The 144,179-nt window shown below is 43.7% G+C and overlaps 3 protein-coding genes across 8 annotated transcripts; 2 read left to right on the forward strand and 1 right to left on the reverse strand.

The window, feature by feature from the left end:
• The first annotated feature begins 217 nt into the window (after positions 1-217).
• LOC129858518 (synaptopodin) lies at positions 218-36,068 on the forward strand. 6 transcript variants are annotated; one of them, XM_055927822.1, is made up of 5 exons: positions 218-519; positions 1,043-1,637; positions 1,896-2,246; positions 21,425-23,727; positions 30,952-36,068. In XM_055927822.1, the coding sequence occupies exons 3-5, from the start codon at positions 2,042-2,044 to the stop codon at positions 31,894-31,896; spliced, it is 3,453 nt and encodes a 1,150-aa protein (XP_055783797.1). In that variant the 5' UTR covers positions 218-519; positions 1,043-1,637; positions 1,896-2,041; the 3' UTR covers positions 31,897-36,068. The 6 variants fall into 6 exon arrangements, with proteins under 6 accessions (XP_055783797.1, XP_055783794.1, XP_055783792.1 ...); XM_055927819.1 differs by having other exon boundaries at positions 910-2,246; XM_055927817.1 differs by having other exon boundaries at positions 1,043-2,246.
• A 2,842-nt stretch (positions 36,069-38,910) lies between these two features.
• Positions 38,911-96,619, forward strand: LOC129858519 (tetraspanin-17-like). Its single transcript, XM_055927824.1, has 8 exons — positions 38,911-39,484; positions 59,466-59,516; positions 64,345-64,491; positions 69,471-69,641; positions 72,932-73,057; positions 73,177-73,224; positions 85,599-85,715; positions 91,700-96,619. The coding sequence occupies exons 1-8, from the start codon at positions 39,386-39,388 to the stop codon at positions 91,763-91,765; spliced, it is 825 nt and encodes a 274-aa protein (XP_055783799.1). The 5' UTR covers positions 38,911-39,385; the 3' UTR covers positions 91,766-96,619.
• A 36,724-nt stretch (positions 96,620-133,343) lies between these two features.
• LOC129856740 (melanin-concentrating hormone receptor 2-like) lies at positions 133,344-142,174 on the reverse strand. The gene is made up of 2 exons (XM_055924465.1): positions 141,724-142,174; positions 133,344-134,081 (listed from the first exon to the last, which is right to left on the reverse strand). The coding sequence occupies exons 1-2, from the start codon at positions 142,134-142,136 to the stop codon at positions 133,436-133,438; spliced, it is 1,059 nt and encodes a 352-aa protein (XP_055780440.1). The 5' UTR covers positions 142,137-142,174; the 3' UTR covers positions 133,344-133,435.
• Positions 142,175-144,179: the final 2,005 nt, after the last annotated feature.

Here is a 144,179-nt window from a genome sequence, read left to right on the forward strand (position 1 = left end):
GTGATCAGTGGCATACCGCAGTTTCTCGAGCCCCCCGCGCCCCCCGCGCCCCCCGAGCCCCCCGAGCCCCCCGCGCCCCCTGAGCCCCCCGAGCCCCCCGAGCCCCCCGCGCAAGGTTCGAGCAAGGTTCCCTCCTAACTTCCTGCATTTCTACACATCAGTGAGTCAGAGAGGGTAGAAAATGAATTCAGTTTACAGATGAATACTGATCTTCTTCTTCTTCTCCTGTCTTTCAGGTGGTAGTGTTCCAGACCTGGACACTGCACGGGGCTCGGAGACAGAACCAGCGGAGATCGGGCCTATCATGACAAACAACAACTTTACTCTACCCAGAATCCCACAGCACCATGTTCTACCATACACTCCTTCAATAGGGAGAGACAGAACACCCAGGCTAACAGCTGAAATATCACCCAGACTGGATAAACAACCTATTTCCCTTAACATAGACATTATCTCCCCCCTGAAACAACCTACATAAACCAACTGAACTCTGCTGCCTGAGCCTCAGCTCTAATGGTAATGTATGGATATAATCGTAATGTATGGATATAATGGTAATGTGTAGATATAATGGTAATGTATGGATATAATGGTAATGTGTAGATATAATGGTAATGTATGGATATAATGGTAATATGTTGATATAATGGTAATATGTAGATATAATGGTAATATGTAGATATAATGGTAATATGTAGATATAATGGTAATATGTTGATATAATGGTAATATGTTGATATAATGGTAATGTGTAGATATAATGGTAATGTATGGATATAATGGTAATATGTAGATATAATGGTAATATGTAGATATAATGGTAATGTATGGATATAATGGTAATGTGTGTATATTAAGAGAACATACTGTAAATCTCTGCATCTAATCCAAACCAACATCCAACAGGACTAAAATGTGACTCCCTGCTCGACTCCTGAGTGATTAAAAGTCCAACTCTTTGGAAGATATCAATTCTTCTGTTTATAGAAGGTTTTCTGGGCTTAGTGAATATACTTTAATGTATGTGACTCTCACACAGGAAGCCATCTGGATGAGATATCGATTCTAAATATACAGTTGAAATATCGGCCAGCGGAGCTTGGCGAATCCTGACTGCTCTTCGCAGAGACCTTTCTAGAGTGAAATGCTGTTTCTCACTTTGTCCGAACGAAACAGCAGGAAGCTCTGAAACCTGTCCACCTCCTGTCACCCCCTTCTCGGCGTTGTTGAGTAACGGTCTTCCAAGATAAAGAGCTGCTCGCTTTCTCAACAAGAAAAATAATCTGTCTAGTAGAGATTGCAATGCAGTCAACAGGCATGTTTTGGTGGCTGGACTAAGAAAGAAAAACAAAAGAAAGATTGAAAGAAAAAAGGGGGAGGAAGAGACGAGAAGCGTCTGGGTTTTTGGAGAAAAGAGAAATATTTAAGAGGGAGGGAAGACAGACAACAAACAGAAATAGAAAAGTTTGATGTTTTATCAGTCTTTCTTCTTCAGCTGGAGATTTGCAGTAGAGCACATCGTTATTGTGAAAAGCGTCTTGGCTGCGGTTCATGGGAACTGATCCAGCGTGCTCTGTGTCTGTGGAACTCCCAGCATGCTCTAGTCTCCCGGGAGGTCCCTGATAATGTTTCTGGTAAGTCCTGAGTAATACTGTGTAGTAACAGTGTGTCAGAACCAGAGGCACACTTCTCCCGTCCGTCAGCCTCCCTCCCTGCTAGCTACAAGACTAAAGGACTAAAGGAAACATTAAGGAGGATTACTGCAGGAAGAGAAATGTCCAGCGGCAGGAGAAGCAACATGGAAAGCTAAGATTCTCCTTATCCCCAATGGTGATTCTCTTTTTTCTCTCCAAACGCTCCCCAAAAACGGTGATCCTCAAACTGACATACAGACCAAGCCAGGCAGGGCTGCAGACAATCTGGGTAGAAGAAGAGACAGAAACTGTGGAGTAAACCAGAGGAGAAGCAGAGGAGCTCCAGAACTCCCCAGCGGAGCAGCAAAGCTCCCCCAGATCGAGGCACCGTCCTGGGGGTAGAGATGGAGACGGAGAGGGGTCATATGTCTGTGAGGAGGGGGGTAAGCTGGAGCCCAGGTGGGGGGAGGAAGCCCCTTCAGGGAGGGAAGGTCAGGGATGTGGACACCGGCAACAGAGAGAGCAATGTATCACGGGAGAGGCGGGACTACAGAGGGAACAAAGGACAGGTGACATCGACCTCCACCAATCAGCTGGCTCGGAAAACCAGTAAGTTGGATGTTTATTCTGTTTACATGGCTTTTGGTTTCTAGTTAGTCTGTAGTTAGTCTGTAGTTAGTCTGTAGTTAGTCTGTAGTTAGTCTGTAGTTAGTCTGTAGTTAGTCTGTAGTTAGTATGTAGTTAGTCTGTAGTTAGTCTGTAGTTAGTCTGTAGTTAGTCTGTAGTTAGTTTCTAGTTAGTCTGTATTTAGTTTCTCGTTAGTCTGTAGTTAGTCTGGCTTCTTTTTGGATTTCAGGAGCGAACGTGGAACATAATGGAACTACAGCGATGTGAATCTGAGATTCAGTAGTTGAAATCAATGACAAAACCGTCCGTTTCAACAAACTGTTTTGAATTTGATGACAAAGACATATACAGAGGTAGAGGTATATACAGAGGTATATATAGAGGTAGAGGTATATATAGAGGTAGAGGTATATACAGAGGTAGAGGTATATATAGAGGTAGAGGTATATACAGAGGTAGAGGTATATACAGAGGTATATATAGAGGTAGAGGCATATACAGGGGTAGAGGTATATACAGAGGTATTTACAGAGGTAGAGGTATATATAGAGGTAGAGGTATATACAGAGGTATATACAGAGGTAGAGGTATATACAGAGGTAGAGGTATATACAGAGGTAGAGGTATATACAGAGGTAGAGGTATATACAGAGGTAGAGGTATATACAGAGGTAGAGGTATATACAGAGGTAGAGGTATATACAGAGGTATATACAGAGGTAGAGGTATATATAGAGGTAGAGGTATATACAGAGGTATATACAGAGGTAGAGGTATATACAGAGGTAGAGGTATATACAGAGGTAGAGGTATATATAGAGGTAGAGGTATATACAGAGGTATATACAGAGGTAGAGGTATATACAGAGGTAGAGGTATATACAGAGGTAGAGGTATATACAGAGGTATATACAGAGGTAGAGGTATATATAGAGGTAGAGGTATATACAGAGGTATATACAGAGGTAGAGGTATATACAGGGGTAGAGGTATATACAGAGGTAGAGGTATATACAGAGGTAGAGGTATATACAGAGGTAGAGGTATATACAGAGGTAGAGGTATATACAGAGGTAGAGGTATATATAGAGGTAGAGGTATATACAGAGGTAGAGGTATATATAGAGGTAGAGGTATATATAGAGGTAGAGGTATATACAGAGGTAGAGGTATATACAGAGGTAGAGGTATATATAGAGGTAGAGGTATATACAGAGGTAGAGGTATATACAGAGGTAGAGGTATATACAGAGGTAGAGGTATATATAGAGGTAGAGGTATATATAGAGGTAGAGGTATATATAGAGGTAGAGGTATATACAGAGGTAGAGGCATATACAGAGGTATATATAGAGGTAGAGGCATATACAGAGGTAGAGGCATATACAGAGGTATATATAGAGGTAGAGGTATATACAGAGGTAGAGGTATATATAGAGGTAGAGGTATATATAGAGGTAGAGGCATATACAGAGGTATATACAGAGGTAGAGGCATATACAGAGGTAGAGGTATATACAGAGGTATATACAGAGGTAGAGGCATATACAGAGGTAGAGGCATATACAGAGGTAGAGGCATATACAGAGGTAGAGGTATATACAGAGGTAGAGGTATATACAGAGGCATATACAGAGGTAGAGGCATATACAGAGGTAGAGGTATATACAGGGGTATATACAGAGGTAGAGGTATATACAGAGGTAGAGGCATATACAGAGGTATATATAGAGGTAGAGGTATATACAGAGGTATATATAGAGGTAGAGGTATATACAGAGGTAGAGGTATATACAGAGGTATATATAGAGGTAGAGGTATATACAGAGGTAGAGGCATATACAGAGGTATATATAGAGGTAGAGGTATATACAGAGGTAGAGGCATATACAGAGGTAGAGGTATATACAGAGGTATATACAGAGGTAGAGGTATATACAGAGGTAGAGGCATATACAGAGGTAGAAGCATATACAGAGGTAGAGGTATATACAGAGGTAGAGGCATATACAGAGGCATATACAGAGGTAGAGGCATATACAGAGGTATATATAGAGGTAGAGGCATATACAGAGGTAGAGGTATATACAGAGGTAGAGGTATATACAGAGGTAGAGGTATATACATAGGTATATATAGAGGTAGAGGTATATATAGAGGTAGAGGTATATACAGAGGTATATATAGAGGTAGAGGCATATACAGAGGTAGAGGTATATACAGAGGTAGAGGTATATACAGAGGTAGAGGTATATACAGAGGTATATATAGAGGTAGAGGTATATATAGAGGTAGAGGTATATACAGAGGTAGAGGTATATACAGAAGTAGAGGTATATACAGAGGTAGAGGCATATACAGAGGTAGAGGCATATACAGAGGTAGAAGCATATACAGAGGTAGAGGTATATACAGAGGTAGGGGCATATACAGAGGCATATACAGAGGTAGAGGCATATACAGAGGTAGAGGTATATACAGAGGTAGAGGTATATACAGAGGTAGAGGCATATACAGAGGTAGAGGCATATACAGAGGTATATATAGAGGTAGAGGTATATACAGAGGTAGAGGTATATACAGAGGTATATATAGAGGTAGAGGTATATATAGAGGTAGAGGTATATACAGAGGTAGAGGTATATACAGAGGTAGAGGTATATACAGAGGTAGAGGTATATACAGAGGCATATACAGAGGTAGAGGCATATACAGAGGTAGAGGCATATACAGAGGTAGAGGCATATACAGAGGTAGAGGTATATACAGAGGTAGAGGTATATACAGAGGTAGAGGTATATACAGAGGTAGAGGTATATACAGAGGTAGAGGTATATACAGAGGTAGAGGCATATACAGAGGTAGAGGTATATACAGAGGTAGAGGCATATACAGAGGTAGAGGTATATACAGAGGTAGAGGTAAATACAGAGGTAGAGGCATATACAGAGGTAGAGGTAGATACAGAGGTAGAGGCATATACAGAGGTAGAGGTATATACAGAGGTAGAGGCATATACAGAGGTAGAGGTATATACAGGGGTATATATAGAGGTAGAGGCATATACAGAGGTAGAGGTATATACAGAGGTAGAGGTATATACAGAGGTAGAGGTATATACAGAGGTATATACAGAGGTAGAGGTATATACAGAGGTAGAGGTATATACAGAGGTATATACAGAGGTAGAGGTATATACAGAGGTAGAGGTATATACAGAGGTAGAGGTACATACAGAGGTAGAGGTATATACAGAGGTAGAGGTATATACAGAGGTAGAGGTATATACAGAGGTAGAGGTATATACAGAGGTATATACAGAGGTAGAGGTATATATAGAGGTAGAGGTATATACAGAGGTATATACAGAGGTAGAGGTATATACAGAGGTAGAGGTATATATAGAGGTAGAGGTATATACAGAGGTATATACAGAGGTAGAGGTATATATAGAGGTAGAGGTATATACAGAGGTATATACAGAGGTAGAGGTATATACAGAGGTAGAGGTATATACAGAGGTAGAGGTATATACAGAGGTATATACAGAGGTAGAGGTATATATAGAGGTAGAGGTATATACAGAGGTATATACAGAGGTAGAGGTATATACAGGGGTAGAGGTATATACAGAGGTAGAGGTATATACAGAGGTAGAGGTATATACAGAGGTAGAGGTATATACAGAGGTAGAGGTATATACAGAGGTAGAGGTATATATAGAGGTAGAGGTATATACAGAGGTAGAGGTATATATAGAGGTAGAGGTATATATAGAGGTAGAGGTATATACAGAGGTAGAGGTATATACAGAGGTAGAGGTATATACAGAGGTAGAGGTATATACAGAGGTAGAGGTATATATAGAGGTAGAGGTATATACAGAGGTAGAGGTATATACAGAGGTAGAGGTATATACAGAGGTAGAGGTATATACAGACGTAGAGGTATATACAGAGGTAGAGGTATATATAGAGGTAGAGGTATATACAGAGGTAGAGGCATATACAGAGGTATATATAGAGGTAGAGGCATATACAGAGGTAGAGGCATATACAGAGGTATATATAGAGGTAGAGGTATATACAGAGGTAGAGGTATATATAGAGGTAGAGGTATATATAGAGGTAGAGGCATATACAGAGGTATATACAGAGGTAGAGGCATATACAGAGGTAGAGGTATATACAGAGGTATATACAGAGGTAGAGGCATATACAGAGGTAGAGGCATATACAGAGGTAGAGGTATATACAGGGGTATATACAGAGGTAGAGGTATATACAGAGGTAGAGGCATATACAGAGGTATATATAGAGGTAGAGGTATATACAGAGGTATATATAGAGGTAGAGGTATATACAGAGGTAGAGGTATATACAGAGGTATATATAGAGGTAGAGGTATATACAGAGGTAGAGGCATATACAGAGGTATATATAGAGGTAGAGGTATATACAGAGGTAGAGGCATATACAGAGGTAGAGGTATATACAGAGGTATATACAGAGGTAGAGGTATATACAGAGGTAGAGGCATATACAGAGGTAGAGGTATATACAGAGGTAGAGGTATATACAGAGGCATATACAGGGGTAGAGGCATATACAGAGGTAGAGGTATATACAGAGGTATATATAGAGGTAGAGGCATATACAGAGGTAGAGGTATATATAGAGGTAGAGGTATATACAGAGGTAGAGGTATATACAGAGGTATATATAGAGGTAGAGGTATATATAGAGGTAGAGGTATATACAGAGGTATATATAGAGGTAGAGGCATATACAGAGGTAGAGGTATATACAGAGGTAGAGGTATATACAGAGGTAGAGGTATATACAGAGGTATATATAGAGGTAGAGGTATATATAGAGGTAGAGGTATATACAGAGGTAGAGGCATATACAGAGGTAGAGGTATATACAGAGGTAGAGGTATATACAGAGGTATATATAGAGGTAGAGGTATATATAGAGGTAGAGGTATATACAGAGGTATATATAGAGGTAGAGGCATATACAGAGGTAGAGGTATATACAGAGGTAGAGGTATATACAGAGGTAGAGGTGTATACAGAGGTAGAGGCATATACAGAGGCATATACAGAGGTAGAGGCATATACAGAGGTAGAGGTATATACAGAGGTAGAGGTATATACAGAGGTAGAGGCATATACAGAGGTAGAGGCATATACAGAGGTATATATAGAGGTAGAGGTATATACAGAGGTAGAGGTATATACAGAGGTATATATAGAGGTAGAGGTATATATAGAGGTAGAGGTATATACAGAGGTAGAGGTATATACAGAGGTAGAGGTATATACAGAGGTAGAGGTATATACAGAGGCATATACAGAGGTAGAGGCATATACAGAGGTAGAGGCATATACAGAGGTAGAGGCATATACAGAGGTAGAGGTATATACAGAGGTAGAGGTATATACAGAGGTAGAGGTATATACAGAGGTAGAGGTATATACAGAGGTAGAGGTATATACAGAGGTAGAGGTATATACAGAGGTAGAGGCATATACAGAGGTAGAGGTATATACAGAGGTAGAGGCATATACAGAGGTAGAGGTATATACAGAGGTAGAGGTAAATACAGAGGTAGAGGCATATACAGAGGTAGAGGTATATACAGAGGTAGAGGCATATACAGAGGTAGAGGTATATACAGAGGTAGAGGCATATACAGAGGTAGAGGTATATACAGAGTTAGAGGCATATACAGAGGTAGAGGTATATACAGAGGTATATACAGAGGTAGAGGTATATACAGAGGTAGAGGTATATACAGAGGTAGAGGCATATACAGAGGTAGAGGTATATACAGAGGTATATACAGAGGTAGAGGTATATACAGAGGTAGAGGTATATACAGAGGTAGAGGTATATACAGAGGTATATATAGAGGTAGAGGTATATACAGAGGTAGAGGTATATACAGAGGTATATATAGAGGTAGAGGCATATACAGAGGTAGAGGTATATACAGAGGTAGAGGTATATACAGAGGCATATACAGAGGTATATATAGAGGTAGAGGCATATACAGAGGTAGAGGTATATACAGAGGTAGAGGTATATACAGAGGTAGAGGTATATACAGAGGTAGAGGTATATACAGAGGTATATATAGAGGTAGAGGCATATACAGAGGTAGAGGTATATACAGAGGTATATATAGAGGTAGAGGCATATACAGAGGTAGAGGCATATACAGAGGTATATACAGAGGTAGAGGCATATACAGAGGTAGAGGCATATACAGAGGTATATATAGAGGTAGAGGCATATACAGAGGTATATATAGAGGTAGAGGCATATACAGAGGTAGAGGCATATACAGAGGTATATACAGAGGTAGAGGCATATACAGAGGTAGAGGCATATACAGAGGTATATATAGAGGTAGAGTCATATACAGAGGTAGAGGCATATACAGAGGTAGAGGTATATACAGAGGTAGAGGTATATACAGAGGTATATATAGAGGTAGAGGCATATACAGAGGTAGAGGTATATACAGAGGTATATATAGAGGTAGAGGCATATACAGAGGTAGAGGCATATACAGAGGTAGAGGTATATACAGAGGTAGAGGTATATACAGAGGTATATACAGAGGTAGAGGCATATACAGAGGTAGAGGCATATACAGAGGTAGAGGTATATACAGAGGTAGAGGTATATACAGAGGTAGAGGTATATACAGAGGCATATACAGAGGTAGAGGCATATACAGAGGTAGAGGCATATACAGAGGTAGAGTCATATACAGAGGTAGAGGTATATACAGAGGTAGAGGTATATACAGAGGTAGAGGTATATACAGAGGTATATACAGAGGTAGAGGTATATACAGAGGTAGAGGTATATACAGAGGTAGAGGTATATATAGAGGTAGAGGTATATACAGAGGTAGAGGTATATACAGAGGTAGAGGCATATACAGAGGTAGAGGTATATACAGAGGCATATACAGAGGTAGAGGCATATACAGAGGTAGAGGCATATACAGAGGTAGAGGTATATACAGAGGTATATATAGAGGTAGAGGTATATATAGAGGTAGAGGTATATACAGAGGTAGAGGTATATACAGAGGTATATACAGAGGTAGAGGCATATACAGAGGTAGAGGCATATACAGAGGTAGAGGTATATACAGAGGTAGAGGCATATACAGAGGTAGAGGTATATACAGAGGTAGAGGTATATACAGAGGCATATACAGAGGTAGAGGTATATACAGAGGTAGAGGCATATACAGAGGTAGAGGTATATACAGAGGTATATATAGAGGTAGAGGTATATACAGAGGTAGAGGCATATACAGAGGTATATACAGAGGTAGAGGCATATACAGAGGTAGAGGCATATACAGAGGTAGAGGTAAATACAGAGGCAGAGGCATATACAGAGGTATATACAGAGGTAGAGGTATATACAGAGGTAGAGGCATATACAGAGGTAGAGGTATATACAGAGGTAGAGGTATATACAGAGGTAGAGGTATATACAGAGGTAGAGGCATATACAGAGGTAGAGGTATATACAGAGGTAGAGGTATATACAGAGGTGGAGGTATATACAGAGGTGGAGGTATATACAGAGGTAGAGGCATATACAGAGGTAGAGGTATATACAGAGGTAGAGGTATATACAGAGGTGGAGGTATATACAGAGGTATGGGTTGGCAGGTAGCCTAGTGGTTTTAGCGTTGGTCTAGTAACCGAAAGGTTGCAAGATCGAATCCCCGATCTGACAATGTAAAAATCTGTCTTTCTGCTCCTGAACAAGGCAGTTAACCCGCTGTTCCCTGGTAGGCCGTCATTGTAAATAAGAATTTGTTCTTAACTGACTTGCCGAGTTAAATAAAGGTTGTATTGAAAAATATATACAAAAGTTTGGCGTCACTTAGAAATTTCCTTGTTTTTGAAAGAAAAACACATTTTTTTATCTATTAAAATAACATCAAATTGATCATAAATACAGTGTAGACATTGTTAATGTTGTAAATTACTATTGTAGCTGGAAACGGCAGATTTTTTATGGAATATCTACATAGGCGTACAGAGGTCCATTACCAGCAACAACCACTCATGTGTTCCAATGGCACGTTGTGTTAGCTAATCCAAGTTGATCATTTTAAAAGGCTAATTGATCATTAGAAAACCCTTTTGCAATTATTTTAGCACAGCTGAAAATTGTTTTTCTGATTAAAGAAGCAATAAAACTGGCCTTCTTTAGACTAATTGAGTATCTGGAGCATCAGCATTTGTGGGTTCGGTTACAGGCTCAAAATGGACAGCAACAAACGCTTTCTTCTGAAACTCATCAGTCTATTCTTGTTCTGAGAAATGAAGGCTATTCCATGCTAGAAATTGCTGAGAAACTGAAGATCTCGTACAATGCTGTGTACTACTCCCTTCACAGAACAGCACAAACTGGCTCTAACCAGAATAGAAAGAGGGGTGGGAGGCCCCGGTGCACAACTGAGCAAGAGGACAAGTACATTAGAGTGTCTAGTTTGAGAAACAGACACCTCACAAGTTCTCAACTGGCAGCTTCATTAAATAGTACCCGCAAAACACCAGTCTCAACGTCAACAGTGAAGAGGCGACTCCGGGATACTGGCTTTCTAGTCTGAGTTGCAGAGACAGTAAACTAAGAGACAGTAAACTAATCACTCAGCTGATCACTCCTGGGTTAGAGACAGTAAACTAATCACAGCTGATCACTCCTGGGTCAGAGACAGTAAACTAATCACTTAGCTGATCACTCCTAGTGTAACGGTCCTGACCTGTTTTATGTTGTTTTTGTATGTGTTTAGGTCAGGGCATGTGTTTTGGGTGGGCAGTCTATGTTATCTGTTTCTATGTTGGTTTTGGTTGCCTGGTATGGCTCTTAATTAGAGGCAGGTGTTTTGCGTTCTCCTCTAATTAAGAGTCATATTTAGGTAGGGTGTTCTCACTGTTTGTTTGTGGGGTGATTGTCTCCTGTGTCTGTGTCGATGTTACACCATAAGGGATTGTTTCGGTTTGTTCGTGCGTTTATGTAGTCTGTTCCTGTGTCAGCGTGCTTCGTGTATTTGTAAGTTCGTTTGTTTCAGGTCTGTCTACATCGTTTTGTTATTTTGTTAGTTATGTCAAGTATAGTTCGTTTTCGTCTTTGTCTGTTTGTTTATTTAATAAATTCATCATGTATTCACAACCCGCTGCGCCTTGGCTCGATCACTACTCCACCTCTTCTTATGAAGAGAGAGAGGAACGCCGTTACACCTAGGTTAGAGACAGTAAACTAATCACACAGCTGATCACTCCTGGGTCAGAGACAGTGAACTAATCACTCAGCTGATCACTCCTGGGTCAGAGACAGTAAACTAATCACTCAGCTGATCACTCCTGGGTCAGAGACAGTGAACTAATCACTCAGCTGATCACTCCTGGGTCAGAGACAGTAAACTAATCACTCAGCTGATCACTCCTGGGTCAGAGACAGTAAACTAATCACTCAGCTGATCACTCCTGGGTCAGAGACAGTAAACTAATCACTCAGCTGATCACTCCTGGGTCAGAGACAGTAAACTAATCACTCAGCTGATCACTCCTGGGTCAGAGACAGTAAACTCCACGTTACATCAGAGATGATAGATGGATAAACGCTCGATGAAACATCTGTTTCGACCACCGTAAAAATAGCAGACTGGGTTACCCTGACGCACGCACGCACGCACGCACGCACGCACGCACGCACGCACGCACGCACACACACACACATACACACAGAGAGAGAAAGGCAGTCCTGAACCCCAACCTAAAGGGCCAATCTCAGAACGGCTCTATACCCAGGACGGGTCCAGAACATAATGGACTGTGTTGAGGCATAGAACGGCTCTATACCCAGGACGGGTCCAGGCCATAATGGACTGTGTTGAGGCATAGAACGGCTCTATACCCAGGACGGGTTCAGAACATAATGGACTGTGTTGAGACATAGAACGGCTCTCTACCCAGGACGGGTCCAGAACATAATGGACTGTGTTGAGACATAGAACGGCTCTCTACCCAGGACGGGTCCAGAACATAATGGACTGTGTTGAGACATAGAACGGCTCTATACCCAGGACGGGTCCAGGCCATAATGGACTGTGTTGAGACATAGAACGGCTCTCTACCCAGGACGGGTCCAGAACATAATGGACTGTGTTGAGGCATAGAAAGGCTCTCTACCAACGACGGGTCCAGAACATAATGGACTGTGTTGAGGCATAGAATGGCTCTCTACCAACGACGGGTCCAGAACATAATGGACTGTGTTGAGACATAGAACGGCTCTATTATTATTGTGAATCAAATACCTCCATTTCCTTCATAAGAACAGTAGTTGTTTATGCTCATGGTCTGAGTTTTGCGTTTAGTTCAACATTGATAAATAACCTCTGGCTTTGGCAATGTAAACATATGTTTCCCAATTCCAAGGAAGCCCTTTTGAATTGAGAGAGTGAAAGACTCAGGTCAGACCAGAGTGAGAGTAAAGTTACGACAGTGTGGGGGGGGGGGGCCTCATTGCCAAGGGCCAAGTTGTGTCTCTGCTGGAGGAAAGCAAAGGAAGTTCATGTCCCTCCCCGCAGGTTGAAGCCCAGAGAGAAGGACTCTGGAGTTCACAGAGGGCAGACAGAGAGGGACCACCTGGAGAGGACAGACAGAGAGGGAACGCTTGGAGAGGCCAGACAGAGAGGGAATGCCTGGAGAGGGCTGACAGAGAGATGCCGCCTGGAGAGGGCAGTCAGAGAGGGAACGCCTGGAGAGGGCTGACAGAGAGGGAACGCCTGGAGAGTGCTGACAGACAGACAGGGAGGCAGACAGGGAGGTAGGCAGGAAGAGGTCTGAGTCACCTAGCCCTGACGAGAGCGAGAGCGAGAACGAGAGAGAGAGAGAGAGAGAGTAGGCATGTGGACAGGAAGGCACTCCCCTCTCTCTCTCCCTTCCTCCCTCCACACATAGAGAAAAGAAGGTCAGGTGCCTAACCTAACTTTCTTAAAGGGCCTAGATGATCTCCCTATGGTCTAACCCACCAGCTGTACAAATGGTCTTTACCCTCTGGTACCTGGTCTAACTCAACATGGTCTCTACCTTCCTCTGATACCTGGTCTAACTCAACATGGTCTCTACCTTCCTCTGATACCTGGTCTAACTCAACATGGTCTCTACCTTCCTCTGATACCTGGTCTAACTCAACATGGTCTCTACCTTCCTCTGATACCTGGTCTAACTCAACATGGTCTCTACCTTCCTCTGATACCTGGTCTAACTCAACATGGTCTCTACCTTCCTCTGATACCTGGTCTAACTCAACATGGTCTCTACCTTCCTCTGATACCTGGTCAAACTCAACATGGTCTCTACCTTCCTCTGATACCTGGTCTAACTCAACATGGTCTCTACCTTCCTCTGATACCTGGTCTAACTCAACATGGTCTCTACCTTCCTCTGATACCTGGTCTAACTCAACATGGTCTCTACCTTCCTCTGATACCTGGTCTAACTCAACATGGTCTCTACCTTCCTCTGATACCTGGTCTAACTCAACATGGTCTCTACCTTCCTCTGATACCTGGTCTAACTCAACATGGTCTCTACCTTCCTCTGATACCTGGTCTAACTCAACATGGTCTCTACCTTCCTCTGATACCTGGTCTAACTCAACATGGTCTCTACCTTCCTCTGATACCTGGTCTAACTCAACATGGTCTCTACCTTCCTCTGATACCTGGTCAAACTCAACATGGTCTCTACCTTCCTCTGATACCTGGTCTAACTCAACATGGTCTCTACCTTCCTCTGATACCTGGTCTAACTCAACATGGTCTCTACCTTCCTCTGATACCTGGTCTAACTCAACATGGTCTCTACCTTCCTCTGATACCTGGTCTAACTCAACATGGTCTCTACCTTCCTCTGATACCTGGTCTAACTCAACATGGTCTCTACCTTCCTCTGATACCTGGTCAAACTCAACATGGTCTCTACCTTCCTCTGATACCTGGTCTAACTCAACATGGTCTCTACCTTCCTCTGATACCTGGTCTAACTCAACATGGTCTCTACCTTCCTCTGATACCTGGTCTAACTCAAAGACAAACAGCTGAGACTGATCTAGTGTCAGACTCTACATATCCAGTTCTCTGCTGCCAATGACTGGAACGAACTACAAAAATCTCTGAAACTGGAAACACTTATCTCCCTCACTAGCTTTAAGCACCAGCTGTCAGAGCAGCTCACAGATTACTGCACCTGTACATAGCCCATCTATAATTTAGCCCAAACAACTACCTCTTTCCCTACTGTATTTATTTATTTATTTTGCTCCTTTGCACCCCATTATTTATATTTCTACTTTGCACATTCTTCCCCTGCAAATCTACCATTCCAGTGTTTTACTTGCTATATTGTATTTACTTCGCCACCATGGCCTTTTTTTGCCTTTACCTCCCTTATCTCACCTCATTTGCTCACATTGTATATAGATTTATTTTTCTACTGTGTTATTGACTGTATGTTTGTTTTACTCCATGTGTAACTCTGTGTTGTTGTATGTGTCGAACTGCTTTGCTTTATCTTGGCCAGGTCGCAATTGTAAATTAGAACTTGTTCTCAACTTTCCTACCTGGTTAAATAAAGGTGAAATACAAAAATAAAAAATACAATTTCAGAAGACGTTACAGGATGAGAGTTGTTGGCAGCGAATTAACTTTTTTAAATGATCATGTTTCCATGGTTAATTAATGATTTTGAGAGCAATTTTTTTGTAGCATGTAACATTATTATGATATATTTTTAATACATTTTACCTTTATTTAACTAGGTAAGTAAGTTAAGAACAAATTCTTATTTACAATGACGGCCGGGGAACAGTGGGTTAACTGCCTTGTTCAGGGGCAGAATGACAGATGTTTATCTTGTCAGCTCAGGGATTCGATTCTGCAACCTTTCGGTTACTGGTTCAACGCTTTAACCACTAGGCTACCTGCCGCCCCAGCTACGCACATTGGATACGTTTTCATATTTGAAAGCAAGGTTAAAGTTTGGCAGATTGTATCATCCCCCATATGATGTCTACACCTCACTAGTGATCAAGGGGCTTTATGTGTTTATCTTTCTGGTTTCACTCGTATTCTGAGTGTCATATGTATTCAATCTGAAATACAGGCTAGTTTTGGAAATGTAAAATCTTCTACTCATCTCTATGATGGCACTATCCAACCTCTGGAACTACACAAACTCACCACTCTACTCTGTCTGCGCCACAGTCAATGTGAAGTCAGTCAGTTTGTGTGTGTGTGTGTGTGTGTGTGTGTGTGTGTGTGTGTGTGTGTGTGTGTGTGTGTGTGTGTGTGCGCTGGACTGGATGGAGGCGAGTTGAGCCTGTGCTGTACGCGCTGTAGGGACCAGCAGCTTTTGCAACGAAAACGAAATCCGATCCTCTGTCGAGTAGAGCAGCAGAAGGGGGTGTGGGGGAAGCAGATACAGTTAAATTGGAAAAGCTTGTGGAACGGTAACTAAAGAGCGGAGGTCTCGGACTTTTAAAAAGGTAAGGAAAGACTAAAAGGAAAAAGGGAGTGGTAAAGTTACTTTGTAACTTCCTCATAGAGCAGAAAACTATCAGTAAATGTATTTCCAACCTAAACTCTGAAGTTTTCCTTTGGTTTTGAAAGCTAGAGAAAAGTTGAAGCGTTTTGTAACTTAGAATGTGCATTTGCTTTATTTATCCAGGTATGTGCGGTGAAATAACGTTTATGGGTGTTTTATGGACTTCCCATATTGTAACTTTTTCTCCAGTAAATGGGCATCGATTCATACTTGATGAATGTTCCACCATGTGATGCGGTAATTTAATGTAGTGGAAAATTGAATCCTCGCTATTTCGTGGCCATATGACATCTGTGATTTCTGTCCGAAGTGTAATCTATAATATAATGATGATGGATTAGAACGTGGCAGAAACGGTTAGAAAAACGGTTGTCTGTCATCATAGTTCAGCTTTGCACTCGTCACTTTTGGGCATTTTTATTTAACCTTTTTTTAACTAGGCAAGTCAGTTAAGAACAAATTCATATTTACAATGACGGCCTAGGAAAGTGGGTTTACTGCCTTGTTCAGGAGCAGAACGACAGATTTTCACCTTGTCAGCTCGGGGATTCGATCTTGCAACTTTTCGGTTACTGGTCCAACGCTCTAACCACTAGGATACCTACCGCCCCGTTTGAGTTTAACAGATTAACCAAATAACGGTCATTAAATTCCCAAATCCAGACCATTTATTAAATTGTAATGCGCACATATAACTCAGTGTGTCCTACCATTGCACAAGGCAAACGTCAGGAGATGATCTATTTTGGTCGTCAATATTTCATTATCATATCAGAATGCTCGTGATTGGTGGTTTGTGTGTTTGCGCAACTATGCGTCACCTGATAGGTGTTGTACATTCCAAATGGCACCCTATTCGCTACACAGTCCCCTCTCTCTCTCTCCCTCACACCCCCCTCTATCACTCTAACTCTCCTTCCCCCTCTCTCTAACTCTCTCTGACCCCCCCCCCCCCCCCCCCCCACACCAATTCAATTTCAATTTAAGGGGTTTATTGGCATGGTAAACATATTCACATTGCCAAAACAAGTGAATTATGTAATAAACAAAAAGTGCTCTCCCTTTGTGGGTTAAGTTAATTAAGGTCTAGATCCAGCCTGTAAAATCTAAAACACAGATGCTGATTATTCCTGGTCTGGTCGGCTGGCTGTAAACTGTAGTTGGAAGGATCATCGGGACATCTAATGAAAGACCCACTCAGAGCCAGGAAGATCTGCCTTTAATATGAACACACTGGGAAAGCTAAGTGTGTCCCAAATGGTGCCCTATTTCCTATATAGTGCACTACTTTTCCACAGGGTTCTGGTCAAAAGTAGTGGACTACAGGTAGGGGGATAGGGTGCCATGCGTGGAATGCGGCCCCCTCAAGTCAGAGTTTGGAGCCAGCTGGTTGGCTGCTTTAGTCGTTGTTGTGATTGGCTAGGACACCGTGGTTCCCATCAGTCGATGTACAGTAGCTGTCTGGATGGTCGTGATGTGGAGAGAGGATGAACGTTTGCCTGTCTGGATGGTCATGGTGTGGAGAGAGGTTGAACGTTTGCTGCGGTGCCAGCAGTGTCAGGGGTGTTGTTTTAATAGTGATTCACAGTCGGCGATGGTGATGGCGGAGTTGGATCTGTATTCCAGTGAATCACAGTCAGAAGCACAGTTCGAGATCTTCACCTAATTAAACCAGGATCTCAAGAATAGAAAACAGAATAGGCATGGTATGTGTATGTATAACCCCGGAAGATACGTGATTACAATAGTCAGTGAGGGATTGTTTGTGATTGGCTGTCGTAGCGATTGATCAGAATAACACACACACAATATACATTCCCTCACATTCCAGTCAGTGAATGCATGAAACGCCTCAAGGAGGGATATTTTAGAGCAGTATTCAAGCCTCAAGTGCAAAGGCATTTCCAACTTTCCTCCAGGATACTGGTGATGGAGAGGTACGTAGACCTGTGGCTGAAATGGAGAGGTACATAGAGCTATGGATGAAATGGTTTATGATTAATAAAGAGTTGATCTACAGCCTTGAAGACATTATAAAGTCATGCCTGAGACTCAGAGACTGACTGAGGCAGTGATTTAGTCCCAAATAGAACCCTATTCCCTATCCTATTCCTTATCACAGTGCCCCATAGGGCTCTGGTGAAAGTAGTGCGCTATGTAGGGAATAGGGTGCCATAGGGCTCTGGTGAAAGTAGTGCGCTATGTAGGGAATAGGGTGCCATTTGGGAACGCTGACAGGGAATGTTCTGGGCTGCTGAGGAATGCTTGGTGAGGGACCAGATGGTAGAGAGGAAATACTTTCTCCTGCTCTGAACGGAGCTCTTTAACTCGGACAATGAACCAAGCCTCCATTTTCAACAGAAACACTGTTTTTTAATTTATTTATTTTTAAATCATATTCTCTAAATAATGAGCCACAGTGCCAAGTCGTCATAGTCAACATATTATATTACTGAAAAATAGTTGATTTGTCTGAAATGCCTTCCTCATTGCTAAACCTGAACCTTAAATGTCCCATACAGCCATTTTTATCTGAGTAAAACATTAAGTACCTTTAATGTGTTTGTTTTCAAAAGAATTGGCAAAAAGGAACAAAAATAGCTTCTTAGCAAAGAGCAATTTTGCGAGGAGTGGTCTGAGAGGGTAGGGTAAAACTTAAAACTAGCTTTTATTGGCAGAGAGGTTTGAAACGCTTTCTTATTGGTCTATAAACTCATTTACAGCATGGTGATGTCACCATGGAAAGCCCAAAGCTTCATTCCATCAAAACAGGGTGAAATTTCAGGCAGTTTTACACTGAAAGGGCATTATCATAATTTTCACAATTTCACAGTATTATTCCAACCTCATAGTGTGGAAATATATATATAATATATATAAATAAAGAAATATTTATATAAAACACAGGAAAATCACGTTTTTGACTGCACTGGGAGTGTAGCCCTTTCCTGAAACCAAATGACCTAGTGTCCTTATGGGTGGAATGTTAATTTATTTTTAACTCAGAAAATCCAGCGTTTTGTGTCAAACAGTTTTGTTATATTTCAGTCTTCTGTGATGTATATAAAGTGTAATATTGGGATGCAAACTCAAAATGTAATACATTTCATTTCTATATCTGACATGGTACAGGTGTCTTCTTTTCTTAAGCCCATAACCACGTGTGTGAGGTGTACACTTTTGTTTCAAAGTAGATTTGTTTAAGACTACCCAGAAACACTCTGTGTGACCCTGATTTAGCCCACTGCAGTAAAAGGTTCAACCTAAGACCTGTAGTATTTGTTCAACTTTTGTCGAGCAGGATGTTCTCTTTTGTGAAAGTGTTTGTTTGAACATTTTCTCTAACTGTCCACAGTCTAGTCTGAGCTACGTCTTACCAGTGGCAGTCTGAACAGTGAAACACCAAACCAGTCTGTGAACTAACTAGATAACTAACTAACCAACTAGATAACCAGCTAACTAACTAGATATCCAACTAACTAGGTAACCAACTAACTAGATAACCAACCAACCAACTAACTAGCTAAGTAGCTAAACAGCTAACTAGCTTTCTATCTAACTAACTAACTAGATAACTAACTAACCAACTAGATAACCAGCTAACTAACTAGATAGCCAACTAACTAGGTAACCAACTAACTAGATAACCAACCAACCAACCAACTAACTAACTAAGTAGCTAACCAGCTAACTAGCTTTCTATCTATCTATCTATCTATCTAACTAACTAACTAACTCCCTCCCACCACATTTGGTTGGAGGGATTACACAGTACAGTACCAGGTAATGATAACCATATGTAGCCGAAACAATTATGTGGCTTTTTAAATAGTACAGCTACACGGCCCTCAGAATGTTTTCAAACCCCTTGACTTTTCCCACATGTTGTTGTGTTAAAGTCTGAATTTAAAATGAATTAAATTGAGATTTTGTGTCACTGGCCTACACACAATACCCCATCATGTCAAAGTGGAATTATGTTTTTTGTAATTTCTACAAATGATTAAAAAATGAAAAGTTGAAATTTCTGGAGTCAATTAGTATTCAACCCTAAATAAGTTCAGGAGTAAAAATGTGCTTAACAAGTCACATAATAAGCTGCATGGACTCTGTGTGCAATAATAGTGATTCACATGATTTTTGAATGACTACCTCATCTCTGTACCCCACACATACAATGATCTGTTAAGGCCCTCAGTCGAGCAGTGAATTTCAAACACAGATTCAACCAGAAAAACCATGGACATTTTATAGTGCCTCACAAAGAAACTCACCTATTGGTAGATTTAAAAAAAATAGATAAAAAAAAGCTTTACAAATATCTCTTTGAGCATGGTGAAGTGCATGGTGGCTGCATCGTGTTATGGGTATGCTTGTCATTGGCAAGGAATAGGGAGTTTATTTTAGGATAAAAAACATAATAGAGCTAAGCAGCTGCAAAATCTTAGAGACTTTCCAACAGACACTGGGAGACAAATTCACCTTTCAGCAGGACATTAACCTTAAACACAAGGCCAAATATACACTGGAGTTGCTTATCAAGATGACATTGAATGTCCCTGAGTGGCCTAGTTACTGTTTTGACTTAAATCAGCTTGAAAATCTATGGCACGACTTGAAAATAACTGTCTAGCAATGATCAATAACCAACTTGACAGAGATTGAAGAATTTAGAAAATAATCATGTTCAAATATTGTACAATCCAGGTTGTGCAAAACTCTTAGAGACTTACAATGGTATATTCTAACATGCAATGACTCAGCAGTGTTAATACTTATGTAAATTAGATATTTTTTATATTTCATTTTCAGTAAATTTGAAAAAGACTCTAAAAAATCTTTTCACTTTGTCATTATGGGGTTTTATGTGTAGATAGGTGAGGGAGATTTTTTAAAAATCCATTATGAATTCAGGCTGTAACACAACTAAATGTGGAATAAGTGAATTTATGTCACTGACCTTGTCCTCGTTGGTTCACGTCAGTTTGAACATTTACAAGCTTATTGTTGAGGGAACGCTTTCAACGGAGGTGTTCAAATGTTTTTTTTTTTTTTTCTGTAAAATATGGTAGCTAACTAACACAAGTCCTCAGTCTGTTCTGGGGTTATGAGTTCAATGAATTTGTCCAAGCTTTTGCTGTCATCAAATAACAATCTTTATCTCTCTCTCCTCTCTCTCTTCCTGCATCCCTCTCTCCCCCTCTTCTCTCTCTTCCTGCATCCCTCTCCCCCTCTTCTCTCTCATCCTGCATCCATCTCTCCCCTTCTCCATCACTCCTCTATCCTTCTCTCTCATCCTGCATCCATCTCTCCCCTTCTCCATCACTCCTCTATCCTTCTCTCTCTTCCTGCATCCCTCTCCCCCTCTTCTCTCTCTTCCTGCATCCCTCTCTCCCCTCCTCCATCACTCCTCTATCCTTCTCTCTCTCTTCCTGCATCCCTCTCTCCCCCTCCGCTCTCTTACTTTCCCTTCCTCTATCTCCCACCCTCCGCCCAGACCTGACACGTAGTGCCAGCCTATCAGAGAAGGAGTTGAAGGAGGCGAGGGTGAGGTCACAGATCATCGCTGCCCAGCTGACCGTCCCGTCTGGCTGCTCCAACTCCCGCGGAGTCCAGCTCTTCAACCGCCGCCAGCAGAGGGTCAACGCCTTCACGCTAGAGAGCTGCGGGGAAAGAACGAGGGAAGAGGAGCGAGAGGCGAGAGACGGAGATACCAGGAACAACAACCTGACATGGGAAGGAGAGAGAGGGGGACCTAGTGAGGGGAAAGAGAAAGACATACAACTGAACTGGAAGAACAGCGCTGGAACAAAACAACCACTCTGGTCGCCACCCTCTGGAAGTGAGGTCACCGGAAGTGACATCATGAAGGACCCAGGTGACGAGCACATCTACGAGGAAGTGGAAACTGTGACACAGGAGAGACACTTCCAGCCGGTGAACGAGAGACAAGGGGAGGAGGAAGAGAGGAGTGGAGAGAGAGAAAGAGAGGAGATATACGAGGATATTGAGGGTGAAGTGAAGGATGAGATTATACCAGTAAATGACAACAACACCTGTCCAGTCAGAGAGGAAGTGGGGATGAATAGGGGGTCATACACATTCCCCACAGCTCCCTCTGAGACCCGTAATGGCTTCCACAGCACCCAGGGCTCTGCTGGAGAGATCCAAAATGGAGGCCGAGTTTCTATGTCCCTGTCCAGACAGGCCCCCACCATCGTCAACCGGACAGCCAGACCCTTCTTCTCTCCACCTACCATACAGCCCAAGTCCCCAGAGGCAAGGAGTCCCGTCATGGATAACAACATACCTCCAGCCCCCTCCTATCCTACCCCAACTCTTCCCCCAGCTTCCTCAGACTCCACTCACCCTCTCCCACCTTTCACTGCCACTCGCCCCGTAGCCTTCTCCCCTCCTCCCCCTCCTCCCTCATACCCCATGCCTCCTCTCCCAGCCTTCCCCATCCATCCTCCTCCTCCCTCCCAGTCTCTCTCCAGTCCTTCCCCTATGTCTACTGTCATGTTCCCTAGGTCTACACCCGTCCCCCAGTACAACCCTCCTTCTACAGCTGCTTCTGTTCCCCAGTATCTACCCCCCAACCCTCCTGTCACCCACAACATCCCTCCTCCAAGTTCCCCTAGACCCAACACCTTTGTCCCCTTCACCCCTCAGCCTATTGGTCAACAGAACCAGCAGCAGCTAATCAAAACGGGCATCCTGGAGGAAGGGGCGGCGGCCATCAGACGATCGTCGACGGCCAGGAAGTCCATGTTCACCTTTAAGGAGAAGCCTGTCATGGCACCCAACCCTGAACTCCTCTCTCTGGTCCAGGGGAACGATGACAGGAAGAAGCACGGCCTCCGCTCCGTTCCCGACCCAGCCCCAGAGGAGGAGCTGCTGGCTCTGGGGGCCGAGGCCTCTAACTTCCTAGCCAGGGAGGAGGTGAAGGCGGAGGCTGCCAAAGTGCCGGAGTGGTCCTCCTGTCTCAAGAGCTCCAGGACCAGGGAACCCAGGGGGCAGCACCAGCCAGAGCAGACCCTGACCAACGCATCAGGGAAGGGGGCCGAGCTGTTCGCTAAGCGCCAGTCCAGGATGGAGAAGTACGTAGTGGAGAACCAGAATATCTCCGGTGGTGGAGGTGGTCAGATGAGGTCGCCGTCTCCCACCGCGTCTCTGCCGCCATCTTGGATCTATCCATCTAATATGCCTGGCCGGGTCAAAGCTATCGCTAACAACACTGACCTCAGCGCCAGGCTGACCCGGACCCTCCAGACCCCTCAGCCCGCGAACAGGAGGCCCAGCCAGCAGGCTCCAACTCCGGCCCCGGTCCCCGAGGAACCACCCCTGGAGAACGGCTGCACCAAGATAGAGATGGACCTCTCCAGGCACAAGCCCTACCAGCTCAACTCCTCCCTGTTCATCTTCAACCCAGTCCAGGACTCTACCAGCACCCTGCTGAGTGCTCTGCCCCGAGGGGCCCCTCCACCACCCAAACCCCTGGTCTCATCTGAGGCCTACTCCAGGCAGGCCTCCCTGCCCTCCTCCAACCCTCCATCTCACAATTACAACAGCCTGCCCCGCTTCAGACCTACCCTGTCCCCCTCACTTCAGCCCCCATCAGGAGGAATTGGAGGTGGGGATTACTATCCTTCACAACACGGGGGGACTCCACAGCTGAGGGACCCCAGGATCACCTCTCCTGTCTCTGCCTTCTCTCCGGAGAGAGTGGCCTCTCCTCGGTCGAGCGTCCAGGCACCCAGACCCACCTTCTCTACCAAGAGGGCAGGGATCGAACCCCAGGTGTGGAGGCCTTCTTTCTTCTTCTACTGATAGATCTACTCTGTTTCTACTCTGCTTCTACTCTGAACTGTGTTAACACAACCAAAGTACAACAGATAGACAGAAAGAGCCTTATTTTACTCTATTGCACACGACAGATACAACAGATACACACAGTCGATTTATTGGATACCTAGATACTACATGGTTAGACGTCACTGTTGATGTTACTTTACAGTACAAAGCTCAACATATATTATTTGTCTACACCTAAAGCCACACATTTTGTTGGAGCTCCTTGTGGAATCTTGATTTCATGGTTTTGCTGCTTCATTAGTGGTTAAAGAAAACAAGTTTGCTATGCAACTGACAAACACGCTATAGAGCCAGAGATCAAATCCCAGAAAAAGGAACATTATTTAATGTCAGTTAACAGGGGAATATTTGCCAAATAGTACAATATATAAAAACCACTGACTGTACTTCTGTCAGCTCCTAAAGAACTTTGGGGCGAGAAATCGGGTTCACACTTTTTCCAGTGTTTTTCCTCTTCAAGTCTCCAGAAAGACTTGATACAAAGAGAAAGAGAAAGGAAGAGAGCTGGAGAGAGAGAGAGAAGAGAGAGGAAGAGAATAGCAGAGAGAGAAGAGAGAGGGAATAGCAGAGACCAACAAAGAAAACAAGATACACAAAGCCCTTTAACAGATGCTCTGGCGTCTATTTTATGATCTATGATTTGTAATTTAATACGAGCTTACAGACATGAAAGTATCAGGCTGGGAACTCCCTTTAATGTCTCTGTTTCTAATATAGACTGACTGATGTTTGAAATGGCACCCTATTCCCTGTATAGTACACTACTTTTGACCAGGGCCCATAGGGCGCAGGTCAAAAGTAGTGCACTGCATAGGAAATAGGGTGCCATTTGGGATGTTGCTTTGACTTCTGATTCTCAGTTTCTCTGCCCTTAGACGAGAACTACCAAATTATATACTACTATTAACGTCCTGTGAGCCCTGGCTCTGAGGCCATTGATGTCAGTCATTTACACACTGCACTGCTGCATGCCATTAGACGTAATGTATCTTAAAAATGTTTCTTACGACTTGACTGAGCAATAATTTCAGGTGAAGTGTTTATACATAGAACAACATAGAATGAAAATATAACTCCTGAGTGTTTTGAGATTTACGATGTTGATTACTAAACCAAAAATAGGGGAGCCTCAAAACATACAAGTGTTTGGAGCTAGTGGACAATAATAATAATTATAGCTTCCTCGTTTCTCTTATCTCTGATGCACTCATTTCTGATTCATAGAACAACAATATAGAATAGAACTATGTTTTCAGATGTATAATGTTGATCACTAAACCAGCTAGCTGACAACAAGGACTTTGGTTTTTCTCTTTCTCTATTCTTTTATGCGCTGATTTCTGTTTTTCCAATTCTGTATCTAGAAACTTCTCTTTTTCTGTTGAACTGTTTCTTCTTCTCTCCTGATTAAACCTTTATCCTTTCTGTTTTCCTGGAACCTTCTTTCTTTTGTTTGTCTTTTTACCTAACCGGTCTTCTGTTTCTTCTATCCTGAGGTTTTCCACTCATCTACCTTTACAGTACCCATAATCATAACCAGAATCATTTTCTATTGACATAGTTTACTGAAGCATATAGTACATTGACCTAAATGTATATCTCTGCAGGAAAACATTTGAAAGCAGTCAATAGACACGACACAAATGCATATTCCTAAAGGCTACCACCCAGTTTAAAACTCAGAGCCGGCAGAGGACACACCAGATAAATACATCAAAGAAAAACCAACAGACTTTTTTTTAAAGAAGTAACCGTTTTAAAAGATTCTCTCTGAAGGTAACGGAAACACCCTGTACAATATGAGTGATCACACTGCATTCCACAACCTGTTTCTTTGTGAAGGAAGGGTCTTAGCTTTCTAAAAGCCCCCCAAGGGCGTAAAAGCATTCAGACAAATAGTATGACCCATGGCCCCTACCTTCAAAAGAATGGTATGACCCATTGCCCCTACCTTCAAAAGAATGGTATGACCCATTGGCCTTTCTTGTCCAGTATGAAAACACTCCAGGCTCAAGGTACAGGTTACCCTTAGGGCCTAAGTAGGTGCAGACTTGTCACATGCTTCGTAGACAACAGATGCAGACTAACAGTGACATGCGTACTGACGGGTCCTTCCCAACAATGCAGAGTTAAATATAAGATTAAATAAAAATAACATGGCTATGTACAGGAAGTAGAAAATAACATGGCTATATACAGGAAGTAGAAAATAACATGACTATATACAGGAAGTAGAAAATAACATGGCTATATTGTCACGATCGTCTTTACGTGAATGAGTGGACCAAGGCGCAGCGTGAGAGAAATACATCTTCCTTTTTATTTGACGAAGACGTAACACGAAACGAAACACTCTTACAAAGCTATAAGCTAAAATGCACACACAAGCTACTAACGTTCAACATAGACAATTACCCACAAAAGCCTACTGCCTATGGCTGCCTTAAATATGGCTCCCAATCAGAGAAAATGAATGACAGCTGTCTCTGATTGAGAACCATTCAGACAACCATAGACATACCTAGACACCTACACTCAACACAAACCCATACACTCTACCAAAACCCCCTATACCATACAACCACCCCAGACGAGACAACTATACACAAACATCCCCCCTGTCACACCCTGACCTAACCAAAATATTACAGAAAACAAAGATAACTAAGGCCAGGGCGTGACATATATACAGGAAGTAGAAAATAACATGGCTATATACAGGAAGTAGAAAATAACATGGCTATATACAGGAAGTAGAAAACAACATGGCTATATACAGGAAGTAGAAAACAACATGGCTATATACAGGAAGTAGAAAATAACATGGCTATATACAGGAAGGAGAAAACAACATGACTATATATACAGGAAGTAGAAAATAACATGGCTATATACAGGAAGTAGAAAATAACATGGCTATATACAGGAAGTAGAAAACAACATGGCTATATACAGGAAGTAGAAAACAACATGGCTATATACAGGAAGTAGAAAATAACATGGCTATATACAGGAAGGAGAAAACAACATGACTATATATACAGGATGTAGAAAATAACATGGCTATATACAGGAAGGAGAAAACAACATGACTATATATACAGGAAGGAGAAAACAACATGGCTATATACAGGAAGGAGAAAACAACATGGCTATATACAGGAAGGAGAAAACAACATGGCTATATACAGGAAGGAGAAAACAATATGGCTATATACAGGAAGGCGAAAACAACATGACTATATATACAGGAAGTAGAAAATAACATGGCTATATACAGGAAGTAGAAAATAACATGGCTATATACAGGAAGTAGAAAATAACATGGCTCTATACAGGAAGTAGAAATAACATGGCTATATACAGGTAGTAGAAAATAACATGGCTATATACAGGAAGTAGAAAATAACATGGCTATATACAGGGAGTAGAAAATAACATGGCTATATACAGGAAGTAGAAAATAACATGGCTATATACAGGAAGTAGAAAATAACATGGCTATATACAGGGAGTACCAGTACCGAGAAATGTGCAGGGGTACGAGGTAATTGAGGTAGCTATGTACTGTATATATGAGTAAGGGTAAAGTGACTAGCAACAGCGTGTGTGGTGAGTGTGAAAGTGTGTGTGTGTGTGTGGCGTCAGTACGCATGTGTGTGCATGTTATGTGAGTGTGGGCGCATGTGGTTTGTGTGTGTGTGTGTGTTGTGGTGTGTGTGTGTGTGTGTGTGTGTGTTGGGGTTGTCGGTGTAAGTATGTGTGAGTCTGTGGGTAGAGTCCAGTGTGTGTGTGCATAGAGTCAGTGCAAGAGAGTTGGTGCAAATGGGTCAATGCAGGTAGTCTGGGACGGATAGCCATTTGATTAACAATTCAGCAGTCTTGTTAAGCCGTCTTATGGCTTGGGGGTAGAAGCTGTTCAGGGTCCTGTTGGTTCCAGACTTGGTGCATTGGTACCGCTTGCCGTGCAGTAGCAGGGAGAACAGTGTATGGCTTGGGTGGCTGGAGTCTTTCACAGTTTTTTGGACCTTCCTCTGACACCGCCTGGTATAGAGGTCCTGGATGGCAGGGAGCTCAGCCCCAGTGATGTACTGGGCCGTACGCGCTACCCTCTGTTGTGCCTTGCGGTCGCATGCCAAGCAGTTGCCATACCAAGCAGTTGCCATACCAAGCGGTGATGCAGCCAGTCAAGATGTTCTCGATGGTGCAGCTGTAGATTTTTTGGAGGATCTGAGGGCCCATGCCAAATCTTTTCAGACTCCTGAAGGGGAAGAGGCGTTATCGTGCCCTCTTCACAACTGTGTTGGTGTGTTTGGATGTTGATATATCCTTAGTGATGTGGACACAGAGGAACTTGAAGCTCTTCGACCCGCTCCACTGCAGTCACGTGGATGTGAATTCGGGGCGACGCTCGCCCCCCTTATTACTGTAGTCCACAATCAGCTCTTTTGTCTTAAAAATCTTGAGGGAGAGGTTGTTGTCCTGCCACCACACTGCCAGGTCTCTGACCTCCTCCCTATAGGCTGTCTTATTATCATTTACCACCATTGTGCAATTTTCCCTCTAAGAAAAATACATGTTCTAGTTTACCCCATTAGTTAACACAATCAATGTTTTCCTCTACTGGGCGAAATGCCAATATTAGCCACTTTCAATGCAACATACTGAAACAAAATGAACTATGCAAGACTTTTAGTATGTAAGTGTTACGGCTATCGTCATATTCTTCCTCCTCCTCGGACGAGGAGAGGCGAGACGGATCGGACCAATACGCAGAGTGGATATTGTTCACAATGATTTATTAAAACGAAACTGAATACTGAATTACAAAATAAATAAACGAAGTGCATATACCGATACAGTACCGTGTGGTGCAACAAACACAGACACGGAAACAAACACCCACAAAACACACGTGAAACCCAGGCTGCCTAAGTATGATTCTCAATCAGGGACAACGATTGACAGCTGTCTCTGATTGAGAATCATACCCGGCCGAACACAAACATCCCAACATAGAAAATCAAACATAGACAAACCCACCCAACTCACGCCCTGACCAACTAAATAAATACAAGAAAAAGGAAAACAGGTCAGGAACGTGACAGTAAGAGATTTTTTTTGTTGCACTGCAGTAGGATTATATTGCATTGACAGGGATGACTCAGCCCGTACTCTACAGACCTGTGCGGCATAACCAATCAGAGCTGCAGTATCCCTATATGCAAATCGACCATTGACATATATAGATCTGTGCCATTCCTTAGAACTGGACTGTGTTTACAGCATGAGCGATTGTGAGTAGATGCATTTTGTTGTGAGTAGATGCACTCATCAAAGTAAGAGCTGTATGTAGCCACATGTGAACATTTTGTTCAGATCCTTTGCTACTTAGTGAGTTATTAGCACAGTTATAAATCATTTGTAGTCAGCAGTGGGGGAGTGGTTGCTTCCTACAAGAGCACAAAACGTCTACATTTCTAGCCATCTTTGAAAAGAAAGTCAGGTAAGGAGCATTTCCTCTGTCTTAATTGGGCAGTGTTGTATTTTGAGACAGAATAAGCTAAGTAGCCATTAGGCAGAGGGTAGCATCATTTGTCTGATTCTCTGTAATAATGGTATGGGAATAATAATGAACTTTATTTTGTAAAATGGTTTCTTGCATCAAACTACAACATTTTCAGTCACATCCTTGTCTGAAGGACAAGTGGATAAACAGGTTCATTTTAAGCCCTGCACATTTTTTCAAAAACTCAACAACAACAAAAAAAACACTGAATGTAGGCTTACATTGAACACCACACGATGGCTGTTAATGCAGGCTGAATGATAGAACAGCATGTTAAAATATGTTAAATGTTAAAATATTATGGGATGCATTTTCTCCATTGTTTTTGATGGTAGGCCACTCTGGTAGGCCCTACATTATGACCAAATAGCCACAGTAGCCTACTTGACCACTGTTATAACTGTAACTTAAAGTGGGTAAAACCTCAGTGTTTACAATAAAAGTACGCCAGAAGCTGCACAGACTTTTCATAAAGTTGAAGTTTGCTCTCAGCAGACCTGAAATTTGCTCAGTGCCGAAACAAATGTTCAGGGAACGTTGCCGTCGTGTCGTCAGCAAACTTAATGATGATGTTTGGAGTCATGCACAGTCGTTGGTGAACAGAGAGTACAGGAGGGGACAAAGCACGCACCCCTGAGGGACCCCCGTGTTGAGGATCAGCGTGGCAGATGTGTTGTTGCCTACCCTCACCACTTGGAACGGCCCGTCAGGAAGTCCAGGATCCAGTTGCAGAGGGAGATGTTCAGTCCCTGGGACCTTAGCTTAGTGATGAGCTTCGAGGGTACTATGGTGCTGAATGCTGAGCTGTAGTCAATGAATAGCATTCTCACGTAGGTGTTCCTTCTGTCCAAGTGGGAAAGGGCAGTGTGGAGTGCAATAGAGATTGCGTCATCTGTGGATCTGTTGGGGCGGTATGCAAATTAGAGTGGGTCCAGGGTGTCTGGGATGGTGGTGTTGATGTAAGCCATGACCAGCCTTTCAAAGTATTTCATGGCTACAGATGTGAGTGCTATGGGGCAATAGTCATTTAGACAGGTTAACTTGGCTTTCTTGGGCACAGGGACTATGGTGGTCTGCTTGAAACATTTAGGTATTACCGACTCTGTCAGGGAGAAGTTGAAAATGTCAGTGAAGTCACTTGCCAGCTGGTCAGCGCATGCTCGGAGTACACGTCGTGGTAATCCGTCTGGCCCTGCGGCTTTGTGAATGTTGACTTATTTAAAGCTCTTTCTCACATCGCCTACGGAGAGCGTGATCACACAGTCATCCGTAACAGCTGGTGCTCTCATAGATGTTTCAGTGTTGCTTGCCTCGAAGTGAGCATAGAAGGCCTTTAGCTTATTTTACATTCATGTCTCGCTACCCTAGTTTAGCATTATCATGGTGTCTTACATTCATGTCTCGCTACCCTAGTTTAGCATTATCATGGTGTCTTACATTCATGTCTCTCTAACCTAGTTTAACATGATCACGGTGTCTCACATTCATGTCTCTTTAACCTAGTTTAACATGATCATGGTGTCTCACATTCACATGTACAGAGATTTATACTCTTTATACTCTTTACTCTCTCTCCACAGACGAGGAAGGAGTCGCCTCCAACCCCGACCCACACCACCCCCACTCCCACCAGGACACCCCAGTTCACCCGTCGGTTCAGCAGCCCAGAGGGACCACACACTCCCAGCGGGGTCCGGTCCCCTACCCCCCAGACCACCATCACCTTCTCCTCCACTTCCAGGCCCCCCCACCAGGGCACCTCCACACCCACCTCCCCTGTCTCCCCACCCTGGGAGACGAGGTGCCAGTCCCCCGCGATGGTCACCAAACCCTTCTCCATAGCCTCTTTATCCAGGCCTAAACCATCCACCACCACCTCACCTATATCGCCTGTATCTCCCTGGGGGTCCCGCTGTCAATCCCCTAACATCAACCAGACAACCAAGCCTTTCTCCACCACCATCTCCAACTCTTCCTCTTCCAGACCCTCTCACCAAGGCACCATGACCTCTCCTATCTCCCCGTCACCCCTGTCCCCTCCCTGGGGTTCCAGATGCCAGTCTCCCATTGTCAGCCCAAGCCCCAACAACTCCAAGGCAAACCATCGCCTGTTAGCCAAGAACATCATCAACGCGGCCAAACGTAAAAACAGCCCGTCCCCAGGTGCTCTGAGCGGCCACAGTCTCCCAATCTCCCCACAAGGTGGCATCACTACCCACCAGCACCACCAGGGCTATGACCAGCAGCACCACAGCAGCTCCAAACCCCCCTTCAGCCCCTACCAGTCCAGGGCCATGGGGTGCCAGTCCCCCCACTTCGCCAGCCCACCTCCCACCCCTACAGGGGTGATCCGGTCCCCAGTAAGGCTCTACAACACCAGATCCCTCACTGACTCGGATGCTTCGGTGGAATCGGAGGACTCTGGGCTGAGGTCTCCAGGACTGCAGCGTACCCACAACACCAGTCCCCGAGGCTGGGGCGGCAGCCTGAGGGTGAAGAGGGGCAGTTTTGGCACTGACCTGTAGGGGGAGCTGGGGAGAGAGGGTCAGGAGAAAGGACCATTGAGCTTGCGAAATAAGAGAAAGAAAGAAAACCAGGACATTGATAAAAGGGACTGGTGGGTTTTGGACAATTCTTAATTTCATTGACCTATAGGAGCATCTAGATGGAGGGCCAGCTCAGCGCTAGCCTCACAGGGGAGATATGGTAAGGAGTTTGAAAGGAACTGACCTTGTGTGTTTGTTGCTTTGGAATAAGGGACAATAATGTTGACCACACAGTAAATAATCTGATGCCCTTACAACGCAGCTGGGACATAGAAGCATCCTGTCTGGTGATTCTAAAGTCCACTAAAACCCACTGATTTGTCTGGCTGGCTATAGAAGAGTCCAGGACCATCAAGCTCAGAGCTAGCTCAACAGTGGGATTACCGAGAGGAGATTGAAGGGACAATTCACTGTTGCCTCTTCCTCTCATTCTTACATTTTATAAAACACGTTATACATTTATTGCACAAAAAAAAAGAAGAAGGAAATTGAAGGGATTCTAAAATCCAAAGCGACTTGTCTACAACTTTTGATATGGACCTTGTAATTGAAAAACAAAATGTGTTGTTTTAATCAGGCATTGCTGAAATGTAAAACTAGCTTACTTGCATTTGACTTTGACAAGAGTTCCTTGAATAATCAAATTATTACAGTAGCTTACTTATGTTTACGCTTAAAAAATAAATAAAAGGTTTATTCTAATTTATACCAAAAAAAAAGAAGGTATACAGACTAGAAGAAAAATACCAAAGACAATATCTGGAATGATGCAATGTTTTCAAAACAGTGTTACACTTTTCCTCCCCCACATAAGACATTGATAATGTAGTGGCGTAGATATGCCCTTTGCAGTTATTTTGTATATATACATATATATGTGTTTTAATGTTGCTGGGTATACATTGGAGTAGACAGGAATGCAGTTAAACCATAGGTTGACATGGTGTTTTGCAGGTCTGACACAGGTCAAACTGGGGAGAGAGAGAGAGAGTGACTGGATTTTAAATGGCACCCTATTCTCTACAGTGCACTACTTTACACCCGAGCCTTATGGGCCCCGGTCAAACGTAGTGCGCTAAATAGGGAACAGGGTGCCATTTGGAAACGTCATTTAGGACGCTGACAGAGTATCGATGCGTCAGTTTTTAGTTCTGTAGTAATGGTGGTGGCTACAGGGAGGCAGGTATAGGAGTTTTGTAATATAATCTTATAGCTTACTGGAATATGCTTTCATCAAACAAATCCCTTTGAAAGTTGCCGTGATAGTTATTAGATTAGGAAAACAAAAAAAAACGGACTATTACTCTTCAACTCTGAATGAGTACGTAGAGATAGAATGGGTACAGTCAGAGCCATGTATTTACATTTGACATGTTATAAATACGGCTCTGGTTACAATGTAGTTTCTCTACCATTCCATAACCTTACTATGCAAAGAATCAAGGAACATTGGTGTTATTGTGGTGTTGATACCGTCACAAATGGCCCAAAATGTACACTACAGTACAGTATATCCTTTTTTAATGAACAGGGGGGCTTCTTTACCTATCGCAGTGCAATAATGCATCTATCCCCTCTATGTACTGGTTATACAGCTACTGTATGTTGTTTTATGTACTGCTTTGTTTCAAATGAATGTACAGATTGTCAGGTAGAGAGGTAGAAGAGAGACAGAGACAGACAAAAGGAGGGTTGACCTTTATGGAGAAAGTTTATGTCAAGTTTTATATGTTAACCAATGGGACACAATGTTACCGTTTCTAATACTGATATGTCTACTGTCCGGGCACAAACAACCAACTAACAATGGCTGGGGACATCAAATAGAGCATGTAGAAAATACTACATTCTGAGAGATATATAGGAAACGAAAGGGGGGATTGTTGTCACTAATGTTGTAGAGACAAACATTTGTGTGTACCACGACGATGACGATCAAGGTAGCCAATAGGAAAGATGAATAAAAGAGTCATTCCATTGGTTGAGAGTAGGCTGCAGTCAGACGTTAGGTTGGGATCGAGGTTGGGGTCGAGGTTGGCGTCGAGGTTGGGGTCGGGGTTGGGGTCGAGGTTGGCGTCGAGGTTGGGGTCGAGGTTGTGATCCAGGTTGGGGTCGAGGTTGGGGTCGAGGTTGGGGTCGAGGTTGGCGTCGAGGTTGGGGTCCAGGTTGGGGTCCAGGTTGGGGTCGAGGTTGGGGTCGAGGTTGGGTTCGAGGTTGGGGTCGAGGTTGGCGTCGAGGTTGGCGTCGAGGTTGGGGTCGAGGTTGGGGTCGAGGTTGGCGTCGAGGTTGGGGTCGAGGTTGTGATCCAGGTTGGGGTCGAGGTTGGGGTCAAGGTTGGGGTCGAGGTTGGCGTCGAGGTTGGGGGTCCAGGTTGGGGTCCAGGTTGGGGTCCAGGTTGGGGTCGAGGTTGGGGTCGAGGTTGGGGTCGAGATTGGGTTCGAGGTTGGGGTCGAGGTTGGGGTCGAGGTTGGCGTCGAGGTTGGCGTCGAGGTTGGGATCGGGGTTGGCGTCGAGGTTGGGATCGAGGTTGGGGTCGAGGTTGGGGTCGAGGTTGGCGTCGAGGTTGGGGTCGAGGTTGGGATCGAGGTTGGGGTCGAGGTTGGCGTCGAGGTTGGGGTCGAGGTTGGCGTCGAGGTTGGGGTCGAGGTTGGGGTCGAGGTTGGGGTCGAGGTTGGCGTCGAGGTTGGGATCAAGGTTGGCGTCGAGGTTGGGATCAAGGTTGGGATCGGACGATAGGAGTAGGTTTTTGTTAAATGACCAAACTCTTGCTGAAGCAAGGCCCTGTATTCCACATACACTAGTCTAAATGCACATTTCAGTTTGCTTTACTTTTTTGTATTTGATCAAGTTTCACTTGATTTTGCACTTCTTTGTTTCATTCCATTATTGCTATTGGCACACAGTATCGGACTAACCTTGATTGGCTGAAACAGGTGTCATTCACACAGAAAACACACACTTTCTCCATAATCTGCATAGTAACAGTTAGAGACCGCCGCCACACTGAACACACTATAATAGGCTTAAAAACAATGATCAGTTAATGTAACTGTTGTATTTCAAGGCCGGGGGGGTCACCAAGGCCACCGACATCATTCCACATCCCCCCCCCCCCCGCCCCCCGTAGAGAATCACAAACAGAACGAGACCACATGAAATACAGGAGTGGTTCTATTCTTGTCCCCTAAACACATAGGACTCTGTGACCGCTACATCAGCAAATTACTGACTAGTCACATGTGGGCTGTATTCATTAGACACGAAAACAGAAGAAAAAAGGGACTGAAACAAGAAGAGACTACCTGAGCTTGTCCAATAAGGGTATGTTTTCCTTTGCATAGCATTTTGCTACAGTGTACCCTAATGAATGCAACCCTGACAAATCTCTGACTGACCGGGACAGCTGGTGTTATGGTGACTTGGCACCTTGGGTGGGCAGGAATAACCTTCTCACTGTCACGGCTGCATCTTAAACGGCATCCTATGTAAACACATTGAGCTGGTTGGTTTTTCCCCTTGTCTCACGACGAGTGTTGTTTATCAGAACATTCACAACAAGAAAAGGTGAAATGCGGAAACTTCCATATGCTACCGAACGGTAGAAATCATCGGTATATCAACAACACACTATAGGGATAGGGTGGTATTTCAGATGTTGCCAATGTAGGGATCAGTCTCGAGTAACCCCCCCCCCCTTTCCTCTGTGAGTCCAACCTGCCCATCAACACAGGATGGCTAAGTCCCAATCCCAAGTGTTGATTGTAATTAGTTCTTCGTGTATTTTAACAATACATTGGGGCGGCAGGTAGCCTAGTGGTTAGAGCGTTGGACTAGTAACTCAAAAGGTTGATAGATCGAATCCCCGAGCTGACAAGGTGAACATTGGTTGTTCTGCCCCCTGAACAAGGCAGTTAACCCACTGTTCATTGGCCGTCATTGTAAACAAGAATTTGTTTTTAACTGACTTGGTTAAATTAAAAAACAAGAGGGGGGGGGATTTCTTGAGTTTGAAAAAAAGGAAAAGTTTTATTGATAATATGACTAACAACAACATGTGTGGATCAACAATATGTCTCATGTACCCCTCCTTAATTCTGGGTTATTTAAATAACTGAACACAAAACAAAATAAAAGTGATGACACTAATTATATCAATGTTGTGTATGTGGTCTCTTTCCATGTAAGGTCCCAATACACTTCAGTTCCATTACAATGGTAAGAAGGGCCTATGTACTGTAAATGTTGTAGAGGCTAATCTGGGATAGTACAACAGAAAGAAGACTATGTGTACATTTTGTACAGGCTAATCATAGGATACCTAAATTCACGGTGTTTTGTCATCATACATTATGCTACTCATGTTGCCCTGGTTCTTCTCCACGCTCATAGTCTTTTACAGTATATGACAGGGGGAAAGGACTATGACGACATACTAACTCAGAATCATTTAATGCAGCACACCAGCAGCCACCAAGAGAAAATCAAATACAGATAGCAGCCACCAAGAGAAAATCAAATACAGATAGCAGCTAACAAGCAAACACAAGTCTGTCAGGCAGACCTCTGGGCTTTCTGAGCCCCTTCAGCCATCTCACTGGTGTCTGTAAGAGATACTCTGTCTGCATCTGAAATGGCACTCTCTATTCCCTAAATAGGGCACTAATTTTTGACCAAGACCCATAGGTATCTGGTCAAAAGTAGTGCACTATATAGGGAACATGAGAACCAACTATATTGATTCTAGAGTTAAACATCCTCTAGCTTCATTCACATGTATATATTTTGATAATTAATGTTGTCCTGAGAACATAAACAGACAGTGGGTACACATCATCTTGGGGATACTGACCGATTGAAATCTATTTGATATAAGATACTGAAGTAGCCTACATATTGTGGCAGCCAATCGCATGTAAAATGAAGGAGGAGATTTATTGGTGATTTACGGCCATGCATAGACTGCCACCTGTAGGAACTGAAGAGGGAAGTTTTAACGACCGTCTCTCCACCTGTAGTAATCTAACATACCACCAGGTGGCAGTACAACACAGGTCAGATATGAACGGGTCTTTTTCTCTCCGTTAAAGCGCCTTTTTATTGCAGAAAAAACAGTATACTTACAAGAAGTATACAAACAGACAATGATAAAATAAGCTAGAAAGGGACTACAACAAATTACAGATTATACAAAGACCTTAGAGGATGCAGACATATTGATTGTTTTAACAGCTTTCTTATTAGAAGAATGTTGAATATTCTTAATGTACTGCTCGGATTCCTTCTAGAAAACACGGAAGAGTGTTTTTTTATTAGTGAATTTACCTTTATGAATATGACATTTTGCCATTAAAGCACAATTAGATTTATGAGGTAAAATTGTTTTTCTTTATCCTTATTATGATTAAGGAAACCGAGCAGCACATTCTCCCATAAAATAAAGAATATTAACAATTATAAAACTATGAAAATTTTTCCATAATTTCTTTACATGTAGACAATGTCATAATAAATGCAAATCTGTTTCTGGATGCTCAACATAAAAAGTACAGTTAATGTCAATGTCTTTTTGAGTTTCTTCAGGTAATGATTCGCAGGGTCATACTTATGGATCATTCTGAAAGAGACCTCTTTGACCTTGTTAACAAGCAGGTATTTGTGGTAATAACCAGACTTTTCCCCCAACATATATTATTGACAAATATATTCCAGTAATTTGTGACATAAGGAATGGATACAATGTCCCTTTGAAATAAAGCACGTATAGGTCTGTTGTTCTGAGGGAAACACATTGTTCCTATTGGAGAGTCACCTGGATTAAGCGAGGGTAGGTCAAGAGGTGAGGTCTGGTTCCACCTCTAAACAACATGAGACTTCCAGATGGAATAGCATCAAAGACTATGGACAACTCTCTATGTGTAACAGGGATATTGTAACGAGATAAAAAATCCTCATCGTTGAGTAACAATCCTTCTGCGTTAAAAAGTTGACTCACCATCAGGATATGATAATTTAACCAGTTCTTTAAAAAATAAAGACTTGTTTCTATACAAAATATCGTTATTGTTCCAAATGAAATACCTATGCGGGAAAAGATTATGTTTATATATTAACGACCACGCTAAGAATACTTGTCTATGAAAAGCAGATCATTTGCTTTAGTAGATAAGGACAGGTCAGGAATCACGGATATAGCCTGGCTGACACAACACACGTAACTCACAGCACAGGCAGAGCGGTGACACAATGGTCTGGAAAGGAGGCCGTTCGTTAAAGCAATATTCGCTCAGAAATTGAGGAACGGTGTTTGATTGGTTCTCTCCATTTTTTTCTCTCCCCCTCATTGGTTAAGACTTGGTGTTGTTTTGGATTTGAAAATCCAACCATTGTAATGGAACGGTGAGGCGCTCGCTCGGTGGCTGTGTGTGACTGTGCGTGTGGGTGTTTGACCTGTGTGTGACTGTGGGTGTGGGTGTTTGACCTGTGTGTGACTGTGGGTGTTTGACTGAGAAAAGACACAGAGAGCCAACCAGTAAAATCACAGGCCCCTTCATTATGGATGCATTGTGCTGACAGCGTCAAAGGGCCATACCAGACTTAAGCCAGGAGGACTTTGTGAGTTAGGTGTTAGCCAGACCATCACTGATACATCTACAGCACATTGATACAGCACAGCACAATCTATCCCCTAAATTTAATGTTGTCAATTGTTGTCTTATTGCTGTATTGCTTAATTTGATCCATGTTAGTTTTAGTTTAGTCGTTGTACAAGGTTTGCATGTCACAAAAAAAGTCACACTTTAAACTGTCAAATAACAAATGCAAGAATTTTCGTTCCCTCTTACCTGGTAAGTATTTATTTATGTTATTCAAATACCTAAATAGTTTTCACAGAGTATATTCATCCCTCACCGTGGTTCTGTTTGGTCTGTGCACTGCGGCAGGAAGAAGCACACCGGCCGTGTTGTTAGCAAAGAGTTCCAGTAGAGGTCGCTCTTGAGAAAGACATCTCCCATTCATTTATCACGATGGCTTTCCTCAGCTCAGTGCAAATGACAGCGGGGTTTGTTGTTAACAAGAAAGGTGGAATGGAAAAACAGTCAAACGCTATGAACGGGAGACATCGAGAACGTATCAACAAGACAACCTTTAATTGGATTTATCTTTCAACTATCTGATTAGTTAGGGGGAGTATACATTGAACCGCAGATGACTGTATATTATTTGTACACATCCAAAGTGTTTCTGGATCTGTTGTTAGCCAGGAAGCTAACATTATAGCTAGATGGCGATGTGTTTGTGATTTGGCTGGCTGGCTGATTGTTTCAAGTTGTTTTATGGAGTTAGGTAGCCTGTGTGCTACAGAAATAGTAGCTGGTTTGTCACTACCGTGATTGTAGGTTAGCAAACAAGCTAACTAACCAGTGGCGCTACATTGTTACTGTAGCTAGCTAGCCTCGACGTTTACAGGATGAATAACGTTAGCAGTCGAAAACACCAGCTTTTTAAAGGAGTCGAAGTGAGCTGCTGTGTCAAATACTTCTTGTTTGGATTTAACATCATATTCTGGGTAAGTAACTTACATTTGTATCTCACACCTGCATGCATTTATTCTAAACATGAGTTTTTCTAGTGCTGCCCGAAAGAGAAGGTCAACTTTAACTTAGCTAAGTAGTTCAAGTTATTACTCCAGCGCCGTTCCTCCAAACTACGTTCAGATATTATTTAATGAACAATCCTAAAATACTGTACAGTAAGTTAGTTCCTGACGTATGCATCCCAACATTGAGTGATTTGAAACTGTCAATATTTCCATTTCCTCTGTAGCTTTATAAAACAGTTGTTTGATTATCCATCGCCCATCTGCTTTTTATTTGACTCAATTGTGCAATATTTGTGTGTGTGTGTGGAGTCTTGTGTGGTTCCCAACAGCCCTAATGTGTTCATGTGGGACAACAGAATGCCAACAACAGTAGGTAATACATTATTCTGTGGGTGAGTGGGCTCCCCATATTATTGATGAAGGTTTGGAGCGTGTGGGTTGTTATATATATATGTGTGTAGCTAACTGTCCCTGACCTATCCTTGACTGTTAACCTCCATATAATAGCTACTCTCACTCTGAGCTAACCTACTCTGCCCATACACACCTCTTATAGCATGGCTTAGAGTGAACTAGTGTACAGTACATGGTAGCCACTGAGTCAGTGCAGCAACACTGTCATTATCACACACAAGGAGCTGATAGGCTACTAGTTAGGGACAGGGTTAATGTATGTTGCAGACCTAAGTAGTAATTATAAAACCTGTTTGGATCCAGAATGCTGATTGGTTGATTTAAAAAAAAAAAAAAAAACTTAATTTAACTAGGCAAGTCAGTTAAGAACAAATTCTTATTTTCATTGACGGCCTAGCAACAGTGGCCTTGTTCAGCGGCAGAACGACAGATTTTTACCTTGTCAGCTCTGGGATTCGATCTTGCAACCTTCAGGTTACTAGTCCAACACTCTAACCACTAGGCCACCTGGTGCCCCTACACTTTCTGGGTAATACCTGTTCCATTAGATTTAACAATGTCCCACATCCCAGCCAGTCAATTTATATACTTCATCTCAGCTTGCTACTAGACTTGCATTCTATTTGCCACATTTGGAGGTTGTTGCCGTTTTCCACAGTGTAAATATGAGTGTGAAGACGCAGACAGCTTCTCTGATTTAAGGAAAAAACATTTATCAGGATCATTACAATGGATATGTCCAGAGAAATGGCAATAGAAACACAAAGGTAATGAAACGAAAGTGCACATCGTTTGTTGTCCTTTCGGCTGCTTGGTGTGATTGTGTGTTAGCTTTAGTTAGCTAGCTAGCGAATGAGAAGTAGCTAGCTTGCATAGCTTGATACCAAGGATTTGTTTAGCATAGCAATCATTGCAAATAGAATGGATAGAAGGAACGACCTGCCCATTTTGCTAGTAACTTCAGAATCTTATAACTAACGACTGGCTTTTTCCACAGACTATTTTGTATGATGGATGGATGAAATAAAACAGATTTACTTAATGTTTTTAATAGAACATGTCATTGATCTTTTTTTTAACATGTTGGCAACTGTTTTATAAAAGCAATAAAGCCCTCGATCTCAGGAATGATTGAGAAAAACACCTTCCCTAAGAGCTGTTTCCTCTCCTTGGGATCGCCCCCGGACATTAGAACAGCCCTTAGTCTGGAGTTTTTCACATAATAATTCCCAGGATATCAAGCCTTATTGCTTAAGTAGCCTTGTCTGAGCCACAATGGCCCATATGTCAGGAGCCTACCTCCTGTACAGGACGCTAGTCTATTGTATGTAGTGCTAGTTTGCAATCTTACAATCACAGACACCCTAAACTGAGTTTATCCAATGGCCTAAACCGTAGGGTTACACTGCTGTGCTGGACAGGCTAACACATTCCCACACCCTTCCCCTGTCTGTCTGATAAGTGCAACTGTTAAAACAACAGTCCCCTTCCCCTCCATTCTTTACTCCTCTCCTCCCTCTCTGTGTCACCTCCTTCCAGCCTGCCCTCTCCTCAATACCAGCCTGCCCTCTCCTCAATACCAGCCAGCTCTCTCCTCAATACCAGCCTGCCCTCCTCAATACCAGCCTGCCCTCCTCAATACCAGCCTGCCCTCTCCTCAATACCAGCCAGCCTTCCTCAATACCAGCCTGCCCTCCTCAATACCAGCCTGCCCTCTCCTCAATACCAGCCAGCTCTCTCCTCAATACCAGCCAGCTCTCTCCTCAATACCAGCCTGCCCTCCTCAATACCAGCCTGCCCTCCTCAATACCAGCCTGCCCTCTCCTCAATACCAGCCTGCCCTCCTCAATACCAGCCTGCCCTCCTCAATACCAGCCTGCCCTCTCCTCAATACCAGCCAGCTCTCTCCTCAATACCAGCCAGCTCTCTCCTCAATACCAGCCAGCTCTCTCCTCAATACCAGCCAGCCCTCCTCAATACCAGCCAGCCCTGCTCAATACCAGCCAGCCCTCCTCAATACCAGCCAGCCCTCCTCAATACCAGCCAGCCCTCCTCAATACCAGCCAGCCCTCCTCAATACCAGCCAGCCCTCCTCAATACCAGCCAGCCCTCCTCAATACCAGCCAGCCCTCCTCAATACCAGCCAGCCCTCCTCAATACCAGCCAGCCCTCTCCTCAATACCAGCCAGCCCTCTCCTCAATACCAGCCAGCCCTCTCCTCAATACCAGCCAGCCCTCTCCTCAATACCAGCCAGCCCTCTCCTCAATACCAGCCAGCCCTCTCCTCAATACCAGCCAGCCCTCTCCTCAATACCAGCCAACCCTCTCCTCAATACCAGCCAGCCCTCCTCAATACCAGCCAGCCCTCTCCTCAATACCAGCCAGCCCTCTCCTCAATACCAGCCAGCCCTCTCCTCAATACCAGCCAACCCTCTCCTCAATACCAGCCAACCCTCTCCTCAATACCAGCCAACCCTCTCCTCAATACCAGCCAACCCTCTCCTCAATACCAGCCAACCCTCTCCTCAATACCAGCCAACCCTCTCCTCAATACCAGCCAACCCTCTCCTCAATACCAGCCAACCCTCTCCTCAATACCAGCCAACCCTCTCCTCAATACCAGCCAACCCTCTCCTCAATACCAGCCAACCCTCTCCTCAATACCAGCCAACCCTCTCCTCAATACCAGCCAACCCTCTCCTCAATACCAGCCAACCCTCTCCTCAATACCAGCCAACCCCCTCCTCAATACCAGCCAACCCTCTCCTCAATACCAGCCAACCCTCTCCTCAATACCAGCCAACCCTCTCCTCAATACCAGCCAACCCTCTCCTCAATACCAGCCAACCCTCTCCTCAATACCAGCCAACCCTCTCCTCAATACCAGCCAACCCTCTCCTCAATACCAGCCAACCCTCTCCTCAATACCAGCCAACCCTCTCCTCAATACCAGCCAACCCTCTCCTCAATACCAGCCAACCCTCTCCTCAATACCAGCCAACCCTCTCCTCAATACCAGCCAGCCCTCCTCAATACCAGCCAGCCCTCCTCAATACCAGCCAGCCCTCCTCAATACCAGCCAGCCCTCCTCAATACCAGCCAGCCCTCCTCAATACCAGCCAGCCCTCCTCAATACCAGCCAGCCCTCCTCAATACCAGCCAGCCCTCCTCAATACCAGCCAGCCCTCCTCAATACCAGCCAGCCCTCCTCAATACCAGCCAGCCCTCCTCAATACCAGCCAGCCCTCCTCAATACCAGCCAGCCCTCCTCAATACCAGCCAGCCCTCCTCAATACCAGCCAGCCCTCCTCAATACCAGCCAGCCCTCCTCAATACCAGCCAGCCCTCCTCAATACCAGCCAGCCCTCCTCAATACCAGCCAGCCCTCCTCAATACCAGCCAGCCCTCCTCAATACCAGCCAGCCCTCTCCTCAATACCAGCCAGCCCTCTCCTCAATAATACCAGCCAGCCCTCTCCTCAATACCATCCAGCCCTCCTCAATACCAGCCAGCCCTCTTCTCAATAATACCAGCCAGCTCTCTCCTCAATACCAGCCAGCCCTCTTCAATACCAGCCAGCCCTCTTCAATACCAGCCAGCCCTCCTCAATACCAGCCAGCCCTCCTCAATACCAGCCAACCCTCTCCTCAATACCAGCCAGCCCTCTTCAATACCAGCCAGCCCTCTTCAATACCAGCCAGCCCTCTTCAATACCAGCCAGCCCTCCTCAATACCAGCCAACCCTCTCCTCAATACCAGCCAGCCCTCTTCAATACCAGCCAGCCCTCTTCAATACCAGCCAGCCCTCTTCAATACCAGCCAGCCCTCTTCAATACCAGCCAGCCCTCTCCTCAATACCAGCCAACCCTCTCCTCAATACCAGCCAGCTCTCTCCTCAATACCAGCCAGCTCTCTCCTCAATACCAGCCAGCTCTCTCCTCAATACCAGCCAGCTCTCTCCTCAATACCAGCCAGCTCTCTCCTCAATACCAGCCAGCTCTCTCCTCAATACCAGCCAGCTCTCTCCTCAATACCAGCCAGCTCTCTCCTCAATACCAGCCAGCTCTCTCCTCAATACCAGCCAGCTCTCTCCTCAATACCAGCCAGCCCTCTCCTCAATACCAGCCAGCCCTCTCCTCAATACCAGCCAGCCCTCTCCTCAATAATACCAGCCAACCCTCTCCAATACCAGCCAACCCTCTCCTCAATACCAGCCAGCCCTCTCCTCTATACCAGCCAGCTCTCTCCTCAATACCAGCCAGCTCTCTCCTCAATACCAGCCAACCCTCTCCTCAATACCAGCCAGCTCTCTCCTTACAGCTCTCTCCTCACAGCTTTCTCCTCAATACCAGCCAGCCCTCTCCTCAATACCAGCCAGCTCTCTCCTCAATACCAGCCAGCTCTCTCCTCAATACCAGCCAGCTCTCTCCTCAATACCAGCCAGCTCTCTCCTCAATACCAGCCAGCCCTCTCCTCAATACCAGCCAGCCCTCTCCTCAATACCAGCCAGCCCTCTCCTCAATACCAGCCAGCCCTCCTCAATACCAGCCAGCCCTCCTCAATACCAGCCTGCCCTCTCCTCAATACCAGCCAGCTCTCTCCTCAATACCAGCCAGCCCTACTCAATACCAGCCAGCCCTCCTCAATACCAGCCAGCTCTCTCCTCAATACCAGCCAACCCTCTCCTCAATACCAGCCAACCCTCTCCTCAATACCAGCCATCTCTCTCCTCACAGCTCTCTCCTCACAGCTTTTTCCTCAATACCAGCCAGCCCTCTCCTCAATACCAGCCAGCTCTCTCCTCAATACCAGCCAGCTCTCTCCTCAATACCAGCCAGCTCTCTCCTCAATACCAGCCAGCTCTCTCCTCAATACCAGCCAGCTCTCTCCTCAATACCAGCCAGCCCTCTCCTCAATACCAGCCAGCCCTCTCCTCAATACCAGCCAGCCCTCCTCAATACCAGCCAGCCCTCCTCAATACCAGCCAGCCCTCCTCAATACCAGCCTGCCCTCTCCTCAATACCAGCCTGCCCTCTCCTCAATACCAGCCAGCTCTCTCCTCAATACCAGCCAGCCCTACTCAATACCAGCCAGCCCTCCTCAATACCAGCCAGCTCTCTCCTCAATACCAGCCAACCCTCTCCTCAATACCAGCCAACCCTCTCCTCAATACCAGCCATCTCTCTCCTCACAGCTCTCTCCTCACAGCTTTCTCCTCAATACCAGCCAGCCCTCCTCAATACCAGCCAGCCCTCCTCAATACCAGCCAGCTCTCTCCTCAATACCAGCTAACCCTCTCCTCAATACCAGCCAGCCCTCCTCAATACCAGCCAACCCTCTCCTCAATACCAGCCAACCCTCTCCTCAATACCAGCCAACCCTCTCCTCAATACCAGCCAACCCTCTCCTCAATACCAGCCAGCTCTCTCCTCAATACCAGCCAGCTCTCTCGTCAATACCAGCCAGCTCTCTCGTCAATACCAGCCAGCTCTCTCGTCAATACCAGCCAGCTCTCTCCTCAATACCAGCCTACCCTCTCCTCAATACCAGCCTACCCTCTCCTCAATACCAGCCTACCCTCTCCTCAATACCAGCCAACCCTCTCCTCAATACCAGCCAACCCTCTCCTCAATACCAGCCAACCCTCTCCTCAATACCAGCCAACCCTCTCCTCAATACCAGCCAACCCTCTCCTCAATACCAGCCAGCTCTCTCCTCAATACCAGCCAGCTCTCTCCTCAATACCAGCCAGCTCTCTCCTCAATACCAGCCAGCTCTCTCCTCAATACCAGCCAGCTCTCTCCTCAATACCAGCCAGCTCTCTCCTCAATACCAGCCAGCTCTCTCCTCAATACCAGCCAGCTCTCTCCTCAATACCAGCCAGCTCTCTCCTCACAGCTCTCTCCTCAATACCAGGCTGCCCTCTCCTCAATACCAGCCAGCTCTCTTTCATTTTATGAAATGGATCACATCTTTTAAGAAGAAAAAAAACAATAGCTTTTGGCCCTTGAGGAAAATACATTGTGGTCATCCTCACAATTGAATGCAGTGCTCCATGAAAGCAACTACCTTCTCTTGGGCTAAATCTGTGTTCACTAAACTGTGTGTGTGTGTGTGGTTTATTCCCTTCACAAAAAAGGTCTTGATTAGTTGTTAGACCATTCCTGGGGGAACAAGCAAACTATTAGGTTACAGCTGTTCTAGTGGTTGCAGTGTTAGGGTGTTGACGATATTGAAAACCCTTAGAGACCATAACACCAGCCTCCACTGGCCCCCACCCTCTTTTCAATGCCTTCTACCCTATTGTACTGAGCAGAGGCATTGTGTGTCGGGGTTGTTTCACGCTCATGAACGTACACACACACACACACAGACACAGACACACACACAGACACACAGACAGACAGACACACACACACAGACACACAGAGTAAGAAGAACAAAGGATGGAGGGTGTTGATGTGTTTTTCCCTGAGACGCTGTGTCCCACGACTCCTACCACGGTTCTTCATCCAGATACGATCCACATGCACTCCTCCTCTTCCTCCTTACCATAACCCTGCATCTTTATACCTCATTTCCCTCAGCTTATTTCAATTCTACAGCACACTCTGCTCATTAGAATCAATAATTGATATAAAAATCAACTGTTGAGATGTTAAACTGACACATTTCAGTTCTTACAATGCTGCCCCCACAGCTACTCGCCCAAGCCTTCCCCATTTCTCCTTCTCCCAAATCCAGTCAGCTGATGTTCTGAAAGAGCTGCAAAATCTGGACCCCTACAAATCAGCCGGGCTAGATAATCTGGACCCTTTCTTTCTAAAACTATCTGCTGAAATTGTTGCCACCCCTATTACCAGCCTTTTCAACCTCTCTTTCGTGTCGTCTGAGATTCCCAAAGATTGGAAAGCAGCTGCGGTCATCCCCCTCTTCAAAGGGGGGGACACTCTTGACCCTAACTGCTACAGACCTATATCTATCCTAACCTGCCTTTCTAAGGTCTTCGAAAGCCAAGTCAACAAACAGATTACCATCCATTTCGAATCCCACCGTACCTTTTCCGCTATGCAATCTGGTTTCAGAGCTGGTCATGGGTACACCTCAGCCACGCTCAAGGTCCTAAACGATATCTTAACTGCCATCGATAAGAAACAATACTGTGCAGCCGTATTCATTGACCTGGCCAAGGCTTTCGACTCTGTCAATCACCACATCCTCATCGGCAGACTCGACAGCCTTGGTTTCTCAAATGATTGCCTCGCCTGGTTCACCAACTACTTACATTTACATTACATTTAAGTCATTTAGCAGACGCTCTTATCCAGAGCGACTTACAAATTGGTGCTTCTCCGACAGAGTTCAGTGTGTCAAATTGGAGGGTCTGTTGTCCGGGCCTCTGGCAGTCTCTATGTGGGTGCCACAGGGTTCAATTCTTGGACCGACTCTCTTCCCTGTATACATCAATGATGTCGCTCTTGCTGCTGGTGAGTCTCTGATCCACCTCTACGCAGACGACACCATTCTGTATACTTCTGGCCCTTCTTTGGACACTGTGTTAACTACCCTCCAGGCGAGCTTCAATGCCATACAACTCTCCTTCCGTGGCCTCCATTTGCTCTTAAATACAAGTAAAACTAAATGCATGCTCTTCAACCGATCGCTGCCTGTACCTGCCCGCCTGTCCAACATCACTACTCTGGACGCTTCTGACTTAGAATATGTGGACAACTACAAATACCTAGGTGTTTGGTTAGACTAAACTCTCCTTCCAGACTCACATCAAACATCTCCAATCCAAAGTTAAATCTAGAATTGGCTTCCTATTCCGCAACAAAGCATCCTTCCCTCATGCTGCCAAACATACCCTTGTAAAACTGACCATCCTACCAATCCTCGACTTCGGTGATGTCATTTACAAAATAGCCTCCAAAACCCTACTCAATAAATTGGATGCAGTCTATCACAGTGCCATCCGTTTTGTCACCAAAGCCCCATATACTACCCACCACTGTGACCTGTACGCTCTCGTTGGTTGGCCCTCGCTTCATACTCGTCGCCAAACACACTGGCTCCAGGTCATCTACAAGACCCTGCTAGGTAAAGTCCCCCCTTATCTCAGCTCGCTGGTCACCATAGCAGCACCCACCTGTAGCACGCGCTCCAGCAGGTATATCTCTCTGGTCACCCCCAAAACCAATTCTTCCTTTGGCCGCCTCTCCTTCCAGTTCTCTGCTGCCAATGACTGGAACGAACTACAAACATCTCTGAAACTGGAAACACTTATCTCCCTCACTAGCTTTAAGCACCAGCTGTCAGAGCAGCTCACAGATTACTGCACCTGTACATAGCCCATCTATAATTTAGCCCAAACAACCTCTCCCCCTACTGTATTTATTTATTTATTTTGCTCCTTTGCACCCCATTATTTCTATTTCTACTTTGCACATTCTTCCCCTGCAAATCTACCATTCCAGTGTTTTACTTGCTATATTGTATTTACTTCGCCACCATGGCCTTTTTTTGCCTTTACCTCCCTTATCTCACCTCATTTGCTCACATTGTATATAGATTTATTTTTCTACTGTATTATTGACTGTATGTTTGTTTTACTCCATGTGTAACTCTGTGTTGTTGTATGTGTCGAACTGCTTTGCTTTATCTTGGCCAGGTCGCAATTGTAAATGAGAACGTGTTCTCAACTTGCCTACCTGGTTAAATAAAGGGAAAAAAAATAAAAAATAAAATAAATTGTTCTAAACGGTCAGAAAAATATGCATGCAGCTCCTCACCTTATTTAAAAAAATAAATGTTTTATTTATCTCCAGTATTTTCCACATTTTATTCCACGGACTTCCCCTTTAACTCCTGTACAACTTAAATATATAATTTAGATTTTTGGCAACTTGAAAAGCCGACTCTTCCTCTGTTTACACTACCCCTCGCTACCTCATAGATTGGAACTCCTCTGGAGGGATCACATCTGTTAATATCAGGTCTCCACTATAACATTAGACAACTCTGTTAATATCAGGTCTCCACTATAACATACAACTCTGGTAATATCAGGTCTCCACTATGACATACAACTCTGTTAATATCAGGTCTCCACTATAACATTATACACCTCTGTTAATATCAGGTCTCCACTGTAACATTATACAACTCTGTTAATATCAGGTCTCCACTGTAACATTATACAACTCTGTTAATATCAGGTCTCCACTATAACATTATACAACTGTTAATATCAGGTCTCCACTATAACATTATACAACTCTGTTAATATCAGGTCTCCACTATAACATTATACAACTGTTAATATCAGGTCTCCACTGTAACATTAACCAACTCTGTTAATATCAGGTCTCTACTATAACATACAACTCTGTTAATATCAGGTCTCCACTATAACATTATACAACTCTGTTAATATCAGGTCTCTACTATAACATACAACTCTGTTAATATCAGGTCTCCACTATAACATTAACCAACTCTGTTAATATCAGGTCTCCACTATAACATTATACAACTCTGTTAATATCAGGTCTCCACTGTAACATACAACTCTGTTAATATCAGGTCTCCACTATAACATTATACAACTGTTAATATCAGGTCTCCACTGTAACATTAACCAACTCTGTTAATATCAGGTCTCCACTATAACATTATACAACTCTGTTAATATCAGGTCTCCACTGTAACATACAACTCTGTTAATATCAGGTCTCCACTATAACATTATACAACTCTGTTAATATCAGGTCTCCACTGTAACATTAACCAACTCTGTTATTATCAGGTCTCCACTATAACATTATACAACTCTGTTAATATCAGGTCTCCACTATAACATTATACAACTCTGTTAATATCAGGTCTCCACTGTAACATGATACAACTCTGTTAATATCAGGTCTCCACTATAACATTAACCAACTCTGTTAATATCAGGTCTCCACTATAACATTATACAACTCTGTTAATATCAGGTCTCCACTGTAACATGATACAACTCTGTTAATATCAGGTCTCCACTATAACATTAACCAACTCTGTTAATATCAGGTCTCCACTATAACATTATACAACTGTTAATATCAGGTCTCCACTGTAACATTAACCAACTCTGTTAATATCAGGTCTCTACTATAACATACAACTCTGTTAATATCAGGTCTCCACTATAACATTAACCAACTCTGTTATTATCAGGTCTCCACTATAACATTATACAACTCTGTTAATATCAGGTCTCCACTATAACATTATACAACTCTGTTAATATCAGGTCTCCACTATAACATTAACCAACTCTGTTAATATCAGGTCTCCACTGTAACATGATACAACTCTGTTAATATCAGGTCTCCACTGTAACATTATACAACTCTGTTAATATCAGGTCTCCACTGTAACATTATACAACTCTGTTAATATCAGGTCTCCACTATAACATGATACAACTCTGTTAATATCAGGTCTCCACTGTAACATTATACAACTCTGTTAATATCAGGTCTCCACTATAACATGATACAACTCTGTTAATATCAGGTCTCCACTATAACATTATACAACTCTGTTAATATCAGGTCTCCACTATAACATGATACAACTCTGTTAATATCAGGTCTCCACTATAACATTATACAACTCTGTTAATATCAGGTCTCCACTATAACATTATACAACTCTGTTAATATCAGGTCTCCACTATAACATTATACAACTCTGTTAATATCAGGTCTCCACTATAACATTATACAACTCTGTTAATATCAGGTCTCCACTATAACATTATACAACTGTTAATATCAGGTCTCCACTATAACATTATACAACTCTGTTAATATCAGGTCTCCACTATAACATTATACAACTGTTAATATCAGGTCTCCACTGTAACATTAACCAACTCTGTTAATATCAGGTCTCTACTATAACATACAACTCTGTTAATATCAGGTCTCCACTATAACATTAACCAACTCTGTTATTATCAGGTCTCCACTATAACATTATACAACTCTGTTAATATCAGGTCTCCACTATAACATTATACAACTCTGTTAATATCAGGTCTCCACTATAACATTATACAACTCTGTTAATTTCAGGTCTCCACTATAACATTATACAACTGTTAATATCAGGTCTCCACTGTAACATACAACTCTGTTAATATCAGGTCTCCACTGTAACATTATACAACTCTGTTAATATCAGGTCTCCACTATAACATTATACAACTGTTAATATCAGGTCTCCACTGTAACATTATACAACTCTGTTAATATCAGGTCTCCACTGTAACATTATACAACTCTGTTAATATCAGGTCTCCACTGTAACATTATACAACTCTGTTAATATCAGGTCTCCACTGTAACATTATACAACTCTGTTAATATCAGGTCTCCACTGTAACATTATACAACTCTGTTAATATCAGGTCTCCACTGTAACATTATACAACTGTTAATATCAGGTCTCCACTATAACATTATACAACTGTTAATATCAGGTCTCCACTATAACATTATACAACTGTTAATATCAGGTCTCCACTATAACATTATACAACTGTTAATATCAGGTCTCCACTGTAACATTATACAACTGTTAATATCAGGTCTCCACTATAACATTATACAACTGTTAATATCAGGTCTCCACTGTAACATACAACTCTGTTAATATCAGGTCTCCACTGTAACATTATACAACTCTGTTAATATCAGGTCTCCACTATAACATTATACAACTGTTAATATCAGGTCTCCACTGTAACATTATACAACTCTGTTAATATCAGGTCTCCACTGTAACATTATACAACTCTGTTAATATCAGGTCTCCACTGTAACATTATACAACTCTGTTAATATCAGGTCTCCACTGTAAAATTATACAACTCTGTTAATATCAGGTCTCCACTGTAACATTATACAACTCTGTTAATATCAGGTCTCCACTGTAACATTATACAACTGTTAATATCAGGTCTCCACTATAACATTATACAACTCTGTTAATATCTTAATATAGGCTAGTCCCTGGGAAAGGTAGTTGTGTGGTTTTGTTGCACCGCAGATAACACATCATTTGATCGGCCCTACATTGATTAGACCGTATCAGATGTGATGAAATTAATTGGGAATGTGTGAATCTTTTTTTTACCACAGCCAAGCGATCAGTGTCATATTATCAGCAGAGTATTTCGCCAATGAATGAGAGGTCCATCATTTCATCCGTTGATGAAAGTGTGTAGTATAGACCATCGCCTAGCTTTATCTAAAGCGCTGAGCTGTGTAGGCTCTGTTTAAGGTTGGGCTAGCTGAGATTAACGCACACTCTCACTCTCTGAGGTTAACAGGATCACGTGGATTAAAGGAGGGCTTCTCCCCAAGTGCCTGTAATCCTACTGTCCACATGGAGATAGGATGGAATCCCTAGCCGCAGTGTGATTACGATACATACACCCCGGGGGGGGGGGGCAGGCAGGCAGAGGGAGACAGCAGTTGAGCATCTCTATCTCTCTAATCCCCCTGGATTAATTTAATGGGATTACACTAACCTCTGATCTCTAACAGTGGAGGCTCCTCAGAGGAGGAAGTGGAGGACCATCCTCTTCTGTGAATTTCATAAAAATGAAAATATTGAAACATTTAAAAAGTTATCCTTTTAAAATAAAACGTTACTAAATAGATTCATGTGCAATGAAGGTCTACAGTAGCCTCAACAGCACTCTGTAGAGTAGCACGATGGTGTAGCCGGAGGACAGCTAGCTTCCGTCCTCCTCTGGGTACGTTGACTTCATTACAAAACCTAGGAGGCTCATGGTTCTCACCCCCTTCCATAGACTTACAATTACGACAACTTCCAGAGGACTTCCTCCAACCTATCAGAGCTCTTGCTGCACGAACTGACATGTTGTCCACCCAATCAAAGGATCAGTGAATGAATCTAGTACTGAAATCATAAACTACAGCTAGCTAGCACTGCAGTGCATTGAATGTGGTGAGTAATTGACTCAAAGAGAGAGAGAGAAGACATTAATTGAACAGTTTTGAACAAATTCATTTCTTAAAAAACGAAGGAGCTAGAGAGCGAGAGCTATATATTATTATCATTTTAAAAATGTTTTTTTACTTTCACTTAGCTAGCGAATGCAGCTAGTTAGTTTAGCCTACTGAAACACCCTGCTCAAACAGAGGGATGCTATGTTAGCTAGCTGGCTATGGCTATCCAGCACAACACTGGAACTCTTCCAAGTCAAGTTACGCTTTTCATTTTATTAATTTATTGCCACCGTGGCCTACCGGTGTAACTGCTAAACTGCTTGCTACATGTACTGCATGATGGTAGCGAGTTTTTCTAACGTGTAGTTCTAGTAGCTATGGTGACCTATGACGTAAATAGGGTGACAACGATGTAGGCTGTGTGTAGCGGTTATGATATGAAGTTTTGGTTTGGAAATATTTTTTTCCGCCTGGTCACAGAAAGCTGATGTGTTGCGCACTGAAGTCCACAAGCGAAGAAGAGAGGAGGAGAGCACGTAGATGTGAGAAAGAATACAACAATCAAAGGGATCTCGCTGTTATGTGGCTGCTATAAAAGTGAAATGTGTTTGTGTGTGATCAGGGGTGTATTCATTCCGCCAATTCTGTTGGAAAAAAAAACGTTTCTTAAACGGAAGCAAACAGAACAAAATGAGATAAACATACATGAATGTATCCAATATAAACTCTTGTTTGCAACTGTTGGACTCATGAATACACCCTATGTCAGCTAGATGCAGGCAAGAGTGTGCAAGGCAATATTGAATATGTCAATGTCTGTTACCTTGGTTACTGAAATGTCTCTCGACCTGTGTGCACTTGCGTTGTAAACTTTCATTCATAGTCCAGGTTGTATCAACCTCATGATGGAGACAGGGAACATTAGAGAGTCATGTAGTAACCTAAACGTATTTTTGTTACATTGAACCAGGTGAATGGACAGTCATCCAATATGCTGTAATAGAAATAAGGTCATGTTCATGAAACCATTATAATTGTCCTCCCTCATCTTAAACGGCCCTGACCGCCACTGATCTCCAACTCATACCTTACCTGGACTCTCTGTTGTACTCCCCAGTCACAGCCAGGTCCCAGGGGCATCCTGAATAAAACATTCCGTCCCTCCCCCATCCTTTCCCTGTCTGTCTGCCTGTGTGTGATTGAAAGGGTGATGGTGATATGTTGCTGATTGAAAGGATGATGATGATATGGTGATGGTGATATGTTGCTGATTGAAAAGGTGATGATGATATGTTGCTGATTTGAAAGGGTGATGATGATATGGTGATGGTGATATGTTGCTGATTGAAAGGGTGATGATGATATGGTGATGGTGATATGTTGCTGATTGAAAGGGTGATGATGATATGTTGCTGATTTGAAAGGGTGATGATGATATGGTGATGGGGATATGTTGCTGATTGAAAGGGTGATGATGATATGTTGCTGATTTGAAAGGGTGATGATGATATGGTGATGGTGATATGTTGCTGATTGAAAGGGTGATGATGATATGGTGATGGTGATATGTTGCTGATTGATATGGTGATGGTGATATGTTGCTGATTGATATGGTGATGGTGATATGTTGCTGATTGAAAAGGTGATGATGATATGTTGCTGATTGAAAAGGTGATGATGATATGGTGATGGTGATATGTTGCTGATTTGAAAGGGTGATGATGATATGGTGATGGTGATATGTTGCTGATTGAAAGGGTGATGGTGATATGTTGCTGATTTGAAAGGGTGATGATGATATGGTGATGGTGATATGTTGCTGATTGAAAGGGTGATGATGATATGTTGCTGATTGAAAAGGTGATGATGATATGTTGCTGATTGAAAGGGTGATGATATGGTGATGGGGATATGTTGCTGATTGAAAGGGTGATGATGATATGGTGATGGTGATATGTTGCTGAGAAAAGGTGATGATGATATGGTGATGGGGATATGTTGCTGATTGAAAGGGTGATGATGATATGTTGCTGATTGAAAGGATGGTGATGATAAGGTGATATGTTGCTGATTGAAAAGGTGATGATGATAAGGTGATGGTGATATGTTGCTGATTGAAAAGGTGATGTGGCAACAACAGATCTAGGCCTCCAAAAGGCTCTCAATAACAACATGCTTAGGGTCATTTCCATGTAAAAGGACCCATGAACACCAACATGTGAATTTCATAGGAGCCAGATGCAAATCTCTGGGGAAGCCAGAAAAAAAAGAAGCCATATTTGAACCTATGTGTTGTGATAATTGCCTTGTCTGCTTTATAACCTGTTGATTCATATGCCTTGCGACCGTGATATATAGGCCTAAAGGCCGAGACAATAGGAAGACACAGTGGCAGAATAAATTCAACCACACCTTTTGTTTCATCACAAAATCAGAGAACAACTTCTGTCCGGTGAAGACCACAAAACAGTTACGTGACCTACAGCATGTTCAAGCAAGTTGATGTTTCCGACATTCTGACACATGTCATCAAACACTTCATGAGAGCTCATGCTGCGCAACATTTCTAGAGGGTTTGCAATTGCACAAAAAAAACAGAGTGATGGCCTCTACTAAAAAGAGGATGGGCCCATAAGCTTTCTATAGGCTAGGCCTAGTATTTTTATTTCTCAACTTCCTAATATTAAGCACATTGCTTATATTTACAACGGGAGTATAGCCTACCTGGCTGGCATGAACATGAACCACAGGAAAGCGTCCTCCATTCACTATTTAAGTTCACAGATGACATATAAAAAAGTAAATGTGGACAGTTGTTCCAAAATCTTCAATATGCACCTTGGAATTGGATAAGGACGCGGGCAGTTGTGTCCCCGATGTGTCTGTCTTCACTTGTAGCCTGTGAGAAAGACCCCATCCCGTGATGGAGAGCCATATAAGTGAGAGGTGATATAGAGGGAGAAGGGCACAACGCAGCTCTCTGGGTCAAAGGCCGCTGGCCGCAAAAGGCATGGGTTATTTTAGGGTGCACTACGGCCTCACAAAAGGGGATGCGGCCATGAAATGATGGACCTTAACAAGTGCTTGTCAAATTGTGAATGAGAGACTGATGTGGTGTGTACAGCCTGCTTGCTCAAAAAAACTAAGCAGAGCTCATGCCTTTCAAGCAACTTTTTTCAAATCATCATTAGAGTCGCATCATGCAGCCTTACAATGTATTAAAAATCAAAACATATAGCCCAAAGTTTGTAGAAAAACTAAAGTTACATTAATAACTCTAAATTTAGCATATACAGTTGAAGTTGGAAGTTTACATACACCTTAGCCAAATACATTTAAACTCAGTTTTTAGTAATAATTATAATAATAGAGTGATTTATTTAAGCTTTTATTTCTTTCATCACATTCCCAGTGGGTCAGAAGTTTACATACAGTCTTTAAATTGTTTAACTTGGGTCAAACATTTCAGGTAGCCTTCCACAAGCTTCTCACAATAAGTTGGGTGCATTTTGGCCCATTCCTCCTGACAGAGCTGGTGTAACTGAGTCAGGTTTGTAGGCCTCCTTGCTCGCAGACACTTTTTCATTTCTGACCACAAATGTTCTATAGGATTGAGGTCAGGGCTTTGTGATGGCCACTCCAATACCTTGACTTTGTTGTCCTTAAGCCATTTTGCCACAACTTTGGAAGTATGCTTGGGGTCATTGTCCAATTGGAAGACACTTTTGCGACCAAGCTTTAACTTCCTGACTGATGTCTTGAGATGTTGCTTCAGTATATCCACATAATTTTCCTCCCTCATGATGCCATCTATTTTGTGAAGTGCACCAGTCTCTTCTGCAAGAAAGCACCCCCACAACATGATGCTGCCACCCCCGAGCTTCACGGTTGGGATGGTGTTCTTCGGCTTGCAAGCCTCCCCCTTTTTCCTCCAAACATAACGATGGTCATTATGGCCAAACAGTTCTATTTTTGTTTCATCAGACCAGAGGACATTTCTCCAAAAAGTATCATCTTTGTCCCCATGTGCAGTTGCAAACTGTAGTCTGGCTTTTTTATGGCGGTTTTGGAGCAGTGGCTTCTTCTTTGCTGAGCGCCAATTCAGGTGATGTCGATATAGGACTCGTTTTACTTCTGGATATAGATATTTTGTACCTGACTTGTGGAGGTCTACATTTTGTTTCTGAAGTCTTGGCTGATTTCTTTAGATTTCCCCATGATGTCAAGCAAAGAGACACTGAGTTTGAAGGTAGGCCTTAAAATACATCCACAGATACACCTCCAATTGACTCAAATGATGTCAATTAGCCTATCAGAAGCTTCTAAAGCCATGACATCATTTTCTGGAATTTTCCAAGCTGTTTAAAGACACAGTCAACTTACTTTATGTAAACTTCTGACCCACTGGAATTGTGATGCAGTGATTTATAAGTGAAATAATCTGTCTGTAAACAATTGTTGGAAATACTACTTGTGTCATGCACAAAGTAGATGTCCTAACCGACTTGCCAAAACTATAATTTGTTAACAAGAAATTTGTGGAGTGGTTGAAAAATTAGTTTTAATGACTCCAACCTAAGTGTATGTAAACTTCCGACTTCAACTGTAGGAGTACCGATTTCTTTGTTAACCGCTCAACACACAATAGCCGCATGTGCGGACTCCCTCAAATGCTTTGGAGAAAATAGCCTTTCTATTGTATTCAGCTTTGTTCAGTTGTATTCATGTCAGCTAAATGAACTCGTGTAGCCCACAGCCATTTGGTTTGGCCACATTTAGGACATAAAGACAACTCACAAGTATGTGATTCTGTTCTTCTGAAATAGACTACATTTTCTTCATATCATGTTTCTTTAGACCTGTCTAAAATAAATCATGGATTTATTGTGAAGGTTGTAGGCTATATTACATGGTTTTATATTGAAGGTTGTAGACTATATTACATGGTTTTATATTGAAGGTGTAGGCTATATTACATGGTTTTATATTGAAGGTGTAGGCTATATTACATGGTTTTATATTGAAGGTGTAGACTATATTACATGGTTTTATATTGAAGGTGTAGACTATACTACATGGATTTATTGTGAAGATTGTAGGCCATATTACATGGATTTATTAGACTTTTTAAAATGTAGATGTTCGAAAGGTCTGCGTCAGTGGCTGGTAGGCTGTGTGTTGAAAACAGGAGATACTACATTTGTTTGTTAATTAACTGTCGATTACCATGAGACCGACAGTTACTTGCTTGACAATCACCGGCTGACCTAATTTTGTGACCGCCACAGCCCTACACACGGAGGTGACTCACACACCATGACTTATCCAGGATTTGTTTTGCTTACCAAAAAATGACTCACTAACTACCAATGAATATCAACAAATGTGCTTGATTTTATCTCAAACGCATCTCACGACCGGATGATTGGAAAGTCCCTTGTGCGTGTCAATGCAGGCCTACAATAATTATACAGTGATGCGAGGACACACTGTATTTTTGTGTCTGCTACCTATTGTCGGATACACCACCAGGAAGAGAATAACAAACATATCCATAATTATGCATTTCTGTATAGTACAGATCATGAAATTCTGTTACCTCGGTGTAAATCCACTTCACTTACAGTAAGTAGTTCAATAACCAAAATGATATATATTTTTTTCAAACTCAAGATGTCATAGCTGACACTCTTTCTGCAGACATCTTTGAATCTTAATTCGGAGCAGATATTTGTACGAGTTGTTGGAAAACGTAGTCACATAACAAAACTGATGGAGATTTAACCGGAAAATCTGTTACCACATTTAGCATCTGCACAGTTCTTCCAGTACACGTGTTTTTGTACAATGTTCAATTAATGTTTAAAAGTAGTCCCTTGTTCATAGAGTTCAAATGAATTATTTTACTTTGGCATACATTTTAAGTGGAATTACCCTTCGATTAATCCTGTAATATTTATGGCTAGTCATTGTATGATCTTTATGCCAATGAGGCCTCTCCAGCTACGGGCTACTATGGTAACCCTGCATATATTATATTCCAGAGACTCTCAGCGTTTAGTAAACGGACTTTCTGACCTACACAAGCTGTGTGAAGAAACCACTTTCTTCCAACTGTCATCATTTGAAACTAGGCCAAGACAGACAGCCCTACATTCACGCACAGGGCTCACTATGTCCTCTAGTCCAGCATTAAGACTATATGTCTGTACAGTCAGTGTACTTTGTGTATATAATATATAGTAAGTAAGCGTTTCTCCTTTGCCAAGATAATCCATCCACCTGACAGGTGTGGCATATCAAGAAGCTGATTAAACAGCATGATCATTACACAGGTGCACCTTGTGCTGGGGTTGCCACTCTAAAATGTGCAGTTTTGTCACACAACACAATGCCACACTATATGTACTTTGTGTAGATGTATATATACACACACTATATGTACTTTGAGAGAGTATGAGTAGTGTTCATGTGACCTTCTGTTTGTGTGTTTTATTCCACAGTTACTAGGAGCAGGCTTCCTGGGCATAGGGCTGTGGGCATGGGCCGAGAAGGTAAGAAAAGCATTACTATTCAAATGTTATCATGACATTGTTTTGGGGATTTTCCAGATCGTCGAAATTCTAAACAACAACAACAACAACAATAAACAGCGAACATGATGCTTTTCTCCAGTAGTTTGGCTAACAGCAACAGCAAAAAGAGAAGTCTGATTTTTCACCATGATAGAACTGATTCTGTTACAATAAGCTTTTCTGTTGAATATTTTGCAGGTGATTTCTATTTGAAGTGGGAGAAATAGCATACTGATGTCAGGGTAGCCTGGGGGGAGAAATACATACTGATGTCAGGGTAGCCTGGGGGGAGAAATACATACTGATGTCAGGGTAGCCTGGAGGGATTAATACATACTGATGGCAGGGTAGCCTGGAGGGATAAATACATACTGATGTCAGGGTAGCCTGGAGGGATAAATACATACTGACGTCAGGGTAGCCTGGAGGGATAAATACATACTGACGTCAGGGTAGCCTGGAGGGATAAATACATACTGATGTCAGGGTAGCCTGGAGGGATAAATACATACTGACGTCAGGGTAGCCTGGAGGGATAAATACATACTGACGTCAGGGTAGCCTGGAGGGATAAATACATACTGACGTCAGGGTAGCCTGGAGGGATAAATACATACTGATGTCAGGGTAGCCTGGAGGGATAAATACATACTGACGTCAGGGTAGCCTGGAGGGATAAATACATACTGATGTCAGGGTAGCCTGGAGGGATAAATACATACTGGTGTCAGGGTAGCCTGGAGGGATAAATACATACTGGTGTCAGGGTAGCCTGGAGGGATAAATACATACTGGTGTCAGGGTAGCCTGGAGGGATAAATACATACTGGTGTCAGGGTAGCCTGGAGGGATAAATACATACTGGTGTCAGGGTAGCCTGGAGGGATAAATACATACTGGTGTCAGGGTAGCCTGGAGGGATAAATACATACTGGTGTCAGGGTAGCCTGGAGGGATAAATACATACTGGTGTCAGGGTAGCCTGGAGGGATAAATACATACTGGTGTCAGGGTAGCCTGGAGGGATAAATACATACTGACGTCAGGGTAGCCTGGAGGGATAAATACATACTGGTGTCAGGGTAGCCTGGAGGGATAAATACATACTGGTGTCAGGGTAGCCTGGAGGGATAAATACATACTGACGTCAGGGTAGCCTGGAGGGATAAATACATACTGGTGTCAGGGTAGCCTGGAGGGATAAATACATACTGGTGTCAGGGTAGCCTGGAGGGATAAATACATACTGGTGTCAGGGTAGCCTGGAGGGATAAATACATACTGGTGTCAGGGTAGCCTGGAGGGATGTTCTAGTTCCCGCCAATATCCAGCAGCTTCGCACAGCCATTGAAGAGGAGTGGGACACCATTCCAAAGACCACAATCAACAGCCTGATACCCCCCCCAAAATGTTTATGTAAAATTAAACTGTATACGAAGGAGATGTGTCCACAACATCCAACAAACTAACATGGTCCAAGCACACCAAGACAGTCGTGAAGAGGGCACCTATTCCCCCTCAGGAGACTGAAAAGATTTGACATGGCTCCTCAGATCATCAAAAAGGTTCTATAGCTGCACCATCGAGAGCATCCTGACTGGTCGCATCACTGCCTGTTTTGGCAACTGCTCGGCTTCCGACCGCAAGGCACTACAGAGGGTAGTGCATACGGCCCAGTACATCACTGTTGCCAAGCTTTCTGCCATCCAGGACCTCTGGATGGGTGTCAGAGGAATTTGATTTGATTTGTCACGCTGCATGAGTCAAATGATGGTCACACCAGGTACTGACTGGTTTTTGGATATCCATGCCCTTAACTCTTTGTTTTTTAAAGGTATCTGTGACCAACAGATGCATTTCTGTATTCCCAGTCATGTGAAACCCATAGATTAGGCCCTAATGAATTTAGTTCAGTTGACTGATTTCTTTTATTGTTTTTATTAAGTTAAGAATTTGAAATGTCATAATATATCCATGTAGGTAAAAATGTCATAAGGATAATTGAATTTAGACAAAGTATTTTATTATTTTTTTAAAGCCCCCCAAAAAAACAAGAAAAAAAAAAACTGAGTCAGGTCACCTAATCGAATGCTAGTGTCTGTTCAGATATCTGGCTATTTACTTCACCATGCCCATCTCTAGTCTGTAGTGGTATACTATCGAGAGCTGTGTATATCCCTGTAAATGTATTGCTCTGTCTCCTACAGCACACGTCTTTACCGGTCTAAGGCTGCGTTTACACAGGCAGCCCAATTTGGATATTTATGCCCAATTATTTGCCAAAGACCTGATCTTATTGGTCGAAAGAGGAATCAGAATTGGGCTGCTTGTGTAACTCAGCGTTTGAGATCCACAGCCAAGCACTCTGCCTTTACCTCAACCTCCCTCTGTAATAAAGAACCATGTTAGCTACGGGTGGCTAAACACAAAAAATCACATTTACATCCCAATTACATTTACTTTTTAAAAATGGCCTTAATAATGGGGAATTGTCATTGTGTGCATCTCACAACAACCAAGACCACCATCACAGCCACGATGAGAAACCATATGCTTTACATTATAAATTAATTTGAGAGGCAGCTGTTACCATCAGACTTATTATTTATGTCTTTGTATCTAGGACAGCGTCTGTCTAACATAGACGGCTGATAACATATATTAGATTACATATTTTAATGTCAGTCTGGGTTGTGGATTGTGGACATTGTGGATTCACGGTTTCTCTCTCTCTGTCTGCTTCTCTCTACCCCTGTCTCCCTCTCTCTGTCTGCTTCTCTCTCTGTCTGCTTCTCTCTCTGTCTGCTTCTCTCTCTGTCTGCTTCTCTCTCTGTCTGCTTCTCTCTCTGTCTCTTTGCTTTTCTCTGTCTGCTTCTCTCTCTGTCTCTTTGCTTTTCTCTGTCTGCTTCTCTCTCTGTCTCTCTACCGCTGTCTTTGTCTGTCTTTCTGTCTGCTTCTCTCTCTTCATCTCTCTCGCTCCCTCTCTATATAGGCCGTCATTGTAAATAATAATTTGTTCTTAACTGACTTGCCTAGTTAAATAAAGGTTAAAACATGTTTTTAAAAAAATGTCTAAATAAGCTTTGTTGCACAATCAAAGGTCAATACACCGCATTTAAAACAGTCAGCAATAATCTAATGAATCCAGGGCTTTGTAAAATTATACCTAGGATAAATATAAGCCTTCAACCAGAAGGCCCACTAATAATGTAATTATTTTATAATTATTATTTTTTTAAACAGTTTAACGTGCTTATTTGCAATAGTCACTCATTTGGCTTTTAGGTCTGCCTCTGAAAATGCCCTTTTTTGTTACACATTTAACCAGAGCCATGTACAACGCACATCAACTAATAACGACCAACTTCTACTTGGATTGATAACAAGATGGAACAGTTGAACCGTTATGAATACACCCTCCTGTCCGTCTCCAACTGTTTGAACAACACGGCCTGTTCATTTAGTTTTAGATGTTGAAATCCAGTGGCCTACCTGGATAAGATAATGCTTATTTCTCAGAATTGAAATGAGAAGCGAATTCCTTATACAAATTATTGATTTTTTTTTATGCTCGTTGCACATTTTATGAAACACAGACTAGACAGCTAGCATGTAGCAGTCTAGCTATAATGCGTACGTGGTACCGTGACAGAAACTGAGCATGAATTTTCATCCCGTCTTAGTAGGGTCTTTTCTAAATTTGGGGAGTTGAGACATAAAAAGGGTTAACCAATCAATCAATCAATCAAATGTATTTATAATGCCCTTCTTACATCAGCTGCAGGTGTAGAAGCACGATGGCTAGGAAAAACTCCCTAGAAAGGCCGGAACCTAGGAAGAAACCTAGAGAGGAACCAGGCTCTGAGGGGTGGCCAGTCCTCTTCTGGCTGTCCCGGGTGAGATTATAACAGAACATGGCCAAGATGTTCAAATGTTCATAGATGACCAGCAGGGTCAAATAATAATAATCACAGTGAATGTCGAGGGTGCAACAGGTCAGCACCTCAGGAGTAAATGTCAGTTGGCTTTTCATATCCGACAGCAGGAGCGGTAGAGATAGAGAGTTGAAAACAGCAGGTCTGGGACAGGTAGCACGTCTGGTGAACAGGTCAGGTTCAGCAAGGACAGCAAGGCGTCATCTGGCCAGGTAATCCTGAGGCATGGTCCTAGGGCTCAGGTCCTCCGAGAGAGAGAAAGAAAGAGATTCACACAGGACACAGGATAAGACAGGAGAGATACTCCAGATATAACCAACTGACCCTAGCCCCTCGACACATAAACTATTTCTGCATAAATACTGGAGGCTGAGACAGTCAAATAATGTCTCTAAGTTTCGGTGTCCATATGAACCATTTTATGTTGAATCAAACCTCAAATGCAAATGGTGAGTTTAAACTGAATGTTGTCAGAAGAAGTTATCTATCTCCTTTGTTGTGAGTGTCAGGGGGAGGGGCTTGGTGTATGAGAGTGGGAAGGTGCACACAGCATAGAAGGAGGGAAGGAGACGTGACCAAAAAGACACAAACAGTCGTAAAATGAACAGGGTGTTAGGGGAGGTAGTGTGTTAGGGGAAGCAGGGGGAAGGGGGCTGCCTGTTCCTCTGTGTTTATTGTCCCGGAAGGGAAGGTCTAGATTCTCTCACAGTAAGGTGTGTTGTTGTATTGGCTTTTTATATCACGCCAAAGATGAGGTTGCGCAACACTGCTTTCTAACATAAATGTCACCTACATTTCTTCTTACTTTTTTAGTCTTATGCGCTCTGTGGTCTTTTTGTCTATATATCTGTAATAACACCTTGGTCCTCCAGGGGGTGCTGTCCAACATGGCGTCCATAACAGACCTGGGAGGCTTCGACCCTGTGTGGCTGTTCATCGTAGTGGGAGGAGTCATGTTCATCCTGGGATTCGCTGGCTGCATCGGGGCGTTACGGGAAAACACCTTGCTGCTCAAATTTGTGAGTTTAAATTTATACTTTTAATGGAATATGCTTTATTCATCCTTACACGGAACCCAAACCAGCTGCGTGTGTGAGCCATCCTGCGACATCGTGCATAAATGTATTTTGTCCCCCCACACCAAACGCGATCATGACACGCTGGTTAAAATATCAAAACAAACTCTGAACCAATTATATTAATTTGGGGACAGGTCGAAAAGCATTAAACATTTATGGCAATTTACTTAGCTAGCTTTGCACTTGTTGGCTAAATTGTCCTGGGATATAAACATTGAGGTGTTATTTTACCTGAAATGCACAAGGTCCTCTACTCCACCAATTAATCCACACATAAAACGGTCAACCGAATCGTTTCTAATAATCTATCTTCCTTCCAGGCTTTTTCTTCTCTTGACTTTATATTGCGATGGGCAACTTTCATAAATTAGGTGCACTGACCTCGTTCGTCTTTCAGTCACCCACGTGGGTATAACCAATGAGGAGATGGCACGTGGGTACCTGCTTTTATAAACCGATGAGGAGATGGGAGAGGCAGGATTTGCAGCACGATCTACGTCAGAATTAGAACTGATTTCTATTTTAGCCCTTGGCAACGTAGACGCGCGCAAGCAGTTTGGGTGCAATAATTGAATAACATAGATTTCTAAATGTATTTTGCAAAGCTCGCACACGGTGTGGTCAGCCTATTAGAGTTCACAACTATATATTTCTTATATGGGCTTACTTAGTTTAATCTCTCTGTGGATAGTAAGGCTGTGGCCTTGGGCGATAGCATGTTGATCCTCATGGTTAATCTCATTTCTACCTTCAGCTCTGCTGGTGGCATAGACACTTTACCCCTACCTACATAGACAAATTACCTCCACTAACCTGTACCCCCGCACATTGACTCGGTACCGGTACCCCCTGTACATAGCCCAAAAATATATATATTATTTGTATATAGAATTTGTTTTTTGTCACTTTTTTTATTTTTCTATTTGTATGTTTTCAATGTTTTTCTTTAAACAATTATTTAATGAATTCTTTATTTTTATTGTTTGTGATTAAAAAAAAATATATATATATATTTTTTAACTTTAGTTTATTTAGTAAATCTTTTCTTAACTCTATTTTCCTAAAGCTGCATTGTTGCTTAAGGGCTTGTAAGTCAGCATTTCACAGAAAGGTCTACAACTGTTATATTCGGCGCATGTGACAAATAAAATGTGATTTGGTTTGATCTAGAGGAGGGAGGTACGTACAGAGCCTTCAGAAAGTATTCATGCCCTTTGACTTAAGCCACATTTTGATGCGTTACAGCCTGAATTCAAAATGGATAAAAAACTTTTTTTTATCACCCATCTACACACAATACCCCATAATGACAGTGTAAAAAATAAATAGAAATTTGATTTTAAAAAACTATACAGAATGATATAATTTACATAATTATTCACACACCTGAGTCAATACTTTGTGGAAGCACGTTTCGGGGTGATTACAGCAGTGAGTATTTCTGGGTAAATCTAAGAATTTTCCACACCTGGATTGTGCAACATTTGCCCATTTTTATTATTTTCAAAATTCTTAAATCTCTGTCAACATGGTTATTGGTCATTGCTAGAAACCATTTTCAAGTCTTGCCATAGATGTTCAAGTAGATTTAAGTCAAAACTGTAACTCGGCCACTCAGGAACATTCACTGTCTTCTTGATAAGCAACTCCAGTCTAGATTTGGCCTTGTGTTTTAAGTTATTGTCATGTTGAAAGGTGAATTCATCTCCCAATGTTCTGGTGGAAAGCAGACTGAACCAGTTTGTCCTCAATTATTTTTTTCTCCTGTGCTTAGCTCCATCCCTTAAAAAAAAATATCCTGATATACTCCCCAGTCCTTAACGATTACAAGCATACCCATAACATGATGCAGCCAGCATTATGCTTGAAAATATGGAGAGTGGTACTCAGTAAAGTGTTATGTTTGGGGCAAATCCAATACAACACTTTGTATTCAGGATAAAATGTTAATTACCGTACTGCTTTAGTGCCTTGTTGCAAACAGGATGCATGTTTTAGGAATATTTTTATTCTGTACAGGCTTCCTTTTCTCTCTGTCAATTTGTTTAGTATTGTGGAGTAACTACAATGTTGTTGATCCATCCTTAGTTTTCTCCTATCACAGCCATTAAACTCTGTAACCCATAAACCATAATTTCTGATGAAAAAACACAAAAACTCTTCAATTTATCGATTGTAAAAAAAAAAATAATAATAAGTTTTGTGTTAGCTAACAGTCTGAGAAGGTAGTGCGTGGTGAACGTAAATGTCCGTTTTGGGGTTGAAACCTGCTGCGACAAATTACAACGTGGTCAGTGATGACAAATCTAAACGTAATCTATTTAAAATTCAGCCTGTAACAAAACAAAATATGGGACAAGTCAAGTAGTGTGAAGGCACTAGGCAGGCAGGTCGCTCAGTAGACGGTACACGTTAGATTGATTCACGAAAATGTCTCCAGCTTCGTTTGATCTGAAAGTTGAGATCATTCATAGCTATTGGCTACTTACCATGAATGAACACGTAGGATTAGTATTGATCTAGATGGGAAATAAGTAACCACTCGTTTTATAAAAGCCTGAAACATCCATTACTGACAACTAAGCATGTTCTCCAAACTTCCTGATAACAATTGTCATCGTTCAGAGAAGTTACGTCAGGTTCAACTTTGACAATGGAGTCTGAGTGACAGAGACGAACTGGGCTTCATAGCCAGCTGTCACTCTGTGGCTATTACCTCCACTACTCTGTCCATTAGCTCCTGGCTGGCCAGCCTACAGTAGAGGAGAGAGAATAGAGAGCTCATGGCTGGCCATCCTACAGTAGAGGAGAGAGAAGAGAGAGTTCATGGCTGGCCATCCTACAGTAGAGGAGAGAGAGAATAGAGAGCTCATGGCTGGCCATCCTACAGTAGAGGAGAGAGAATAGAGCTCCTGGTTGGCCATCCTACAGTAGAGGAGAGAGAATAGAGAGCTCATGGCTGGCCATCCTACAGTAGAGGAGAGAGAATAGAGAGCTCATGGCTGGCCATCCTACAGTAGAGGAGAGAGAAGAGAGAGTTCATGGCTGGCCATCCTACAGTAGAGGAGAGAGAAGAGAGAGCTCATGGCTGGCCATCCTACAGTAGAGGAGAGAGAATAGAGAGCTCATGGCTGGCCATCCTACAGTAGAGGAGAGAGAAGAGAGAGCTCATGGCTGGCCATCCTACAGTAGAGGAGAGAGAATAGAGAGCTCATGGCTGGCCATCCTACAGTAGAGGAGAGAGAATAGAGAGCTCATGGCTGGCCATCCTACAGTAGAGGAGAGAGAAGAGAGAGTTCATGGCTGGCCATCCTACAGTAGAGGAGAGAGAATAGAGAGCTCATGGCTGGCCATCCTACAGTAGAGGAGAGAGAGTAGAGAGCTCATGGCTGGCCATCCTACAGTAGAGGAGAGAGAATAGAGAGCTCATGGCTGGCCATCCTACATTAGAGGAGAGAGAATAGAGAGCTCATGGCTGGCCATCCTACAGTAGAGGAGAGAGAATAGAGAGCTCATGGCTGGCCATCCTACAGTAGAGGAGAGAGAATAGAGAGCTCATGGCTGGCCATCCTACAGTAGAGGAGAGAGAATAGAGAGCTCATGGCTGGCCATCCTACAGTAGAGGAGAGAGTTCATGGCTGGCCATCCTACAGTAGAGGAGAGTGAATAGAGAGCTCATGGCTGGCCATCCTACAGTAGAGGAGAGAGAAGAGAGTTCATGGCTGGCCATCCTACAGTAGAGGAGAGAGAATAGAGAGCTCATGGCTGGCCATCCTACAGTAGAGGAGAGAGAATAGAGAGCTCATGGCTGGCCATCCTACAGTAGAGGAGAGAGAAGAGAGAGTTCATGGCTGGCCATCCTACAGTAGAGGAGAGAGAATAGAGAGCTCATGGCTGGCCATCCTACAGTAGAGGAGAGAGTTCATGGCTGGCCATCCTACAGTAGAGGAGAGTGAAGAGAGAGTTCATGGCTGGCCATCCTACAGTAGAGGAGAGAGAATAGAGAGCTCATGGCTGGCCATCCTACAGTAGAGGAGAGAGTTCATGGCTGGCCATCCTACAGTAGAGGAGAGTGAAGAGAGAGTTCATGGCTGGCCATCCTACAGTAGAGGATGAGGCATCCCAACGCTGCTCCGAGTCAGTCCCTCAGTCAGGCCTGAGGCATCTCCACGCTGCTCTGAGTCAGTCCCTCAGTCAGGCCTGAGGCATCTCCACATTGCTCCGAGTCAGTCCCTCAGTCAGGCCTGAGGCGCCTCAACGCTGCTCCGAGTCAGTCCCTCAGTCAGGCCTGAGGCATCTCCACGCTGCTCCGAGTCAGTCCCTCAGTCAGGCCTGAGGCATCTCCACGCTGCTCTGAGTCAGTCCCTCAGTCAGGCCTGAGGCATCTCCACGCTGCTCCGAGTCAGTCCCTCAGTCAGGCCTGAGTCAGCCAGCCAGCCAGTCAGGCTACAAATGTACCTATTTCCAGAACAGTACAGTATTATAGATATGCTCTTTTAGTTTACAGATTTCATGTTTACAGATTTCTCCAGAACAGCACTGAAATATACATATGTCCTATTTTCTCACATGTTCTAATGTTCTCTGTGTTCTAGTTCTCAGTGTTCCTGGGTCTGATCTTCTTCTTGGAGCTGACAGCTGGCATCCTGTTCTAATGTTCTCTCTCTGTATTCTAGTTCTCAGTGTTCCTGGGCCTGATCTTCTTCTTAGAGCTGACAGCTGGCATCCTGTTCTAATGTTCTCTCTCTGTATTCTAGTTCTCAGTGTTCCTGGGTCTGATCTTCTTCTTGGAGCTGACAGCTGGCATCCTGTTCTAATGTTCTCTCTCTGTGTTCTAGTTCTCAGTGTTCCTGGGCCTGATCTTCTTCTTGGAGCTGACAGCTGGCATCCTGTTCTAATGTTCTCTCTCTGTGTTCTAGTTCTCAGTGTTCCTGGGTCTGATCTTCTTCTTGGAGCTGACAGCAGGCATCCTGGCCTTTGTGTTTAAAGACTGGATCAAAGACCAGCTCAACTTCTTCATCAACACCAACGTCAAGGCTTACCGCGACGACATCGACCTGCAGAACCTCATAGACTTCACACAGGGATATGTCAGTAGTACTAGATGTTATATAGTGAACACAGGGATATGTCAGTAGTACTAGATGTTATATAGTTAACAGGGATATGTCAGTAGTACTAGATGTTATATAGTTAACAGGGATATGTCAGTAGTACTAGATGTTATATAGTTAACACAGGGATATGTGAGTAGTACTAGATGTTATATAGTGAACACAGGGATATGTCAGTAGTACTAGATGTTATATAGTTAACATAGGGATATGTCAGTAGTACTAGATGTTATATAGTTAACACAGGGATATGTCAGTAGTACTAGATGTTATATAGTTAACACAGGAATATGTCAGTAGTACTAGATGTTATATAGTTAACAGGGATATGTCAGTAGTACTAGATGTTATATAGTTAACAGGGATATGTCAGTAGTACTAGATGTTATATAGTTAACAGGGATATGTCAGTAGTACTAGATGTTATATAGTTAACACAGGGATATGTCAGTAGTACTAGATGTTATATAGTTAACACAGGAATATGTCAGTAGTACTAGATGTTATAGAGTTAACAGGAATACAGTTCAAGTCAGAAGTTTACGTACGCTAAGGTTGGAGTCATTAAAACTCGTTTTTCAACCACTCCACACATTTCTTGTTAACAAACTGTATTTTTCACAAGTCGGTTAGGACATCTACTTTGTGCATGACACAAGTCATTTTTCCAACAATTGTTTACAGACAGATTATTTCACTTATAATTGACTGTATCACAATTCCAGTGGGTCAGAAGTTAACATACACTAAGTTGACTGTGTCTTTAAACAGCTTGGAATATTCCAGAAAATGATGTCATGGCTTTAGAAGCTTCTGATAGGCTAATTGAGTCAATTGGAGGTGTACCTGTGGATGTATTTCAAGGCCTACCTTCAAACTCAGTGCCTCTTTGCTTGACATCATGGGGAAATCAAAAGAAATCAGCCAAGACCTCAGAAAAAATGTGTAGACCTCCACAAGTCTGGTCATCCTTGGGACAAATTTTCAAACGCCTGAAGGTACCACGTTCATCTGTACAAACAATAGTACGCAGTATAAACACCATGGGAACATGCAGCCGTCATACCGCTCAGGAAGGAGACGCGTTCTGTCTCCTGGAGATGAACATACTTTGGTGCAAAAAGTGCAAATCAATCCCAGAACAACAGCAAAGGACCTTGTGAAGATGCTGGAGGAAACGGGTACAAAAGTATCTATATCCACAGTAAAACGAGTCCTATATCGACATAACCTGAAAGGCTGCTCAGCAAGGAAGAAGCCACTGCTCCAAAACCGCCAAAAAAAAGCCAGACTACTGTTTGCAACTGCACATGGGGACAAAGATCGTACTTTTTGGAGAAATGTCCTCTGGTCTGATGAAACAGAAATAGAACTGTTTAGCCATAATGACCATCGTTATGTTTGGAGGAAAAAGGGGGAGGCTTGCAAGCCGAAGAACACCATCCCAACCGTGAAGCACGGGGGTGGCAGGATCATGTTGTGGGGGTGCTTTGCTGCAGAAGGGACTGGTGCACTTCGCAAAATAGATGGCATCACGAGGGAGGAAAATTATGTGGATTTATTGAAGCAACATCTCAAGACATCAGTCAGGAAGTTAAAGCTTGGTTTCAAATCGGTCTTCCGAATAGACAATGACCCCAAGCATACTTCCAAAGTTTTGGCAAAATAGCTTAAGGACAACAAAGTGAAGGTATTGGAGTTTCCATCACAAAGCCACAAAGCCCTGACCTCAATCCTATAGAAAATGTGGGGGTAGAACTGAAAAAGCGTTTGCGAGCAAGGAGGCCTACAAACCTGACTAAGTTACACCAGCTCTGTCAAGAGGAATGGGCCAAAATTCACCCAACTTATTGTGGGAAGCTTGTGGAAGGCTACCTGAAATGTTTGACCCAAGTTAAACAATTTAAAGGCAATACTGCCAAATACTAATTGAGTGTATGTAAACTTTTGACCCACTGGGAATTTGATGAAAGAAATAAAAGATTAAATAAATCATTCTCTCTACTATTATTCTGACATTTCACATTCTTACATTTTTTACTAGGATTAAATGTCAGGAATTGTGAAAAACGGAGTTGAAATGTATTTGGCTAAGATGTATGTAAACTTCAGACTTCAACTGTATGTAGTAGAAAAGTGTCCCTGAAGCATTTTATGGGTTAAGTGCCTTGCTCAAGGACCCACCGGGATTACATAGTTGCATCTGACCCTAGATCTGTAGTTCGGACCAACCTCCAGAGCTAAAGGTATTGTACCTTTAACTGTACTGTACAGGCAACATGTCTCGTACCTTTAACTGTACTGTACAGGCAACATGTCTCGTACCTTTAACTGTACTGTACAGGCAACATGTCCGGTACCTTTAACTGTACTGTACAGGAAGCATGTCTTGTATCTTTAGCTGGACTGTACTGTACAGGCAGCCAGCCAGCGCCTTAACCCTGATTGGATAACTGTACAAATGCTGAAGCCAACCAGAGCCAGCCTCTTTATCATAGCAAACTTGGTTGTAGTAACACTTTATATCATCAAATCAAATCAAGTTTATTTTATATAGCCCTTCGTACATCAGCTAATATCTCGAAGTGCTGTACAGAAACCCAGCCTAAAACCCCAAACAGCAATCAATGCAGGTGTAGAAGCACGGAGGCTAGGAAAAACTCCCTAGAAAGGCCAAAACCTAGGAAGAAACCTAGAGAGGAACCAGGCTATGAGGGGTGGCCAGTCCTCTTCTGGCTGTGCCGGGTGGAGATTATAACAGAACATGGCCAAGATGTTCAAATGTTCATAAATGTTCACAAATAATAATCAGGAGTAAATGTCAGTTGGCTTTTCATAGGCGATCATTAAGAGTATCTCTACCACTCCTGCGGTCTCTAGAGAGTTGAAAGCCGCAGGTCTGGGACAGGTAGCACGTCCGGTGGACAGGTCAGGGTTCCATAGCCGCAGGCAGAACAGTTGAAACTGGAACAGCAGCAAGGCCAGGTGGACTGGGGACAGCATGGAGTCATCATGCCCGGTAGTCCTGACGCATGGTCCTAGGGCTCAGGTCCTCCGAGAGAGAGAGAGAGAGAAAGAAGGAGAGAATTAGAGAGAGCATACTTAAATTCACACAGGACACCTGATAGATAAGACAGGAGAAATACTCCAGATATAACCAACTGACCCTAGCCCCCCGACACATAAACTACTGCAGCATAAATAAAGGCTCCTATGTGGTTATAACATGTAATAAAGCCTTATACCTGTGTGTGTGTGTGTTCTAGTGGTCGTGCTGTGGAGCCCACGGTTCTAATGACTGGAACCTGAATATCTACTTCAACTGCACGGAGTTTAACCCCAGTAGAGAGCGCTGTGGCGTCCCCTTCTCCTGCTGCGTCAAAGACCCTGCCGTAAGAGACCTTACTGGGCTGTAGAACTACATTATAAACCTCAGACTTAATTCAGTTTAACACGTGAACATATTCACCTTGTTCTATTCTCATAATTGTTTTGCTTTCATTCGTTTCAGGAAGACGTCCTTAACACACAGTGTGGCTACGACGTGAGACTTCAAGGGGTTGGTTTTTCTCTTGTGTTTTGCTATCATACCCAATCAGTCTTTAAAACCGTGCTGGTCGTTATCCAGAGAGAGAGAGAGGCAGCTGATATTTCAAACCTTTCCTCTGAACATCTAGCCAGGAATGGTACTTAGGGGTTTAGTAGCTAGCTAGCTAGCGTTCAGGCTCCTCTCCTCTGTCCTCATCTCTTCCTAGCTAGCTAGCGTTCAGGCTCCTCTCCTCTGTCCTCCTCTCTTCCCAGCTAGCTAGCGTTCAGGCTCCTCTCCTCTGTCCTCCTCTCTTCCTAGCTAGCTAGCGTTCAGGCTCCTCTCCTCCTCTCTTCCCAGCTAGCTAGCGTTCAGGCTCCTCTCCTCTGTCCTCCTCTCTTCATAGCTAGCTAGCGGTCAGGCTCCTCTCCTCCTCTCTTCCTAGCTAGCTAGCGTTCAGGCTCCTCTCCTCCTCTATTCCTATCTAGCTAGCGTTCAGGCTCCTCTCCTCTGTCCTCCTCTCTTCCTAGCTAGCTAGCGGTCAGGCTCCTCTCTTCCTAGCTAGCTAGCGGTCAGGCTCCTCTCCTCTGTCCTCCTCTCTTCCTAGCTAGCTAGCGTTCAGGCTCCTCTCCTCCTCTCTTCCTAGCTAGCTAGATGTCAGGCTCCTCTCCTGTCCTCCTCTCTTCCTAGCTAGCTAGCGGTCAGGCTCCTCTCCTGTCCTCCTCTCTTCCTAGCTAGCTAGCGGTCAGGCTCCTCTCCTCCTCTCTTCCTAGCTAGCTAGCGTTCAGGCTCCTCTCCTCCTCTATTCCTAGCTAGCTAGCGTTCAGGCTCCTCTCCTCTGTCCTCCTCTCTTCCTAGCTAGCTAGCGGTCAGGCTCCTCTCCTCTGTCCTCCTCTCTTCCTAGCTAGCTAGCGTTCAGGCTCCTCTCCTCTGTCCTCCTCTCTTCCTAGCTAGCTAGATGTCAGGCTCCTCTCCTGTCCTCCTCTCTTCCTAGCTAGCTAGCGGTCAGGCTCCTCTCCTCTGTCCTCCTCTCTTCCTAGCTAGCTAGCGGTCAGGCTCCTCTCCTCCTCTCTTCCTAGCTAGCTAGCGGTCAGGCTCCTCTCCTCCTCTCTTCCTAGCTAGCTAGCGGTCAGGCTCCTCTCCTCCTCTCTTCCTAGCTAGCTAGCGGTCATGCTCCTCTCCTCCTCTCTTCCTAGCTAGCTAGCGGTCATGCTCCTCTCCTCCTCTCTTCCTAGCTAGCTAGCTAGCGGTCAGGCTCCTCTCCTCCTCTCTTCCTAGCTAGCTAGCGGTCAGGCTCCTCTCCTCCTCTCTTCCTAGCTAGCTAGCGGTCAGGCTCCTCTCCTCCTCTCTTCCTAGCTAGCTAGCGGTCAGGCTCCTCTCCTCCTCTCTTCCTAGCTAGCTAGCGGTCAGGCTCCTCTCCTCCTCTCTTCCTAGCTAGCTAGCGGTCATGCTCCTCTCCTCCTCTCTTCCTAGCTAGCTAGCGGTCAGGCTCCTCTCCTCCTCTCTTCCTAGCTAGCTAGCGGTCAGGCTCCTCTCCTCCTCTCTTCCTAGCTAGCTAGCGGTCAGGCTCCTCTCCTCCTCTCTTCCTAGCTAGCTAGCGGTCAGGCTCCTCTCCTCCTCTCTTCCTAGCTAGCTAGCGGTCAGGCTCCTCTCCTCCTCTCTTCCTAGCTAGCTAGCGGTCAGGCTCCTCTCCTCCTCTCTTCCTAGCTAGCTAGCGGTCAGGCTCCTCTCCTCCTCTCTTCCTAGCTAGCTAGCGGTCATGCTCCTCTCCTCCTCTCTTCCTAGCTAGCTAGCGGTCATGCTCCTCTCCTCCTCTCTTCCTAGCTAGCTAGCGGTCATGCTCCTCTCCTCCTCTCTTCCTAGCTAGCTAGCGGTCAGGCTCCTCTCCTCCTCTCTTCCTAGCTAGCTAGCGGTCAGGCTCCTCTCCTCTGTCCTCCTCTCTTCCTCTTCCTTAATAACAGTGTGTTTCTCTAACAGTGCTGATTAGACTCCAGTTATAGCCCAGGGAAGCATCACAGCACTACACTCTATAATTGTGGATTCAGTCGGTTATGCCTCCCTCTGCTGTGTGTGTGTGTACTCGCAATACAGATCTCAACCAGAGCATTGTTGCTATGCATACTGTTATGTAGTGACGCCCCAAAAGACTGTATGTGCTGCAATTCTGTTAGCTTTCAGCCTTGTAGCCTTTGCCTTGAAAAACGTATTGAAACAAGCCATTTAATGTACACAATTCCTGTGGAGTTTGTTTGGGGTGGGGTGGGAGGGAGAGTTAGAGAGAGAGAGACTAGTCTGTGGCGACCTAAATGCCAGAATCAGACAAGAACCTGACACCCTCAGCACACAGGGGGACAAACACCTACTTGGGGTGAACACATTCCCTCCCCCATATGCCCCTCTAGACACAACTACAAAAACATAACTAACACAACTCCCTGCAGCTCTGTCGCACGCTGGGTATGTACATAGTCAATGGTAGGCTTTGAGGGGACTCCTATGGTAGGTACACCTATAGCTCATCTCTTGGCAGTAGTACTGTAGACTACTTTATCACTGACCTTAACCCAGAGTCTCTCAGAGCATTCACAGTCAGCCCACAGACACCCTAAACATCAGCGCCACAGGTAACTTCCACAAAGCTGTGAATGATCTGAGATACAAGGCAAGAATGGCCTTCTATGCCATCAAAATGAACATAAAATATTAGGATCTGGCTAAAAATACTTGAATCAGTTATAGAACCCATTGCCCTTTTTTGTTGAGGTCTGGGGTCCGCTCACCAACTAAGAACTCACAAAATGGGACAAACACCAAATTGAAACTTTGCATACAGAATTATGCAAAATATCCTCTGTGTACAACGTAAAACACCAAATAATGCATGCTGAGCAGAATTAGGCCAATATCCGCTAATTATCAAAATCCGGAAAAGAGCCGTTAAATTCTACAACCATCTGAAAGGAAGCAATTCCCAAACCTTCCATAACAAAGCCATCACCTACAGAGAGATGAACCTGGAGCAGAGTCCCCTAAGCAAGCTGGTCCTGGGGCTCTGTTCACAAAGACACAGAGGGAGAGAATAGCAGCGAGAGAGATAATAGCAGCGAGAGAGAGAATAGCGGAGGGAGGGAGGGAGGGAGAGAGTAGCGGAGGGAGGGAGGGAGAGAGTAGCGGAGGGAGGAAAGGAGAGAGTAGCGGAGGGAGGGAGGGACAGGGAGAGAGTAGCAGAGGGAGGGAGAGAGGGATAGAGTAGCGGAGGGGGGGAGGGAGGGAGAGAGTAGCAGAGGGAGGGAGAGTAGCGGAGCGGAGGGAGGAGGGAGGGAGGGAGAGAATAGTAGAGAGAGAGAGAGAGAGAGAGAGAGAGGGAGGGAGGGAGAGTAGCAGAGGAAGGGAGGGAGGGAGAGTAACAGAGGGAGGGAGAGAGTAGCAGAGGGAGAGAATTTCAGAGAGCGGGGAAGGGAGGGAGAGTAGCCGAGGGGGGAGGGTGAGAGAGAGAATGGGAGAATAGCATAGAGAGAGAGGATAGGAGCGTTTAACAAAGACAAGACAAGCTGAAATGGCTCTAGGGGAAGTTCAGTCACCATCTGAAACATTTCATTGAACGCCCAGGGATTCTCTTTTCTCCCATTGGTGGAGAGTCAGTTTACAGGTTTTAGCTTTGGACCGAAGGAATCCTTGGTGGAGTGTCTCTGTAGAGAGACAAAGACAAGCTTTGTGGGAGAGAGCTTTATTGTTGCTGGGGCTCAACGGGACCTGTGCTTCACTAGATTTATATGGGAAAAGAATAAAGACAAGAGCTTGACAAAACATTCACACACAGCTTCACCACAGTATACACACACAGCTTTATCCACAGTACACACAGCTTCATTCACAGTACACACACACACAGCTTCTTCCACAGTATACACACACAGCTTTATCCACAGTATACACACACAGCTTCTTCCACAGTATACACACACAGCTTCACCACAGTATACACACACAGCTTTATCCACAGTACACACAGCTTCATCCACAGTAAACACACACAGCTTTATCCACAGTACACACAGCTTCTTCCACAGTATACACACACAGCTTCATCCACAGTATTCACACACCGCTTTATCCACAGTACACACAGCTTCATCCACAGTATACACACACAGCTAGACTTGGTCTGTGATGCTAGTTGAATAAACATGTCAATCTAAGTAACATAACCAAAAGAATCCCCGTCAAAATCCATCCGTTTACGAAGCCGTTTTTATCTTCCGAACAGTCTGACCTACGAACTATTATGCCCACTCGATGTAAAGGGAAGACTCTCAAAGACACTATGGTGGTCTCCGTTTTGCTCTACCACCCACAAGTGTCACGGGACTTGTCTGAAGGTTTTTTGTACCGGTTTACAAAAATGTATGGAAGTAGTAAGGTAGTTAGCCACAAAAGGGGTTAAATATGTGGAAAATATATATTCAAATTTCCTGAGATTTCTTAAATTTCCAAGATATAGGAAAAATACTTAAACAAGCTAAACTCAGCAACAAAAGAAACGGCCCTTTTTCAGGACCCTGTCTTTCAAAGATAATTCGTAAAAATCCAAATAACTTCACAGATCTTCATTGTAAAGGGTTTAAACACTGTTTCCCATTCTTGTTCAATGAACCATACACAATTAATGAACATGCACCTGTGGAACGGTCGTTAAGACACTAACAGCTTACAGACGGTAGGCAATTAAGGTCACAGTTATGAAAACTTAGGACACTAAAGAGGCCTTTCTACTGACTCTGGAAAAACACCAAAAGAAAGATGCCCAGGGTCCCTGCTCATCTGCGTGAACGTGTCTTATGCATGCTGCAAGGAGGCATTAGGACTGCAGATGTGTACTCTGGAGCGGTATCGATTTGGAGGTGGAGGGTCCATCATGGTCTGGGGCACCGTGACACAGCATCATCGGACTGAGCTTGTTGTCATTGAAGGCAATCTCAACGCTGTGCGTTACAGGGAAGACATTCTTCTCACTCATGTGGTACCCTTCCTGCAGGCTCATCCTGACATGACCCTCCAGCATGACAAGGCCACCACGCACAGAACGAGCAGTATGGCTGATTTCCTGCAAGACATGAATGTCAGTGTTCTGCCATGGCCAGCGAAGAGCCCGGGTCTCAATCCCATTGAGCACATCTGGGACCTGTTGGATCAGAGGGTGAGGGCTAGGGCCATTCCCCCCAGAAATATCAGTGAACTTGCAGGTGCCTTGGTGGAAGAGTGGGGTAACATCTCACAGCAAGAACGGGCAAATCTGGTGCAGTCCCTGAGGAGATACACTGCAGTACTTAATGCAGCTGGTGGCCACACCAGATACGGACTGTTACTTTTAATTTTGACCCCCCCTTTGTTCAGGGACACATTATTCCATTTCTGTTAGTCACATGTCTGTGGAACTTGTTCAGTTTATGTCTCAGTTGTTGAATCTTGTTATGTTCATACAAATATTTACACATGTTAAGTTTGCTGAAAATAACCTCAGTTGACAGTGAGAGGACGTTTCTTTTTTTGCTGAGTTTATATATTAATATTGCCTGAGATTTCTTGTATTTCCTAGATATGCGGAAAAACACTTCAAAAACAAGCTACATATGGGCAGAACCAAAACAAGTAATCTAATGATTCTCTCTCTTGTTGTTCAAAGTGTTCTATTGTTTTCAGTACTTGTCTTTTATTATCTCCAATGTATCGTCCTTGTAAAAAATTAGGACTGATTAAGATTAATAATATCCCTAAATACTTTTTTAATTCTATGTGCTATGCAATTTGTTAAAAATAAATGCATCACAACACTGAAGTGTAAAAGGGCCCCCAATTTTGTTTTATGGACTGTATCTTTATATTTACCACCTGTGTCCTGTTTCAGTAATAATGATATCAGACCTTGCTGAGTATCTGATAAGCTACCATTTACATAGGAGTGGTTAACATATGTTAATAACGGACCTCTGAGTATATCAAAAAAGGTTTGGTATACCTCCACTGGTATGTCATTCAGCCCTGGAGGTTTCCCAGCCTTGAAGGCTTTAAATGCATCATGAAGTTCCTCCTCTGTAATTTCACCTTCACATGAGTCTTTCTGTACGGTTGTTAATTTTACGTTATTAATAGAATAAAAAATCCATACAATTATCTTTAGTTAGAGGAGATGGAGGAGACTGAAACGAAAACATATGTTTAAAGTATTTTACTTTTTCTTTCAAAATATTGTTTGGTGATTCATGGATGACCGTCATTCGTAACACGTTTTCAGTCAATTATTTTGGAGAGGATTTCTATGTTGAAGATTTAAAAAAATAAAAAATAAAAAAAATGGTGCATTTGTTCCCCATATTCCATCCAGGTCGCTTTATTTTTTAAATAATATTTTACAGTTGATCTTTCTAGTTCTTCCTCTAACTGATAGTTCCTCTAGTTGTTTTAGTTCTTCCTCTAACTTATAGTTCCTCTAGTTGTTTTAGTTCTTCCTCTAACTTATTATTATTATTATGTGTCTGTACTGTTAGGTCCTCTATTTTCTTTGTTAATATGATCTCTCTTGACCTAAATAGTTTTTGTTTTTAAAGATGAGTATTGAATTGCGTGCCCTTTAAACACACATCTAAAAGTGTCCCGTACAATAAGGGGATCAGAAGCTAAGCAGGGTTGGTCCTGGTCGGTCCCTGGATGGGAGACCAGATGCTGCTTGAAAGTGGTGTTTTGTGGTCTAGTAAGAGGTACTCTTTCCATTTGGTCTAAAATAAAAAATATCCCAATGCCCCAGGGCAGTGATTGGGGACATTGCCCTGTGTAGGGTGCGGCCTTTTGGATGGGACGTTAAACGGGTGGTCCTGACTCTCTGTGGTCACTGAAGATCCCATGGCACTTATCGTAAGAGTAGGGGTGTTAACCCGGTGTCCTGGATAAATTCCCAATCTGGTCCTCATACTATCACGGTCACCTAATCATCCCTAGCTTCCAACTGGCTCATTCATCCCCCCTCCTCTCCCCTGTTACTATTCCCCAGGTTGTTGCTGTAAATGGCAATGTGTTCTCAGTCAACTTACCTGGTAAATTAAGGGTTAACAAAAAAAACAATTGTTAACCAAAAAAGTGTTCAACAAATCAAAATATATTTTAGATTCTTCAATGTAGCCATCAGAGGGGGGGGGGGGGATTGGTGCATAACCCCTCTGATATGCACCAATCCCCCCCCTCTGATATGCACCAATCCCCCCCCTCTGATATGCACCAATCCCCCCCCTCTGATATGCACCAATCCCCCCCCTCTGATATGCACCAATCCCCCCCTCTGATATGCACCAATCCCCCCTCTGATATGCACCAATCCCCCTCTGATATGCACCCCCCACATCCTCTGATATGCACCAAACCCCCCTCTGATATGCAACCCCCCCCGTCCTCTGATATGCACCAATCCCCCTCTGATATGCACCAATCCCCCCCTCTGATATGCACCAATCCCCCCCTCTGATATGCACCAATTCCCCCCTCTGATATGCACCAATTCCCCCCCCTCTGATATGCACCAATCCCCCCCTCTGATATGCACCCCCCCCCCTCTGATATGCACCAATCCCCCTCTGATATGCACCAATCCCCCTCTGATATGCACCAATCCCCCCTCTGATACGCACCAATCCCCCTCTGATATGCACCAATCCCCCCCTCTGATATGCACCAATCCCCCCCCCCCTGATATGCACCAATCCCCCCCCCTGATATGCACCAATCCCCCCCCCCTGATATGCACCAATCCCCCCATCTGATATGCACCAATCCCCCCCCCCCCCCCCTCTGATATGCACCAACCCCCCCCCTCTGATATGCACCAATCCCCCCCTCTGATATGCACCAATCCCCCCCCCCCCTCTGATATGCACCAATCCCCCCCTCTGATATGCACCAATCGCCCCCTCTGATATGCACCAATCCCCCCCTCTGATATGCACCAATCTCCCCTCTGATATGCACCAATCCCCCTCTGATATGCACCAATCCCCCTCTGATATGCACCAATCCCCCTCTGATATGCACCAACCTCCCCCCTCTGATATGCACCAACCCCCCCCCCCCCCCCCCCCCTCTGATATGCACCAATCGCCCCCTCTGATATGCACCAATCCCCCCTCTGATATGAACCAATCCCCCCTCTGATATGAACCAATCCCCCTCTGATATGCACCAACCCCCCCCTCTGATATGCACCAACCCCCCCCCCCCTCTGATATGCACCAATCCCCCTCTGATATGCACCAATCCTCCTCTGATATGCACCCACCCCCCCTCCAAGACCATCACAGCCCTAATAGAGACACAAAGCTTATTGCTGCTCTCATGACCTCCTATGAAGTGTTGTACACTTGGCATAATGTTAATACTACACTATCTATGCCAGAGGGGGACACAGTGAATTCATCCTAAATGGCACCCTAATTCCCTTAATAGTGCACTTATTTTAACTAGGTCCCATAGGCAACAGGTTGTCATTTATTGGCTTATTTCACTGTAGAGATTCTAGCCCTGCTCTCTATACCATATCCAACCTCTCAGTTCCACCACCCACATATGCGATGACATCACCTGGTTTCAATGATGTTTCTAGAGACAATATCTCTCTCATCATCACTCAATACCTAGGTTTACCTCCACTGTATTCACATCCTACCATACCTTTGTCTGTACATTATTCCTTTAAACTATTTTATCGCCCCCAGAAACCTCCTTTTACTCTCTGCTCTAGTAGCTCTAGGCGACCAATTCTCATAGCTTTTAGCCGTACCCTTATCCTACTCCTCCTCTGTTCCTCTGGTGATGTAGAGGTGAATCCAGGCCCTGCAGTACCTGGCTCCACTCCTATTCCCCAGGCGCTCTCTTTTGATGACTTCTGTAACCGTAATAGCCTTGGCTTCATGCATGTTAACATTAGAAGCCTCCTCCCTAAGTTTGTTTTGTTCACTGCTTTAGCACACTCTGCCAACCCGGATGTTTTAGCCGTGTCTGAATCCTGGCTTAGAAAGACCACCAAAAATTCAGATATTTTCATCCCCAATTACAAGATTTTCAGACAAGATAGAACGGCCAAAGGGGGCGGTGTTGCAATCTACTGCAAAGACTGCCTGCAGAGTTCTGTTATACTATCCAGGTCTGTTCCCAAACAATTTGAACTTCTACTTTTAAAAATCCACCTCTCTAAAAACAAGTCTCTCACCGTTGCCGCCTGCTATAGACCACCCTCTGCCCCCAGCTGTGCTCTGGACACTATATGTGAACTGATTGCCCCCCATCTATCTTCAGAGCTCGTGCTGCTAGGCAACCTAAATTTGAACATGCTCAACACCCCAGCCACCCTACAATCTAAGCTTGATGCCCTCAATCTCACACAAATTATCAATGAACCTACCAGGTACCACCCCAATTCCGTAAACACGGGTACCCTCATAGATATCATCCTAACAAACTTGCCCTCCAAATACACCTCTGCTGTTTTCAACCAAGATCTCAGCGATCACTGCCTCATTGCCTGCATCCGTAATGGGTCAGCGGTCAAACGACCTCCACTCATCACTGTCAAACGCTCCCTGAAACACTTCAGCGAGCAGGCCTTTCTAATCGACCTGGCCGGGGTATCCTGGAAGGATATTGATCTCATCCCGTCAGTAGAGGATGCCTGGTCATTTTTTAAAAATGCCTTCCTCACCATCTTGAATAAGCATGCCCCATTCAAGAAATTTAGAACCAGGAACAGATATAGCCCTTGGTTCTCTCCTGACCTGACTGCCCTTAACCAACAGAAAAACATCCTATGGCGTTCTGCATTAGCATCGAACAGCCCCCGTGATATGCAACTTTTCAGGGAAGCCAGAAACCAATATACACAGGCAGTTAGAACAGCCAAGGCTAGCTTTTTCAAGCAGAAATTTGCTTCCTGCAACACAAATTCAAAAAAGTTCTGGGACACCGTAAAATCCATGGAGAATAAGAACACCTCCTCCCAGCTTCCAACCGCTCTGAAGATAGGAAACACTGTCACCACCGACAAATCCACTATAATTGAGAATTTCAATAAGCATTTTTCTACGGCTGGCCATGCTTTCCACCTGGCTACCCCTACCCCGGACAACAGCACTGCCCTCCCCTCTGCTACTCGCCCAAGCCTTCCCCATTTCTCTTTCTCCCAAATACAGTCAGCTGATGTTCTAAATGAGCTGCAAAATCTGGACCCTTACAAATCAGCCGGGCTAGATAATCTGGACCCTTTCTTTCTAAAACTATCTGCTGAAATTGTTGCCACCCCTATTACTAGCCTCTTCAACCTCTCTTTCGTGTCGTCTGAGATCCCCAAAGATTGGAAAGCAGCTGCGGTTATCCCCCTCTTCAAAGGGGGGGACACCCTTGACCCTAACTGCTACAGACCTATATCTATCCTACCCTGCCTTTTTAAGGTCTTCGAAAGCCAAGTCAACAAACAGATTACCGACCATTTCGAATCCCACCACACCTTCTCCGCTATGCAATCTGGTTTCAGAGCTGGTCATGGGTGCACCTCAGCCACGCTCAAGGTCATAAACAATATCGTAACCGCCATCGATAGGAAACAGTACTGTGCAGCCGTATTCATTGACCTGGCCAAGGCCTTTGACTCTGTCAATCACCACATCCTCATTGGCAGACTCGACAGCCTTGGTTTCTCTAATGATTGCCTCGCCTGGTTCACCAACTACTTCTCTGATCGAGTTCAGTGTGTCAAATCGGAGGGTCTGCTGTCCGGGCCTCTGGCAGTCTCTATGGGGGTGCCACAGGGTTCAATTCTTGGACCGACTCTCTTCTCTGTTTACATCAATGATGTCGCTCTTGCTGCTGGTGATTCTCTGATCCACCTCTACGCAGACGACACTATTCTGTATACTTCTGGCCCTTCTTTTGACACTGTGTTAACAACCCTCCAGGCGAGCTTCAATGCCATACAACTCTCCTTCCGTGGCCTCCAACTGCTCTTAAATACAAGTAAAACCAAATGCATGCTCTTCAACCGATCGCTGCCTGCTCCTGCCCGCCTGTCCAACATCACTACTTTGGACGGCTCTGACTTAGAATATGTGGACAACTACAAATACCTAGGTGTCTGGTTAGACTGTAAACTCTCCTTCCAGACTCACATCAAACATCTCCAATCCAAAGTCAAATCTAGAATTGGCTTCCTATTCCGCAACAAAGCATCCTTTACTCATGCTGCCAAACATACCCTTGTAAAACTGACCATCCTACCAATCCTCGACTTCGGTGATGTCATTTACAAAATAACCTCCAAAACCCTACTCAATAAATTGGATGCAGTCTATCACAGTGCCATCCGTTTTGTCACCAAAGCCCCATATACTACCCACCACTGCGACCTGTACACTCTCGTTGGCTGGCCCTCGCTTCATACTCGTCGCCAAACCCACTGGTTCCAGGTCATCTACAAGACCCTGCTAGGTAAAGTCTCCCCTTATCTCAGCTCGCTGGTCACCATAGCAGCACCTACCTGTAGCACGCGCTCCAGCAGGTATATCTCTCTAGTCACCCCCAAAACCAATTCTTCCTTTGGACGCCTCTCCTTCCAGTTCTCTGCTGCCAATGACTGGAACGAACTACAAAAATCTCTGAAACTGGAAACACCTATCTCCCTCACTAGCTTTAAGCACCAGCTGTCAGAGCAGCTCATAGATTACTGCACCTGTACATAACCCATCTACAATTTAGCCCAAACAACTACCTCTTTACCTACTGTATTTATTTATTAATTTATTTTGCTCCTTTGCACCCCATTATTTCTGTCTCTACTTTGCACTTTCTTCCACTGCAAACCAACCATTCCAGTGTTTTTTTAGTTTTTATTTGACTTGCTGTGTTGTACTCACTTCGCCTCCATGGCCTTTTATATTTTTATTTATTTATACATATATTTGTTTGCCTTCACCTCCCTTATCTCACCTCACTTGCTCACATTGTATATAGACTTTTTTTTTATTTTTTTTCACTGTATTATTGACTATATGTTTGTTTTACTCCATGTATAACTATGTGTTGTTGTATGTGTCGAACTGCTTTGCTTTATCTTGGCCAGGTCGCAATTGTAAATGAGAACGTGTTCTCAATTTGCCTACCTGGTTAAATAAAGGTTAAATAAAATAAATAAATAAATAAAAAATTTGGGACTAAAATAGTTTATTTTTATTTTTATCCTTCATGTTCTGTGAGTCATAGTCTAATGGACAGTGGTTTGGTCTGGTTTGGCTAACTGGGTGTTTAAAAAGGTTTTTCTCCAAACTGTTGGTTGGGGGGGAAACAGTGTATTATAACATGTCTCCAATTCCCCCTCCCAGGAGTTGGACCAGCAGAAGTACATCTACACTAAGGGTTGCGTGGGCCAGTTTGAGAGGTGGCTTCAGGACAACCTGATCATTGTAGCCGGGGTCTTTGTGGGCGTTGCACTTCTACAGGTAAGGAGGACTTCCAAAAGACATTTATTTAACAAATGTATATTTAAAGAGTCAGCTTTGTGTGAATCCGATAAATAATGTCTGTATTTGCTGTCATCATCACGACAGGAAGTCAGGGTTTCTGCTAGCTGACCATTACCGGCTTTTGGCATTTACAAAAAACTATTTAAACCCATAAATAAAACGGTTGCCGGGCCAAAATGACCGTGAGAGAAGAAAAAGAAAATCCCATTGCAAAATAATGCTTTTTATTTATTCATTGATAGAAATACATTTGACCATCATGCTTATCGGTCTATAAGTTAATTAGCATAATATAGTGGAATCTAACTGGCCTGTGTGTATTTTCGTTAATCATCATGTGTCTTATTTATCCTACACATCTATTACATGCACACAGTATATAGAAAAAGACTATTTCGAGTGGGATTTCTTACAATGGGGGGAAAGCTTACAATTTATCCTGCCGTTTTTACCATTCTGCTTGCCAGTTATCATATTCATATGTGTCTTTTCATGGAACAGTTTCATGTCAATAAAGTTTTTGATTTCTATCACGCGATTAATCAAAAAAATCTGAATTAAAATGATAAAAATCATGGAAAGTTATAACTCAACTAATGTGATATCATCAGCCTTTGCCATTGATACACTGTGATCCAGTGGCGGCTAAAGAAATGAGCTCATGGAACTCCTAGCCTATAGGCCAATGCTGCAGTAGGCTTATAACTTCCATTGCTCTTTCACACTGAGGATTGGTGATTATCGAGGGGCAGGTTGTTGGAAAGATTTTTCAAATAGCTTACGTCGAGGAACTATAGTTTTAATTAGGGATGCACAATATATCGGTGAACATATCGGAATTGGACGATATTAGCTAAAAATGCCAACGTCGGTATCGGCCCGATGTCTAGTTTAACGTCGATGTGCAAAACCGATGTCTAAGCTGACGTGCCATACCTATACTTATATAAGGTACGTGACGTAATGAAGCCACGTAAAATTGTGCGCTACACGTGTAACACAGCATTCCTAACCTAACGCGCAATGTCGAGCAGTCATTTGAAAGAGTAAGACAATTTCAGCGAGACAACTCAAAAGGCGAAATCCATTAAAGCCAAGATAGTGGAATTCATTGCCCTTGACAATCAACCGTTCTCTGTCGTGGATGATGTTTGGCCTTCGTCGACTGGTCGAGCCCCGGTACACACTACCAAGTGCGCTATTTTTCAGATGTTTCCCTACCAGAGTTACACAGTAATAGCGTCACTGCTATTAGCTTCACAACATACTATGGAACGCCGTTTGGGTCAAAAAAGATTAAGTCAAATGCACTGTCAAAGTTGCACAAAAAAGTCTGCAAACACCGAACGATGTGTTTACAATACCGCGTTGGTAATAAAGCTTAATTTGTTCGACCGCAACTTCTGGGGGGCTTTGGGATGGAGATGCAATATGGCAGTCGTGCCAACATATGCCATCAGCCACCTGGTGAAAGGGACTTTGTGGATCTGAGGATCTTTCCCCTGTTGCCTCCATCCTCCTCCAAATCCCACCAACATCAGCCGCCTCAGAGCGCAACTGGTCCTTGTTTGGGAACACACACCAAAGCACGCAACAGGCTGACCAATACAAGGGTTGAAAAATTGGTGGCTATCCGGGCAAATTTGAGGCTTTTCGAGCCTGCCAACGAGCCATCCTCAACAAGGTTGGAAAGGGACAGTGAAGATGAGGCCTCAGAGTCTGATGTTCAAGAGGTGGACATTGAGGTCCAGGGAGAAGACATGGAAGCCTGAGAGGAAGACAACCAACGCTTAAGTTTCTAGACTATCATTTTACAGATGTATGTTGAAAATGTTTTTGGGAGATGCGATGGATCATTGGGGATCATTCAATATTCACTTTCTTTTATTGTTCATTGAAATCATCCCATGTGAAGAGTCAACTCATTTAATTGAAGTTAAATTCGTAACAATTATATATATATTTTTTCTATTGCAAGGATTTAATAATTTGCAATTATGTCTACATAAGATAAGGTATAAGGTTTATGTTTCTATCTCCATATGATATGGTAAATATATCCAATGCAATAAACATCTACATTTAAATGGTATTAATATAATTTGCATATATTTCCATATATTCCCCTTAATTCCCACAGAAAGTCACCACCTCTGATTATTCCCCAAAATTATGCAACCCTAATCCTAGTCGTATTAGCAACCCTAATCCTAGTCGTATTAGCAACCCTGATCCTAGTGGTATTAGCAACCCTAATCCTAGTGGTATTAGCAACCCCGATCCTAGTCGTATTAGCAACCCCGATCCTAGTCGTATTAGCAACCCTAATCCTAGTCGTGTTAGCAACCCTAATCCTAGTCGTGTTAGCAACCCTAATCCTAGTCGTGTTAGCAACCCTAATCCTAGTCGTATTAGTAACCCTAATCCTAGTCGTATTAGCAACCCCAATCCTAGTTGTATTAGCAAACCCAATCCTAGTCGTATTTTTTTTTTTTTTTACCGTTATTTTACCAGGTAAGTTGACAGAGAACACGTTCTCATTTGCAGCAACGACCTGGGGAATAGTTACAGGGGAGAGGAGAGGGATGAACGAGCCAATTGTTAACAAATTGTATTAGCAACCCTAATCCTAGTCGTATTAGCAACCCTAATCCTAGTCGTATTAGCAACCCTAATCCTAGTCGTATTAGCAACCCTAATCCTAGTCGTATTAGCAACCCCAATCCTAGTCGTATTAGCAACCCCGATCCTAGTCGTATTAGCAACCCCGATCCTAGTCGTATTAGCAACCCCGATCCTAGTCGTATTAGCAACCCCGATCCTAGTCGTATTAGCAACCCCGATCCTAGTCGTATTAGCAACCCTGATCCTAGTCGTGTTAGCAACCCCAATCCTAGTCGTATTAGTAACCCTAATCCTAGTCGTATTAGCCACCCTAATCCTAGTCGTATTAGCCACCCCAATCCTAGTCGTATTAGCCACCCCAATCCTAGTCGTATTAGCCACCCCAATCCTAGTCGTATTAGCAACCCCAATCCTAGTCGTATTAGCAACCCTAATCCTAGTTGTATTAGCAACCCTGATCCTAGTCGTATTAGCAACCCTGATCCTAGTCGTATTAGCAACCCTAATCCTAGTCGTATTAGCAACCCTAATCCTAGTCGTATTAGCAACCCTAATCCTAGTCGTATTAGCAACCCTAATCCTAGTCGTATTAGCAACCCCAATCCTAGTCGTTTTAGCAACCCCGATCCTAGTCGTTTTAGCAACCCCGATCCTAGTCGTTTTAGCAACCCCGATCCTAGTCGTATTAGCAACCCTGATCCTAGTCGTATTAGCAACCCTGATCCTAGTCGTGTTAGCAACCCTAATCCTAGTCGTGTTAGCAACCCCAATCCTAGTCGTATTAGCAACCCCGATCCTAGTCGTATTAGCAACCCCGATCCTAGTCGTATTAGCAACCCCGATCCTAGTCGTATTAGCAACCCCAATCCTAGTCGTTTTAGCAACCCCGATCCTAGTCGTATTAGCAACCCTAATCCTAGTCGTATTAGCAACCCCGATCCTAGTCGTATTAGCAACCCCGATCCTAGTCGTATTAGCAACCCTAATCCTAGTCGTATTAGCAACCCCGATCCTAGTCGTATTAGCAACCCCGATCCTAGTCGTATTAGCAACCCCGATCCTAGTCGTATTAGCAACCCCGATCCTAGTCGTATTAGCAACCCTAATCCTAGTCGTATTAGCAACCCTAATCCTAGTCGTATTAGCAACCCTAATCCTAGTCGTATTAGCAACCCTAATCCCTAATCCTAGTCGTATTAGCAACCCTAATCCCTAATCCTAGTCGTATTAGCAACCCTAATCCCTAATCCTAGTCGTATTAGCAACCCCGATCCTAGTCGTATTAGCAACCCCGATCCTAGTCGTATTAGCAACCCTAATCCCTAATCCTAGTTGTTGCATCTTTAGATTCCCCTTCTTTCTAAGTTTCTAACAGATCTTTTCGTCTCTTGTCACATATGGAACCTTTATCAGGCGCTCTGTTTAAAGTGGTGTTTTCCCAGGCGCTCTGTTTAAAGTGGTGTTTTCCCAGGCGCGCTGTTTAAAGTGGTGTTTTCCCAGGCGCTCTGTTTAAAGTGGTGTTTTCCCAGGCGCTCTGTTTAAAGTGGTGTTTTCCCAGGCGCTCTGTTTAAAGTGGTGTTTTCCCAGGCGCTCTGTTTAAAGTGGTGTTTTCAGGCGCTCTGTTTAAAGTGGTGTTTTCCCAGGCGCTCTGTTTAAAGTGGTGTTTTCCCAGGCGCTCTGTTTAAAGTGGTGTTTTCCCAGGCGCTCTGTTTAAAGTGGTGTTTTCCCAGGTGCTCTGTTTAAAGTGGTGTTTTCCCAGGCGCTCTGTTTAAAGTGGTGTTTTCCCAGGCGCTCTGTTTAAAGTGGTGTTTTCCCAGGCGCTCTGTTTAAAGTGGTGTTTTCCCAGGCGCTCTGTTTAAAGTGGTGTTTTCCCAGGCGCTCTGTTTAAAGTGGTGTTTTCCCAGGCGCTCTGTTTAAAGTGGTGTTTTCCCAGGCGCTCTGTTTAAAGTGGTGTTTTCCCAGGCGCTCTGTTTAAAGTGGTGTTTTCCCAGGCGCTCTGTTTAAAGTGGTGTTTTCCCAGGCGCTCTGTTTAAAGTGGTGTTTTCCCAGGCGCTCTGTTTAAAGTGGTGTTTTCCCAGGCGCTCTGTTTAAAGTGGTGTTTTCCCAGGCGCTCTGTTTAAAGTGGTGTTTTCCCAGGCGCTCTGTTTAAAGTGGTGTTTTCAGGCGCTCTGTTTAAAGTGGTGTTTTCCTAGGCGCTCTGTTTAAAGTGGTGTTTTCCCAGGCGCTCTGTTTAAAGTGGTGTTTTCCCAGGCGCTCTGTTTAAAGTGGGGTTTTCCCAGGCGCTCTGTTTAAAGTGGTGTTTTCCCAGGCGCTCTGTTTAAAGTGGTGTTTTCCCAGGCGCTCTGTTTAAAGTGGTGTTTTCAGGCGCTCTGTTTAAAGTGGTGTTTTCCCAGGCGCTCTGTTTAAAGTGGTGTTTTCCCAGGCGCTCTGTTTAAAGTGGTGTTTTCCCAGGCGCTCTGTTTAAAGTGGTGTTTTCCCAGGCGCTCTGTTTAAAGTGGTGTTTTCCCAGGCGCTCTGTTTAAAGTGGTGTTTTCCCAGGCGCTCTGTTTAAAGTGGTGTTTTCCCAGGCGCTCTGTTTAAAGTGGTGTTTTCCCAGGCGCTCTGTTTAAAGTGGTGTTTTCCCACCGAGTTGCATTTCTACAAATGTTTGAAAATTACGTTTTATTGGCTGCTTTATTACATGAGATCTTTACCATAATGTAAATGTTCTGTTAACATCATTACCATAATGTAAATGTTCTGTTAACATCATTACCATAATGTAAATGTTCTGTTAACATCATTACCATAATGTAAATGTTCTGTTAACATCATTACCATAATGTAAATGTTCTGTTAAAGTCATTACCATAATGTAAATGTTCTGTTAACATCATTACCATAATGTAAATGTTCTGTTAACATCATTACCATAATGTAAATGTTCTGTTAACATCATTACCATAATGTAAATGTTCTGTTAACATCATTACCATAATGTAAATGTTCTGTTAACATCATTACCATAATGTAAATGTGATTTCTGTCATTCTGAGCCCCGTGGTGGACGCCCTAATCGGTTATCCACCCACTGCATATGGGTCCGGTAAATTTCTCAAAAGGCTGTTAAATCAAAATCTTCCCGGTGACGTTGTGCCCCGACATTTTCCTAAACGAAACCCTGCTGGGAGTGTGCATTTAGTTTGAGACTGCCATCTGGTGGCGATAATCATGATCACTTCCTTTTCTCTGTGTGTGGCTCTAAATCACCTATGCTATAAATGTCAAGCTATGTGCCAGTGGCTGGCAGAGAGGAAATGTAATTTAGCTAACATGTGATATCATTTCCTGTTTAGATATTTGGGATCTGCCTGGCTCAGAACCTGGTGAGTGACGTCAAGGCCGTGAAGGCCAACTGGTGACCCCAGGACCTTGGTGGGGGGGGGGGGCCTACTCTGACCTTTGATCCCCAACATCCAGCTCACCTCCCGCTGAACCGCTGAGAAACACAAACATCTGTTTACCTCTGGACCTGCCGGGCTGAGAGGTGGAAACACAAGAGCTGTTTACCTCTGGACCTGCCAGGCTGAGAGGTGGAAACACAAGAGCTGTTTACCTCTGGACCTGCCGGGCTGAGAGGTGGAAACACAAGAGCTGTTTACCTCTGGTCCTGCCAGGCTGAGAGGTGGAAACACAAGAGCTGTTTACCTCTGGACCTGCCAGGCTGAGAGGTGGAAACACAAGAGCTGTTTACCTCTGGACCTGCCAGGCTGAGAGGTGGAAACACAAGAGCTGTTTACCTCTGGACCTGCCGGGCTGAGAGGTGGAAACACAAGAGCTGTTTACCTCTGGACCTGCCGGGCTGAGAGGTGGAAACACAAGAGCTGTTTACCTCTGGACCTGCCGGGCTGAGAGGTGGAAACACAAACAGCTGTTTACCTCTGGACCTGCCAGGCTGAGAGGTGGAAACACAAGAGCTGTTTACCTCTGGACCTGCCAGGCTGAGAGGTGGAAACACAAGAGCTGTTTACCTCTGGACCTGCCGGGCTGAGAGGTGGAAACACAAAACATTGTTTACTGTCCCAAACACACACACACACACACACACACCGTTTATTACCACTCTGGGCTGGGGACTTACATACACCCACACACAAGTACCTATGGACACACAGGGGACTCGTGTGGATGTCTAGCTCAACTGATCTGACTTGAGAAACTGGACTCTTTGTTGTTTACAGTTTGATTCCACTGGTTGTTTGTACCTACTCCAGGAAGATGCACCCATTGGCTGGTGGAGATGAATGGAAAGACTAAATAAACAGATAGAGGACCTGGGTGAAAGCTGAGAAGAGGATGAGAGGAGAGATTACAACTCTCTTCTTTTTATTCAGTCACATATCAGTCTATTTCACCGGGTGTCACCTCAACCCTCCTACCACTATGATTTCAGAACAGCCCTTCAGAAAAGGCCTTCCAGAGCTGCTTGTTAGATACCTACTAATCCCACGTGTACAGCCTTTCTGTTTCCTGTACAGTATAGAGTGGGCTGCCGACTGACCTACTGGCTGGCTGACAGGATGTCATTTCCTCCGTTACTCTATGACCACTGAAAGACATAAAGCGCACTTCCTGTTAGCGCAAAGTAAGGAAATGGGAGTATTCCATTTCACGTTCAGAAAATTCCGGTTAGCAAGGCCTTGCTACGTATGCATGTCTTTAACCGCCTGCTTTTGAATGGCATGTTCAAACATATATATAACGTTATACTGACCTTTATACTGACGTTAAATATATATATATATATATATGAATTTATTTTCAGAGTTTTGTCTGTTGATGTTTTGAGTTTAATCAAACAACAGACAGACATATATGGAGAGATTGTTTCTCTCCCAGCGTTCCTGAAGCTTTGGGCCTTTTACTTGATCTAAACTTTAACCTTATACTGATGTTAAACCTCTGATATGTTGGCGTTAAATCTCTGTTATACTGACGTTAAATCTGTTATGCTGACGTTAAATCTGTTATGCTGACGTTAAATCTCTGTTATACTGACGTTAAATCTCTGTTATACTGACGTTAAATCTCTGTTATACTGACTTTAAATCTCTGTTATACTGACGTTAAATCTGTTATGCTGACGTTAAATCTCTGTTATACTGACATTAAATCTCTGTTATACTGACGTTAAATCTCTGTTATACTGACGTTAAATCTCTGTTATACTGACGTTAAATCTCTGTTAAACTGACGTTAAATCTCTGTTATAATGACGTTAAATCTCTGTTATACTGACGTTAAATCTCTGTTATACTCACGTTAAATCTCTGTTATACTCACGTTAAATCTCTGTTATACTGACGTTAAATCTCTGTTATACTGACGTTAAATCTCTGTTATACTGACGTTAAATCTCTGTTAAACTGACGTTAAATCTCTGTTATACTGACGTTAAATCTCTGTTAAACTGACGTTAAATCTCTGTTATCCTGGGGTTGGTTTGATGCCTTTATTCTGTCTCTTCTGGTATCCCACCTTTTTGGAAGCTTGAATTACATTACACCCGTGTTGTTATTCTTATGTCTTATCAACAAAAACAACAACAAATCTCCTTGTGTTTGTTGTCTGTCTTCGTTGGACTGGTTTTTAATGTGTTTATATGAAATAACACACACTTGTTAATATCTTTAAATATAAATAGTAACAGATTTTCTCAGTAAAACATGAATGCTGCTGTATCATTTATATTAGTAAGTAGAGTTTCCGGGTACTTTTCCCATGTTTTCCAGGAATCCTGATTGTAGGATTCCGTATTTCCTGCTTTTTCCTTCCTGATTCTGGGAATCTTCCAACTGGGAATTCTGGGAAAGTTAACATTAATTTTTCATCCCTGTTAGTACAGTACGTTATCAGTAACCATGGTGACATGTAAATTATTTTATTGTTACATTTTCAATACAGAGTTTACACTGTGCATCCCAGTACATTTTTCAATACAGTTTACACTGGTCATCCCGGTACATTTTCAGATTTGTAGCAATATATGTTTTACATTTGAATTCATTGTATTTATTGGGATTTGTCTGGCATGAAGACATTCCCTGCAGTGTCCCAGTAGCCACCCAAGATGTCAGCTCTTCTACCCATTAATAGCCCCTCTTTGTGGTAGCGTTTCGAAGAGTGGTCAGGGTCCCCCTAGCTACTTCCCTCCCAAGGCCTCGCTCTTCCTGTGGTATACACAAGGCCTATATGTAGGAGCTGTAACTCCTCTTTGGGATCCTCCCTGGTCGCTTGATGTTGTAATAACAGGCATGATTCTGTATCATTTACGTCCCTGCTTGTCAGACAACTCCATGTCCCACTCGTACACGCTGCAGTCCAGCAGCATGGGCCCTGGGTGTTTTAAGGGAACACACTAGTGTCGTTCCTCAAGTAGCCTCGAACGATGGTTTGGCCTGGATATGACCATCAGGGTATATAGCCTTGATAATGACGACCAGACTATAGCTTTATGCCTATTTCTTTACCAATCACTTCCTCGATGTTTGGCCTGAATATCACAACCACCAGTTAGTGTGCCCAGGCCAGATTTTTATGCTGACAAAATGAAAGATTACATGGATATTAGAACAGGATATTTGTTTTAAAGATTCAATGCAGCCGTGCTTTTCTCTTATCAAATGAGTCTGTCGTTTTGTGCTGATGTCAAAATGACGTGATTTATAATTCATGTAGGCCAGCTCGGGTTCAGCCCATCGGTTTCTTGGACCAATCAGAACGGTTTGAATGTGTTTGCGTTTGAGAAGTCGTCTGGGAGGAAGCAAATCCAGACTCATGGTGGAGAAGAAACCTTAGTGGGTGTGGCGTCTGGCTGGAGCCATGTGGATGGGTAGACAGGAAACTATATAGAGGCTCCATATCAAAGAGTTACATTCCATTTTCAGGGGTTTGATTTACTTCCTTTCTTTCCTGTGTTATTTCCTATGCTACATCCTGTGTTACTTTCTGTGTTACTTTCTGTGTTACTTTCTGTGTTACTTTCTGTGTTACTTTCTGTGTTACTTCCTGTGTTACTTCCTGTGTTATTTTCTGTGTTACTTCCTGTGTTACTTCCTGTGTTACTTCCTGTGTTATTTTCTGTGTTACTTCCTGTGTAACTTCCTGTGTTACTTCCTGTGTTACTTCCTGTGTATGTGCATGGTCTTTTCCAACCACTTCATCTCAGATAAATGCATCTGCAACATTTTGGTGCTTTTCACATTTTGTTACAACACACCGCTTCATGAATGATTGGTAGATTTCAAAGCACGTCTAGACCTGAGTGAGGCTCTATGCCTACCCAAGTTCCGGATGTCAGTTATGGTCTTCTCCTCATAAGACAAGACTGATCTATTATAGATACACAATATTGTCTCCGTGTTTTAAGTTCGCATCCGAAATGTGCATTTTATCAATGATTCTTAGGATTTCTAGTACACACTGGGTTGGTGGTGTCTGGTGTTTTCACAGAACAGGACTGAATTATTTCTCTGTTTTATGACATAAAGGGGTGTCTGTGGTTTCTGCCGTCTGTAACTAACCAGTTTGTTGGGAGTTTTTAATTTTAATTTTATTTTATCTCAAAGCCTCCTTTTACGTTCCCCTCATAGCTTGGAACATTTCCAGAGTCTACCTCATCTTAGAGAGAATGTCCTTTAATAAAGCTAGTGGTCGGATTTGTTTTCCGTCGTCTGTCAGAAAGACGCTGAGAGGTGCCGGGAATCTCTGTTTGGTAATACCGATAACAGCGCCATGACAGAAAGCCAGTAGATCATAGTGTTATTTGTACTTTCTGAAGACGTAACATAGTTTCAATGAAAAGTTACTGGGCGATAATGTTTATAAGTGAAATGTTTTGAAAAGTTTGTCCTGAACTGGACAATGGCATTGTGTGTAATCTCTATCGCCGCAGTGACAGTACCATAGCCAATTCCATTTAAGTTGATTCAAAAGGATATTTCCTGTATCTTGCTCTTCTTCTTCTTATGTTGAAAAATGTAGCATTCGTGTGTTTTTGATGGGAGAAATGTTGAAGATGCTTTTTTTGTCTTCATTTCTTGAATTCCATGTTGTCATCAATACAGCTGGAATGTCAACTAGTAACAGATAGAACTCCTTACATGATGAAAACGAGTAAAATTACTTTGATTGTGGGACATGGTCTCTTACACTTTACATTGTGTTACAAAATATACTTATTTTTCATATTAAATAAAAATGATTTATTAAAAACATCTGGCCTCCATTGCAAGTTTTGATGTGTCAACATACATCATTGTATGTCTTTATGCATGTTTGTCTGTCTGTCCTGTCCGTCCGTCCGTCTGTCTGTCTGTAATGAAGGATTAAATGTTGTCACAGGGTGTGTTTAGCTGTTTCTAAATAGGACCTGTGGGCTGGTAACCTTTTGGAGTTTGCTCTGTGTTTTGCACACATTCAACTCTGCAGAGGAGTTAAATAGAAGCGCCTCTATAGAGAAGAGCCATGTCCGATCACTGTTTGTTTTTTGTTACAAGGGGATATTTAAATTAAACCACGGCAGGACATAAACAATGTTTTTGACAGACACGGTCTTTGTCTGGTCATGTAGATAGGTTTATTTAGGTGAAAAATTCTTTAGAGACCTTCGAGTTTAAGAGGTTAAAGGGAAAAAATATGTAACTTTTTAAGAGATTTCACTCTGAACCAGAGTAAACACCATTTGGAAGTGTGGCAATGTGAGACTAAACATGCCAGAAGATACCCAGCTAACATGTCTGACCTGACCTCTACACCCTGCATTCTGCATCAAATTAAATCCCTTTTCTGTTCCCAGATAGGCTCGGTGCAAGAGCTCATTTCTTTGTTGTTTTATTATTTTATTTACATTGATTTTTATTTTACCGTTATTTTACCAGGTAAGTTGACTGAGAACACGTTCTCATTTACAGCAACGACCTGGGGAATAGTTACAGGGGAAAGGAGGTGGGGATGAATGAGCCAATTGGAAGCTGGGGATGATTAGGTGACCGTGATGATATGAGGGCCAGATTGGGAATTTATCCAGGACACCGGGGTTAACACACCTACTCTTACGATAAGTGCCATGGGATCTTTAATGACCTCAGAGAGTCAGGACACCCGTTTAACGTCCCATCTGAAAGACAGCACCCTACACAGGGCATTGTCCCCAATCACTGCCCTGGGGCATTGGGATATTTTTTAGACCAGAGGAAAGAGTGCCTCCTACTGACCCTCCAACACCACTTCCAGCAGCATGTGGTCTCCCATCCAGGGACTGACCAGGACCAACCCTGCTTAGCTTCAGAAGCAATATATACTGAAGACAAATATTGTCAAAGATTTTACTGAGTTACAGTTCCTATAAAGAAATCGGTCAACTGAAATAAATTCATTAGGCCCTAATCTATGGTTTTTCACATGACTGGGAATATAGAAATGCATCTGTTGGTCACAGATACCTTTAAAAGGTAGCGGCGTGGATCAGAAAACCAGTCATTTTCCTCATGCAGCACAACACATCTCCTTCACATAGAGTTGATCAGGCTGTTGATTGTGGCCTGTAGAATGTTGTCCCCCTCTTCACCGGCTGTGTGAATTTGCTGGGGTTTTGGCGGGAACTGGTACACACTGTTGAACACACAGATCCAGAGCATCCCAAACATGCTCAATATGGGTGACATATCTGGTGAGTATGCACGCAGTGGAAGAACTGGGAAATGTTCAGCTTCCAGAGATTGTGTACAGATCCTTGCGACATGGGGCAGTGCATTATCATGCTGAAACATGAGGTGATGGTAATGGATGAATGGCACGACAGTGGGCCTCAGGATCTCATCACAGTATCTCTGTGCATTCAAATTGCCATTGATAAAATGCAATTGTGTTCGTTGTCTGTAGCTTATGCCTGTCCATACCATAACCCCACCACAACCATGGGGCACTCTGTTCACAACGTTGATATCAACAAACCGCTCGCCCACATGACGGCATACACGTGGTCTGCTGTTGTGAAGCCGGTTGAACGTACTGCCAAATTCTCTAAAATGACGTTGGATGCGGCTTATGGTAGAGAAATGAACATTACATTTTCTGGTGGGCGTTCCTGCAGTCAGCGTGCCAATTGTACGCTTCCTCAAAACTTGAGACGTCTGTGGCATTGTGTTGTGTGACACATCTGCACATTTTAGAGTGGCCTTTTATTGTCCTCAGCACAAGGTGCACCTGTGTAATGATCATGCTGTCTAATCATCTTCTTGATATGCCACAACTGTCAGGTGGATGGCTTATCTTGGCAAAGGAGAAATGCTCACTAACACGGATGTAAACAAATTTGTTCTTAAAATATGATCAGCTTATTATAGATCCACCAGCGTCAGACGAAGACTAGATCATTTCATTATTATAGATCCACCAGCGTCAGACGAAGACTAGATCATTTCATTATTATAGATCCACCAGCGTCAGACGAAGACTAGATCATTTCATTATTATAGATCCACCAGCGTCAGACAAAGCCTAGATCATAATAATAATTTGATGGATAAACTGGTGGGGTAGCAGTATGAATGCCAATGAGATGGAAGGAAAGATCTTTATTTCTCTTGAAGGAAGGAAGGAACGGAGCCATTTCCTGTTTATGCTCTCTTTCTCTTGAAGGAAGGAAGGAAGGAAGGAACGGATCCATTTCCTGTTTATGCTCTCTTTCTCTTGAAGGAAGGAACGGAGCCATTTCCTGTTTATGCTCTCTTTCTCTTGAAGGAAGGAAGGAACGGAGCCATTTCCTGTTTATGCTCTCTTTCTCTTGAAGGAAGGAAGGAAGGAACGGAGACATTTCCTGTTTATGCTCTCTTTCTCTTGAAGGAAGGAAGGAACGGAGCCATTTCCTGTCTATGTCCGTTGAGTCAGTTGTGATTTATCTTTTGAATCAGATCTGAATCCGATCTGTAATGCAACACAGACCTAGAGACCAACACGGGACACACGCCTTCTCTGCTTTCTGCACAGATGGTTAGGGATGCATCCCAAGTGGCTCCCTATTCCCTATATAGTGCATTGCTTTTGACCATGATCCATAGGGAATAGGGAGTAGGGAATACAGTATATAGGCAATAGGGTGCCATTTGGGACACAGTCCATAAGTCGTATTGGGAAGACTGAAGAAACCCTCTGTGTAACACAACGTTAATTACTGTTACGTCCGATAGCAAGTGATCTAAGTGGATTTCTCTTTACAACACTAGACCCAATATCAACACAGCGCAAAGGCCTTCCTCTGGTTTCAACCAGACCTCTGCCACGCTGATCCTCAACACGGGGGCCCCTCGGGTACGTGCTTAGTCCCCTCCTGTACTCCCTGTTCACCCACGACTGCATGGCAAATGTTGACTCGAACACCATCATTAAGTTTGCTGATGACACAGTAGTAGTAGGCCTGATCTCCGACAATGATGAGACAGCCTAAAGGGAGGATGTCAGAGACCTGGCAGGGTGGTGCCAGGACAACAACTTCTCCCTCAATGTGAGCAAGACAAAGGAGATGATCGTGGACTACAGGAAAATGCGGCCAAAACAGTCCCCCATTAACATCGACGGGGCTGCAGTGGAGTGGGCCGAGAGTTTCAAGTTCATTGGTGTCCACATCCCCAATGAACTATCATGGTCCTAACACACCAAGACAGTTGTGAAGAGGGGATGACAAAAAATTTCCCCCCTCAGGAGACTGAAAAGATTTGCCATGGGCCCCCAGATCCTCAAGAAGTTCTACACCTGCACCATCGAGAGCATCCTGACCGGTTGCTTCACCGCCTGGTATGGCAACTGCTCGGCATCTGACTGTAAGGCGCTACAGAGGGTAATGTGTACGGCCCAGTACATCACTGGGGCCAAGCGTCCTGCCATCCAGGACCTATATACTAGGCATTGTCAGAGGAAGTCCATAATAATTGTCAAAGACTCCAGCCAACATTCATCATAGACTGTTCTCTCTGCTACTCGGCAAGTCTCGGTCCTGTTGTATTCGGCCCACATGTGACAAATAGAATGTGATTTAATTTGACCAGAGTTCAAATATTATTTTAATTGATTTGAATTCATGTTAATTACTTTATCTGAGTTTAAATTGAGCTTGACTGTTGCAATAAAAGTGTACCAAAACAGCAAACTCTTCTCATCTGGCACTCAATGCAGGAGAAAGCAAACAACAAAAGCTTTACAAATATTTGAAATTTTATTCAAACCCAGGCCTGATTTCAACATAGATGGTTATGAGTCATTTTGAAGTGTCTGCACTAATGAAGACTTCTATGGAATGGGGTGTTCCTCTGGGTAAAGACATGTAGTATAAAGGCCTCTATTGAATGGGGTGTTCATCTGGGTAAAGACATGTGGTATAAAGGCCTCTATTGAATGGGGTGTTCATCTGGGTAAAGTCATTAAGTCCAAAAAGAAAGTAATAAATATTTGGAAAAGACTTTGGAAACTCAGTATGACTCATTAAGACATTAAAAGGGTACTGATGAGTTCACCTGATTCTAGGTAAGTAGAACAAAGGACTTCATTGTCAAAATGTCTCTCTACCCTTTTAACTAAAGATACTGTATGGTACACCCAAATCAACATCACTGCATTTTTCATGTAAAAGTCCATAATTCAACTTACAAATTGGTTATAAATGATTGGCATTTTTCCCAATCTTCTCAAATATTAAACTTCACATGACATTCTGTGAAGATCGTATGCATGTAATTGAATCAAATGAGTGAATTGTCTTTATCTCTGTCAGCTGTGCGAATTATCCTCTGTCGTCTCATTGTTTTTTTATTTTTATATATATATTTTATTTTTGCTGACATTTCATCAACATCAAGCTTCTTTCATGGGGCAGCTTCAAAGTAGAACAATCAGGGTTGTGGGTTCGATTCCCGCAGGGGACCAGTACAAACGGAAATGTATTGCACTCGCTACTACTGTAAGTTGCTCTAGATAAGAGCGTCTGACAAAAAAAAAATGTAGATCTGTATGGAGAAAATACCCAGTTTTACTAATTTGTGCATTTTTTGGGGTGTGCTATTTAACCAAGAAGGAGAGTGATGGAGTGCTGCATCAGATGACCTGTCCTCCACAATCACCTGACCTCAACCCAATTGAGATGGTTTGTTATGAGTTGGATCACAGAGTGAAGGAAAAGCCCTCAACAAGTGCTCAGCATATGTGGGAACTCCTTCAAGACTGCTTTGTTGTGTTTTAGGTTATTGTGGAGAATAAAATGGGGTGGAAAATTGTAACACAGTGAACAGGGAATAGGGCTCTGGTCAAAACTAGTGCACTATGGGTAACAGGGTGAATAGGGCTCTGGTCTAAAGTAGTGCACTATGGGTAACAGGGTGAACAGGGAATAGGGCTCTGGTCAAAAGTAGTGCACTATGGGTAACAGGGTGAACGTGGAATAGGGCTCTGGTCTAAAGTAGTGCACTATGGGTAACACGGTGAACGTGGAATAGGGCTCTGGTCTAAAGTAGTGCACTATGGGTAACAGGGTGAACAGGGAATAGGGCTCTGGTCTAAAGTAGTGCACTATGGGTAACAGGGTGAACAGGTAATAGGGCTCTGGTCTAAAGTAGTGCACTATGGGTAACAGGGTGAACAGGGAATAGGGCTCTGGTCTAAAGTAGTGCACTATGGGTAACACGGTGAACAGGGAATAGGGCTCTGGTCTAAAGTAGTGCACTATGGGTAACAGGGTGAACAGGTAATAGGGCTCTGGTCTAAAGTAGTGCACTATGGGTAACAGGGTGAACAGGGAATAGGGCTCTGGTCTAAAGTAGTGCACTATGGGTAACACGGTGAACAGGGAATAGGGCTCTGGTCTAAATTAGTGCACTATGGGTAACAGGGTGAATAGGGCTCTGGTCTAAAGTAGTGCACTATGGGTAACACGGTGAATAGGGAATAGGGCTCTGGTCAAAAGTAGTGCACTATGGGTAACACGGTGAATAGGGAATAGGGCTCTGGTCTAAAGTAGTGCAAGATGAGAGGGATAAGAAGAAGGTATTGGGTTTTGACAAGGCTGATGCTTAGAAAAGACCAGACTAGATCTGCCACGGTCCATACAGTATAAGGACTAGAGTACAGGTCTTGGGTTCTGTTTGCGGGGAACATGTTACTTAGTAACAATTTGCAGTTGAATGACTTGAATGAACGTTCCAGAATGTAATAGTGAAGCTTCATTGTTGTATTGGTCACTGTGGCTTTTTAGCGTCAACATTCCAACTTCTAATAACTTCGCTATTCTCATTACATGAATAGATACCCTACATGACCAATGTTGTTATTTGTAGCAGCAGTTTAGACCCCAAACAGACACTTACAGTACCAGTCAAATGTTTGGACACACCTACTCATTCCAGGCTTTATCTTTATTTTTAATATTTTCTACATTGTAGAATAATAGTGAAGACATCAAAACTATGAAATAACACATATGGAATCATGTAGTAACCAAAAAAGTGCTAAACAAATCAAAAAGTAGCCACCCTTTGCCTTGATGACAGCTTTGCACACTCTTGGCATTCTCTCAACCAGCTTCACCTGGAATGCTTTTCCAACAGTCTTTAAGGACTTCCCACATATGCTGAGCACTTGTTGGCTGTTTTTCTTCACTCTGCAGTAGAGCAGCGGTCTAAGGCACTGCATCTCAGTGCAAGAGGTGTCACTACAGTCCCTGGTTCGAATCTAGACTGTATCACATCCGACCGTGATTGGGAGTCCCATAGGGCGCCGCACAATTGGCCCAGCGTTGTCTGAGTTTGACCGGGGTAGGCCGTCATTGTAAAATAAGAATTTGTTCTTAACTGACTTGCTTAGTTAAATAAAGGTTAAATATATATATACTGTATATATATATTTTTTTAACTCATCCCAAACCATCTCAATTGTGTTGAGGTTGGGGGATTGTGGAGGCCAGGTCATCTGATGCAGCACTCCATCACTCTCCTTCTTGGTCAAATAGCCCTTACACAACCTGGAGGTGTGTTGTGTCATTGTTGGTTCACACGTCTGTGTATGTATTTTTTTGTTAAATGAAGGAGTGTGTGTTTTTAACTTCTAAACCAGGCCCTTTCAGTACTATGACTACGGACAGCCTCCTATAGAGAAGAGACAAAACAAGAATCTGAATTCATAGAACAGATTGCAGATTAGAACTGGAATGTCATGATGGTGCTCATTTTATGGAAGACACGTAGTAACCAAAAAAGACACGTAGTAACCTCTCTCAATAACAAATATTGTTCCACTGCTCTAGAACCCCAAGCACACTCTCTCTCTCTCTCTCTCACTCTCACGCTCACGCTCACGCTCACGCTCACGCTCACGCTCACGCTCACGCTCTCGCTCTCGCTCTCGCTCTCGCTCTCGCTCTCACTCACTCACTCACTCACTCACTCACTCACACACACACACACACACACACACACACACACACACACACACACACACACACACACACAGCTGTGTGCGTACTGGTAGCGAAGTCAGGTGCAGGAGAGCAGAGATTTGTGAAACAGCCGAACACTTTATTGAGGCTAAACGCTCAAAACAGTTACAAGAATTATGTTTAACAATAAACATCTTCGTGAAAATACTACGGAAAAAACAAACCAGTCTGGCGCGTCAACAATAGACACGTAACACAAACAATCTTTCACAAAGACATGATGGGTAACAGAGGAATAAATACATGTAGTGTGATTTGAGAATGAAAACCAGGTGTGCAGGGAACAAGACAAAACAAATGGATACATGAAAAATGGAGCGGCGATGGTTAGAAAGCCGGTGACGTCGACCGCCGAACGCCGCCCAAACAAGGAGAGGAGCCGACTTCGGCGGAAGTCATGACACTCTTTGTGTCTCTCTCTCTCTCTCTCTCTCTCTCTCTCTCTCTCTCTCTCTCTCTCTCTCTCTCTCTCTCTCTCTCTCTCTCTCTCTCTCTCTCTCTCTCTGTCTCTCTCTCTCTGTCTCTCTGTCTCTCTCTCTCTCTCTCTCTCTCTCTCTCTGTCTCTCTGTCTCTCTCTCTCTCTCTCTCTCTCTCTCTCTCTCTCTCTGTCTCTCTCTCTCTCTGTCTCTCTGTCTCTCTCTCTCTCTCTCTCTCTCTCTCTCTCTGTCTCTCTCTCTCTCTGTCTCTCTGTCTCTCTCTCTCTCTCTCTCTCTCTCTCTCTCTGTCTCTCTCTCTCTCTGTCTCTCTGTCTCTCTCTCTCTCTCTCTCTCTCTCTCTCTCTCTCTCTCTGTCTCTGTCTCTGTCTCTGTCTCTGTCTCTGTCTCTGTCTCTCTCTCTGTCTCTCTGTCTCTCTGTCTCTCTCTCTCTCTGTCTCTCTGTCTCTCTCTCTCTCTCTCTCTCTCTCTCTCTCTCTCTCTCTCTCTCTCTCTCTCTCTCTCTCTCTCTCTCTCTCTCTCTCTCTGTCTCTGTCTCTGTCTCTGTCTCTGTCTCTGTCTCTCTCAGATTGTTGCGCCTGCCTTCCGGGTTAAGCGAGCAGTGTGTCAAGAAGCAGTGCGGCTTGACAGGGTCGTGTTTCGGAGGACGCATGGCTTTCGACCTTCGCCTCTCCCGAGTCCATAGGGGAGTTGCAGCAATGGGACAAGACTGTAACTACCGATTTGGATATCACTAAATTGGGGAGGAAAACTGGGGGAAAAAGTCGTTCACTTCATACAAAATAACAGTCTGTCCCAAGACGTCCCCCACACCAGATACTTCCTACCAAGCTTGGAAGCCCCAATAAAAGATCTGGTATATCAAATCTTCAAGTGGCCTTCAATAACCTAGTATCTAACTACAGTAGTCATTGTACAGTTGTACAGTCTATCAGTGTCCCACAACCACTGCTGACACACCGGCCACTCATACATACTGTACACAATCTTGTTGTTGAAACGATAAACAGATCTTGCTCGTTAGCCGGTGTGTTAGACATTAGCACATGATTGGTGATCATGTGTGGCTTGACTCCAGGACATGTGACCGATCCCCCGTCACAACAGCATGTGAAACCACGTTAGCTTGTTTACATCCTATAAAACAATTAAGAGTTCCAAAAATCATCTTTGAAAGAGGTGTAGAAAACTGAAAATAAATCATCAGAACCTGCTCGAGAAAGTTTTGTAGATGAACGATGCTCTCCAAGGAGGAGCAAAAAAATAAAAAGAGTTTTCGGGTCAAGAAATGTACTCTCTCTTCTGAGGCAATACAGTTCACTGAAGTTTAAATGGAGGGGAAGAGTACAATACCAAGTTCCATTTGGTTGTTTTTCTGAGTTCTGTGTTCTATATTCTAAATGTTACCGTTTGTTCCGTATGTTCCGTATGTTCCGTATGTTCCGTGTGTTCCGTGTGTTCCATATGTTCCGTGTGTTCCGTATGTTCCGTATGTTCCGTGTGTTCCGTATGTTCCGTATGTTCCGTGTGTTCCGTATGTTCCGTGTGTTCCGTATGTTCCGTGTGTTCCGTATGTTCCGTATGTTCCGTGTGTTCCGTATGTTCCGTGTGTTCCGTATGTTCCGTATGTTCCGTGTGTTCCGTATGTTCCGTGTGTTCCGCTCGTCAGCACCTCTGTTCACCTAAGGCAGAATTTGTTCATCTAAGGCAGAATTTGTTCTTATTTATGTATCTGACCTCCTAGCTGTCATAGCATTACTAGGCGTTCCTCTCCAACAGTCTGGTTTAGTGTTGACTGAAAGCCTTGAGGCGGGATCGATGACTAGTGCCCAAGGAAACATCTATCTCCCCCCTCCCCTCCCCTCCCCTGACTACAGTATCACACTGGTCAGCACACACACACACACACACACACACACACACACACACACGCACACGCACACGCACACGCACACACGCACACACACACGCCCCAGCCATCACTACAGTTACAGAATCACAAGCTGATCATAACACAGACATTGTGTCTCTCTGATTGAGCTGGTTATAACAGACACTGTGCCTCTCTGATTGAGCTGGTTATAACAGACACTGTGTCTCACTGATTGAGCTGGTTATAACACAGACACTGTGCCTCTCTGATTGAGCTGGTTATAACACAGACACTGTGCCTCTCTGATTGAGCTGGTTATAACACAGACACTGTGCCTCTCTGATTGAGCTGGTCATAACAGACACTGTGCCTCTCTGATTGAGCTGATTATAACCACAGACACTGTGTCTCACTGATTGAGCTGGTTATAACCACAGACACTGTGCCTCTCTGATTGAGCTGATTATAACATCAGACACCGTGTCTCACTGATTGAGCTGGTTATAACAGACACTGTGTCTCTCTGATTGAGCTGGTTATTACAGACACTGTGCCTCTCTGATTGAGCTGGTTATAACACAGAAACTGTGTCTTTCTGATTGAGCTGGTTATAACACAGGCACTGTGTCTCACTGATTGAGCTGGTTATAACAGACACTGTGCCTCTCTGATTGAGCTGGTTATAACAGACACTGTGTCTCTCTGATTGAGCTGGTTATAACAGACACTGTGTCTCTCTGATTGAGCTGGTTATAACACAGACACTGTGTCTCACTGATTGAGCTGGTTATAACAGACACTGTGCCTCTCTGATTGAGCTGGTTATAACAGACACTGTGCCTCTCTGATTGAGCTGGTTATAACAGACACTGTGCCTCTCTGATTGAGCTGGTTATTACAGACACTGTGCCTCTCTGATTGAACTGGTTATAACAGACACTGTGCCTCTCTGGTTGAGCTGGTTATAACAGACACTGTGTCTCTCTGATTGAGCTGATTATAACAGACATTGTGTCTCTCTGATTGAGCTGGTTATAACACAGACACTGTGCCTCTCTGATTGAGCTGGTTATAACAGACACTGTGCCTCTCTGATTGAGCTGGTTATAACAGACACTGTGCCTCTCTGATTGAGCTGGTTATAACAGACACTGTGTCTCTCTGATTGAGCTGGTTATAACAGACACTGTGCCTCTCTGATTGAGCTGGTTATAACAGACACTGTGCCTCTCTGATTGAGCTGGTTATAACAGACATTGTGTCTCTCTGATTGAGCTGGTTATAACACAGACACTGTGCCTCTCTGATTGAGCTGGTTATAACAGACACTGTGCCTCTCTGATTGAGCTGGTTATAACAGACACTGTGCCTCTCTGATTGAGCTGGTTATAACAGACACTGTGTCTCTCTGATTGAGCTGGTTATAACAGACACTGTGCCTCTCTGATTGAGCTGGTTATAACAGACACTGTGCCTCTCTGATTGAGCTGGTTATAACAGACACTGTGTCTCTCTGATTGAGCTGGTTATAACAGACACTGTGCCTCTCTGATTGAGCTGGTTATAACAGACACCGTGCCTCTCTGATTGAGCTGGTTATAACAGACACTGTGCCTCTCTGATTGAGCTGATTATAACAGACACTGTGCCTCTCTGATTGAACTGGTTATAACACAGACACTGTGCCTCTCTGATTGAGCTGGTTATAACAGACATTGTGTCTCTCTGATTGAGCTGGTTATAACAGACACTGTGCCTCTCTGATTGAGCTGGTTATAACAGACACTGTGTCTCTCTGATTGAGCTGGTTATAACAGACACTGTGCCTCTCTGATTGAGCTGGTTATAACAGACACTGTGCCTCTCTGATTGAGCTGGTTATAACAGACATTGTGTCTCTCTGATTGAGCTGGTTATAACACAGACACTGTGCCTCTCTGATTGAGCTGGTTATAACAGACACTGTGCCTCTCTGATTGAGCTGGTTATAACAGACACTGTGCCTCTCTGATTGAGCTGGTTATTACAGACACTGTGCCTCTCTGATTGAGCTGGTTATAACACAGACACTGTGCCTCTCTGATTGAGCTGGTTATAACAGACACTGTGCCTCTCTGATTGAGCTGGTTATTACAGACACTGTGCCTCTCTGATTGAGCTGGTTATAACACAGACACTGTGCCTCTCTGATTGAGCTGGTTATTACAGACACTGTGCCTCTCTGATTGAGCTGGTTATTACAGACACTGTGCCTCTCTGATTGAGCTGGTTATAACACAGACACTGTGCCTCTCTGATTGAGCTGGTTATAACACAGACACTCTGTCTCTCTGATTGAGTGGTTCTCATCTCAGTACTGATCTTTAAATCCTAACAGCCCTCCACTGTGACCATTTAAAGCCTTATAGTATTCTCCCTCCACTGTGACAATTTAAAGCCTTATAGTATTCTCCCTCCACTGTGGCCATTTAAAGCCTTATAGTATTCTCCCTCCACTGTGACAATTTAAAGCCTTATAGTATTCTTCCTCCACTGTGACAATTTAAAGCCTTATAGTATTCTCCCTCCACTGTGGCCATTTAAAGCCTTATAGTATTCTCCCTCCATTGTGACAATTTAAAGCCTTATAGTATTCTCCCTCCACTGTGACAATTTAAAGCCTTATAGTATTCTCCCTCCACTGTGACAATTTAAAGCCTTTTAGTATTCTCCCTCCACTGTGACAATTTAAAGCCTTGTAGTATTCTCCCTCCACTGTGACAATTTAAAGCCTTATAGTATTCTCCCTCCACTGTGACAATTTAAAGCCTTGTAGTATTCTCCCTCCACTGTGACAATTTAAAGCCTTATAGTATTCTCCCTCCACTGTGGCCATTTAAAGCCTTATAGTATTCTCCCTCCACTGTGACAATTTAAAGCCTTATAGTATTCTCCCTCCACTGTGACAATTTAAAGCCTTATAGTATTCTCCCTCCACTGTGGCCATTTAAAGCCTTATAGTATTCTCCCTCCACTGTGACAATTTAAAGCCTTATAGTATTCTCCCTCCACTGTGACAATTTAAAGCCTTGTAGTATTCTCCCTCCACTGTGACAATTTAAAGCCTTATAGTATTCTCCCTCCACTGTGACAATTTAAAGCCTTGTAGTATTCTCCCTCCACTGTGACAATTTAAAGCCTTATAGTATTCTCCCTCCACTGTGACAATTTAAAACCTTATAGTATTCTCCCTCCACTGTGACCATTTAAAGCCTTATAGTATTCTCCCTCCACTGTGGAATCTTTAAATCCATTGGTTGCATTCCAAATGGCACCCTTTTCCCAATATAGTGCAATAATTTTGACCACATCCCTATTTTATTTTATATTTTATTTCACCTTTATTTAACCAGGTTGGCTAGTTGAGAACAAGTTCTCATTTACAATTGCGACCTGGCCAAGATAAAGCAAAGCAGTGCGACACAAACAACAACACAGAGTTACACATGGAATAAACAAGCGTACAGCCAATAACACAATCGAAAAAAAAAAAATGAAAGTCTATATACAGTGTGTGCAAATGGCGTGAAGAGGTAAGGCAATAAATAGGCCAAATAGATTTTTCAGTAGTTTAGTTGGAATAGGGTCCAATATGCAGCTTAAAGGTTTTAGAGGCCATGACTATTTTCATGGATGTGTCAAGAGATTAGGGATCCTAGGTCCTGGCCGTGTTGTGCAGACTCAAGACAACTGAGCATTGGAGAAATACACAGATTTAAAGAGGAGTCCGATAATTTGCTTTCTAATGACCATGATCTTTTCATCAACGAAGTTCATAACTGTATCACTGCTGAGGTTATATCTACACGACTCTAACAGAGTCAAATACAGCCTCTATTTGCTGTTTGGGTTTTTCGGCTGGGTTTCTGTACAGCACTTTGTGACATCAGCGGATGTAAGAAGGGCTTTAAAAATACATTTGATTTGAGGTGAAAGTATGACCCTTTGTGACTTTCTCACTCATCCTTATTCACAATTAATTCAGGATTATCCGTAATCATGGTAGTATCCATATTATTGTAGAAGTGGTTAGAAACATATTAACACATTATAATATAAGTTGCTCATCTTTATCCAAGAGTGTAAATCATTTGGGAGACCACTGTATATATATATAGTCGTGGCCAAAAGTTTTGAGAATGACACAAATATTAATTTCCACAAAGTTTTCTGCTTCAGTGTCTTTAGATATTTTTGTCAGATGTTACTCTGGAATACTAAAGTATAATTACAAGAATTTCATAACTGTCAAAGGCTTTTATTGACAATTACATGAAGTTGATGCAAGAGCCAATATTTGCAGTGTTGACCCTTCTTTTTCAAGACCTCTGCAATCCGCCCTGGCATGCTGTCAATTAATTTATGGGCCACATCCTGACTGATGGCAGCCCATTCTTGCATAATCAATGCTTGGAGTTTGTCAGAATTTGTGGGTTTTTGTTTGTCCACCCGCCTCTTGAGGATTGACCACAAGTTCTCAATGGGATTAAGGTCTGGGGAGTTTCCTGGCCATGGACCCAAAATATCGATGTTTTGTTCCCCGAGCCACATAGTTATCACTCTTTCCTTATGGCAAGGTGCTCCATCATGCTGGAATAGGCATTGTTCGTCACCAAACTGTTTCTTGGGAGAAGTTACTCTCGGAGGATGTGTTGGTACCATTCTTTATTAATGGCTGTGTTCTTAGCCAAAATTGTGAGTGAGCCCACTCCCTTGGCTGAGAAGCAAACCCACACATGAACGGTCTCAGGATGCTTTACTGTTGGCATGACACAGGACTGATGGTAGCGCTCACCTTGTCTTCTCCGGGCAAGCTTTTTTCCGAATGCCTCAAACAATCGGAAAGGGGATTCATCAGAGAAAATGTCTTTGCCCCAGTCCTCAGCAGTCCAATCCCTGTACCTTTTGCAGAATATCAGTCTGTCCCTGATGATTTTCCTGGAGAGAAGAGGCTTCTTTGCTGCCCTTCTTGACACCAGGCTATCCTCCAAAAGTCTTCGCCTCACTGTGCGCGCAGATGCACTCACACCTGCCTGCTGCCATTCCTGAGCAAGCTCTGTACTGGTGGTGCCCCAATCCTGCATTTGAATCAACTTTAGGAGACGGTCCTGGCGCTTGCTGGACTTTCTTGGGCGCCCTGAAGCCTTCTTCACAACAATTGAACCACTCTCCTTGAAGTTCTTGATGATCCGATAAATGCTTGATTTAGTTGCAATCTTACTGGCAGCAATATCCTTGCCTGTGAAGCCCTTTTTGTGCAAAGCAATGATGACGGCACGTGTTTCCTTGCAAGTAACCATGGTTGACAGAGGAAGAACAATGATTCCAAGCACCACCCTCCCTTTGAAGCTTCCAGTCTGTTATTCGAACTCAATCAGCATGACAGAGTGATCTCCAGCCTTGTCCTCGTCCACACTCACACCTGTGTTAATGAGAGAATCACTGACATGATGCCCTGTGGCAGGGCTGAAATGCAGTGGAAATGTTTTTGGGGGATTCAGTTCATTTGCATGGCAAATTAATAAAAATTCATCTGATCACTCTTCATAACATTCTGGAGTATATGCAAATTGCCATCATACAAACTGAGGCAGAAGACTTTGTGAAAATTCATATTTGTGTCATTCTCAAAACTTTTGGCCACGACTGTAGTTCTGATTTCTCCAATCGTGTTCACAGCTTGTAAAACGTCTCACCAGGACGTCTCTCACAAGTCAGAGAAAAACGCCTGGTTTCACTGTACCGACTGGCTGTGGCTAAGCAGAGCTGGCTTCACTGTACCGACCGGCTGTGGCTAAGCAGAGCTGGCTTCACTGTACCGACCGGCTGTGGCTAAGCAGAGCTGGCTTCACTGTACCGACCGGCTGTGGCTAAGCAGAGCTGGCTTCACTGTACCGACCGGCTGTGGTTAAGCAGAGCTGGCTTCACTGTACCGACCGGCTGTGGCTAAGCAGAGCTGGCTTCACTGTACCGACCGGCTGTGGCTAAGCAGAGCTGGCTTCACTGTACCGACCGGCTGTGGCTAAGCAGAGCTGGCTTCACTGTACCGACCGGCTGTGGCTAAGCAGAGCTGGCTTCACTGTACCGACCGGCTGTGGCTAAGCAGAGCTGGCTTCACTGTACCGACCGGCTGTGGCTAAGCAGAGCGTGTCTGTTTCCTAAAGGGCACCCTATCCTCTCTTTAGTGCACTACATTAGACTAGAACCCTATGGAGCCCTGGTCAAGAGGGTTCCATTTGAGACGCAAGTACTTCCAAGATGCCGTAGCAGTCTTGTCTCGTCCCATGTGTGTATATATCTTTTTCTTCGCGTTCTTTTTAATATTTTTCCTAAACCTCAACTTCAAAATACTCTCCTGTAACCCGCCTCACCCAATGTGGCGTGGATCTTTTTTTTTCTAAAGTATTTCTATTTCCCTCTGAACTGGAATACCTCAACTGAATCTAGCTAGCTAACTAGCTACCAGCTATCAATCAGCTAATCACTGCTAGTGGTCATCAGCTAACCTTTAGCTCGGAAAGCTCTCGCCAGTTCGTACAACGCTTTTCAAACCAGAGCATACCGGACCTATTTTTCTCTCCATATCCCCGAATTCATACCGCAAACTCTGAACCTTTTCATCTGGATCATCACAGCTAGCTAACCACAAGCCGGGTTGACTACTCCTGGCTAACGTTTCCGTCCCGGAGCTAGCAACAACTAGCCTGGGGCTATCCCATGCTAGACTCATCTCCCGGCTTACTCCTGGGCTACAATATCCGGACCCTTTCTACTGCCGATACGGGGCACGGAACCCCACCGATCTTCTACGACTGGAATACCGACATAATCTGCCCGAGGATTCCAACAGGCCCCTCAGGCGCGACGCCGGCCGAAGGCCCATTCTGCTAACCTGCCAGGCCTACTAGCTACTAGCTGCCTAGAGCTACTTGGAACCCTACTAACTCCACGACTGGTCTATCGACGTCACTGCACGAAGAGCCAAAAACAGACTTACCCCCATCGTGACGTCCCCCAAAGGCTAACTTGCTAGCCCCGGTCTACTAACTGCTAGCTTGCCTGCCCCGGTCTGCTAACTGTTAGCCCCTGCTAACTGCTTGCTTGCTAACCCGGTCTGATAACTGCTAGCTTGTTTAGCCCCGGCCTACTAACAGTTAGCGTGTTAGCATCAACCAGCTAACTGTCTGTAAATTACTACAACTACAATACCTCTTTCGCCATCTGGCTTGGATCCTTAGTCGACACGACGCCCTGTCTCACCTCCACAACAGGTCTGTCGACGAATACTCCATCCGTTGTGCCTTCAACCGGCCTCCATCGGACGCTGGAGCAGACACTTCTACAAGCCCCGGGCTACTAACTTTAAACGCCGTGTCGCCCGCGTGCTATCGTAGTAACGACTACTCCGCGACTTCTCTGTTCCTTCTATTGCTGCCCCCTGGAACCTATGATCACTTGGCTACATAGCTGATGCCCGGTACTCCATTCTGTTTATTTATTTTTTGTTTATTTATTTTTGTTTATCTGTCGGCCCCAGCCTCTAACTCAGGCCCTGTGTGTAGTTAAGCGACCCTCTCTGCCCATTCATCGCCATTTTACCCGTTGTTGTTTTAGCTGATTGGTTGTTGTTGTCTTAGCTAGCTCTCCAAATCAACACCTGTGATTAATTTATGCCTCGCTGTATGTCTCTCTCATATGTCAATATACCTTATATACTGTTGTTTAGATTAGTTATCATTGTTTTAGTTTACAATGGAGCCCCTAGTTCCACTCATTATACCTCTGATACCTCCTTTGTCCCACCTCCCACTCATGCGGTGACCTCACCCATTACAACCAGCTTATCCAGAGATACAACCTCTCTTATCATCACTCAGTGCCTGGGCTTACCTCCACTGTACCCGCACCCCACCATACCCCTGTCTGCACATTATGCACTGAATCTATTCTACCACGCCCAGAAATCTGCTCCTTTTATTCTTTGTCCCCAACGCTCTAGGCGACCAGTTTTGATAGCCTTTAGCCGTACCCTCATCCTACTCCTCCTCTGTTCCTCGGGTGATGTGGAGGTAAACCCAGGCCCTGCGTGTCCCCAGGCACCCTCATGTGTTGACTTCTGTGATAGAAAAAACCTTGGTTTCATGCATGTCAACATCAGAAGCCTCCTCCCTAAGTGTGTTTCACTCACTGCTTTAGCACACTCCGCCAACCCTGATGTCCTTGTCGTGTCTGAATCCTGGCTTAGGAAGGCCACCAACAATTCTGAGATTTCCATATCCAGCTACAACATTTTCCGTCAAGATAGAACTGCCAAAGGGGGAGGAGTTGCAATCTACTGCAGAGATAGCCTGCAAAGTTCTGTCATACTTTCCAGGTCTATACCCAAACAGTTTGAACTTCTAATTTTAAAAATGAACCTCTCCAGAAATAAGTCTCTCACTGTTGCCGCCTGCTATCGACCCCCCTCCGCTCCCAGCTGTGCCCTGGACACCATTTGTGATGGTGAGTTCACCATTTGTGATGGTGAGCTATCTTCAGAGTTCGTTCTGTTAGGTGACCTAAACTGGGATATGCTTAACACCCCGGCAGTCCTACAATCTAAGCTAGATACCCTTAATCTCACACAAATCATCAAGGAACCCACCAGGTACAACCCTAAACACCTCCACTGTTTTCAATCAGGATCTCAGCGATCACTGCCTCATTGCCGGTATCCGCTATGGGTCCGCGGTCAAACGACCACCCATCATCACTGTCAAACGCTCCCTAAAACACTTCTGCGAGCAGGCCTTTCTGATCGACCTGGCCCGGGTATCCTGGAAGGATATCGACCTCATCCCATCAGTCGAGGATGCCTGGACATTCTTTAAAAGTAATTTCCTCACCATCTTAGATAAGCATGCCCCGTTCAAAACATGCAGAACTAAGAACAGATATAGCCCTTGGTTCACTCCAGACCTGACTGCCCTTGACCAGCACAAAAACATCCTGTGGCGGACTGCAATAGCATCGAATAGTCCCTACGATATGCAACTGTTCAGGAAAGTCAGGAACCAATAAACGCAGTCAGTCAGGAAAGCAAAGGCTAGCTTTTTCAAGCAGAAATTTGCATCCTGTAGCTCTAACTCCAAAAAGTTTTGGGAAACTGTAAAGTCCATGGAGAACAAGAGCTCCTCCTCCCAACTGCCCACTGCACTGAGGCTAGGTAACACTGTTATGCTGATGAAGGAGGACCCAAAAGCGACGAAATAGAAACAGAGTCTTTATTCCAGTCTTAGACAAAAACGATACTCCTGATATATCAAAGGTAAAAACAAAACAGGAAAACTGAAATCCTCTCGTCAGTAGAGATGAACGACTGGAGACGCGACCACTAGACACCTGCTCACACGCAGCATCTGATGAAGGCAAAAACACGATAGGGCGGAACAAGGACACAGAACAGCAAACATCAAACAAGAATCCGACAAAGACAGAAGCAGAAAACAGAGGGAGAAATAGGGACTCAAATCAGAGGGCAAAATAGGGGACAGGTGTGAAAGAGTAAATAAGGTCGTTAGGAGAATGAGAACCAGCTGGGAGCAAGAACGGAACGAGAGAGAGAGAGAGCGGGAGAGGGAAAAAGGAAGGAGGAGAGAGAGGAAATAGAAAGAGGGAAAGAACCTAATAAGACCAGCAGAGGGAAGCACAGGGACAAGACATGAAGATCAAAGACAAAACATGACAGTACCCCCCCACTCACCAAGCGCCTCCTGGCGCACTCGAGGAGGAACCCTGGCGGCGACGAAGGAAATCATCAATCAACGAACGGTCCAGCACGTCCCGAGATGGAACCCAACTCCTCTCCTCAGGACCGAAACCCTCCCCCTCCACTAAGTACTGGTGACCACGTCCCTGAGAACGCATGTCCATGATCTTCCGTTCCTTGTAAATAGGTGCGCCCTCGACAAGGACGGGAGGGGGGGAGGGAAGACGAACGGGGGCGCGAAGAAAAGGCTTGACACAAGAGACATGGAAGACAGGGTGGATGCGACGAAGATGTCGCGGAAGAAGCAGTCGCACAGCGACAGGATTAACGACCTGAGAGACACGGAACGGACCAATGAACCGTGGAGTCAACTTGCGAGAAGCTGTCGTAAGGGAAAGGTTACGAGTGGAAAGCCACACTCTCTGACCGCGACAATACCTAGGACTCTTAATCCTACGTTTATTGGCGGCTCTCACAGTCCTCCCCGCTGACGAAGGCAGACCGGTAATAAAGTCTAAGGCGATCTGAGACCATGGTCGAGAAGGAATGGGAAGCGGTCTAAGACGACCGGCAGGAGAAGAGTTACCTGACTTAGTCTGCGCGCAGTCCGAACAAGCAGCCACAAAACGGCGCGTGTCCCGCTCCTGAGTAGGCCACCAAAACCGCTGGCGAATAGAAGCAAGCGTACCCCGAACGCCGGGGTGACCAGCTAACTTGGCAGAATGAGCCCACTGAAGAACAGCCAGACGAATAGAGACAGGAACGAACAGAAGGTTACTAGGACAAGCGCGCGGCGACGCAGTGTGAGTGAGTGCTTGCTTTACCTGTCTCTCAATTCCCCAGACAGTCAACCCGACAACACGCCCTTCAGGGAGAATCCCCTCGGGTTCCGATGGCGACAATCGATGAGAAAAGTAAGCGCAAGGATGGACCTTATCGTCAGACTGGAAGCGCTGGGACAGAATGGCTCCCTCGCCCACCTCTGAAGCGTCAACCTCGACAATGAATTGTTTAGTGACGTCAGGAGTAACAAGGATAGGGGCGGATGTAAAACGCTTCTTGAGGAGATCAAAAGCTCCCTGGGCGGAACCAGACCACTTAAAGCAAGACTTGACAGAAGTCAGAGCTGTGAGAGGGGCAGCCACTTGACCGAAATTACGAATGAAACGGCGATAGAAATTAGCGAAACCGAGAAAGCGCTGTAACTCGACACGTGACTTAGGAACAGGCCAATCGCTGACATCCTGGACCTTAGCGGGATCCATCTGAATGCCTTCAGCAGACAGATAATCATCGAGAGCCTTACGTTCGGGAGCCGACAGAGAGAATAATCTACCCCGAGGAGAAGTGGTCCCCGGATGGAGATCAATACAACAATCATACGACCGGTGAGGAGGAAGAGAGTTGGCTCTGGACCGACTGAAGACCGTGCGTAGATCATGATATTCCTCCGGCACTCCTGTCACATCACCAGGCTCCTCCTGAGTAGAGGGGACAGAAGAAACAGGAGGGATAGCAGACATTAAACACTTCACATGACAAGAAACGTTCCAGGAAAGGATAGAATTACAAGACCAATTAATAGAAGGATTATGACATACTAGCCAGGGATGACCCAAAACAACAGGTGTAACAGGTGAACAAAAAATCAAAAAAGAAATGGTCTCACTGTGGTTACCAGATACTGTGAGGGTTAAAGGTAGTGTCTCATATCTGATACTGGGGAGAGGACTACCATCTAAGGCGAACATGGGTGTGATCCTCCCTAACTCTCTGAGAGGAATGTCATGTTTCCGAGCCCATGCTTCGTCCATAAAACAACCCTCAGCCCCAGAGTCTATCAAGGCACTGCAGGAAGCAGCCGACCCGGTCCAGCGTAGATGGACCGACAAGGTAGTACAGGATCTTGATGGAGAGACCTGAGTAGTAGCGCTCACCAGTAGCCCTCTGCTTACTGATGAACTCTGGCCTTTAACTGGACATGACATGACAAAATGTCCAGCAGAACCGCAATAGAAGCAAAGGCGGTTGGTGATTCTCCGTTCCCTCTCCTTAGTCGAGATGTGAACACCTCCCAGCTGCATGGGCTCAGTCTCTGAGCCGATGGAAGGAGATGGTCGAGATGCGGAGAAGGGAAACCCCGTTAACGCGAGCTCTCTTCCACGAGCTCGGTGACGAAGATCTACCCGTCGTTCTATGCGGATGGCGAGTGCAATCAAAGAGTCCACGCTGGAAGGAACCTCCCGGGAGAGAATCTCATCCTTAACCTCAGCGTGGAGTCCCTCCAGAAAACGAGCGAGCAACGCCGGCTCGTTCCAGTCACTGGATGCAGCAAGAGTACGAAACTCTATAGAGTAATCCGTTATGGATCGATCACCTTGACATAGGGAAGCCAGACCCCTGGAAGCCTCCTTCCCAAAAACTGAACGATCAAAGACCCGTATCATCTCCTCCTTAAAGTTCTGATAAACGTCAGAACACTCAGCCCTTGCCTCCCAAATAGCTGTGCCCCACTCCCGAGCCCGCCCAGTAAGGAGTGATATGACGTAAGCGATCCGAGCTCTCTCTCCAGAGTATGTGTTGGGCTGGAGAGAGAACACAATATCACACTGGGTGAGAAAGGAGCGACACTCAGTGGGCTGTCCAGAGTAACATGGTGGATTATTAACCCTGGGTTCCGGAGACTCGGAAGACCAGGAAGTAGCTTGTGGTACGAGACGAAGACTCTGAAACTGTCCTGAGAGATCGGAGACCTGAGCGGCCAGGGTCTCAACGGCATGACGAGCAGCAGACAATTCCTGCTCGTGTCTGCCGAGCATTGCTCCCTGGAACTTGACGGTAGTGTTGAGAGAATCCATAGTCGCTGGGTCCATTCTTGTTCGGATTCTTCTGTTATGCTGATGAAGGAGGACCCAAAAGCGACGAAATAGAAACAGAGTCTTTATTCCAGTCTTAGACAAAAACGATACTCCTGATATATCAAAGGTAAAAACAAAACAGGAAAACTGAAATCCTCTCGTCAGTAGAGATGAACGACTGGAGACGCGACCACTAGACACCTGCTCACACGCAGCATCTGATGAAGGCAAAAACACGATAGGGCGGAACAAGGACACAGAACAGCAAACATCAAACAAGAATCCGACAAAGACAGAAGCAGAAAACAGAGGGAGAAATAGGGACTCAAATCAGAGGGCAAAATAGGGGACAGGTGTGAAAGAGTAAATAAGGTCGTTAGGAGAATGAGAACCAGCTGGGAGCAAGAACGGAACGAGAGAGAGAGAGAGCGGGAGAGGGAAAAAGGAAGGAGGAGAGAGAGGAAATAGAAAGAGGGAAAGAACCTAATAAGACCAGCAGAGGGAAGCACAGGGACAAGACATGAAGATCAAAGACAAAACATGACAAACACGGTCACCACTGATAAATCCATGATAATCGAAAATTTCAATAAGCATTTCTCAACGGCTGGCTATGCCTTCCTCCTGGCTACTCCGACCCCGGCCAACAGAGCCGCCTCCCCCGCAGTTACTCACCCAAGCCTCCCCAGCTTCTCCTTCACCCAAATCCAGACAGCAGATGTTCTGAAAGAGCTGGAAAACCTGGACCTGCACAAATCAGCTGGGCTAGACAATCTGGACCCTCTCTTTCTAAAACTATCCGCCACCATTGTTGCAACCCCTATTTCCAGCCTGTTCAACCTCTCTTTCGTATCATCCGAGATCCCTAAAGATTGGAATGCTGCCGCAGTCATCCCCCTCTTCAAAGAGGGTGACACCCTAGACCCAAACTGTTACAGACCTATATCCATCCTGCCCTGCCTATCTAAAGTCTTCGAAAGCCAAGTTAATAAACAGATCACTGACCATTTCGAATCCCACCGTACCTTCTCCGCTGTGCAATCCGGCTTCCGAGCCGTCACGGGTGCACCTCAGCCACTCTCAATGTACTAAACGATATCAAAACCGCCATCGATAAAAGACAGGACTGTGCAGCCGTCTTCATCGACCTGGCCAAGGCTTTCGACTCTGTCAATCACCGTATTCTTATCGGCAGACTCAATAGCCTTGGTTTTTCTAATGACTGCCTCGCCTGGTTCACCAACTACTTTCCAGACAGTGTTCAGTGTGTCAAATCGGAGGGCCTGTTGTCCGGTCCTCTGGCAGTCTCTATGGGGGTGCCACAGGGTTCAATTCTCAGGCCGACTCTTTTCTCTGTATATATCAATGATGTCACTCTTGCTGCGGGCGATTCCCTGATCCACCTCTACGCAGACGACACCATTCTGTATTCTTCTGGCCCTTCCTTGGACACTGTTCTAACTAACCTCCAAACGAGCTTCAATGCCATACAACACTCCTTCCGTGGCTTTCAACTGCTCTTAAACGCTAGTAAAACCAAATGCATGCTTTTCAACCGTTCGCTGCCCGCACCCGCCCGCCCGAATAGCATCACCACCCTGGACGGTTCCGACCTAGAATATATAGACAACTACAAATACCTAGCTGTCTGGCTAGACTGTAAACTCTCCTTCCAGACTCATATTAAACATCTCCAATCCAAAATCAAATCTAGAATCGGCTTTCTATTTCGCAACAAAGCCCACTTCACTCACGCCGCCAAACTTACCCTAGTAAAACTGACTATCCTACCGATCCTCGACTTCGGCGATGTTATCTACAAAATAGCTTCCAACACTCTACTCAGCAAACTGGATGCAGTCTATCACAGTGCCATCCGTTTTGTTACCAAATTACCTTATACCACCCACCACTGCGACCTGTATGCTCTAGTCGGCTGGCCCTCGCTACATATTCGTCGCCAGACCCACTGGCTCCAGGTCATCTATAAGTCTATGATAGGTAAAGCTCCGCCTTATCTCAGTTCACTGGTCACGATAACAACACCCACCCGTAGCACACGTTCCAGCAGGTATATCTCACTGATCATCCCCAAAGCCAACACCTCATTTGGCCGCCTTTCCTTCCAGTTCTCTGCTGCCAATGACTGGAACGAATTGCAAAAATCGCTGAAGTTGGAGACTTTTATTTCCCTCACCAACTTTAAACATCAACTATCTGAGCAGCTAACCGATCGCTGCAGCTGTATATAGTACATCTGTAAATAGCCCACCCAATCTACCTACCTCATCCCCATACTGTTTTTATTTATTTACTTTTCTGCTCTTTTGCACACCAGTATCTCTACTTGCACATCATCATCTGCTCATGTATCACTCCAGTGTTAATCTGCTAAATAGTAATTATTCGCTTCTATGGCCTATTTATTGCCTACTTCCTCATGCATTTTGCACACAATGTATATAGACTTTCTTTTTTCTACTGTGTCATTGACTTGTTTATTGTGTTATTGGCTTGTTTATTGTTTACTCCATGTGTAACTCTGTGTTGTTGTCTGTGTCACACTGCTTTGCTTTATCTTGGCCAGGTCGCAGTTGTAAATGAGAACTTGTTCTCAACTAGCCTACCTGGATAAATAAAGGTGAAATAAAAAAATAAAAAAATAAATAAAAGCCAAATCTACGTTGCGGGAAAGGTGTTTTTCAGAGCCAGAAATGGACTGTCTCTGCCTGGGCCCAGTTTGTGTTAGGCTACGGCTTGGTGGGATGTCATTGAACATTAAGGCTTTGTGTGTGCGTGTGTGTGTGCTTCTATAGAGGTTATATCTACATGACTCTAACAACAGTCTAATACAGCTTCTATAGAGGTTATATCTACATGGCTCTAACAGAGTCTAATACAGCTTCTATAGAGGTTATATCTACATGACTCTAACATAGTCTAATGCAGTCTCTAGAAAGGTTATATCTACATGGCTCTAACAACAGAGTCCAATACAGCGTCTATAGAGGTTATATCTACATGGCTCTAACATAGTCTAATGCAGTCTCTAGAAAGGTTATATCTACATGGCTCTAACAACAGAGTCCAATACAGCTTCTATAGAGGTTATATCTACATGGCTCTAACATAGTATAATGCAGTCTCTAGAAAGGTTATATCTACATGGCTCAAACAACAGAGTCCAATACAGCTTCTATAGAGGTTATATCTACATGGCTCTAACAACAGAGTCCAATACAGCTTCTATAGGGGTTATATCTACATGGCTCTAACAACAGAGTCCAATACAGCTTCTATAGAGGTTATATCTACATGGCTCTAACATAGTTTAATACAGCTTCTATAGAGGTTATATCTACATGGCTCTAACAACAGAGTCTAATACAGCTTCTATAGAGGTTATATCTACATGGCTCTAACAACAGTGTCCAATACAGCTTCTATAGAGGTTATATCTACATGGCTCTAACATAGTCTAATGCAGTCTCTAGAAAGGTTATATCTACATGGCTCTAACATAGTATAATGCAGTCTCTAGAAAGGTTATATCTACATGGCTCAAACAACAGAGTCCAATACAGCTTCTATAGAGGTTATATCTACATGGCTCTAACAACAGAGTCCAATACAGCTTCTATAGGGGTTATATCTACATGGCTCTAACAACAGAGTCCAATACAGCTTCTATAGGGGTTATATCTACATGGCTCTAACAACAGAGTCCAATACAGCTTCTATAGAGGTTATATCTACATGGCTCTAACAGAGTCTAATACAGCTTCTATAGAGGTTATATCTACATGGCTCTAACAGAGTCTAATACAGCTTCTATAGAGGTTATATCTACATGACTCTAACATAGTCTAATACAGCTTCTATAGAGGTTATATCTACATCTCCACAGCTGTAGTGTTTCTTCACAGCTGTAGTCTGTTTCTTCAGTCTTCTGAGTCATGTGTCACACAGTAACAATCTCATAATATCTAATATTTCATTGAGATTCACAATGAATAATCAACACAGTGTGTCCCCACACCCCCACGGATAAACAGAGACTAGTTTGACGACCGGACCACAGGATATTATTAGGATATTTTGATTACAATAAAATTGTCCTACAGTCTTTTTAGTCATGAGGTCTGGGTTTCACACAATTATGAAAGCTCTTCTGCAGTTTGATACTAATCAACACCAGTGTCCTCACAATCTCCCATTTTCCCATCGTACATTCCCATGTCCCCACATGTCACTGACAGAGGACAGGGACAAGGAAACACAGCCTCTGGTTAGAGAATGAAATGGGGTGTGGCCAGAGTAAGGGATGAAAGGAGCACATCAAGGGCTGATTCCTCTGGTTGTGGAGACTGCTTCTGTGAGGACATTAGTGTTGTGAGGACATTAGTGTTTAAGGACATTAGTGTTTAAGGACAATAGGGTTGATGATTCCTGCTGGCTCCCTCTGTAAATGTTGGTATTACACAGATTTTACACACACACACACACACACACACACACACACACACACACACACACACACACACACACACACACACACACACACACACACACACACACACACACACACACACACACACACACACACACACCTTACCATCATGTTCCTACAACAGCAACTCACCACCAGGTTCCTACAACAGCACCTCACCACCAGGTTCCTACAACAGCACCTCACCACCAGGTTCTTCCAACAGCACCTCACCACCAGGTTCTTCCAACAGCACCTTACCACCAGGTGCTTACAACAGCACCTCACCACCAGGTTCTTACAACTGCACCTTACCACCAGGTTCTTACAACAGCACCTTAGCATCAGGTTCTTACAACTGCACCTTACCACCAGGTTCTTCCAACAGCACCTCACCACCAGGTTCTTCCAACAGCACCTCACCATCAGCTTTCTACAACAGCACCTCACCACCAGGTTCTTCCAACAGCACCTCACCACCAGGTTCTTACAACAGCACTTCACCATCATGTTCCTACAACAGCACCTCACCACCAGGTTCTTACAACAGCACCTCACCACCAGGTTCTTCCAACAGCACCTTACCACCAGGTTCTTCCAACAGCACCTTACCACCAGGTTCTTACAACAGCACCTCACCACCAGGTTCTTACAACAGCAGCTCACCACCAGGTTCTTCCAACAGCACCTCACCATCAGGTTCCTACAACAGCACCTTACTACCAGGTTCTTACAACAGCACCTCACCACCAGGTTCTTCCAGCAGCACCTCACCATCAGGTTCTTCCAACAGCACCTCACCACCAGGTTCTTACAACAGCAGCTCACCACCAGGTTCTTACAACAGCACCTTAAAATGAGGTTCTTACAACAGCACCTCACCACCAGGTTCTTACAACAGCACCTCACCACCAGGTTCTTACAACAGCACCTTACCACCAGCTTCTTACAACAGCACCTTACCACCAGGTTCTTACAACAGCACCTCACCACCAGGTTCTTACAACAGCACCTTACCACCAGCTTCTTACAACAGCACCTTACCACCAGGTTCTTACAACAGCACCTCACCACCAGGTTCTTACAACAGCACCTCACCACCAGGTTCTTCCAACAGCACCTTACCACCAGGTTCTTCCAACAGCACCTCACCACCAGGTTCTTCCAACAGCACCTCACCACCAAGTTCTTCCAACAGCACCTCACCACCAGGTTCTTACAACAGCACCTTACCACCAGGTTCCTACAACAGCACCTTACCATCAGGTTCTCACAACAGCACCTCACCACCAGGTTCCTACAACAGCACCTCACCACCAGGTTCTTACAACAGCACCTTACCACCAGGTTCTTACAACAGCACCTTACCACCAGGTTCCTACAACAGCACCTTAAAATTAGGTTCTTACAACAGCACCTCACCACCAGGTTCCTACAACAGCACCTTAAAATTAGGTTCTTACAACAGCACCTCACCACCAGGTTCTTACAACAGCATCTTACCATCATGTTCCTACAACACCACCTCACCACCAGGTTCTTACAACAGCACCTCACCACCAGGTTCTTACAACAGCACCTTACCACCAGGTTCTTACAACAACACCTCACCACCAGGTTCTTCCAACAGCACCTCACCATCAAGTTCTTACAACAGCACCTCACCATCAGGGATCACATGCCCAGCACTGTACTGGCAGTGGCTTTTGTTAAAAGCATCTGGGAAGTGGCATATTTTACATTCATTCAACTTTAACCACTCTTTAAAAATATCAGACATGGAATCCTCAACATCTTGTGAGAGTTCCTCAAAGCATTGATACTTTCCTTGTTTTGGCCTGTTTTCGTTTGATTCACAGTGGTGTGTGTTTGTCTGGCTGGCACGAGGGACTACATTTACAGGGACTCTTTTGTATCTCCATATTCATCTCTAGTAGTGATGCCTGGGGTCAGCGGTTACTGTTTATCCATACAAAGTGAGTCATTGTGGTGTTAATGGACTCAAGACACTGTTGCTCTCACTGCCTTTGGTGCTTTTGTAGTTCAACGTCTAAATGTTTGCCACTGTGATTCAACATCGATGAAAGATTCTCTAACAAAAAACGTCTCAGTGTATTAAATGGGTCTCATACCATGTAATGGCTATGTAATTACAAATGGCAACCATGATACAATAACTCACCAAATAGAATTTTCCACAGCGATCGGCTAATCGGTACTTGATGAAAACACATCTTCTCTCTTGTTCTTAGTGTTCCACCACCGCAGATCCTACATCAGAGGAGAAACCTGACAATGTGTTTATTCACTAAAACCAATGACACCAGCGTTAAAGCACATCAGTTGTAACCCAGGTTATTGGATTCTGTTGGAATGTGAAAACAGACATCTGATTGGCTGAGGTGGGTGTAGCACTAGGGCCACAGTACGAGGTCTACGAGGCTTTACCTGAACCCGATTCATTTCCTGCTAACTGCCTACCGTCAATGTGATATCACCTATGACCCATTCAAATGGGGTTTAAGAGGTGTTTACTTTAGCTTTAGAGAGCTTTAGTTGAGTTCAAATTGAGATTATCAACATCTATGTATGTATTATATAGGAAAATGTCTTCAGAACAAGACAAACAGGTCAAAACTAGAAAGTCGTTCTATTGGCCAACGTGCAATCACTGGAGAATAAACTGGATGAGCTCCGTTCGAAAATATCCTTCCAACGGGACATTAAAAATTGTAATATCTTATGTTTCACCGAGTCGTGGCTGAACGACGACATGGATAATATACAGTTGGCATGGTGATCCGAGCATCGGCAGGACAGAACTGCTACGTCTGGTAAGACGAGGGGTGGGGGCGTCTGTCTATTTGTCAATAACAGCTGGTGTGTAATGTCTAATACTAAGGACGTTTTGAGGTATTGCATGCCTGAGGTAGAGTACCTCATGATAAGCTGTAGACCAAACTCTCTACCAAGAGAGTTCTCTTCTATATTTTTGATAGCCATCTATTTACAACCACAAATCGATGCTGACACTAAGACCGCACTCAACGAGCTGTATAAGGCCATAAGGAAACAAGAAAATGCTCATCCAGAAGCAGCGCTCCTAGTGGCTGGGGACTTTAATGCAGGCCAACTTAAATCCGTTTAATCTCATTTCTACCAGCATGTCACATGTGCAACCAGAGGATAAAAACACTAGACCACCTTTACTCCACACACAGAGATGCCTACAAAGCTCTCCCCCGCCCTCCATTTTGACAATCTGACCATTATTTTATCCTCCTGATTCCTGCTTACAAACAAAAACGAAATCAAGAAGTACCAGTGACTCGCTCAATATGGAAGTGGTCAGATGGTGCTACGCTACAGGACTGTTTTGCTAGCTGAGACTGGAATATATCACCTCAGTCACCAGCTTCATCAATAAGTGCCACGACGACGTTGTACCCACAGTGACCGAACGTACATATCCCAACCAGAAGCCATGGATTACAGGGAACATCTGCACCGAACTAAAAACTAGAGCTGCCGCTTTCAAGGAGCGGGACACTAATCTGGACACTTATAAGAAATCCCGCTATGCCCTTAGACGAACCGTCAAACAGGCAATAATATAAGACTAAGATTGAATCCAACTACACCGGCTCTGTCGCTCGTCGGATGTGTCAGGGCTTGCAAGCTATTATTGGACTACAAAGGGAGACCCAGGCGCAAGCTGCCCAGTGACGCGAGCCTACCAGACGGGCTAAATGCCTTTTATGCTCTTCGAGGCAAGCAACACTGAAGCATCTATGAGAGTACCAGCTGTTCAGACGACTGTGTGATCACGCTCTCCGCAGCCGATGTGAGTAAGACCTTTAAACAGGTTAACATTCACAAGGCCGCAGGGCCAGACGAATTACCAGGACGTGTACTCTGAGCATGCGCGGACCAACTGGTAAGTGTCTTCACTGACATTTTTAACCTCTCCTTAACCAAGTCTGTAATACCTACATGTTCCAAGTAGACCACCATAGTCCATGCGCCCAAGAAGCAAAGGTAACCTGCCTAAATGTCTACCGCCCCGTAGCACTCACGTCAGTAGCCATGAAGTTTTTTGAAAGGCTGGTCATGGCTAACATCAGCACTATCATCCCGGAAACCTTAGACCCACTCCAATTCGCATACCTCCCCAACAGATCCACAGATGACACAATCTCAATCGCACTCCACACTGCCCTTTCCCACCTGGACAAAAGGAACACCTATGTGAGAATGATGTTCATTGACTACAGCTCAGCGTTCAACACCACAGGGCCAACAAAGCTCATTACCACAGGTAGACTCCAATCAAGTTGTAGAAACATCTCAAGGATGATCAATAGAAACAGGATGCACCTGAGCTCAATTTCGAGTCTCATTACAAAGGGTCTGAATACTTATGTAAATAAGTTATTTATGTTTTTTATTTGTAATACATTTGATAAAATGTAAAAAAAAAAAAAAAAACAGTTTTCACTATGTCAATATGGGGTGTTGTGTGTAGATTGCTGAGATGTTTTATGCATTTAATCCATTTTAGAATAAGTCTGTAACGTAACAAAATGTGGAAAAAGTCAAGGGATCTCAAAACTTTCCGAAGGCAAGTCTAGGTCCAAAAGTCTCCTTAACAGCTTCTACCCCCAAGCGATAACAATGAATCAAAAGGCCACCTGGACTATCTCAATCAATCAATCAAGTTTATTTTATATAGCCCTTCGTACATCAGCTAATATCTCGAAGTGCTGTACAGAGACCCAGCCTAAAACCCCAAACAGCTAGAATGCAGGTGTAGAAGCACGGTGGCTAGGAAAAACTCCCTAGAAAGGCCAAAACCCAGGAAGAAACCTAGAGAGGAACCAGGCTATGAGGGGTGGCCAGTTCTCTTCTGGCTGTGCCAGGTGGAGATTATAACAGAACTATGCCAAGATGTTCAAAAATGTTCATAAGTGACAAGCATGCTTAACAAGTCAGATAATAAGTTGCATGGACTAACTGTGTGCCATACATGGTGTTTAACATGGTTTTTGAATGACTACCCCACCTCTGTACCACACATTTACAATTATCGGTATAATCCCTCAGTCAAGTAGTGAATTTCAAGCAGATACAACGCCAAAGACCCGGGAGGTTTTCCAATGTCATGCAAAGAAGGTCATTGACTATCCCTTTGAGCATGGTGAAGTTATTACACTTTGGATGGTGTATCAATACACCCAGTCACTACAAAGATACAGGTGTCCTTTTAACTCAGTTGACAGAGAGGAAGGAAACCACTCGGGAATTTCACTGTGAGGCCAATGGTGATTTTAAACCATTTACAGAGTTAAATGGCTGTGATAGAAAATGGAGGATGAATCAACAACATTGTAGTTACTCCACAATACTAACATAAATGACAGCTAAGGTAATACTGCACAACATGTGACAAAGAAATGTTTTTTCCTGAATACAAAGTATTATGTTTGGGGCAAATCTAACAACACTGAGTACCACTCTTCTTATTTTCAAAAATGGTGGTAGCTACATCATGTTATGTGTATGCTTGTCATCGACAAGGACTAGGGAGTTTGTTTTAGGATATAAAGAAAATAAATAGAGCTAAGTGGAGGCAAATTCCTAGAGGAAAACCTGGTTCACTCTGCTTTCCAACAGACACCGGGAGACAAATCCACCTTTCAGCAGGACAATAACCTAAAACGCAAGGCCAAATATACACTGGAGTTACTTACCAAGATGACATTGAATGTTCCTGAGTGGCCTAGTTACAGTCTTGACTTCAAACTTGAAAATGGCTGTCTAGCAATGATCAACAACCAATTTGACAGAGCTCGAATCATTTTAAAAAGAAAAACAGGCAAATATTGTATAATCCAGGTTTGCAAAGCTCTTAGAGATCTTAACCCAGAAAGACTCACAGATGTAATCGCTGCCAAAGGAGATTCTAACATGTATTGACTCAGAGGGTTGAATACTTATCTAAATCAACATTTTAGTGTTTTATTTGCCATTAATAAAAAATAAATGACATTTCTTCCACTTTCACAGAGTATTTTGTGTAGATCGTTGACAAAAAGAATAACAATTAAATTCATTTAAATTAATTAAATTAAATAATTCCACTTTGTAACAACAAATTGTGGAAAAAGTCAAGGGGTTTGAACACTTTCTGAAGGCAATGTAAAAGAGTTGAAATCTACCTTGACAATTACCTCGTCTAACCTTGTACCCCACGCACATTGACTCGGTACGGTACCCCCTGTATATAGCCTCCACATTGACTCGGTACGATACCCCCTGTATATAGCCTCCACATTGACTCGCTACGGTACCCCCTGTATATAGCCTTGTTATTGTTATTTTACTATGTTACTTGTTATAAAAAAATTCACTTCAGTTTTTTGAGTCAATATTTTCTTAACTGCATTGTTGGTTAAGGCACTATTCTTCATTCATACACTGAACAGAAATGTTAATCCAACATTTAACGCAAGATTTTACTGAGGTACACTTCATATAAAGAAAAGCATTGAATTGAAATAAATAAATTCATTAAGACCCTAATCTATGGATCAGAAAACCAGTCAGTACCTGGTGTGACTACCATTTGTCTCATGCAGTGCGACACATGTCCTTCGCATAGAGTTGATCAGGCTGTTGATTGTGGCCTGTTGAATGTTGCCCCCACTCCTCTTCAATGGTTGTTCAAAGTTGCTGTGTATTGGCGGGAACTGGTACACACTGTCGTACACATAAAAGCAGAGCATCCCAAACATGCTCAATGGGTGTCATGTCTAGTGGGTATGCAGGCCATGGAAGAACTTGAACATTTTCATCTTAAAGGAATTGTGTACAGATATTGTGACATGGGGCTGTGCATTATCATGCAGGAAAAATGAGGTGATGGTAGTGGATGAATGGCATGACAATGGGCCTCAGGATCTAGTCACGGTATCTCTGTCCATTCAAATTGTCCATTGCTTATGCCTGCCCATACCATACCAGCCCCACTGCCATTATGGGGTACTCTGTTCACAATGTTGAGATAGGTAAACTACGCCATACATGCGTCTTCCATCTGCCCGGTACAGTTGAATCCGGTATTCATCCGTGAACAGCACACTTCTCCAGTGTTCAAGTGACCATCGAAGGTGAACATTTGCCCACTGAAGTTGGTTACAACGCCAAACTGTAGTCTGGTCAAGACGATGAGGTGAGTACGATGAGTACGCAGATGAGCGTCCCTGAGATGCCTGACAGTTTGTGCAAAAAATATTAGGTTGTGTAAACCCACAGTTTCATCATCTCTTTAGTTGGCTGGTCTCAAACGCAGGTGAAGAAGCCGGATGTGGAGGTCCTGGGCGGGCGTGGTTACACGTGGTGTGCGGTAGTGAGGCTGGTTGCACGTACTGCCAAGTTCTCTAAAACAAGTTGGAGGCGATCCCTCAAAAATTGTATACATCTGTGGCATTGTGTTGTGTGACAAAACTGCACATTTTAAGAGTGGCCTTTTATTGTCCCCCAGCACAAGGTGCACCTGTGTAATGATCATGCTGTTTAATCAGCTTTTTGATATGCCACACCTGCCAGGTGGATGGATTATCTTGGTGAAGGAGAAATGCTCACTAACACGGATGTAAACAAATATGTGCACCAAAAATTGAGAGAAATACACTTTTTGTGCGAATATGGAACATTTCTGGGATCTTTTATTTCAGCTTATGAAACGTGGGACCAACACTTTACATGTTACGTTGATATTTTTGTTAAGTTTAGTACATAAATTACACTGAACAACTAGAACAACAAGATGTGGTTATATTGTATTCATGTAAAACTCATCTGAAAAACCATATATGTTCAATTAGTATACTCAAAGTATATGTAGTATAATACATTGCAGAACAACACAATATAACCAGGAAGGATAACATATTAAAGTGTAAAACTGCAGTATTTACAAATAGTGGATTTATGTCCTGTATCAGATCACCATGACGACTTGTTTTTAACTACGAACCACAGCTTTGTAATTAATTTAATCACATCAATATCTCAATATGTGTCATTAATACATAAATTATACTGTTATTTGGTATACATAATAAATGTACTTGTTTTTGCAAGTAAAAAAAAAGTATTCTCAATTTATTTTTGGAGTCAACATTAAAATAGAAAAATAAGTGTGAAGTGCGTCATACTAAATACGTTACAGAGATGATATCGGGACAATTAGTAAATGACCATAATAAGAAGGATTAATATAATGAACTGTATTAATGTAAAACTCATCTGAATACACATAGTACAGGCTAACACTAGAGCGTTAGATAGAGGGAGGAAACAAACACAAGCTGTGAACAGGAACACGATAATGTGTGTTTAAGTAGTGTGTGTTGTTTGAGTAGTAGGTGGCCTAGTGGTCAGAGCGTTTGGCCAGTCACCGAAAGGTTGCTGGTTTGAATCCCCGACCTGACAAGGTAAAACTCTGTCGTTCTACCCCTGAACAAGGCAGTTAACCCACTGTTCCCCTGAACGAGGCAGTTTAACCCACTGTTCCCCTGGACGAGGCAGTTTAACCCACTGTTCCCCTGAACGAGGCAGTTAACCCACTGTTCCCCTGAACGAGGCAGTTAACCCACTGTTCCCCTGAACGAGGCAGTTAACCCACTGTTCCCCTGAACGAGGCAGTTAACCCACTGTTCCCCTGAACAAGGCAGTTAACCCGCTGTTCCCCTGAACAAGGCAGTTAACCCACTGTTCCCCTGAACGAGGCAGTTAACCCACAGTTCCCCGGTAGGCCGTCATTGTAAATAAGAATTTGTTCTTAACTGTCTTGCCTAGTTAATAGATAAAGGTTAAATAAAATAGTGTGTATAGGACAGTTCTTCATAATATGTCGTCCTACAAGTGCTATATTCATTCAATATACTTCATTGCTTACTTCTACCGCTTTTTCCTCTCTAAAATGTATATGGTTTCAAATCAAAACAAAATTATACTCCAGTTCTCATCAATTCATCTTCCATCTCCTCACTTTTAAACAAGAGTCCCGATGGTTCTTAGCCAATAACAAAAATAAAATAAATAACACATTTTATATTGTAGCAATGTGAGGACATCCAACGACAAATAAAAAAAACAACGACTGGAGAAAGAGATCACACGGACTTGTTTGATCAGTGTGACTATCGAGAATACTGCAGTCTCCCTGGTGTGAGGCAGTCAACTGAGAGGGCTCCTGAGTGACGCAGCAGTCTAAGGCACTGCATCTCAGTAGTAGAGGCATCGCTGCAGTCCCTGGTTCAATTCCAGACTCGTGCATTGGCCCGGCGTCGTCCGGGTTTGTTTCAGCGTCGTCCGGGTTTGGCCCGGCGTCGTCCGGGTTTGGCCGTGGTAGGCCGTCATTGTAAATAAAGAATTTCTTCTTAACTGACTTTCCTGGTTAAATTCCAAACACCCTGTGGAACTGTCTGTCTGCTCCCTCCTACAATGACAACAGTATACTACAATCTGCAAAAACATTACATTAATTACTATAGTATATACTACAGTTGTTTTACTACAGTATTTATACATGAGTTAACTGTAAACACTACAGTTTACTACAGCAAATACCACAGTATTCACTGTAGTGTTTTTGCGGACTTACTACAGTAAAGTGAATACTACAGTATTTATACCTTAGTATAAGAGAGGAGAGAGAGAGAGCGAGGGGGAGAGAGGGGAGAGAGGGGGAGAGAGAGAGGGAGCGAGGGGGAGAGAGGGGAGAGAGAGGGGGCGAGGGGAGGAGAGGGGAGAGAGAGGGAGAGAGAGAGAGGCTGTCCTTAGATAACGATTGAGCAAACATTTGGATCAGAACAATGATTCTTAGTGATGGTGGAGCAGTTAGTCAGATGGGTAAATCCATTCATCCACTAACACTTCTGTCCCCTGGAAAGATACCAGTGTTGTTCAGCTACTTTAACTTCAGTAATTCATAAACGCTAAAGTTCGTCGAAGATAGCAGAACGAAAACAGCTGACTTGTGGTAGTCTTATTGGGACCAACCTTCAGCCTATTCACACAAACAGTATATGAGTGGCAATATCTGTACTATAAGATGACTGTGCAGCGGTAGTTTGGGTCGGTGGACACGCTGGAGCCGTCTGCCTTGATTACAGTGGTCTTGGAGGAGTTCTGCTGCGAACTCCTCAAATCCTTCCTGTGACAGAGACGCTCGCGGTAGTTCTGAGCGAAGATGAGCAGCATCAGAGGGTTAATGCAGCTGTGGGAGTAACTCAGACAGATCGTGATGTTGTAGACATACACAAAGGTGTTGGTCGGCCTGTTGTTGCTCAAGTTAATCACCTGGATCACGTGATACGGGCTCCAGCACACCAGGAAGAGAGCAATGACCATCACCACGGTCTTGGTGGCGCGCTTCGCCCAGACAGACTGTTTACGCTTGACTCGGCGGATGGATCTGAAGACGTGGTAGAGGGTGAGGGAGTAGAAGGTGGAGATGATGATGAGAGGGAAGATGAAGCCCAGGATGGACTGGTAGAGAGTGTACCAGTACATGTCCTCAGGACCGTCCAGGAACATCATGCATATCTCCAAGTCGCTCTTCCTCACCACCATGGCGTAGATCATGACGGGCACGGTCAGCAGGAAGCTGCCGACCCACACCAGGATGTTGATGATGATGGTCCACTGGATGGTCCGCTTCTCTGAGGAGGGGTGGACGATGGCAATGTATCTAGAAACAAAGAGACACATCAGTTAGGGACCAGGGGTTAGAGGTCAGGGAGGTCACGGAGCACCATTAAATCCATTATTAAAACATAAAAAAATGATGGCACCACAATAAACCTACCAAGAGAGAGCCGCCCACCAAATCTCACGGACCAGGCAAGGAGGGCATTAATCAGAGAGTCAACAAAGAGACCAAAGATAACCCTGAAGGAGCTGCAAAACTCCTCAGCGGAGATTGGAGTATCTGTTCATAAAACAACTTTAAGCCATACACTCCACAGAGCTGGGCTTTACGGAAGAGTGGCCAGAAGGAAAAGCCATTGCTTAAAGAAAAGAATAAGCAAACACGTTTGGTGTTCACCAAAAGGCATGTGGGAGACTCCCCAAATATATGGAAAAAGGTACTCTGGTCAGATAAGACTAAAATTGAGCTTTTTGGCCATCAAGGAAAATGCTATGTCTGGCTCAAACTCAACACCTCTCATCACCCCGAGAACTTCATCCCCACAGTGAAGCATGGTGGTGGCAGCATCATGCTGTGGGGATGTTGTTCATCGGCAGGGACTTTGAAACTGGTCAGAATTGGACTGTTGGATGGCGCTAAATACAGGGAAATTCTTGAGGGAAACCTGCATACTGCTAAAGTTACACGTGAGTGGTTTAAGGGGAATCATTTACAGCCATACAGAACATACATTTCTGAGCACCTCTCAGACGTATGGTTTTTTACTAATAGTTACTGTAGACAGTAAAGGACAAAGGACAATAGGGAGGTTGGTTGGGGAGGACGGGTGGGTGTACACTATGACCATCTAGCATGTTCGAGACACGTCAGGGACAACTGTAGCATTTTTAGTTTGGTTTCATGACATCCAATTGGTAGTTACAGTCTTGTCCCATCGCTGCAACTCCTGTACGGACTCAGGAGAGGTGAATGTCGAGAGCCGTGCGACCTCCGAAACACGACCCCACCAAGCCACACTGCCCGCTTCACCCGGAAGCCAGCCGCACTAATGTGTCGGAGGAAACACTGTACAGCTTTCGCCCGAAGTCAGCATTCATGCACCCGGCCACCACAAGGAATCGCAAGAGTGTGATGGAACAAGGACATCACAAGCAGCCAAACCCTCCCCTAACCCGGATGACACTGGGACAATTGTGCGCCACCACATGGGTCTCCATGCTCCACGGTCGGGTGCGTCACAGCCCGGGATTGAACCTGGATCGGTAGTGACGCCTATAGCACTGCGATTCAGTGCCTTAGACCGCTGCGCCACTCGGGAGGCCACCCTTCCCCTTATTCTAACCTTAACCCATTTCACCTAACCTGCTAAGGTTAGGAAAACAGATTATCGTTGTGAAGAGATACAGATTATAGAAAACAGATTATTGTATTCAGGGATGTGACTGTGTTGTGAAGAGATACAGTAGATGTATTTGAGTTCATGTGTATGTGCAGACCGGATGTGCATTTTATGGGGTGGGTGGGTGGGTGGGTGGGTGGGTGGGTGGGTGGGTGGGTGTGTGTGTGTGTGGGTGGGTGGGTGGGTGGGTGGGTGGGTGCGTACTTGCTATATTGTATTTACTTCGCCACCATGGCCTTTTTTTGCCTTTACCTCAAATTGTATATAGACTTATTTTTCTACTGTATTATTGACTGTATGTTTGTTTTACTCCATGTGTAACTATGTGTTGTTGTATGTGTCGAGCTGCTTTGCTTTAATCTTGGCCAGGTCGCAATTGTAAATGAGAACTTGTTCTCAACTTGCCTACCTGGTTAAATAAAGGTGAAATAAAATTTAAAATTAAAAAAATCCCAAGAAAAGCAAACAGTAATTAGTTAACTTGGAATAAAACGTTTTGTGTTTGAATATATAATATAATAATATAGCCTATTCATACAGTATTTCCCCTGAGAGCAGTCGGAACTCTAATCATGATGTTACATTAAATAAATCTAATAATGTGATGGGGGAATCAGTTGGCTTCATCCTTAAAGCTTATTATTATTTCTTATCTTATTCTATATATAGTGCATTTTTCAACAGAGTCCTATACTGCCCTATCAAGAAAAAAGAGGTAGTAACTGCTCATTTGTCATTTGGTCGAAAATAAGTTTATATAATTTTTGCTACATTAATATACATAATTAATCATGTGGACAAGTATCCTGCCTTTATTGTGTTTTGGAGAAAATGGGGGTCATGTTAGCTGTAACTGCATGAAGTTACTGTGAAAACCAAGGTAAATAATAATAAAAAATCTCAGTTCCACACTATAAGCAGATACTGCCTTTATTTGTTGCTTGGTAGGTACTGCCCTGGTCAGAAGTAGTGCACTACCCCCTATGGGCCCTGGTCAGAAGTAGTGCACTACCCCCTATGGGCCCTGGTCAGAAGTAGTGCACTACCCCCTATGGGCCCTGGTCAGAAGTAGTGCACTACCCCCTATGGGCCCTGGTCAGAAGTAGTGCACTACCCCCTATGGGCCCTGGTCAGAAGTAGTGCACTACCCCCTATGGGCCCTGGTCAGAAGTAGTGCACTACCCCCTATGGGCCCTGGTCAGAAGTAGTGCACTACCCCCTATGGGCCCTGGTCAGAAGTAGTGCACTACCCCCTATGGGCCCTGGTCAGAAGTAGTGCACTACCCCAAATGGGCCCTGGTCAGAAGTAGTGCACTACCCCCTATGGGCCCTGGTCAGAAGTAGTGCACTACCCCAAATGGGCCCTGGTCAGAAGTAGTGCACTACCCCAAATGGGCCCTGGTCAGAAGTAGTGCACTACCCCCTATGGGCCCTGGTCAGAAGTAGTGCACTACCCCAAATGGGCCCTGGTCAGAAGTAGTGCACGACCCCCTATGGGCCCTGGTCAGAAGTAGTGCACTACCCCCTATGGGCCCTGGTCAGAAGTAGTGCACGACCCCAAATGGGCCCTGGTCAGAAGTAGTGCACTACCCCCTATGGGCCCTGGTCAGAAGTAGTGCACTACCCCCTATGGGCCCTGGTCAGAAGTAGTGCACTACCCCCTATGGGACCTGGTCAGAAGTAGTGCACTACCCCCTATGGGCCCTGGTCAGAAGTAGTGCACTACCCCCTATGGGCCCTGGTCAGAAGTAGTGCACTACCCCCTATGGGCCCTGGTCAGAAGTAGTGCACTACCCCCTATGGGCCCTGGTCAGAAGTAGTGCACTACCCCCTATGGGCCCTGGTCAGAAGTAGTGCACTACCCCCTATGGGCCCTGGTCAGAAGTAGTGCACTACCCCCTATGGGCCCTGGTCAGAAGTAGTGCACTACCCCCTATGGGCCCTGGTCAGAAGTAGTGTACTACCCCCTATGGGCCCTGGTCAGAAGTAGTGCACTACCCCCTATGGGCCCTGGTCAGAAGTAGTGCACTACCCCCTATGGGCCCTGGTCAGATATAGTGTACTACCCCCTATGGGCCCTGGTCAGAAGTAGTGCACTACCCCCTATGGGCCCTGGTCAGAAGTAGTGCACTACCCCCTATGGGCCCTGGTCAGAAGTAGTGCACTACCCCCTATGGGCCCTGGTCAGAAGTAGTGCACTATTAAGGGATGTAACCCATGGCACTGGCATATGCCCAAGGTCATGAGTTGAATTCCTTCAAGGATCACATACTAAATGAATGAATGCACTCACTGTACTATAGAGCGTCTGCTAAATTACTTAAATGTAATGTAATGTACTATAGGTGGCTTTTTGATGAAAACATTTGCAAAGTGGCATACCGTATACTATTATAATATAATAACATTTTAGGATTAATTGAGCTGGGAGCTGATAAAAAGTCACATATAAGCTGTCATGAATACGTAAACAAAGTTAGACTGATGACTGGCGTACTGCTTGATGTACAACACGAAGTCAACCACGGTTACATTCCGAATAGCACCCTATTCCCTAAATAGTGTCCTATATTTAACCGGAGTCCTATGAGCCCTTGTCAAAGGTCGTGCACTACATTTGAAAAAAAAAAGGGTACATTTGGCATGCATTGAATCCTAAAATAAACGATCAGAGATACAGATTGTTGAAAACAGTTTTTTACTGCTGATGTTAAATCAAATTAAAGTTAAGTCTACAGCCATCTGCTGTACTATGCTGCTGGACTTAACCAGCGTGTGTCATATGTCTATGAACGAAGGAACATAACCCTACAGCCATTCTCTGATATCAGAGAATTAAAGAGGAAGAATTTGCTCTGCACTAGTTATATCTTTCATGATACTGAATACATCCAAGGCAGGTCAAGGGATGGAGATAATACTGTAGAGATATCTACATATGGACCATAGAGATAATACTGTGGAGATGTCTACATATGACCATAGAGATAATACTGTAGAGATGTCTTCATGACCATAGAGATATTACTGTAGAGATGTCTACATGACCTTAGAGATATTACTATAGAGATGTCTACATGACCACAGAGATATTACTGTAGAGATGTCTACATGACCTTAGAGATATTACTGTAGAGATGTCTACATTACTGTAGAGATATTACTGTAGAGATGTCTTCATGACCATAGAGATAATACTGTAGAGATGTCTACATGACCTTAGAGATATTACTGTAGAGATGTCTACATTACTGTAGAGATATTACTGTAGAGATGTCTTCATGACCATAGAGATAATACTGTAGAGATGTCTACATATGACCATAGAGATAATACTGTAGAGATGTCTTCATGACCATAGAGATAATACTGTAGAGATGTCTACATATGACCATAGAGATAATACTGTAGAGATGTCTACATATGACCATAGAGATAATACTGTAGAGATGTCTACATGACCACAGAGATATTACTGTAGAGATGTCTACATTACTGTAGAGATATTACTGTAGAGATGTCTTCATGACCATAGAGATATTACTGTAGAGATGTCGTCAGAGAAGAGCACTTTTTGCCAGTCCTGTCTTGTCCAGCGACGGTGGGTTTTTGCCTATAGACCATGTTGTTGCCGGTGATGTCTGGTGAGGACCTGCCTTACAACAGGCCTACAAGCACTCAGTCCAGCCTCTCTCAGCCTATTGCGGACAGTCTGAGCGCTGATGGAGGGATTGTGCGTTCCTGGTGTAAATCTGGCAGTTGTTGTTGCCATCCTGTACCTGTCCCGTAGGTGTGATGTTCGGATGTACCGATCTGTTGCCGGTGTTGCTACACGTGGTCTTCCACTGCGAGGACAATCAGCTGTCCGTCTTGTCTCCCTGTAGCGCTGTCTTGGGTGTCTCACAGTACGGACATTGCAATTTATTGCCCTGGCCACATCTGCAGTCCTCATGCCTCCTTGCAGCATGCCTAAGGCACGTTCACGCAGATGAGCAGGGACCCTGGGCATCTTTCTTTTGGTGTTTTTCAGAGTCAGTAGAAAGGTCTCTTTAGTGTCCTAAGTTTTCATAACTGGGACCTTAATTGCCTTCCGTCTGTAAGCTGTTAGTGTCTTAACGACCGTTCCAAAGGTGCATGTTCATTAGTTGTTTATGGTTCAATGAACAAGCATGGGGAAACAGTGTTTAAACCCTTTACAATGAAGATCTGTGAAGTTTTTTGGATTTTTACGAATTATCTTTGAAAGAGAGGGTCCTGAAAAAGGGACATTTCTTTTTTTGCTGAATTTAGAATAATAGTGAAATAACACATGGAATCATGTAGTAACCAAATACGTTTTAAACAAATCAAAATATATTTTAGATTTTAGATTCTTCAATGTAACCACCCTTTGCCTCGATGACAGCTTTACACACTCTTGGCATTCTCTCAACCAGCTTCATGAGGAATGCTTTTCCAACAGACTTGAAGGAGTAATCAGACATGCTGAGCACTTGTTGGCTGCTTTTCCTTCACTCTGCTGTCCAACTCATGACAAACCCTCTCAATTGTGTTGAGGTTGTGTGATTGTGGATTGCCAGGTCATCTGACACAGAACTCCATCAACTCTCCTTCTTGGTCAAATAGCCCTTACACAGCCTGGAGGTGTGTTGGGTCATTGTCCTGTTGAAAATCAAATGATAGTCCCACTAAGCCCAAACCAGATGGGATGGTGTATCGCTGCACAATGCTGTGGTAGCCATGCTGGTAAAGTGCACCTTGAATTCTATATAAATCACGGACAGTGTCAGCAGCAAAGCATACCAACACCATCAGTGGTTTCTTTGCATCAATTCGATCATAAAGGCCTGATTCATGCAGTCTCCTCTGAACATGTTGAGATGTGTCTGTTACTTGAACTCTGTGAAGCATTTATTTGGACTGCAATCTGAGGTGCAGTTAAAACTCTAATGAACTTATCCTCTGTAGCAGAGGTAACTCTGGGTCTTCTTTTCCTGTGGCGGTCCTCATGAGAGCTAGTTTCATCATAACATAATGCTTGATGGTTTTCGCGACTGCACTTGAAGAAACATTCAAGGTTCTTGAAATGTTCCACATTGACTGACCTTCAAGTCTTAAAGTAATGGTGGACTGTCGTTTCTCTTTGATTAGATTTTAGCTGTTATTGACATAATATGACCTTGGTCTTTTACCAAATAGGGCTATCTTCTGTATAGCACCCCAACCTGATTGGCTCAAACGCATTAAGAAGGAAAGAAATTCAACAAATTAACTTTTAACAAGGCACACCTGTGAAATGAAATGCATTCCAGGTGACTACCTCATGAAGCGGGTTGAGAAAAAAAAAATCAATATATTTTGATTTGTTTAACACTTTTTTGGTTACTACACCGAAAACACTCAACCAGGCTGTGTAAGGGCTATTTGACCAAGGAGAGTGATGGAGTGCTGCATCAGATGTCCTGGCCTCCACAATCACCCGACCTAAACCCAATTGAGAGGGTTTGGGAAAAGCAACCAACAAGTGCTCAGCATATGTGGGAACTCCTTCAAGTCGGTTGGAAAAGCATTCCTCGTGAAGCTGGTTAAGACAATTTCAAGAGTGTGCAAAGCTGCCATCAAGGCAAAGGGTGGTTACTTTTTTCAACTTTGTTTCTATTGAACACAATTAAAGGCATTTTAATTAACTATATGAAAAGTACCCTGGTCCTCCATTCTTTTTGCAAAGGTGGCTACTTTGAAGAATCTCAAATATAAAATATATTTTGATTTGTCGAACATTGTCGAACACAATTACTACATGATTCCATATGTGTTATTTTTATAGTTTTGATGTCTTCACTATTATTTCACAATGTAGAATATAGTACAAATAAAGAAAAACTCTGGAATGAGTAGGTGTGTCCACACTTTTGACTGGTACTGTAGGTTTGAAAATGATTATGTTTTAGTCAAAATGTATATCTGTTTGCACTTCTTGCGGTCAATCTGCAATCTACAAATTAATTTGTAATAACGCTCCGGTCCCGACCATCCGCTCACTAGATCCCTGCTCTTGACCATTAGCCAGGGTCATATAATAAACGGCTGCATAACAGTAATGTGTTCTTCTTACTAACGTATAGGTTCCAACTTACGTTATAATCATATCCTACACCACGTTATATCTACCTGAATACATACATGTAATAGAGGAGGGAGACCTAATTGATGCTATATTCGACACCTGTCTTTGTCATGATCAAACTGACACCTATTGAATTTGGAGAGATGGAGACTTACCTGTCAATACATAGCACCGTTACAATCCCCACGGTAGTGAACTGGTTGCTAACATCCACCACCACGACAGCTTTGCACATGAAGTCCCCGAACACCCACTGTCTGTCTCGGACCAGCTGGTGAATGTTGAAGGGCATCACCAGCAGGAAGAGCATATCTGCGATGGCCAAGTTCAGCACGTAGATGTCCGAGACAATCTTTTTCTTGCATGTCGCCACTGCGTATATCACCAAACCGTTGGCGATCACTCCTATTGTACACAGGATGCCGTATATGGACGGGAATATGTGCATAAAAGTCGCCAGGTCGACGAAGCTGGGTGAGGACTGAGTCTTGTTCACACATGACGAGTTGTTGGCGAAGTTACTGACTTCTTTGTAATTACAAAATATGTCCGAGCTATTCATAATCATCTTTAGATCTTCCGATATTTGCCGCCCTTGGTCGTAATTGATAACGCGCGGATCAGTATTAGGCTATAGATAAGCACTAACACTGTCACGCCGACAAGGCATACTGTACTAGCTTCTATCCAAATTTCTAGCGGCACAATTTGGGCACCTATTCTGGATAAACTGCAGCGCGCCTATCCTTTGGTTGATTCACTTCTTTATCTTGTAATGGACTACAGCTCAAGTAAAGTGTTTCGATGAGATTCTGCTGAAGGATCGATCATTCTCACCAAACTTGGGAATGATGCCTCTTGGAGAACACATTATTCACTCAGGACTGGACCTCCCCGTTCGTCTCCACTGCGCTCTCTCCCTACCCAATAGCGCACCTCACTTTCACTGACTCAGTGAACGATAAGACAATCCGATTGTAGTCTCCTCCATTCAAAAGATCCCTCGCAGGTTCATTTAACACGTCATTAAAACATCAATCAAGTTTAGAGAAAACTGATTGGGAGATAAGTGAGTAAATCCTACCACAAAACAAATGGTGATTTGTTTCTTGCTCTGATAAACAGCTCATCCATGCACCCTGTTGCGCATGTCAGAAGTAAATTGACTTGTGTCACGATGTTGTGATTTAATGTTGCTCCATCCAGATGGACAACATCAATGACATACTGTTGTTTCCTAATAGTATGTAGGCCTTCTATATGTCAATCACAGAATCACACAGATTGGTTCGAATATACAGCCAATGATTCAATGAAGAATCGTTAAACAATGATACATTATTTTAGTCAACAGATCCTTTAGTATGTTTTAAAGGAATCAAATCCAGTATGTTAGAAATGAAACATATCCTTTCAGTGGAGGCTCCTCAGAGGAGGAAGAGGAGGACCATCCTCCTCAGTGAATGTTATACAAATACATTTTTAAAAACATTTATAAAGTTATCATTTTTAGATACAACTATAATAAATATTAACACGTCACTAAATTTTTTATTGAAACACAATATTTTGCAATTAAGGTCTACAATAGCCTCAACAGCACTCTGTAGGGTAGCACTATTGTAACGGTTCTCTTCCTCCTCTTCATCCGAAGAGGAGGAGCATGGATTGAACCAAGGCGCAGCGTTTTGAAATGACATAATTTTAATTAAACAAGACGGGAAAAACACGAAACGAAACCACTTGAAATAATTAACAAAATAACAAAACGAATGTAGACAAACCTGAACATACGAACTTACATAAAACACGAAGAACGCACAACAGGAAAAATGACTACATAAAACGAAGAACGCACGAAACAGTCCCGTATGGTGCAACAAACACTAACACAGGAGACAACCACCCACAACAAACAGTGTGAAACACCTACCTTAATATGACTCTCAATTAGAGGAAACGCCAAACACCTGCCTCTAATTGAGAGCCATACCAGGCAACCCTTAAACAAACATAGAAACAGAAAACATAGACTGCCCACCCAAACTCACGTCCTGACCAACTAATACATACAAAACTAACAGAAACAGGTCAGGAACGTGACAGCTATGGTGTAGCCGGAGGACAGCTAGCTTCATGGTTCTCACCCCCTTCCATAGACTTACACAGTAATTATGATAACTTCCCGGAGGATGTCCTCCAACCTATCAGAGCTCTTGCAGCATGAACTGACCTGTTGTCCACCCAATCAAAGGATCAGAGAATGAATCTAGTACTGAAAGCATAAACTACAGCTAGCTAGCACTGCAGTGCATAAAATGTTGTGAGTAGTTGACTCAAAGAGAGAGAGAAGACATTAATTGAACAGTTTTGAACAAATTAATTTCTTCCAAAAGGAAGGAGAAGCAAGAGAGAGACTGAGAGAGATTGTCAATTTTCTCCCCTTTTCAGTTTCACGTACTTAGCTAGCAAATACAGCTAGCTAGTTTAGCCTACCCAAACACCCATGTCAAACAGAGGGATGCAATGTTACCTAATTGGTTATGACTTTCCAAAACAACACTGGAACTCTTCCAAGTCAAGGTAAGCTTTGGGTTTTACTAATTTATTG

This window comes from Salvelinus fontinalis, chromosome 6 (genome assembly GCF_029448725.1).
Source record: "Salvelinus fontinalis isolate EN_2023a chromosome 6, ASM2944872v1, whole genome shotgun sequence".
Lineage (NCBI taxonomy): Eukaryota > Metazoa > Chordata > Actinopteri > Salmoniformes > Salmonidae > Salvelinus > Salvelinus fontinalis.

Bases quoted from the DNA above. Each gene is read 5' to 3' on its own strand.
- LOC129858518 (XM_055927819.1), top strand. From the start codon at position 2,042: ATGGAGACGGAGAGGGGTCATATGTCTGTGAGGAGGGGGGTAAGCTGG. The intron at 2,247-21,424 runs GTAAGTTGGATG...CCCTCCGCCCAG, and splicing joins TCAGCTGGCTCGGAAAACCA to ACCTGACACGTAGTGCCAGC. The intron at 23,728-30,951 runs GTGTGGAGGCCT...CTCTCTCCACAG, and splicing joins GGGCAGGGATCGAACCCCAG to ACGAGGAAGGAGTCGCCTCC.
- LOC129856740 (XM_055924465.1), bottom strand. From the start codon at position 142,136: ATGATTATGAATAGCTCGGACATATTTTGTAATTACAAAGAAGTCAGT. The intron at 134,082-141,723 runs GTAAGTCTCCAT...CTTTGTTTCTAG, and splicing joins ACGGTGCTATGTATTGACAG to ATACATTGCCATCGTCCACC.
- LOC129858519 (XM_055927824.1), top strand. From the start codon at position 39,386: ATGAATAACGTTAGCAGTCGAAAACACCAGCTTTTTAAAGGAGTCGAA. The intron at 59,517-64,344 runs GTAAGAAAAGCA...TTGGTCCTCCAG, and splicing joins TGTGGGCATGGGCCGAGAAG to GGGGTGCTGTCCAACATGGC. The intron at 64,492-69,470 runs GTGAGTTTAAAT...TCTGTGTTCTAG, and splicing joins ACACCTTGCTGCTCAAATTT to TTCTCAGTGTTCCTGGGTCT.